We start from the raw sequence: 144179 nt of genomic DNA on the forward strand, positions 1-144179 counted from the left end.
GTAAAACTGTGCTTAGCTCTGTAGGAAACTGTCAAACTGTCTTCCCAAATAACTGTATCATTTTATACTCTCACTAGCAATGAATGTATGTTCTTGTTGCACTTCAACAGCATTTGGTATTGTCAGTTATCGGATTTTAGCTCTTCTAATAGGTGTGTAGTTATATCTCATTGTGGTTTTATTTGTATCTCCCTAATGACATATGATGTTGAGCATCTTTTCATATGCTTATTTGCCATCTGTATATCTTCTTTGGTAAAAATATGTGTATATGTATTTTTCTTTCTTTTGTTCTTATAGATTTTGTATGTGTGTGTGTGTGTGTGTGTGTGTATACACACGTATATAAAGTTAGGTTGCTTGTTTTCTCATTGTTGAGTTTTAAGAGTTCTTTATGTATCCTAGATATGAGTCCTTTATACAATATATTGTTTTGGAAAGTAAAAAAAATGAAATGGATACAAGGTACAAATAAAAGTTTTAATCAACAGTCATATGAAAAATTTTGAAGCTGCCCAGTTGAACTTTAGGATATTTTAGATAAGTGAATACTCATTAACTTGCTAGTTACAGTATTATTAAAGGGAATGGTTGAAACATTGGCTCTTATATAAGTTCCTCAGAATTTTTCTAAGTAAGGAAGCTAAAATTATACCCTTATGAAAATTCTCTTACTATATAAATAAACATGAAATCTACTAAATGTCTTGAGACTTTAAAGCATATTCCTATAAATAAATGAAAATATTTGTGAGATATAAGAAGATCTCTATGACTTTTGCTTCCCCTTTATGCGTTGAATATAGTTTACTTCTGTTTTCTAATTATAATTATACTGTATGAAATAGCAATATTATACTGGATGCTTATTCTGAGACAGATAACATGCAAAACCATGTTACATAAATTATACTGATTTACAAATAACCCATTTGTTTGATTTCATACGAAATTTAGAAAGAATATATATTGTGTCCAGTTTACAGAGGAAGAGCCAGAGGCAAAAGAGGCATTTATCGTTCCTCATTCACAAGGAGAAACTAAGGCATACTTGTTAGTTAGGTAGAAAACATCATTCAGCTACATCTAACAAAGGAAATGATAAATATTCCCTTGACAAGTTAATAAACATGTTTAGAACAATTAATTCTGTCATGAAAAATACTGTGATAAAAGAATAATCCAAGATGAATTCAAATCTTTAGAAAACAGCTTTTTCATGGGCATTGTAAGCACCATAAAAGAGATAAAAATCTAACTTATTATTCATGGAAAAATCAAGGATTGCAATTGGATCTATAGAGTAACAAATATAAATCTGTGATGTTAATCACCTACTGCTTAAGAGGTAAATGTCTCAGTTTCCAAAGACTTATGTATTTATGTATTTATTTATTAAATTTCTTTATTTTTTAAAATTTATTTATTTATTAATTTATTTTTGGCTATGTCGGGTCTTTGTTGCTGCACGTGGGTTTTCTCTAGTTGCAGCCATAATGTATTTATTTTTATTTCTTTGGAGATTTATTTTCTTCTTACAGATCATATGGTATCACCACTGTTTAAAATTCTCATATTATTCTTTCATTTAAAAATTATTTTGTAAAGTACTTAAGATTTTTATACAATATTAAAGGTTACTTTCCATTTACGGTTATTACAAAATATTGGCTATATTCCCCGTGTTGTACAATATATCCTTGAGCCTGTCTTACACCCAAGAGTTTGTACTTCCCACTCCCCCACCCCTATATTCCCCTTTCCCCTCATGTCTGGTAACCACTAGTTTGTTTTCTATATATGTAGGTCTGCTCGTTTTGTGTTATGTTAATTAGTTTGCTGAATTTTTAGATGATACATATAAGCGATATCATACAGTATTTATCTTTCTGATTTATTTCACTTAGCATAATGCCCTCCAAGTCCATCCGTGTTGCTGGAAATGGCAAAATGTCATTCTTTTTTATGGCTGAGTAGTATTCCATTATATATATATTTGTATATATATATATATTGTGTGTGTATATATATATATATATATATATATATATATATATATATCTTGCATCTTCTTCATCCATTTATCTGTTGATGGACACTTAGGTTGCTTCCATACCTTGGCATTGTAAATAACACTGCTTTGAATATTGGGATGCATGTATCTTTTTGAATTAGTGTTTGTTTGTTTGTTTGTTTGTTTGGTATATACCCAGGAGTGGAATTGCTGGGTCACATGGTATCTCTGCCATTCGTTTTTTGAGAAACCTCCACTGTGTTTTCCACACCGATTTACTTTCTCAACAACAGTGTACAAGGGTTCTCTTTTCTGCACATCCTCACCAACATTTGTGATTTGTTGACTTTTTGATGATAGCCATTCTGACAGGTGTGAAGTGATATCTCACTGTGGTTTTTATTGGATGGGCCAAAAGGTTCGTTCAGTTTTTTCTGTAAGATGGCTCTAGTAGCACTTAGTTGTCTTTAACTTTCTTCAAAACAATTTTGTTAGATTGTATGTGACAGCTGTCATATCAGCATGCATATAAAGAAAGACTTATCAAAATTGGTAAATTTTTGTGTAGCCATTTTAATATTGAAGATGGAAGAAAAAAGCAACATTTTTGGCATATTATGCTTTATTATTTCAAGAAAGGTAAAAACGCAACTGAAATGCACAAAAAGATTTGTGCAGTGTATGGAGAAGGTTCAGTGACTGATTGAACATGACAGAAGTGGTTTGCGAAGTTTTGTGCTGGAGATTTCTCGCTGGATGATGCTCCATGGTCAGGCAGATCAGTTGAAGTTGATAGCAGTCAAATCGAAACAGTAATTGAGAACAATCAACATTATACCACGTGGGAGATAGCCAACATACTCAAAATATCCAAATCAAGCACTGAAAATCATTTGCACCAACTTGGTTATGTGACTCGTTTTGATGTTTGGGTTCCATATAAGTTAAGTGCAAAAAATCTTCTTGACCATATTTCCACCTGGGATTCTCTACTGAAACATAATGAAAACGTTGCATTTTCAAAACACATTGTGATGGGTGATGAAAAGTGGATACTGTACAACAATGTGGAATGGAAGAGATCGTGGGACAAGCGAAATGAACCACCACCAGCCACACCAAAGGCTGGTCTTCATTCAAAGAAGGTGATGTTGTGTATATGGTGGGATTGGAAGGGAGTCCTCTATTATGAGCTCCTTCCAGAAAACCAAAGGATTAATTCCAACAAGTAGTGCTCCCAATTAGACCAACTGAAAGTGGCAGTCAACAAAAGCATCCAGAATTAGTCAACAGAAAATGCATTAATCTTCCACCAGGATAACACAAGACCACATGTTTCTTTGATGACCAGGCAAAAACTGTTACAGCTTGGCTGGGAAGTTGTGATTCATCTGCCCTATTCACCAGACATTGCACCTTTGGATTTCCGTTTATTTTGGTCTTTACAAAATTCTCTTAATGGAAAATATTTCAATTCCCCGGAAGACTGTAAAAGGCACCTGGAACAGTTCTTTGCTCAAAAAGATAAAATGTTATGGGAAGATGGAATCATGAATTTGCCTGAAAAATGGCAGAAGGTAGTGGAACAAATGGGTGAATATGTTGTTCAATAAAGTTCTTGGTGAAAATGAAAGATGTGTCTTTTATTTTTACTTAATAACTGAAGGCACTTTTTGGCCCACCCAATATTTGCATTTCCCTGATGATTACTGATGTTAGGCATCTTTTTATATGCCTATTGGCTATCTGCATTTCTTCTTTGGAAAAATGTCGATTCAGTTCTGTCCATTTTTTAATTGGGTTGTTTGTTTTTGATGTTGAGTTTTATAAGCTGTTTATACATGTTGGATATGAATCCTATATTGGTCATATCATTTGCAAATATTTTCTCCCATTCAATAGGTTGTCTTTTCATTTTGTTGATGGTTTCCTCTGCTGTGCAAAAGCTTTTAAGTTTAATTAGGTCCCATTTGTTTATTTTTGCTTATATTTTCTTTACTTTAGGAGAGGAATCCAAAAAATAGAGCAGAAATAAATACAGTCAAAAAAAATCAATGAAACTAAAAGCTGGTTCTTTGAAAAGATAAACAAAATTGATAAATCTTTAGCCAGACTCATCAAGAAAAAAAGAGAGAGGGCCCAAATCAATAAAATCAAAAATGAAAAAGAACTTACAACGGACACCACAGAAATACAAAGGATCCTAAGAGACTACTATGAGCAACTCTATGCCAACAAAATGGACAACCTAGAAAAAAATGTACAAATTCTTAGAAAGGTACAATCTCTGAAGACTGAACCTGGAAGAAATAGAAAATATGAACAGACTGATTACCAGTACTGAAATTGAATCAGTTATTTAAAAACTTCCAACAAACAAAAGTCTAGGACCAGATGGCTTCACAGGTGAATTCTACCAAACATTTAGAGAAGAGTTAACACGGATCCTTCTGAAACTAATGCAAAAAATTGCAGAGGAAGTACCACTTCCGAACTCATTCTTTGAGGCCACCGTCACCCTGATACCAAAACCAGACAAAGATACTACAAAAAATGAAAGTTACCAGCCAATATCACTGATGAACATAGATGCAAAAAGTCTCAACAAAATACTAGCAAACTGAATCCAACAATACATTAAAAGGATGATACACCATGATCAAGTGGGATTTATCTCAGGGATGCCAGGATTTTTCAGTATCCCAAATCAGTCTGACACACCACATTAACAAATTGAACAATAAAAGCCATATGATCATCTCAATTGATGCAGAAAAAGCTTTTGATAAAATTCAACATCATTTGTGATAAAAACTCTCCAGAAAGTGGGTATAGAGGGAACCTACCTCAACATAATAAGGGCCATATATGATAAGCCCACAGATAACATCATACTCAACAGTGAAAAGCTGAAAGCATTCCCTCTAAGATGGGAAACAAGACAAGGATGCCCATGCTTGCCACTTTCATTCAACATAGTTTTGGAAGTCCTAGCCACGGTAATCAGAGAAGAAAAAAAATAAAAAGGAATCCAAATTGGAAAGGAAGAAGTAAAAACTGTCACTGTTTGCAGATGACATGATACTATACATAGGAAATCCTAAAGGTGTCACCAGAAAACCACTAGAGCTCATCAGTGAACTTGGTAAAGTTGCAGGGTACAAAATTAATATACAGAAATCTGTTGCATTTCTATATGCTAACAATGAAATATCAGAAAGGGAAATTACGGAAACAATCCCATTTACCATTGCATCAAGGAGAATAAAATACCTAGGAATAAGCCTACCTGAAGAGGCAAAGACCTGTACTCCAAAAACTACAAGACATTGATGAAAGGAATTGAAGATGACAGAAACAGATGGAAAGATATATCGTGTTCTTGGACTGGAAGAATCAATATTGTTAAAATGACCATACTACCCAAGGCCATCTGCAGATTCAGTGCAACCCCTATGAAATTACAAATGGCATTTTTCACAGAACTAGAACAAATAATTTTAAAATTTGTATGGAAACACAAAAGATCCTGAATAGCCAAAACAATTTTGAGAAAGAAGAACAGAGCTGGAAGAGCCATGCTTCCTGTTTTCACACTATACTACAAAGCTACAGTAATCAAAACAGTATGGTACTGGCACAGAAACAGACACATAGATCAATGGAACAGGATAGAGAACCCAGAAATAAACCCACATACTCATGGTCAATAAATCTGTGACAAAGGAGGCAAGAATATATAGTGGAGAAAAGACAGTCTCTTCAATAAGAGGTGCTGAAAAACTGGATAGCTACATGTACAAGAATGAAATTAGGATGTTCTCTAACACCATGTACAAAACTTAGCTCAAAATGGATTAAAGACCTTAGTTTAAGAGTGGACACTATACAACTTCCAAGATGAAAACATAGGCAGAACACTCTGACATAAACTGAAGCAATAGTTTTTTGTAAAAATACTTTTAATAGAATTTTAAAAATATGAACATGTGGTGGGAAAATTTTCTTCGCATTTGCATTTTTTTCTTCTTTCACAGAATTGGTCATCTGACTGGGTATAAACTACTGGTATAAAATAGTTTTTATCAGGCATTATTCTGTTGACGTCTAGTATCCAGCAGTTCTGGTAAAGGGTTAGATGTACATCTGATTCCTTAGTAGGTCCCTTGTTTTTCTGCTCTGACATCTTTTTAGAAAGCCTTATACTTAAGTTTCTGAAATTTCATCAGCGTATGTTTCGCTATGAATCTTTTTTTAACACTTTGAACCCTGTAAGTTACTCTGTGGACCTATTTCAGTCTAAAAACTCAGATATTTGTTCAGCTAAGGGATATTATTTTATTAATGTCTCTGATGATTTCTTCTGTGTTTCTTATGTTAACTGATTTTAGAACTTCTGCTAGTTTTGTGTTGGACTTAATCACCATATTTCTTGATTATCCCTCATATATTTAATCACTGTAACTTTTATTTAACATTCTGTAGTATTTCCTCAATTTTATTTCCCTTTTGCCTCATTCATTGCATTATTCAGTTCATATACTGAAGATTTAAATTCCAGAAATAGTATTTTAATTATTTATTTATAATATATAAATGTAATATTGTGTTAATTTTTATAACTTGCTTAATCTGAATTGTAAACACAGATAATATTCTCTTATCTGGTGTTTTTCCAAAGGATGTTCCACTTGATATATGAGAGTTTAATAGGTATTACTTGAAAAAAAGATCTTTTCTAAAGTCAAATGAGTTTAGGAAACACTGCGCTTAACAAATATTAAATTTATTTCTTGAATCCGTTATTGTAAATGTCATTTAATGAACTCATGGGCATTGGGAAACTCTAAGAAGCGATTTTATAGGGCGAATTTTTCAGATTTATTTTACTAAAATATTTATAAATTAAAGAACATATTAAGGCACAGGGCAGTTTAAGAAATGGAACCATGTCACTTTAGAATATACAGCATTGGAAATACATTTTTTACAATCAAATTTTGTTAAATTTAATCTGGTATATTATTAGAAATTTCTAATATCTTTGTATTAAATAAATAAATTAAGATGTACTTTATGAAGATAGGAGCAAGGGAATATCATTTTTTCCTCCATGCCCATTTCATTTCCTCCTCCAGGATTTTGAAACTAATTTATCACATCTTTATTTTGGTGACAGGTTAAAGTTTGGTTGTCTTTTTCTAGATGATAGTAATTATATTAAATGAAGGGAATTAAAGTACTACAGAAAGGCTTGACTAAGTTTACTTTACCTTTCCTCCTTATCACTATTAGGAAAACAGTATTCAATCAAGATCTGTCGGTTTGGAGACTAACTGTTGACAGGGTCTAAAAAAACACTGTGTTAAGATTATTTCTGGTATAAAATTTATTATAATCAGATCAACAGTGGGCCACAGAAATAGCTTTTTAAAAGTAAAACCAATCAGTCAACATACGTATTGACTGCCTATATATTTGTAATAAGAAGAGCTGTATTGTATATTGACTGTTTTGTTGCCAAATTACAGGAAAAACCACAGTTGTTTACAGCAGTGACTTTTTTACCCAGCAGGATAGAGAAAACATTCTCAGAAATGTTATACATATTTTCAATGTAGTCAATGTTGTGGTTGCAACTGTATTTATTTTGATTGATTTAACTCATGGTTAAGTGTTTGCAAGGCCCTTTGTATGTAAGTCTGTGGTGCATTATTGTGCATTATTGAACTAGAGTTCATTAGGTAATGGAGTTTTATGAACTTTATTAACTTTTTCATTTTCTTACCCAGGAGTAAATAAATAAGGTTCTTGCTCTAAATAGTAATTTCATAAACTATTGGTCAGATGACTTTAATTTTAAAAAGGCTAGCAAAAATAAATGAATAAAAAGCTTGTTGCTGTGTTCTGTCATCATCATCTTGCAGAACACAAATTTCATATTCACATTAAAAAGACATATTGCTCAAGTTGATCATTAACTAGGAAAATGAGCCATAGGGTGTACATTATGCTAAAGAACAGTGAAGTGAGAAAAATTCCCAAGACATTTGCCTCTTGAAAACAGCCTATAAGTAAAATCTTTTAAGCACCATGCTGTCATTTGATAAACTGTTATACTGAAAAGGTAAAAGTCAATACCCAAATTTGAGATGTCACCACACACATATACTGTGTGACTTCACTTGTCTGTAAATTGAAGTCCTCTTTTTAATTTTAGTTATAATAGTCAATATTCTGGTAGTTAGCAGAAAGTTAACAATAATAGCTTAATGATATAATAGCAGCCCTGGGAATTGAGATAATTCATGATCTATATATATTCTCAGTGTACTGCTACTTCATTTAAGATATATAGGTACAAAATGAATGCAATAAGTATTCTTTATTTCTTTCGCAGGTATGAAAGACTTGGGCTTCTGTGTCAAAAAGTCCTCAGTTGAAAGCTTGTTCCAAGCTATGTGAACTTGCATATAGTGATTTACTCATCAGAAGAATGGGGCTAACATTACCATATATTATAAGTATTAAGTTAGATGATTCATTTAAAATGATGCTAATGTTACACTTAGCTCATTGGCTTCAATTAATATGTGGTAGCAATTATTTTTAAAAGACTGACCTTGATAAAATAGTCTATTCATTATGAAAAAACTCAAGTTCATTTTTAAACTTTAGGTTCTTCTGTTGTGAGTTTGGAAGGCTAACATAATACCTTTCCCCCCTTTTTTCTTTGTTTTTTTCTTTTCCAGCTAGTCACTGAAATCTCATTTATATTTTTTCTTGTAGAAGTGTTAGTAGGTAGCACATTTCCAGCATGTGAATAGCTTTTGGAATCAATAAATCCTGAAGATTAGTTTGAGACAGAGGAACTAAACTTCAAAAAGTAGCTTATCAAGGGCTACATTTATATGGCCTTTAGACATTTCTTATGTTATTGTCCTGAATTTTTATTTAATTTCAAGAGTAACTGTCTTGTCTCTCTAAAAAGAGCAGAAAAGGAACCTTAGATATTGTCTGTGTTTCCATTACAGATTTTTCTCTCCCAGAGGCTCAATAATAATGGTGTAATAAGTAGTAGATCTTATGGAGCTTTTTAGTCCACTGAATACAGATCCACTAAATATTGGTACTGATGCACTGTACTGTACTGTGAAAATTTTGAAGGTTCATCATGCTAAATTTGCTTTTTAAAAAAATTGGAGGAAAGATTGCAAACATACAATATATAGTAGATTTCAGTGGTTTTTTTTATTTATTTTTTAAAATAAATGTATTTATTTATTTTATTTGTGGCCACATTGGGTCTTTGTTGCTGCGCGTGGGCTTTCTCTAATTGTGGCAAGCAGGGGCTACTCTTTGTTGTGTTGTGTGGGCTTCTTATTGTGGTGGTTTCTCTTGTTGCAGAGCATGGACTCTAGGCTTGCAGGTTTCAGTAGCTGTGGTGCATGGGCTCAGTAGTTGTGGCTCACGGGCTCTAGAGCGCAGGCTCAGTAGTTGTGGTGCACAGGCTTAGTTTCTCTGCGGTATGTGGGATGTTCCTGGACCAGGGCTCGAAACCGTGTCCCCTGTATTGGCAGGCAGTTTCTTTTTTTTTTTAATTTTTGAATTTTATTTTATTTTTTTATGCAGCAGGTTCTTATTAGTCATCAATTTTATACACATCAGTGTATATATGTCAATCCCAATCGCCCAATTTATCACACCCCCACCCCCACCCCCCTTCAGCTTTCCCCCCTTGGTGTCCATACGTTGTTCTCTACATCTGTGTGTCAACTTCTGCCCTGCAACCCGGTTCATCTGTACCATTTTTCTAGGTTCCACATACGCGTGTATGACAGTCTCTAGGTCCATCCATGTCTCAACAAATGACCCAATTTCGTTCCTTTTTATGGCTGAGTAATATTCCATTGTATATATTACTATGTCTTCTTTATTCATTTGTATGTCAATGGCCATTTAGGTTGCTTCCATGACCTGGCTGTTGTAAATAGTGTTGCAGTGAACATTGGGGTGCATGTGTCTTTTTGAATGTTGGTTTTCTCTGGGTATATACCCAGTAGTGGGATTGCTGGATCATATGGTAATTTTATTTTTAGTTTTGTAAGGAACCTCCATACTGTTCTCCATGGTGGTTGTATCCATTTACATTCCCACCAACAGTGCAAGAGGGTTTCCTTTTCTCCACACCCTCTCCAGCATTTGTTGTTTGTAGATTTTCTTATGATGTCCATTCTAACTGGTGTGAGGTGATACCTCATTGTAGTTTTGATTTGCATTTCTCTAATAATTAGTGATGTTGAGCAGCTTTTCATGTGCTTCTTGGCCATCTGTATGTCTTCTTTGGAGAAGTGTCTATTTAGGTCTTCTGCCCATTTTTGGATTGGGTTGTTTGTTTCCTTAATATTGAGCTGCATGAGCTGTTTGTATATTTTGGAGATTAATCCTTTGTCCGTTGATCTGTTTGCAAATATTTTCTCCCATTCTGAGGGTTGTCTTTCATCTCGTTTATGGTTTCCTTTGCTGTGCAAAAGCTTTGAGGTTTCATTAGGTCCCATTTGTTTATTTTTGGTTTTATTTCCATTACTCTAGGAGGTGGATCCAAAAAGATCTTGCTGTGGTATCTATCAAAGAGTGTTCTTCCTAGGTTTTCCTCTAAGAGTTTAATAGTGTCCAGTCTTACATTTAGGTCACTAATCCATTATGAGATTATTTTTGTGTACGGTGTTAGGGAGTGTTCGAATTTCATTCTTTTACATGTAGCTGTCCAATTTTCCCAGCACCACTTATTGAAGAGACTGTCTTTTCTCCATTGTATATCCTTGCCTCCTTTGTAATAGATTATTTGACTATAGGTTAGTGGGTTTGTCTCTGGGCTTTCTATCTTGTTCCGTTGATCTATGTTTCTGTTTTTGTGCCAGTACCATATTGTCTTGATCACTGTAGCTTTGTCGTATAGTCTGAAGTCAGGGAGTCTGATTCCTCCATCTCCGTTTTTTTTTTTTCCCCTCAAGACTGCTTTGGCTATTCGGGGTCTTTTGTGTCTCCATACAAGTATTAAGATATTTTGTTCTAGTTCCATAAAAAATGCCATTGGTAATTTGATAGGGATTGCATTGAATCTGTAGATTGCTTTGGGTAGTAGAGTCATTTTCACAATATTGATTCTTCCAATCCAGGAACGTGGTATATGTCTCCATCTGTTGGTATCATCTTTAATTTCTTTCATTAGCGTCTTACAGTTTTCTGCATACAGGTCTTTTGTCTCCCTAGGTAGGTTTATTTCTAGGTGTTTTATTCTTTTTGTTGTAGTGATAAATGGGAGTGTTTCCTTAATTTCTCTTTCAGATTTTTCATCATTAGTGTATAGGAATGCAAGAGATTTCTGTGCATTAATTTTGTATCCTGCTACTTACCAAATTCATTGACTAGCTCTAGTACTTTTCTGTTGGCATCTTTAGGATTCTCTATGTATATATCATGTCATCTGCAAACAGTAACAGTTTTACTTCTTCTTTTCCAATTTGTATTCCTTTTATTTCTTTTTCTTCTCTGATTGCCATGGCTAGGACTTCCAAAACTATGTTGAATAATAGTGGTGAGAGTGGACATCCTTTTCTTGTTGCTGATCTTAGAGGAAATGCTTTCAGTTTTTCACCATTGAGAATGATGTTTGCTGTGTGTTTGTCATATATGGCCTTTATTATGTTGAGGTAGGTTCCCTCTATGCCCCCTTTCTGGAGAGTTTTTTATCATAAATGGGTGTTGAATTTTGTCCAAAGCTTTTTCTGCATCTATTGAGATGATCATATGGTTTTTCTTCTTCAATTTGTTAATACGGTGTATCACATTGATTGATTTGCATATATTGAGGAAACCTTTCATCCCTGGAATAAATCCCACTTGATCGTGGTGTATGATCCTTTTAATGTGTTGTTGGATTATGTTTACTAGTATTTTTCTGAGTATTTTTGCACCTATGTTCATCAGTGATATTGGTCTGTAATTTTCCTTTTTTTGTAGTATGTCTGTCTGGGTTTGGTACCAGGGTGATGGTGGCCTCATAGAATGAGTTTGGGAATGTTCCTTCCTCTGCAATTTTTTGGAGGACTTTGAGAAGGATGGGTGTTAGCTCTTCTGTAAATGTTTGATAGAATTCACATGTGAAGCCATCTGGTCCTGGACTTTTGCTTGTTGGAAGATTTTTAATCACAGTTTCAATTTCATTCCTTGTGATTGGTCTGTTCATAGTTTCTATTTCTTCCTGGTTCAGTCTTGGAAAGTTATACCTTTCTAAGAATTTGTCCATTTCTTCTAGGTTGTCCATTTTATTGGCATAGAGTTGCTTGTAGTAGTCTCAGGATGCTTTGTATTTCTGCAGTGTCTGTTGTTACTTCTCCTTTTTCATTTCTAATTTTATTGATTTGAGTCCTCTCCCTCTTTTTCTTGATGAGTCTGGCTAATGGTTTATTAATTTTGTTTATCTTCTCAAAGAACTAGCTTTTAGTTTTATTGATCTTTGCTATTGTTTTCTTTGTTTCTATTTCATTTATTTCTGCTCTGATCTTTATGATTTCTTTCCTTCTGCTAACTTTGGGTTTTGTTTGTTCTTCTTTCTCTAGTTCCTTTAGGTGTAAGGTTAGATTGTTTATTTGAGATTTTTCTTGTTTCTTGAGGTAGGCTTGTATAGCTATAAAGTTCCCTCTTAGAACTGCTTTTGCTGCATCCCATTGGTTTTGGATTGTCTCTAGGTATTTTTTGATTTCCTCTTTGACTTCTTCAGTGGTCTCTTGGTTATTTAGGAACGTATTGTTTAGCCTCCATGTGTTTATATTTTTGACGTTTTTTCCCCTGTAATTCATTTCTAATCTCATAGCATTGTGGTCAGAAAAGATGCTTGATATGGTTTCAAGTTTCTTAAATTTACTGAGGCTTGATTTGTGACCCAGGATGTGATCTATCTTGAAGAATGTTCCATGTGCACTTGAGAAGAAAGTGTAATCTGCTGTTGGATGGAATGTCCTATAAATATCAATTAAATCTATCTGGTCTATTGTGTCATTTAAAGCTTCTGTTTCCTTATTTATTTTCATTTTGGATGATCTGTCCATTGGTGTAAGTGAGGTGTTAAAGTCCCCCACTATTATTGTGTTACTGTCGATTTCCTCTTTTGTAGCTGTTAGCAGTTGCCTTATGTATTGAGGTGCTTCTGTGTTGGGTGCATATACATTTATAATTGTTATGTCTCCTTCTTGGATTGATCCCTTGATCTTTATGTAGTGTCCTTCCTTGTCTCTTGTAACATTCTTTATTTTAAAGTCTATTTTATCTGATACGAGTATTGCTACTCCAGCTTTCTCTTGATTTCCTTTTGCATGGAATATCTTTTTCCATCCCCTCACTTTCAGTTTGTATGTGTCCCTCGGTCTAAAGTGGGTCTCTTGTAGACAGCATATATATGGGTCTTGTTTTTGTATCCATTCAGCAAGCCTGTGTCTTTGGGTTGGAGCATTTAATGCATTCACGTTTAAGGTAGTTATCGATATGTATGTTCCTATGACCATTTTCTTAACTGTTTTGGGTTTGTTTTTGTAGGTCCTTTTCTTCTCTTTCCCACTTAGAGAAGTTCCTTTAGCATTTGTTGTAGAGCTGGTTTGGTGGTGCTGAATTCTCCTAGCTTTTGCTTGTCTGTAAAGCTTTTGATTTCTCCATCGAAACTGAATGAGATCCTTGCCGGGTAGAGTAATCTTGGCTGTAGGTTCTTCCCTTTCATCACTTTAAGGGTATCATGCCACACCCTTCTGGCTTGTAGAGTTTCTGCTGAGAAATCGGCTGTTAACCTTATGGGAGTTCCCTTGTATGTTATTTGTCGTTTTTCCCTTGCTGCTTTCAGTAATTTTTCTTTGTCTTTAATTTTTGCCAATTTGATTAGTATGTGTCTTGGCGTTTTTCTCCTTGGGTTTATCCTGCATGGGACTCACTGCCCTTCCTGGACTTGGGTGGTTATTTCCTTTCCCATGTTAGGGAAGTTTTCGACTATAATCTCTTCAAATATTTTCTCGGGTCCTTTCTCTCTCTCTTCTCCTTCTGGGACCCCTATAATGCGAGTGTTGTTGCATTTAATGTTGTCCGAGAGGTCTCTTAGGCTGTCTTCATTTCTTTCCAGTCTTTTTTCTTTATTCTGTTCCGCAGCAGTGAACTCCACCATTCTGTCTTTCAGGTCACTTATCTGTTCTTCTGGCTCAGTTATTCTGCTATTGATTCCTCTAGTGTAGTTTTCATTTCAGTTATTGTATTGTTCATCTCTGTTTGTTTGTTCTTTAATTCTTCTAGGTCTTTGTTAAACATTTCTTGCATCTTCTCAGTCTTTGCCTCCATTTTTTTTTCTGAGGTCCCGCATCATAATCTTCACTATCATTATTCGGAATTCTTTTTCTGGAAGGTTGCCTATCTCCACTTCATTTAGTTGTTTTTCTGGGGTTTTCTCTTGTTCCTTCATCTGGTACATAGCCCTCTGCCTTTTCATCTTGTCTATCTTTCTGTGAATGTGTTTTTTTTTCCACAGGCTGCAGGATTGTAGTTCTTCTTGCTTCTGCTGTCTGCCCTCTGGTGGATGAGGCTATCTAAGAGGCTTGTGCAAGTTTGGCATGCAGATTCTTAACCACTGTGCCACCAGGAAAGCCCAATTTTTATTTTTTTAATTAAAAAACATTTCCAACTTTATTGAGATATAATTGAGAAATAACATTGTATAAGTTTCAGGTATATAATGTGATGATTTGATATATGTATGTATTATGAAATGATTACTACAGTAAGGTTAGTTTATCCATTGCCTCACATAATTAAATGTTTGTGTGTATGTGGTGAGAACATTTAAAATCTGTCTTAGCAACTTTCAACTATATAATATGGCACTGTTAACCATAGTCACCATGTTGTATATTAGGTCCCCAGAACTTACTCACCTTATAACTGGAAGTTTGTACGCTTTGACCAACATCTACCCATTTCCCTCACCCTCCAGTACCTAACAACCACCATTCTGCTGTTTCTGTGAGTTTTTTGTTTTAGATTCGAAATGTAAGTGTTTGTGTTTCTCTGTCGGACTTATTTCACTTGGCATAATGTCCTCAAGGTCCAGCCCTGTCACAGATGGTAGGAGATCCTTCTTTTTTATGGTTGAATAATATTCTTTTATATTTAGGTATATATGTATGTGTATATATATATATATATATATATGTATATATATATATATATATATATATATATGTATATATGTATGTATATGAGATAACATATTCTGCAAAGCAACTTGCCTAAAGCCACAGGATCATAACATGGCAATGCTGGACTATGAACTCATTTCTGCCTGGCTCAAAAGGCTGGGCTTTTAATGCTGTTTCATGCAGAGTGTCAGAAATGAAAAACAATTTCCTTTTTCTTTATTAAACTACATATTCTTAGAACGAAATTCTCCAAGGGTTTTGTTACCTCTTATGTGACACTGTAATACAATTGATTATTATAATTGTATAATATACCATCAGCTTTAGGCACGTGGCTGGCTTAAAGTGGAGGCTAACATGGACACACATATCACCAAAGGGAATTTTAACAGAGAGAAAGTTTGCTACAGCCTACTGCAACCTATTTTCCTAACCTCAGCAAATCTTTATTTTAAAGAATTTTAATATGAGCATAATTAACCTGGTTAGCAATGTTTAATAATTACACAGTGTTTGTTTTCACTAGGGTTGTAGCAAATAGGAAATATATGTTTCAAAAAATAGGATGAGGTACAATATTTTCCCTTTTTTAGTAGGATACAATTTGATGTAAAAAGTTAAGTGCTATGCACTTGGGCAAAAAAGAAGCAGTGAAAGGGCGATAATTAAGAAATCACAGGTTTCCATTTTGTAAGATATTAAATAACAGGAGTGGCTATTCATTACCTTTCAATTCTTCTATGTACTATCAGTTTCTTCCTCATGATGCAAATATCTGTTGAATATGCCATAAATATTTGCTTACTTAAAGACATTGTCTTTATTATGAACAATAAAAGTTCCTTATTTACTCTAATGATAGATTGAAAAGAGAACAATATCCTTAACTTTTTTTTTAAATGGTGAAAGATCAGGAGAGCATGATACGAGTATGAGTGGCCATGCAGTCCACTTCCCCCTTGTCTGTGGCTTTTACATCCAGAAAGGATTTTATCCCACCTCCTGCCACATAACTGACTAACAACAGGCAAGATGAAAAGCAGGGTACAACTCCTTCCAGAAAATGAAAGTATATCTTTATGTTTTCTTTATTAGAGGCTCCGGTACATATGTTATTGCCCTAGTTTCAATAGTTGGGGTCCAAGGTTTCAAGATGTATATTTCATTTTTCATAATATTGCTGAATGTCAGTGTGGAAATAATGCACACAATTAGAAGACACTGACTCAGATCTCACACTTTAGGTAACTCAAGTTATCTGGAGTTTTCTCAGTTATTAAAATGAAGACAATAATACTTTCTGGTTTCTCTATATCGTTAACCTGAAAAAAACCAAAGATTGTGAATGGGCTTTGAAAACTTTAGGAGGCTACACTAACAAAGATATATAAGGCTCTCCTGATTTCTCTCTCCTAAAAACTACAGAGTTGAGACTTCCTTAAAGTCTCATTGATGCTAAAAAAAAAAAAATCCAAAGAGATCAAACATTGCTCCTGTTTATTTCTATATGACAACTTATACCAATACAGGTAATTACAGCAATGAAAAAAACCACATAATTTCTCCAAGGAAAGTCTATTTCACTGGAAGTAGCCATCACCAATAAGCAATAGGAAGCTTTTCTAGTGACTCTCATTTTGCAAATACATTTTTTTCATCTTAATAGATAAGATTGACTGAGCTTTAATTGAAGGCTATCACACAAGATAAACACCATTAAAGCTTTTTTTTTCTTGGGTTCTTTGTACCTTTTTGGAACTCTCCTTCCTTCCTCTCTCCCTCCTACTCTTCTACAAATATTTGCTGAATATCATTCTGTGATGCTTGTAATATTAGGGACTTATGTAAAGTGATCATTTAATTCTCACCAAAGTTTGAGTTTGATGATATGGTTTCCACTTTAGAGTTGAGTAAATGTGTTCTGTGAAATGCAAGGTCACATAACCAAAATGTGGAAAAGCAGATTTTATTGGATAGAATAGTGTAAGGGGGAAAGCTGCTTCACAAAGTCAAAGGCTTGAATGGAGAGCCACAGAAACCAGATAATGCTGAGCCAGAGGGCATAATATTGATCTCTTTGATGTGTGAATAAATAAGTTTGGCAATTTCCTAGATTTTTTTTTGTGGTACGCAGGCCTCTCCCATTGTGGAGCACAGGCTCTGGACGCGCAGGCTCAGAGGCCATGGCTCACGGGCCCAGCCACTCTGCAGCATGTGGGATCTTCCCAGACCGGGGCACGAACGCGTGTCCCCTGCATCGGCAGGCGGACTCTCAACCACTGCGCCACCAGGGAAGCCCCAGTTTCCTAGATTTTGAAAGCATTCGTTACTCATCTGTCTGGAGTATTAGAATGAATTCTTTACTAGAAGGCAACTGGCAAATGAGGGTCCTTGTCTAAAAACAAGATCTTAATAAAACCAATCATAAAATTGGCCTTGAAGGAGAGAGCATTGAAACAAGATCACAGTGGCCTGAGTCCTAACAATAGGGAAGATCATGTACAAAGACACAGAGATATGAAAAGGACATGTTGACTGGAATCTGGAATGTAAGTGTTTGTGTGGCTGCGTGTGTGTGAGAGAGATGTGTTTATGCGTATAGGTAAGTTTAGATGAGCCTGGAGAATTAACAAGCATGTGAATTTGACCAGATTTGCATTTTATAAAAATATACTTAAGAAGAGAGACTAATTTGGAAATCATTGGGTAAATAAGATACAGCAGTGATATGGACTTAAGGTTGTGGTGAGAAATTTTAGATTAGAGAGCAATTCTAGGCTTTGGCTTCCAAAACTACATAGAAAAGACCTGGTTCTTCAGGCACACGATGCTCACAGGCAAACTTCATTTGAAATAGAATATTTGCACATAAACAGATATCCTCTCCTATAAGGATGAAATATATACATATACTTCCATTTATAGATGAATTCCTTCATTAATGGAAACAGAAGTACACTTTAGGTCTGCACTATGAATTTTTCTAGCTACAAATTTTCCTGTCCAAGCCAGTTTTAGCTGTTATTTTGGAAATGTAAAGGAGTTGCTTGATTTCTTAAACTAATGAGTGAATTTTAAATTGCTATTCATGAAATGCAAAGCATATGAATAGATTTGTGAGGATATTTGATGTTGCTGTGTAGTTTTGATCACAGATGTCTATTTTGCAAACTACATTTGCCAGGGACTTGAAGCACCCTTCTGTTCTGTATCTGTTATATAGGATATGGAAATATTCCTTTGTGGTGAATTTTTATGAATATTGTAAAATTTAAAAATTTTATTTAGTTGGGAGATATGATAAAATGACATAACTCAAGTTTTACCTACAATTTAAGTAAGTAGTATTCAATCTGGTTTTGGGGGCTTGATGGAATTGTAAAAGGGGAGTTAATAATTTCCTTATTAAGGAGAGTTAACATTGTTTTGACTATAGATTTCAATTTTTGGTTAACAAAATAATTGTCATAGTTATTTCATTACAATCTTAATATAAGTGGAGCTATACAATTCTCTTTTTACTCAGCACTACTATTTTGAGATTCCTCCCGTGCTGTAGTGACTTAACTAGATCTTTTTTTTTTTTTTTTTTTTTTTTTTGCTGTACACGGGCCTCTCACTGTCGTGGCCTCTCCCGTTGCAGAGCACAGGCTCCGGACGCACAGGCTCAGTGGCCATGGCTCACGGGCCCAGCCGCTCCGCGGCATGTGGGATCTTCCCGGACCGGGGAACGAACCCGCGTCCCCTGCATTGGCAGGCAGACTCTCAACCACTGCGCCACCAGGGAAGCCCAGCTAGATCATTTTTTTAAAGAGTAATTCTGCTTTTATTTATGGCTTCATTTTTGCCAGTAATTGATAGCAACAGTGTAATGTTCATAGCGCTACAAAAATATGAGAGGAGTATATATGAATGTTGGTCTCATAGTTGATAAAATATTGATGAACCTGAAGCAAAATTCAACTTCTTTAATAGATATAGGTATATTCACATTGTCTATTTATTCTTCAATGAACTTGATTAGTTTGTGTATTTCAAGGGATATATCTATGTCATATATCTTGTCAAAATTATAGTCAAAGTATTCATGTTACTTCTTGTTATCCTTTAGATAGCTGTGGAATCTGTAGAGTGATGTCACCTCTTTCATTGCTGATTTTAGCAATCTTTTTTTTTTTTTTACTAATTAGACAGGCTTGAGGTTAATATACTTTATTGGTCTTCTTAAAGAATCAGCTTTTACCTTCATTGATTTATCTCTATTTTTTCTCTCTTCTATTTGATTGAGTTCTCTTCCCAATTTTGTTCTACTGTTGACATCCATTTTGATCTTATATATCTTATAAATTCCATAATACTTAAAAAATTACCTTTCCTTAAATACTGAATCACCAATGATTTTAATATATAGGAAATCTTATTGATTTACCCATGTAGTTATCAATTTCACTACTCTTTATTCCTTTAGACACTTATTTCCATCTGGTATAATTTTCCTTCTGCCTAAATGAAATTATTCAGCTCTTTTGGGGGTACTTTATGTCTCCTGGTAATGAATTTGTTCATCTTTTGTATGACTGAAAAAATCCTTATTTTGCCTTGGTTTAAAGAGATGTTTTCACTGTACATAGAATTCTAAGTTTACCAATTTTTTTTCTTTCTTTAAGGAGGCTGTCTACTTTTTCTCAGTTGCATTATTCAGATAAGAGGTCTGATTTCATCCTGTTTTTTGTTTCTTTGTATGTAATGTGTCTTTTTTCCCTCTGGCTCCTTTAAAATTTTTCTGTTTATCACGGTTTTTGAACAATTTGTTTCCGATATGACTTGTCCTTTTTTTTATGTTTCTTGTGCTTGAAGTTTGTTGAAGTTCTTGGATTTGGGGACTTATAGTTTCCATTAAATTTGCGGAAAAGTTGCCATTATTTCTTCAAACATATTTTCTGTCTTGCCTTCTCTCTCCTCGTCTTTGGAGACTCCAATTTTATATATATATATGTACATTAGATTGTTTGAAGTTTTCTTCAAACAGTTTACTGATGCTCTGCTCATTTTGAAAAATTTTTTCTTTTTGTTTGTGTTTTATTTTGGATAATATTTCTCGCTTAGTCTTCAAGTTCACTAATCTGCAGTGTCTAATATGTCATGGATGCCATTCAATGTGTGTTTTTTTATTATCTTACACTTTGAATTTTTCGTTTCTAGAAGTTTGATTTAGGACATTAAAAAGTATATTCCTTGTTTCTAACTTAACTTTTTGAACCTTTTGAGTATAGTAATAAGAATTGTTCTATGGTCATTTCTGCTAATTCTAACATCTGTGTCGATTATGAGTTGGCTTTGGTTGCTTCATTTCTTCATTACAAGGGCGATTACTGCCTCTTTGCTTCCTTGATAATTGATTATTGGATGCCAGCCATTGTAAATTTTACCTTTTTGGGTGCTGGATAATTTTGTATTTTTACAAATATTTTTTACCTTTTTTCCTGGGATACTGTTAAGTTGCTTGGAAGCGGTTTGATCCTTTTAGGTCCTTTTAAAGATTTGGTAGAAAGAAATATATCAGTCTTGGGCTTCCCTGGTGGCACAGTGGTTGAGAGTCTGCCTGCCAATGCAGGGGACATGGGTTCGTGCCCCGGTCTGGGAGGATCCCACATGCCGCGGAGCGGCTAGGCCCGTGAGCCATGGCCACTGAGCCTGCGCGTCCGGAGCCTGTGCTCCACAACGGGAGAGGCCACAACAGTGAGAGGCCCACGTACCGCAAAAAAAAAAAAAAAAAAAAAAAAAAAAACCCAAGAAATATAGCAGTCTCCTGTTATATTATATGGCTAAATAATGTTGCTGTATTGTTCTTTTATAATATATGGTTAAATATTCCCCACCACTGAGGCAAGACCTTTCCATGTATATTGTCCATTGCCCTGTTAATCTTGAGGTTTTACAGTCTGGCTGACAGGAAAAGTCAGTATCTCAGGCCCTATATGAATATTAGGCACTGTTTTCTATAGTCCATTTAAGTGGTTCCTTTCCTGCTCTCTAGTAATGTAGTCACACACATAAGCTGATCAGTAATCAGCTGAACAGTTAGTGTGGAGGTGCAAGATTCTGGAGTTCCCTCTCTGTGAATCGTTCTTCTCTCTGGTACTGTCTTGAGAACTCTACCCACCTTGTTCTCTAGTCTCTCAGCCCTTTCTCCTTTATTTAGTGAGACTGCTGGTCTCTGCCTTGGATCCCCCTCCCTGAGCTGTGGCCTGGAAACTCAGGTAATGTGAAGCAATCATAAGGCTCACATCATTTATTTCCTGTCTCTCAGGAATGAGTCTCTGCTCCTTGATGTCCAGTGTCTTGCAAACTGTTGTCTTATTTCCCTACCCTTTTTTTTCGGTGTTCCAGAGGGTAACTCTGATCCCTGTTACTCTATTTTGGCCAGAACAGAAAATGTAATTGACTTTTTCTTGCTTTGTCTCCACCAATTTGTCAATCTACCTTCTCAAAAGTCACCAATGACTTCCAAATCATCAAATATCTTCAGTCCCTGACTTACCGTGGTTCGACTTTGTGATGGTGTGGAAGTAATACACATTCAGTAGAAACCATACTTCAGATTTTGAATTTTATCTTTTCCCAGGCTAGCAATATGTGGTATGATACTCTTTCGTGATGCTGGGCAGCAGGAGTGAGCTGCAGCTCCGAGTCAGCCACGCTATCATGAATGGGAACAACTGGTACACTTAAAGCCATTCTGTACCCATTAACCATTCTGTTTTTCACTTTCAGTGCAGTATTCAATAAATTACATGAGATATTTAACTCTTTATTAAAAATAGGCTTTTTGTTAGATTATTTTGCCCAAATGTAGGCTAGTGTAGGTGTTCCAAGCCTGTTTAAGGTAGGCTAACAAGCTATGCGGTTTGGTAGGTTAGGTCTATGAAATGCATTTTCAATATATGGTATTTTCAAGTTACAATGGATTTCTCAGGATATTACCCAATCATAAGTTGAGGAAGATCTGTACCTTATTACATTCTTACTGATCTCCATCCTTAGAAATTGTAGCTCACACTCACATCATTGAAACCAAGTTCTCGCTTAACATCCATCCCATTCTATTTTTCTTTTCCCCCAATACTCATGAAATTTATCTACTTTAAAATCCATGAAATAAATACCAAACTCCTTAGCATACAACATTAGGTGTTTTACAAGTTTGATGCAGCATAGCTCTTCTTTTGCCATAGCCAATAATACTCCAATACACAAATTACATATTAGATATAATTCTTCAACCATGGCTGCAACTCGTATCTTTTCTTAAAATCCATTTTTTATTCATTTGTTTGCTCAGCACATGTTTGTTAAGTTCCCATTTTGTGTCCCAGTGTGCTGTATCCTCAAACTATTGCAATTAAAGATACAAACATTATGTTTTCCTATAATAAAATTTCTACCAATTATTTGCCAGATGAAATAAATTTTGTCATATGAATTATTTCAAAGATTTTGTTCAAACTTCATCCTTGAAGTACATTCTTTCAGAGTAAGTTTTGAGTGGGGCAGGTTAAGATTGCAAATCAGTGGAACAGAATTAAATGTGTCAGTACAACCAGGATGACCTAAGATTGGTGTGTCAGAAGCTAAAGTATGAAGCAAAGGAATAAAAATTTAGGTGACCGTGATTCAATGGGAGCTTGGTTTAGTCTAGTGACCATTGTAACTGTTATTATTATTATTATTCCCTGCAGTATGAATCACAGGCAGAACATCTCCACTTAAGGTCAAGGACAGTGTGACATTTTCATTTAAAGAAGAAAAGATGATTAGCAAATTTCCTACAGTTAATGGCCAGTTAGGAAAACATCTGATATTCAGATATCTTTGAAAGTTCACTATCTCCCCACTTTGTGATATGGCATATACTTTTTCCATATGATGAGAGATGTACAATTAAAATTACACACACCCATTGCTACAATTATCAAGTGAAATGTAATGAATCAGCATCATGTGTTCCAAGTAATGCTTTCAGAGATCACTTCACTCCAATGAAAGAGATTACATTACTGTATGAAAATCAAAATCTTCCAATTATCCGTCCTACTCTGGCCATGGAAGTCAATATCAGGAGATAAGGCTGTTGAAAAGGAGCCTGCTGAGGTTGTTTAACATCTCTCAAAGCCATATTTCTGAAAAGTGATTATCGATGTAGGATCCCATCTGTTTGCTCAATTGCCCCATGTTTTGCTTCTTGAAATATTAGGGAGCATGTTAATGTTGTATCTTAAAGGTAATTGTTACCATAATTTTGGTTTTTTATACCAATGCCCAATAAAAACATTTTTGACACCTTGTTGTCTAGGAAACCTTTTCAATATCAGATTATTCTACCAGCTTCCTCTTTTAGTTTTCATTTTGATTTTCCTTTTTTAATCAACATTACATTGTTAATTCTCTATATGCTTGGCTTCTATGTGTCACTTCTCTCTCTTTTGATATGATCAAATATTTGTATATAATGTTTCCACTTAGTCATCTGCTTTTCCAAGTTTTCCAAAGTTAGTCTCCCTTGTTTAATATTTCTTTATAAATCATTCCAGGCATCATTATGTTCATCTTCGCTGAACTTCAATTTCATCTAATTTTGCCCTTAATTTTCACTTATGGAAGTATGCAAAGTTTGTTCTTCCTGAAATATCAAGAAACTTCATATTTTATTACTTGAATAATCAAATGAAAAGAACATGACTGTAAAATTGTAGGTTCATTTCTGACCTAACAAAAGGAAACACAACCAAGAAGCTGTGTTGTGTAAAGTTCAACTATATAGGAGAAAAGTATCAGCCATTATAGCATTGAAAGCATAATGTGAATAATCACAAACCAAAACTTTGTGAATTTTAGAAATTAAAGTGTTAAAAGATGAAGTTCAGCATTCAACTATCATGAGAGTCTCAGATTCTTTCCTGTAATAACGTACTTTATATAGGGAAAAATACCAAAGTACAGAGTCATTTCTGATTTCTTAAAGAGGAAACACCTTTTATCTTTTCAGAAATATAAGTCTGATACATGTTAGTTTTCCTTCATTTTCCTGGATCAGATTTTCAGTGTGTCTCACCACAAAAAAAAAAAAAAAAAAATCATTCTCATGGTCTCTTTACATCAGGCTTGTACCCTCCACTTTCTACACTGATGGTAGAATATTACTCTTCTTTTTTTTAAATAACAGCTTTATTTTGATTATGATTCACGTACCATACAATTAACCCATTTAAAGTGAACAATTCAATGGCTTTTAGTATGTTCACTCAGTTGTGCAGCTATCACAACAATCAATTTTAGAATATTGTCATCATCCCCAGAAGAAACACTATATCTATTAGTAGCCACTACCTTTTACCCCCATCTCCCTCAGCCCTTGGCAACCACAAATCTACTTTTTGTCCATAGATTTGCCATTCTGGACATCTCATATAAATGATTACATAGAATATGTGGTCTTTTGTGGCTGGTTTATTTTACTTAGCATGATGTTTTCAAGGCTCATCCATGTTGTAGCATATATCAATACTTCATTTCTTTTTGTTGCTAAATAGTATTCCATTGCATAGATATGCAATATTTTATTTTTTTCTACTGTGAATAAGGCTGCTATAAACATTTGCATATTTTTTTTATGTGACATACATTTTCAGTTCTCTTGGGTATATATCCAGGCATGGAATTTCTGGGTCATATGGTGGTAACTCTATGTTTAACTTTTAGAGGAACTGTGAGAGTATTTCAAAGCAGCTATACCATTTTACATTCCCAATAGCAATATATGAAGGTTCTAATTTCTTCACATCCTCACCAACACTTGTTATGTCTTTTTGATGATAGCCATGTCAGGGTGAGTGAAGTGGTATCTCGTTGTTGTTTCAATTTGCATTTCTCTGATGGTTAATGACATTAAGCATTTTTTCATGAATTTATAGACCATTGTATATCTTCTTCGGAGAAATGTTTATTCAGATATTTTGCCCATTTATAATTGGATTATTTGTCTATTATTGATCTGTAAGAGTTCTTTATATATTCTAGATTACAGGCCCTTTATTATATATATGCTTTGCAAATATCTTCTTCTATTCTGTGGATTGTCTTTTCATTTTCCTGATGGTGTCCTTTGAAGCACAAAAGTCTTTTTAAAATTTTTTTTATGAAGTCTGATTTATCTATTTTTTTTCTTTTGTTGCTTGTGCTATGACTTTGATATCATATTTAAGAAACTACTGCCTAATCCAAGGTCACAAAGGTTTACCCCTAAGAGTTTAATAGCTTTAGCTCTTACATTTCCATTTTGAGTTAATTTTTTTCTATGATATGATATGAGAGATGGGTCCAACTTCATTCTTTTGAATATGAATATTCAGTCATCTCAGCTGCATTTGTTGTAAAGACTATTCTTTCCCCCATTGAATTATCTTAGCAGTGCTGTTGAAAATCAATTAAATGTAAATGTGAAGATTTATTTCTGGGCTCTCCATTATATTCCACTGATCTATATGTCTAGCCTTATGCCAGTACCAAACTCTCTTGATGATTGTAGCTTTGTCTTAAGTTTTGACGTATGGAAGTGTGAGTCCCTAATCTTTTCAAGATTGTTTTTGCTAGTCTGGGTCCCTTGAATGTCCATATGAATTTAGGGTCAATGTGTCAAATTGTGCAAAAAGCTAACTGGAATTTTGATAAGGATTGTGTTTAAGGTGTAGATAAATTTGGGGAATATTGCTACCTTAACAATATGAAGTCTTCTGATCCAAGATGTCGTTCCATTTCTTGAGGTTTTTAATTTCTTTCAGCAAGGTAATGCTACTTTCAGAGTATATTCTTTTGTTATAGGCCTCTGCCCTATGAGTAGAGGCTTTAAGTGGTTTTAAAACAATCATTTTCACCAGCTATGATTGTTTTGCTGGGCAATGGGTCTGCTTTTCATATCATCATTCCATAAGTGCTAGCGTGAGAATAATCTTGAGGTTTATTCTGACTGCATCCATTTCTTCTTTGAATTATATTGCTTTCTTATTACCCTATAAACAATTAATGATCATTTTCTAAATATGGTGATGTGCCATCTGCCTTACAAGCATTGTTTTTCATTTTTTATCCATGATGATCTGGGCATAGAGAATGACTCACTTTGTCCAGAAAACCCCTTTACCTTTTAGTAATTATGCCTTTACAATGAACCTTTTTACATGGCTCTTTCCTCTACCTCTGTCAAAGAGTTTTCAGTCTTTGAAGGATCCCTCAAGTACCACCGTCTCCTTCATGAATCCTTTTGCATTCTCAGGAGGCAAAAGAAGTATTTCCATCATCTGGCTATATTAGCAATTTGAAATTCTTCCATAGCCCTTATCCCATTAAACTTTGCTCTAGAGTCATTTGATGTATACTTTTCTAATATACTATTCCATGAGCTCTTTGTAGGCACGATTTCTTACCTTTTTATTATTTCACTTCCACAATACTTAGCCCAATTCCTTTCATATAATACGATCTCAAATTTTTGCTGAATCCAAGTGAATGTGTTCTGTGTCAAAGTACTATGCAGCTTTTATTCCCTTAAAGAATTCTAAATATAAAACATTCAAGGGGCTTCCCTGGTGGCACAGTGGTTAAGAATCTGCCTGCAAATGCAGGGGATGCAGGTTCGAGCCCTGGTCTGGGAAGATCCCACATGCCGCGGAGCGGTTAGGCCCGTGAGCCATGGCCGCTGAGCCTGCGCATCCGGAGCCTGTGCTCAGCAACGGGAGAGGCTACAGCAGTGAGATGCCCGCGTACCTCAAAAAAAAAAAAATTCAAAATTGATCATGGAGCAATTTATATTTGATCTCTTTTAATTCTTTTACTGGACCATTAAAGCACTATATTTCATCTTCTAATTAAGGGATCTAGCAAAAGGAACAAAGCTGGCCTTTCAGTCTTTACTGTGACTGCAGCAACACCATGGATTACAGTGTAGATTACACTGATTTACTGCTAAGTAAATGGAGACTTGTGGACTAGTCAACACTGTGTATACTCTGCTCATTGGTCATATTAGGTCACAGTATTGCTTCTATTTGCAATGGCGTCACTGACTTATGGGGAAAATAAAATCTTTTCCTCCTATGAGCTTTAACAGATCATATTTACTTTATTTTGGTTAAAATAAATACTTATGAAAAAGTAAAATTTCCAAGGAGTGGGTAGCATTAATAAGCACTGATTTGCATTGATCTGATAATTTAGGAGTATGAAAAGTGGTTTGAGAAGTGTTATGAGCATTCATAGTCATTTAGATAGTTTTTTCTAGAGCTTTTTGGAACTGTGAAATTGAAAACAGATGAGGTTTGGACTTGATGGTAAACAGCCCTTAGATTTGCCATGAGACGGCATAGAATCCATTTTCTTCTTCAATACAAAATATAATGGACAATTTGAGTATCATACTTGTGCAATCTTATAGACTTGTTTTCCGATCTGTACATTTTGTTTCTGTGATAAGGCATGATTCATTTCAAATTTATGTTATATTTTGTGATGGCTTTTTAAAAATTCTTGTTTCATATTGTTTTTTTTTTCCATCTACTAGGATATATATAAGCCAGAAAATTATATATATATATAGAACAGAGAATTACAACAGGGCATATAAGTACATATATATATATATATATATATATATATATATATATATATACACACATACAGAGAAAAATACAAATAAGAGATAATAAAATAAGGAAATTCTTAGGATCTTTCTAATATTATTCTAATGTCATTTTTCTTATTTTAACCTAAATCTGTGCTTGAACAAATTCATCAAATAAGATAGAATACTTCTTTAAGATGGGATCATATATTTTTTTCTACTTTTTTTTTTTTTTTTTTGATGTTGGGGGTAGGAGTTTTTTTTTTTTTATTAATTAATTAATTTATTTTTGCTGTGTTGCGTCTTCGTTTCTGTGCGAGGGCTTTCTCTAGTTGTGGCAAGCGGGGGCCACTCTTCATCATGGTGCGCGGGCCTCTCACTATCGCGGCCTCTTGTTGCGGAGCACAGGCTCCAGACGCGCAGGCTCAGTAGTCGTGGCTCACGGGCCTAGTTGCTCCGCGGCATGTGGGATCCTCCCAGACCAGGGCTCGAACCCGTGTCCCCTGCATTAGCAGGCAGATTCTCAACCACTGCACCACCAGGGAAGCCCCATATTTTTTTCTACTTTAATGTCTTATGACAAGAATTTTGCACTTACATACCCAGATTGCCTTTCTAAAATTGGTAAATTTTATTAGTGGCATTTAATTAAGTTTTAAAAATGATTAAAACTATGACTTTATAAATAAATTATTTGAAATTTCTCACACCACCTGCTATGTGTGTAATCCATAGATACAAGGCAACAACAAGATGTGTGGGCTCAGGTAAAGCTCAGATTTCAATTTAAACAATTAATAGTTTATTTTCTAAAAGAATTTCTAAATACCTTTAGCATAAATGACACAATACTAATAAATTCTGTTGTTTGTATTTGTATGTATGTATGTATTTACTTATTTTTTACAAAGAACTGGAAGTGATACAACATTGGTGGAGTTGTTCCTCTTTGAACCCCTAGCATCTAATATGAGGGAAATTCTGCTCAGTGCCTCTGTTACCTCCTAATTTCTTAGATTTATTTGACCGAACTTCCTGTTCTTTTTCCTTTTCACTGCCCCATTTGTGTTCTTCTTGAAGGTGAGACCTTTAACAGGATAAACTTTGTACTTGTTCAAATAGTCTTTAATTCAATTAAAATAAAATTACCCAATTAAAAGTCCTCATCACAAGAAAAAAACTTTGTAACTATGTATGGTGGTGGATGTTAACTAGACTTTTGGGGATGATCATTTCACAATATATACAAATATCAGATCATTATGTTATGTACTTGAAATTAATATAATGTTATATCAATTATACCTCAATAAAAAATTTTTTAAGTATTGAAAGAAAGAAAGAAAAATCTGGACCTCAGTAGTCTCTATCACCAAGAAACTTTTCTTTTTGTGATACTTTTTGTGTCCCTGGAACTGCCTTTCAGAGTGGCTGATGTCCCTCACCTTGGACAGACCTGGGAAACTGCTGTGGATGCTTTGGTTGCTGGAAAGAGAGAGTATGATGAAGTCTAAAATTGGCTAGATTGTGTCACAGTGATCATGGAATATCCAACTAGCTAAAGAGGTGCCAGAAGAAAAGTTTCCAAATAACCAGCATCTTTCCTTATCTTCCACAGAAAGCTTCCCCCCTTCCTCAGTGCTGAATAGTGTATCTAGAGCAAAATGACCTGCACTCAAGTGCCTGCTTATTAAGAGAAGAGGTAAATATGCACGTTCAGGGGTGAGAATATAGGTATTAAGCATTTAAAAATGAGTTTCAACAATCCCTTTCTTGATCTTTTGCTTAGCAACAAATGGCTTTGACAAAAATCTCTGGGTACACACACATATGCGCACGCACACACACACACACACACACACACACACACAAAGGGTGGGGGGGTGAGAGCGAGAGAGAGAAGCATTTGTGTTATTGCTTATTTAGCCTTATGTAGAAGACTGTAAGAAGACCATGTTTTTCTCAACCCTCACTGTCCAAAGAACCAGGCTTCAGGTTATCTGCTGAAGAGTTCAGTATTTAATCACAATCAACCATTCAGTTAGTTAAATGTATATTTTGCTCACTAAATGCAAGGGGTTTTAGATACAACTTCTGGGTTGAATGTTAAATTTCCATATTTAAGCTTTCTTCTTCTTCTATCTTGCATTCATTATTCAAAACTTTATCCTCATTTTGTTGCTTATACTTAGAGTTATCCCTATTGCAAATTTCCTAGACTTTTCTTTCCCACCTCTAACCTACCTACTCCTAATTTTCTTCTTTCTCATTTTCTTTCTATAAATCTGTTTTGCAAAGTTTTTGTCAGAAAGCAAAGTAGATTTTGGAATCCTAGAGGTCTATTTCAAATTTATTATAATTATTATATTACTATTATTTTTACTATAGTTTTTCGAGCTCATGCTATCTGCCAGACACTTTAAAAATATTCTAAATATATTAGTTCATATAATCTCCATAAGAAAAAAATTATCATCAAAGCAGCGTTCTCATTTTATAATCAATCACTCTCATAAATATAGTTTCTCTGGATCTGTATTCATCAGTTTAGTAAATAAATAGTTCGTGTGTTCATTTTGTACCGTGTAATGTATAAGTTACTGTTGTTAAACAGTGATTAGCCTCATAATCTTTTTCTTAATGAGGATAGCAAATAAGCAAAGAAAAAAACTATAATAGCAGGTAACAAATGCAGTGGTGCAGATATCCTTGTCTTCTCATAAGATAAAGATAGGGATGTCGGGGGAATGTTTTAGAGAAGGTAATATACTTTTCTTCTTGAAAGAGGAATTAATCAGATACACAAGGTTGGTGTGGACATGACCATGGAGAGAGTATCCCAGGTGAATGGAAAAGAATGTGAAAGATCTCAGAGACATAAAACCTATGATATTTTCAGGTAATTTAAAGAAAGTCAATGAAAGGAAAATCAGAAAGTACCAGATCTTGAGAGCTGACTAAAGCAGAGTTTCTTTTTAAACCCCCGAGTTTTATTGAGGTATAATTGACCAAAAACATTGTGTAAATTTAAAGTGTACAATGTGATTATCTGATATACACATATATTGTGAAGTGGTTACCACAATAAAGTTAGGTAATGTGTTTCAGAAGTTGTGTAGCCTTAGTTCAAATCCAAGTTCTGCCCACTGTTACCTTTTTGTGCCTCAGGTTTATATCTGTATAATTGAGATAATAATAATATTTTCCTTATAAAGTTATTTAGGGGTTAAATCAGTTAATAGCTGCAAAGATTTTACAGTAGCCTCTATCATGTAACAAATGCTATATGAATGTTGGCTGCTATTATGCTCTGCTAAAGAGACTGAAGGGACAGGTATATATTTATATTTTTTTAACAGGATCCCTGAGATGAATGGATAGTGGGATGCATAACTGCCCTCACTGAGACCAGTATGTAGGTTAGAAATGTTACATGAACCAACTAAGATGGTACCTGTGCCTATGGAGCAGAGGGCTTGGCTGTAGTTTGGCCCTGACTCAGGACCTTTATTATATGGAGAAGGAAAATCTGTTCTAAAAAACTGGCTCTACTGTGGTTCTGCTTACAGAAATAGGAAAAAAAAGTAGGAAGAGGTTTTTCATTTGAACACTTTGTCTTTAGTTGCCTATCATGCATAGTAACGGAGGTATCTGGTAAGTGGTTGAAAATGTATGTCTGGAGCTTACATTTAGATTTGTAAAAGAGTCATCATGAGAAAAATTGGTAAATTTTTGAAGTATAGTTAGAAAAATTATGAATCATAAGTACACAGCTCAATGAATTTTCACAAACTAAAACACCCATATCATCACTATATTTTAATCTGAAGATAACTCACTTGAGCACATGAAACATATATTCTAGTCTGAGAGTGGCATTTTAGTATAAGAAACAGACCATAAACTAAATGAACTTCAAAATAATTGGAGTTATTGTGTTTATAAAACATTAGCAACGATATACGGAGTTTAGAGAAACCCTTATGAAAATGCCATTTTCTTTCTCTTATACTTCCTTTCACCCCAAAAATTTCTCAGCTATCTATTCCAAACTCTTCAGTAGAACCACAACCCTCTCTATAGTTCTTTTTTTTTTTTTTTTTTTTTTTTTTTTGCGGTACATGGGCCTCTCCCTCTAGTGGCCTCTCCCGTTGCGGAGCACAGGCTCTGGACGTGCAGGCTCAGCGGCCATGGCTCACGGGCCCAGCCGCTCCGCGGCATGTGGTATCTTCCCGGACGGGGGCACGAACCCGTGTCCCCTGCATCGGCAGGTGGACGCTGAACCACTGCGCCACCAAGGAAGCCCAACAATATTTCTTTTATATGTACATTTAAAAAGCTTTGAGAAGGAAGCTCTGGAAAACATCAGAAGTAGACATTGCAGCAGGAAAAACAAGCAAGGGACATCTGGAGAGGAGTCATAGAAACCAAAGGAGGAAGAAATTCCAGAGAAATGGAGGGTGGCAATCAGTATAGTAGGTTTCAAAAGTAATGTAGGATGGTTTCCAAAAATTTTCAATTGGCTTTGACAAATTGGAAGTTTTTAGTGATTTTAGTAATTGCTTCTAGTGGAGTGACTAGAGAAGCTAAATTCCAGTGGGTTGGGAAGTGCATGGGGATTAAAAAGTAGAGGTAGAGGGGCTTCCCTGGTGGCGCAGTGGTTGAGAATCTGCCTGCCAATGCAGGGGACACAGGTTCGAGCCCTGGTCTGGGAAGATCCCACGTGCTGCGGAGCAACTGGGCCCGTGAGCCACAACTACTGAGCCTGCACATCTGGAGCCTGTGCTCCACAGCAAGAGAGGCCGCGACAGTGAGAGCCCCGCGCACCGCAATGAAGAATGGCCCCTGCTTGCCACAACTAGAGAAAGCCCTCGCACAGAAACGAAGATCCAACACAGCTAAAAATCAATCAATCAATAAATTTATTTAAAAAAAAGAAAAAAACGTAGAGGTAGAGAATTTAGATGACGTTTCAAAAGAACTGAAGTATGAGGGACATGAAAGGAATAGTAAGATTTCTGGCAGGGTGAGGGAGATGCAGAATAGATGGAGAGTTGCTTTTGAAGATTTGAGTGGCTTAAATGAATATTTTCTTAAATTCTGAAGAGGAAAGAACCAGTAGAAAGGAAGAAGATATGATATATAAATCAGATGAATTACGATGATTGAAGAAATGAAAGCATATGGAGTCCAGAACACAGATGGAAGGATTGTCACAGTCGTGAGGAAGAATACTTCCTTTAGTGGGACAGGTAAGAGAAGTGGATATGACTGTAGATACATTACAGAGGGATCAGGGAGGTGAGCTATGCTTTGCTGAAAAGGCAGTGTTTCTTGCTGAAACACTTGAAATCAGGTATGTTGCTTCCATGAGAAGTGATTCAAGTCCGCTTTCTGACCCTTTCCTAATCCCTCACATAACACGTCTGGAGGGAGAAGGATAGTTTATGAATTGGTTAGAATGAACGTCTTGTTTACTTTTGGAATTGGATGTGTTAAATTTTAGTTTATCATAGTGGTTCTTTCTCTTTTACTCAAATGGCTGGAACATTAAGCAAACCAATGACCTACTCTGTTAGATAGTCCTTTTTTTTCTTCTTCTAACTCTTCTTGCCACTCAAATAGGAGACAGAAAGTAAGGAGGATTGAGTTTGGATGCATGCCATGTCATCTACATTCCTGCTTACCTGTTTTCCCCTGGTACCTTCCTCTGCCTAATTCCTGTTGGTAGGACCTGGTGAACTTCTCCCTTCTTCAAAGAGATTGCTAACCCCACATCTGAATCATGACCAGTGTTATATTTATGTGTCTCATAATAGCCCATTTTTTATGTCAAACAACTGTTGATATTTATAATTGCATGTTTTTGGTATTGTTTAAATGTTGCTTTCCCATAAGACTGTAAGCTTTGGAAAGGTAGGTACAAAGTATATTATAACTTTACGTTCCCATTGTTCCTTTTACAATGATCTGTTTAGAGCACCTCCCGGCCAAGGAACCATATGTCTGTGGTCCACAGCAGGATTAAGGTAATCTTGATTCTATGAACAAGCACTGAAGTGTCACTATAGCTTGTATACTAGTTGGAGGTAAAGGCAATTGATTATTAATGATCTGGCTGACATAATGGAAAACATACTCATTAAATTTTAAGAGGACACTGGCAATGTATTATTGGGAATTTTAAATGGTCCAGTGTCATTTGTTTCTTTTTTGTATTCTCACTTGATTTACTGTTTCTTAGTTAAAAAGAATGCAAACATCTGATTACAGACAGCCTAACCAGCTAAACACCAGACCAAACAGGAGAAGAAATGGGAAAGAGATTAAAATTAATTTTTGATGTCCAACACATCATTAGTCAGTAGGCACATAAGCAAGTGATAATTTTCTTAGTTAATTCAGGAGTGCTAGACCAAAGAAGTTAAGAAAAAGCCCTTTAACTTTTGTGTGTTTCTGTTTTTAAAACTTTCAGAGCAGTGCAAGTAAACCTCAAAAGTGACAGGTAACTTGGTTCAGAGGCATAAGCCCTGCTGGAATTAAGCCTAAAGTTACTGTTAATCTTAAAATAAAATTGTATTATATGTGTGTTTAAAGTGCTTCCCCTTTATGAATACGGAATAACTCAGAAGGCAAGGCAAGGCAAGGCTTATTTAAATAAAGCATAAAAATAATTCCAAGCATACAATGATTGTTTCTGACCTCTGAGTTTCTATAGGATGATAGCAGCTTCTTAAATCCTAATCTTTCCACACATGCTCTAGAACCCATAGAGATCAACAAGGAAAGAAAATAAAACCATGAGAAACTTATGCCAAAAGCATAGAAGTCAGAGAATACTACAACTTGGATTTATGTCTAATAGGAAGACATCTGAAACCAGCAAAACTCGTTTTGCAGCCCAGGCTGAAGGGGAGATTCAGATGAGACTGCTGAAAATCACGAGCATGCAGCAGGATAAAACCGGTGCCAGAACGCAGGTAAATTTCTCCTAGAAAAATGAGGTCTTACCCTGAGTGGAAAAATACCAAAAACAAGTAAGAGACGAGAAGAATCAGAAAACACTGGGTACTAAGAATCCAAAGGAAGGAACATAAAAGTGTGGGACCAGAGGTAACAGTCATAGAAAGGCACTGCTTCTGGGAGAAAGGGAGCAACTTGGAAGGGATGAGCATTTGAAAATGAAGAGAAAGAAAAAAGTATATGGAGGAGATTAGAGGTCCTACAGAAACAAAATAATGCATAATCAGAATATATAACCCTCTTTTCATTGTGTCATTCATTAAAGAAACTGTACTTCACTATAGCAATTCTATTCTAACTCTAGAAAATAATTAGGAAGAAAAAGAGAGAGTTATACATGATTACAGGGTTTTGACATTTTGACCTGCCAGTAGCAAAGAGCATAAATCATACTGAGATCTTGGTTTCTAAAAATCATTCCCTGCTGAAAGGAACAAGGATTCCTTGGAGATATGGCCTGTTGCAGGAAAGGTCAGAGAAAGTACAAGGTAAACCAGAAAGCCAGGAAGTGCTCAAACACAGATGAGACCATATGCAAAAGTTTCAGTAGTTGACTTGAAGTTGGACCCAGTGAATACATTTGGTACTGTGTGAGCATTACAGACAATAATGATGGTAGTACATTAAACAATAATAAATATCTATGAATAAGAGTAAAGAAAATTTCATAATTATTTTGGAAAGAGAGGAGACGGATAGAAAAGATAGGAAATGATCTCTTAAATATAGGATTTAAGATCATACCAAATGATCTCAGCAAGTAAATGTAAAAAGAATTTCAGAATGAGAAACTCACTGTTTTGTAACTCCTGATGTCATAATATTTTCAGTTAAGGGTCAATGGCTGAAACCATATGGTAAAGAAATGTGGAGAACAGGGTCTTTACAACCCCTTAAATTACGAATTAATTACAAATGGAAAATATGTCTTTACAACAGAGAAATCAGTGGCCCTCTCATAAATCACTAATGTTATGACCTGGCATTAATGAAATGCAGAGAAAGTTACACAATATTACCTACGTGGTGTCCTTGCCAGAAATATTTTATCTGAATTTAAACATGGGAACACACTCTGATGAATCCTGAAAGTATAACATACTGAAGAACAACTGGCCTTGACTCTGCAAATGATTCAATGTAATTAGAAGTACAGGACAGTAGATCAACTCTTCCAGATCATGGAAGATTTCCAGGTCATAGCAAAATAAGATGGTTGATGGCTGAATTAGATTGAATCATGGGGAAAGCCAGCAGTAAAAAGTACATTTTGGGGAAAATAAGAAAAGTTTTAGTGTTGTATGGGAGGAAAACTAATTTTCCCTTTACCCTTCTAGATTCTTGGCTAAGATGCTATAAGGGTAGCAAAACTTTCCTTCTATCCTTCTAAGTTCTTTGGCTGGTCTAATAATCAAATAGACATAAAACAGATTAACAGGAGAAAGACAAATCTAATTTCGTATGTAAGAGAGTCCCATAAAATATGAGACCCACAAGGCAGCCAGGTAATTGAAGCTTATATAACATCCGGAGCTGAGGAAAGGGGTAGGGGTCTGGGGATACAAAAGGAAGGAAGGCATTCACAGGAATGCAGAGATGTTTAGAAAACAATGGTTATCCTATTATGCAGGTAAGTTTCTTAGGTAAAAAAGTTATCTCTGGTAATAGCTCTCTTCCTGTATAGGCTCCCTTTCCAATGTAAATTTAGGAACTTGAGGTAGAGGTAAAGAGCTTTTCCTGAATCTGTTGGGTTTTGATTGTTTATAGCTCAAAATAATCCTCCTGCCAAAGTAGCATATTTTGGGGTGGCAAATGTTGCTCCCCTTAAGTTCCACCTTTGAAACTTCAAATAAGTTTCACAACCCAGACGCTAAGTTGATAGATTGCTGCCTATCTCGTTGACCCAGTCTCAGTCTTGAGAATAGGTCAGTTGAGTTAACAGTTGTGTTTCATTTCAGGAGGTGGATGATGCAGGTGGGCTCCCATAGTTAGACTTGTATTGCATAAACAAGGAAACAGATATTTAATCAGAGGATTTCCATGGAATAGAGAGTTTCTATGGAAGAAAAAGAAAAACGAAGTTTAATGGTTGGAGCAAATTATGAACCCAGTGTCTGAGTCCTGAGAGCTGCCAGTCAAGAAGACCTCTGGATATCAGGCTTGATACATGTTCAGATGGAGAGAGGGCAGACAGTGGGAATCTGATGGATTTTCCTGGTTTGCAGTTTGAATGTCTCTGATGAGGGCACTGGGTGTACCAGTCTGAGTGGCCCATGCAGTAACAGGCACAAAGGAGATTGTCTAAACCAGCTATTGTGGTGATTTCTCTGAAGTTTATATCAAGTCATTCACATTCTGTTTGCAGGGGTGCAGGACAAAGCTTTCATTCTCCCATCTAAGGATGGGAGAAAATCAGAAATATTAGCTTGGAGAGTTGTAGCCAGGTATTTGAGGGAACTGAAGGTATTAAAGATGCAGTCCACTTTACAGGCAAATACTAAATCCTCAAAGACAAGAAACAGCCCTAGAATCTAATATCCACAAGGGTGTGTTGCTGAAACATACTTTTTCTCTCTAAAAAATTTCTACACCCTCATTTTTACAAAGAAACCAAAATAAGACTAATTTGTTTGCAAAGTAAGTCTAATTTCAATACAACTCGTCCTGATTTTGTACAGAAGTGCAGCAAGAATAGTGATTGACCACATAAGCTCTTTTAAACATGCTTTGCCGGAATTTTTCATAAGGAATCTCAGATTGAACTTTTGAACTTTCTTTTTCTGGCTGTGCCCTGCAGCTTGTGGGATCTTAGTATGCCAACTGGGGATCGAACCTGCACCCTCAGCAGTGAAAGCACGGAGTCTTAACTACTGGACCGCCAGGGAATTCCCCAGATTGAACTTGTAAAAGCCTCTCGAGGGTAGGAAGCCAAACCAAAGACTTGCTATCTGACTTCACTTGCAATACCTATAGATATAGGTGAATTCTTCTCTTCTCGAGGTTCCCCAATTATCCTGAGATTACTGCACCTGTCAAGAAGTTCATTACTCACCTGATTAGGCTGTTGGGAACCCTGTAAGCAAGGTTCCAGGCTGTCTTTTCAAGGGTTTTTATTGGCTCCATAAAGTCACCCTTAATTTCTTAAAGTTGTCTGGTCATATTTGATTCTATGTACATTATTCTTAAATATGACATTCCAGTCAAAACCTTGGTTAATATAATCAGTTTCCAATTGTGTCCTGTTACAAGAAAAGCAGATATCTATTGCACTTATGCAGATAACTAACTGTATTGCCATGAGATGAATACTCAAGAGTTTCCAAAATCTGGAGGGTCAGGTAGGGAGAAAAAGTAAATATTTCATCTTTGTTTACAAAGGTGTATCTTACCCAATTGCTGCTAGCTTAAGAGAAAAAGTTTTCTTTTTTTTTTTTAACATCTTTATTGGAGTATAATTGCTTTACAATGTTGTGTTAGTTTCTGCTTTATAACAAAGTGAATCAGTTATACATATACATATGTTCCCATATCTCTTCCCTCTTGCATCTCCCTCACTCCCACCCTCCCTAGCCCACCCCTCTAGGTGGTCACAAAGCACTGAGCTGATCTCCCTGTGCTATGCAGCTACTTCCCACTAGCTATCTATTTTACGTTTGGTAGTGTATATGTGTCCATGCCAATCTGTCATTTTGTCACAGCTTACCCTTCTCCCTCCCCGTGTCCTCAAGCCCATTCTCTAGTAGGTGTCTTTATTCCTGTCTTACCCTTAGGTTCTTCATGACTTTTTTTCCTTAGCTTCCATATATATGTGTTAGCATACAGTATCTGTTTTTCTTTTTCTGACTTACTTCACTCTGTATGACAGACTCTAAGTCCATCCACCTCACTACAAATAACTCAATGTCGTTTCTTTTTATGGCTGAGTAATATTCCATTGAATTGCACTTTATTTTTGACTTGGCGCCCAAATTAGTCACACAATTACACAGTGTTTAACAGTTAATCCTTCTTGGATTTATCTACATGTATATCACTTTCTTTGCTCAGTATTGTTCTTTAATCCCACTTCTTCACGGTGAGTTTAATTCCCTTCAGTAAGAAGCCTATTCCTTGGAAGTTTTACTATCGAGGGTCTATAGGTAGAAATTTCTGTCTTTGAAAATGTCATCTCTTTCATTTTTTAATATAGTTAGTTAAACGTTATATTCTAGGTTAAGAGTGATTTTTCCGTTAGTACTTTAAGGATAGTGCTTTCAGTTATCTTCTGGCATCTATTGTTACTGATGAGAAGATTGCTACTAGTCTAATTGCTCTTTTTATTTGATATTCTTTCTTTCTTCCAAATTGTTTTTTAGACTTTCCTCTTTGCCATTATGTGATGTGGTTTACCAGCTGTTTTTTAGCCTTGGTTCCCCAGAAAGCAGAGCCTCAGGCCAAGAGTTTATGTGCTATTATTTAATTAGAGAGTACAATGCAAGTGAACCGGATTGCAGGGCAAAAGCAGTGAAGCAGGGAAGGCTGGCGATTCAATATAAGAATGCATGATCAAGCTGGGATTTGACCTCTGGAAGTTCTGTAAACTGGATCTCAAAATTATGGGGAGGGAATGTGAAGAAAGGAGAAAGAATTCATCCATGGGTTTAGCCTGTGGGAGAACTGAAAGGGTTGCTTTAGGAATATTCTCACCTGCTGGAGTAAGGAGAGAGGTGGAGGATAGATTTGTTGGAATCATGAACACAGTGAGACACTGTCAGATTGTATATATAAGTAGTCTGCCAGTGTTGCACATTCTTCTATTGTAGAACAAAGGAAGGATCAGGCTGAGGTGAGGTATACGATACAGGATATAGTCATATATTTGTTTTCATTTCTTTTACTGGTGACTCCATGCACTTCTTTTATCTGAGGATTTATTTCTAACTTAATCTCTGAGAAGTACTATTTCTTCAAATACTTGTTAAATTCACTCTAATCTCACCTTCTAAAAATATTATTAGATGAATGTGGGTCTTCCATTTTATCCTTTATTCCTTTATCATTCACATTTTCATTTAATCTCATCATTTTTTCTGGCTTATTTTCAACTTATAAAATTCAAATTCAGTTTTATCAAATATGTTATTTAAACTTTCTATGGAGTTTTGAACTCCAATGAACACACTTTTTCTGCCTTTTTCTGCATCAATTGAGATGATCATCTGGTTTTTCTGTCCTCCATTCTGTTAATGTGGTGTATCACAATGCTTGATTTTCGTATGTTGAACCATCCTTGCATTTTACAAATAAATCCCACTTGGCCATGATGTATAATCCTTTTAATATGGTGTTCAGTTCATTTTTCTAGTTGGATTATAGCTTATCTTTGAAGGTTCCAGCTTATCCTTGATCTCCTAACTTCAAATCATCTCTCATTCCTGACTGCCAGCCCTACTGACTTCAGGACTTGCACCAAGAGGCAGGGCAGTGGATTTACATAGACTGCTTAACCAAGCCCCACTATCATGTAAGGTTTAATCTCTATAATAAAGTCCTTCTAGTGGTTCTACTTCTCCAATCAAACCTTAATATAGAGTTTATCGAATGTCATTTGATATTGTGATCAAGGAAAAATGGAGAAAGCCAAGGTATAAAGTACAGGAACAGAAAGAAAAAAAATACAAAGGGAAATATATTAAATTTAGGATGATGCACTGAACATAAATATGCTGTAAAAATCTAAAAACTGGGTGCAATTGATTATTTCCTAGTAAAATACATATCACCAGAATTGATTCAAGAAGTGTGTGAAAAACAAAAGAGAACCCTTAGAAGACCTTCATTGCTACTTTTGGTGAATTTGTCCACATTTCCATCTGGTTTGGTTTGGAGATCCCACCTCCATATTCTCGTGCTGGGCATGTGACCAAGACCTGGCCAGTTAGAATTCCCTTCAGGTTTTAACAGAAATCCCAAGCTGAGTCAGTCTTTTGTATAAAGGCTTTCTCGTTGCCTGGGTTCAGTAAATTGGTAATATATAAAAATAGAGTTGCTTTTGTTCATTTTTCTTGCCACCCCTTGGAGAAAGCTTTCCCCAAAATAATACAAAACAAAACAAAACAAAACAAACTGCAGAAGGAAGGATATCCAAGTCAGAGAAACATTTTCTATTTATATCCTTTGGGCCCCCACACTTACCTGAAAGTGTCTGAAAGTATCAGCACTTTCAAACTTTGGTGTATTGTGAGTCAGTAAATTCCTTTTTAGCCTTTAAACTAATTTGTAAGGGTTCTCTAAAATTACAATTTATAATTAATACAATGACCATGGCAGCAATTGCATAAGATTTCAAGAAGCTAATTTTCTTGCAAAAATGAGGTCATGGGTATATACTCTTTCAAGTTCAAATACTCTGAAACTCTTTCCCTGTTGCTGAATTTTAAAATTCCTTTATATTGGATTTCAAAATACAAAAGAAAAGAGGCTCTGGTTCAAGATGTTTGTGAATGTAAGCATACGTAGCCATTACCTTTGCCTCTCAAGAAACTATCATAATGTGAAATCTGAAAGAAAGGGAAGCCCTCTACTATAATATGCAAGGAGAGGGCTTCAGCTTCTGAGGTATGTATGTGCCCAGTAGAACTCCTGAGTAAATCAGGATGGCAAGAGGGAGAAGTAGACTGAAAGTCTATGTGGGGCAGAGTTACTTCACCTACACCTTTTTCTCCCAAGCAAAAAGCCTGACAGAAAAGCATTTAAACACCTTCTTACCAATTCTTTCTTTTAAAAAGGAGCCTTTAAAAAAGATATGTAAAGACTGTTTCCAAGTGATCTATAATGGCCAGTATGTTTGTTACAGTTCCTGCCAAAGACTTATTCTTTCAACATTTGTAGGTTTTTAGAATAGTGGCAGGTCTCCATCTGTTCATGGTAAAACTAAGCCTTTCAGGTTCTGTCCTACTCCATGAATTATTCCTATTTCTCCCAGGATTTATTTTTTCTATTTTTAATATTTATCTTATTCTCTCTTACGTCATGCCTATCTCAAATATCTCAACAAATATTTATGGAACATCGACTTTGGGCAAGGCAGTGTTTTGGGTGCTATGACTATTGTAGTGAAAATTACAAAACCCTTGCTTTCCTAGTAGTTTACATTCTTCTTAACATCTAGAGATATTTTGTTTTCTCTTCATATTTACGAATGAAGACCGTGAGCTCTGTGTTTATGATTATCTTTACACCTCTCATTTTTCTGTCTTGATTATCTTTGCTATCTTCTTTATGTCTGTCTACTTTATAATTGCTCCTGTTCCAAAGGATTCCATCCATCTCCCTCCACTACTACCATGGAACATACTTTCACAGGCAATACTCATACTTCTTTGACTTCAGTCTGGCATCTTTATCCTAATTTTAGAAGCATACTTGATATTCCGTGATAGCGAGATGAACATTGCCACTAAAATATCACTCTGACATCTCAAATCTCAGAGATTCCAGCTGAATTGTCATCTATTCCTCTACTATGACAAACAAGTTATATTGCATTTCTTATATCAGTGGAACTTCTCACCATCTACTCAGTCACCTAAACCAGAAACTTAAGGTCATCTTTAAATTATCCAAGCAGCCACCAAATTTTATTGTGCTTCTTTAATACTACTTGAATCTATATGCATCCATATCTCAACTGTCTCACCATTATATCAGGACTTTATACTTTTTTCTTCCAGTTAATGCCATAACTCCGTAAGTGGGACAATCTAAATTTTGACAATCTGTTCATATCCCTGCTAGTATGACCATTCTAAAAATTGAAAAATTTTATTCCTATTAGAAAAATCGTGTTGACTGTGCATTGCTTAGAAGATCTAGTTCAACTCTTCAGCCTGATACACAATACCACTTGTTGCCTCTTTGGCCTCATCTCTTCATTTCTTGCTAATGTACTTACATCTCTTCCTCTTCTACCCCAGAGCATGATGATTCATACTTACTGTTTACTGAGCCCTAAATTTTCAATGCATCTTTACTGTTGCATGCAGTGTTTATTTTGCTTAGAATAAAATTAATGACTTCATTTCATTGGCTAATTGCTACTAGTCCTGTAAGATACAGCTCAGATATAACCCAACTTTAAGGAGGTTTGAATTATTAGTGTAGATTTCTCCTCCTAGATCATTCCATTTTATCCTATATCTGAATCTGTGTCAGGGCATCCCTGACATAGAGTGTTACTGTATGTTTATTCATCTGCCTTCTTTAAAATGTAATACATTTCGTCATGATAAGTGCTGTACTTCGTAACTATAACCCTAGCACCCAGCATCGGGCATGGCACATTCTTGGTCAGCGTTGAATGCCTGAAATAGTGATTTAGAAAAGGGTTGGCAGATATTATACCTTAATAGGCAAGAGACCCTATACAAATATGTTAAGTAAGTGAGAGAGATCTAGGTTGAAATACATCAAATCCAGGATGGTAGGTAACAGTATTAAAATAGGTTTTCTTTGGAGAATAAAGGGTGAAAAATAAGTCTGGGATGCTCACAGTGGCCAAAAATTCTGAAGCAGTGTGTGTGTGTGTGTGTGTGTGTGTGTGTGTGTGTATGCCAGTAACTGTTCTAGTTTTTAGAAATGTAGTAGTAATTTAAAAAAAAAGAAAGATCTTTTGGAGCTTCTATTTTGGGATAGGAATGGGGAAGAAAACAAGCACAAGATAAATAAAAAATGTTTTAGATAGTCACAAGTGATACTAAAGAAAAAAAAATACACTTCCAGAATAGAAGATGACAAGGCCAGGGGTGGTAGATAACTGTGTTGTGACTAGTGATGTGAGAATGGAGAACCCAGAGCCCAGAGTTGGCTTATAATTAGTGTCTGTCCTCTACGAATGGTGGATGAGAGAAAAAGGATTTTCCCCAACATGCTTTTCCAAATCCCCACATTTTTGCAGTGATGTTAAAGATGCTGGCTTGATGATTAAAAATGGAGAGTTTTGAATATCACACAAAGGAGAGCCTCTTATTTCATAGTGAAAAAGCCTGAGTTAAGATGGTAAAGAATTTTCAAATCTTAAATGAAGTCACAGAAAAGAAATGCAGTTCAGATTTCCATTCGAAATTCTCATACCAGGAAACTTCTCATTGAAGGGAGTATACATTCACCTCTCAAATAATGAAAAGACATGAAATGTTTGGTTAATTGTAGTAAAGAAGATACTGAAGATCTCAAAGTATTGTATATGGATAACAAGTAATATTACTTAACAGAAACGTCACATTTCTTTGTGAACTTTCCAGTACATGCAGTGTTTTGATGTTCATGTTGTTCGATGCTCAGGCTTGTTTGCATTAACAAAAGAATCTTTATACTTAATTCTTCATGGAATATTGAGAGCACAACTTATTTTCATGGTTAGCCAAAAAAGATAGACTTTATATTGCTATCAAAAACTTATCCACAGGCTATAACTACTTTCAAAAAGAATTTGTTATTCAGACAAGGGTTTTCTTTGGAATTAGGCCAAAATAAACAAATGTTTTAAAAACTACCAAGAAAATACAGAGAAAATTCTTAAGATGGAAATATTTATGCTCACAACCACAGTGATGCTGTGTATTTAAACTGATATACTGTAATGTAAAAAACGTATCAGGTTGAGCTCAGAAGCTTCAGGTAAAAATCTTCTCCATTTCTGATTTGTCAGGGCAGACAGAGAGGAATATGATTTGGAAGAGCAATATAATACTCAGCAATCGCTTTGAGAGAAAAATAAGTGGCTCTATAGTTTCAAAGTCAGAGTGTTAAATTGGGTTTATGATATAAGCAGCATACACTGGTAGAATGAGATAGGGTGATGTGAAGTAAAGTTAGAGTGATACGATATTGGTGGTTGTTCAAACAGGAAGGATACTGTCTTCTAGCAGCTTCAGTAGCAGGAATTAGGGATTCCATTTTTGGGAAAAATGGTAGAATATAATGTTATAGTGGGCCTAGAACCAAGACATTAAGCCATTTACTTGTCTAGGACTCATTATAATCATTTTCTAGGTACAGGATGGATCCTAGATGAGAAGTTGTATTAGTTGTCTGTTGCTGCATAAGAAATTAGTACAAATGTAATGGCTTAAAACAGCATCCCTTTATTAGCTCACAGTGCTATAGGTTGGGATACTGGCATGGAGTGACTAGGTTCTGTGTTCAAGGTCTTAAAGGTCTGAAATCAGCATTTTTAAACCCTTGTCAGATAATTCTAACATCTAATTCATCTCTGTTGGCATCATCTGTCACATCTTATTCAAGCTGTCATGTATCTGGCTCTTGGTATAAGTAGTGATATTTTATTGTCTTTTGGACATTTTGGCTATTATGTTAGGATACTTTGGTCCCTATTTAAAGTGTTTTGTTTTTTTTTAATTTTTAGCAGGCATTCACTCTTTATAGGTTTGGCACACATTTCCTGTACTTTTATGGATGGTGGTTCCATGATAACCTAATTTTCTGACCCTTTGTGGTACTCTTATGGTCTGTTTCTCTTGTGCAGGTGGGGTTACCTCTGGTCCCTTCTCATGCTGCTTATGGGGTCTGAAGTAGCTTCCCCAGGATACGGCACTTGGTGCTTCTGGTGAGGGAAGGGAATCTCTGGAACACGTGATGAAGAGTCCTTCCTGGGCCAGGCACTTGTGACAGGGTCTCCCTGGACTGTAAGGAGTGGAGGGTGCTTACCAGGTTGAGAGCTTTCTGTGGAGGTATCTCCGTTGCCAGTACCAGCAAGTTGCCTGATGTTTCTGGGGAGGGGAGAGGAGTCTCAGGCCCATCTGAGGAGAGCATTGTCCAGGTGGGAGCTTTTTGTGGTAGGAGCACTTTTGCTGGGACCCTTAGCCACTGATGTGTCTGGGTGGTGAAGGGGGATCTCAGGCCCAGTGGGGAAGGAAAGCACTTTCCCTGGTCACTTATTGTCATCAGGGCTTCCAATTGTTCGTCCTTGCAGGTTCTGCAAGGCTCGCCTGGTGTTTGGGGGATTCCCATTTGATGTGATGGAGGAAGAGCCTCTTTGAGCCACTTCCTGTTACTAAGTTGGGAGTTAGGAAATGCTGGGCCTGGATCACATTTTTTTGTTTGGTAGAGGGTCATAAGGTGCCCTGCCATGAGGCTGTTCATCCATTCTGAGGGTCCCTAGGCAATTCACCTTCTCTAGACCTTTCAGAGATCTCCTTTGGTTGTCTCATATTATTTCCAGAATATATAGTTGTGCGTATAAAGGGGGAGCAGGGAGAGGGAAGTATAAACCATCTTATCTGGATTAGAAGTCCTCTCTGTGCCTTTTAAGTGCTCACCTGATGAGGTCAGGCTCACTCTGGATAATCTCCCAATCAACTGTGCTATATATCATAATCTAATAATGGGAATGATATTCCATCACATTCACAGGTCTCATACTCAAGGGGAGGGGCTCCTACAAAGATCATTGGGCATCATCTTAGAATTCTGTCGACCACAGAAGGTGCATGTGAATGTACTGAAGCATTAATTAAGCAATTATCATCCTTTGGAAGGTTTTAATCTGTTAGGATAGTATGAAAGCCAAGTACTTTTATAATTATTCTACTCACTTTAAATGAAGTATATCTGATATCAAAAATACTTCCTAAAAATCAGACTATTCAAACAACTTTCAGAAGTTAATGTAAATTTCAGAGGTTTGAGCCAAGCCTTCATTTCTGGCCATGCAGATATCTTCTGTGTGAAAAATATGCTACCTCAAAGATGTTTTCAAAAACTTCACCACCACTCCCCATTTATATTTTGTAGTTATGTGCAAATACTGTGGCTGCCAGCAATTCACAGAGAAAAGAAAGGTCAGTGATGTTGCTGACTTTAACTTTTTAGAGAAGGTGTATACTTAACACTGCCTACATTTGTATAGGTTGCACATTGCACAAAATTTCTGATTATTGCTTTAGGTTATAATACAATGTACTCTCACCTATACCAGGATTGAAAAATTTAAGCAAAATTTTCTGGACTGGCCAATACAACCCCCCAAAAATAGTCTTCAGGCTGAATTAGGAGAAAAATCCTTCACTATGTTTAGGTTGGAAGGAAGCATGACCTAAATTTTGATTTCAAATACTCGGGGTTTTGGGTGATGGTTTTACTGGGGACAATTAGAATTGAACTATGTAGACATGTTTCTTGAAGCCAAGTTTTACCTTTAAGGCTTTCATATTGCAGCTTGTGAGGCTCCAAGCAGCAATTGGCTACTTTGGGTCATTCACACAAGGATTCAGAGTCATATATAAACCATAAAACCCTTTATAAGAAATCAGAATCTGTTTTAAAAATTAATTATATGAACTAAACATATATAGAAAGAAATTGAAGCTTGAATATATTGAAGAAGCAAAAATTAAAGACATACCTATAACTGCCCTTTATCCTTAGTTGTTTACAATCACAGCAAATCAAAGTGTGACATGTTTAAGAGAAAGGTAATTAAGTTCTAAGGCTTTGTCATCTTATCACTTAAAAATACAAGATCTGAGTAAATGAAAGGAAAATAGAGAGGGTTGTTAAAGAGCTGAGTCATAGAGTGGAATAGAGAACAAGTGGAAGCGGAAGAGGCAAGAAAGCATACACAGGCTGGGTTTGAAGAGAGTTGGGAATGCTGGTTGTGGTAGATGGTCTCTGATTTGCTTACCGGATCTACTCGCCATCCTTCTTAACCCTGCTTCGTGATTCCAGGAGGCTGATCTTTATCAGCTTCATGGACCAGTCTCTCTGTGTCTTCAGGTTGGGTTTGGTTAATATGAACTACTGATAAGTGATTAGAAGTCAGGAGGAAAGAAGGCAAGGGTATTTATTTCCATGATCTGCCCCCTTCCAAACTTTAGGTTGGCAGTGGATGCCATTTTCTAAGGTTACATCTCTTGTTGGGTGGGCTTCTCCTATAACTCGAAGACATTCTGGGTTGCAGGAACTGCTATCTCTCTAGGCCCCTTCAAACCTAGTGGTTATAATACTGGCTTCTCACAGCTGCTAGCCTCAGGGTACTTCATCATCTCTTGGTTTCCCTTCATTCTTTACACACTTTAGTCTCTTCATTAAATGCTATTCCATCACTCTTTTAAAGTGTGCCATCAGTTTTTAGCTAGAACTGACTGATACATTGGTAGTGGGGAATAGGAGAAACGTTAAGGTAGTGTTAGGGAGGTGGGATAAACTGCTGTGGAGAGAGATAGGAAGAGAAGGGTTTCAATGCTTTTTATGGCATTCTAAGAATGTAACATGACTTCTTTATGAGAATGACTCTAATGTAGTCTTAAATGGCTTCTTAATTATTGATATTTGGTTGGGTTTCTGTTTCTTTGCATGCACAACCAGGATTGAACAGGGCTAAGAGATGTCTGGGATTTACATGACGAGATAATACTACTAGGATCTATCTAGATTCATTATATCATATTAAGACATTTCTCCCATGGAATCAGGAACATCCCAACCCAGTGCACATGCTAAGTTTTTATTGAAATTCAGTGAACTGCTATGGTGTGAAATTAATTTTTATTGTCAGTCCCCTGCGTCGGCAGGCCGACTCTCAAGCCCTGCGCCACCAGGGAAGCCCTATAACACTTTATATAGCTGAGAATTCATCGATCAGGATTTTCACTCTCATTGGAATCCACTACTTGCCTACGACAAATCGGACACGTAGAGTTCTCAGACAGCCAGCGATCAGTGCAGTGAATGTGATATTCATGGGAGCAAGGTAGTATGCGAAGCTTGCTGTTTTCTGTGTACTCTGTAAGGCAAATGCTACAGGCTTTTAGTGCATCATTTTCACCAAAAGATCTTACAGCCAAGCTGTCAATCTGTGCTTTGGTGAGTCCTGTAGTTTGCAGATTATGGGAGGACCCAGAGTCACTTTCATCAGATATTATTAGGCTAATTCGTATGCCCCCTTGGCTGGTCTCTGATGATAAGTTTGTTTCTTCAATGCCTTCAAACATCAGTGATCTAATTCCTGAATTTTCATCACTTGAGCTGGAACCAGAAATAGGACTAGAACTGGAACTAGACGTACAATTGGGGCTTGAATGACAACTCAGTGTGGAACTTGAATGGGTATCATAGCTAGCATTTGAATCAGAACCAAATGTACCACTACGACTACCATTAGGTGACTCTAGCCATTCCATGTCTTGACTTGGAGGTGAGACACTATGCTCTAAATTACTGTCACTGTCCATAAGGTTATTTGAGTTACTAAATTCTGTCATTGTCTGCCTTAACGTGCTCTGAATTGGAACAGATGTTGTATCATTTAAGCTAGTATTTAACATTCTGCAAACGGGATTTCTAATGGTATTGACATAAGCTCTCACACCTGCCTGCTCAGAATGTGAATACATATGCCTCAGTCCTCGTTCACTTTCAGAAGTGACAGTGTTGTTTGGTGTCTCAGATGTTAACTGAGTTCTACTAGCTCTGCTGTCTCTCTGAGAATATGCTCCAGAATGAACTTGTCCTACTTCAAGATTGAAGGGTATGGTTGGATATATTTCCCTCATTCCCCAAGATTCACCACTGCTGGTTGTATCTGGAGAATTTTCTCCATGAACGGCATTCCTCGTTCTAGAAGTTTCAATAAGACCGCTATTTTGCAACTCAAATCCAGTCATTTGCTGTGTCAATATTTCTTGGTGCTCAGTTCTAGAAAATCTCGCATTCTCACTTAGCAGAGGCTGCTCAAAATTCTGAGAGGGTATACTATGATTAAGTCTTTGTACAATTTCCCTAAGTGAACGTGGAGGCGACCAACTTTCAATTCTTGCTCTGGTTCTCCGATACTCTGGGCTCCTACTTCTTGCTCTTCTCTGACTTGTGGTAGGTGGGAATTCCATTAATGTTTCAGTTGTATCTTGTTCAGACATAGATGGTCTTGTAAATATTGATTCAGATTGTGGACTTTCCACTTGCCTTTGGCTGTCTTCCATATTTTCTCTTCTGGGAAGTCTTGCAGATGCTACATATTCATTCTCTGGATTTGGACTCCCATTATCAAGGTTAGCATTTATTTCTAAACTGAATATGAACTGATCACTTTTAGGATTAATTTAGCTCTCTTCTCTCCAAGATTGGTTTTCTCTTTGTCCACTTGTCATATTTTCAGTTTGTCCAGAACAGTTAAGCCAGTCTATTATAGAGTCACCACTAGACACGTCATCTGAAGAGTCTCCTCTGTCTGTTAACAACAAAAAATGGGGAGGGTGCGTAAAAGAACTACCAAAATTAGAACCATCATAAAATAGCACTCTGAAACTTTGTTTCAAAAACAAACAAAAAATGAGAACTTAAATACTCAGGTGTTTTAAACTGATTTCACATTTATAGAGTTAATATTTTATAAACTGCACTGTGTAGATTTATAAGTAAAGGTAGAAAAGTTTGGATTCCATCCAAAAAGAGTGAGCTAATCCTAGATAAACTTAGAGAATTTTTTAAAAAGGGAATCCGGAGGAAGTCTATGTTTCAGTATTTCATCATATACACAGCCCTGTGTACCACTGTCGGAGGAATGTCAAGAGACTTTTTTTCAGTCCACTGTCAAAACACTAATGCAATTAAACAAGGTAAACACCAGTTAAGGTACAATGCTAGTAGTTTAGTTCAATTTACATTATTGTCTAATTTTCATTAGTCTCCAACATGACTACTTGTAGGCTCTTCACTTATGTGCTTTTGATAATAGATAGGCTGTTTTAAAATATAAGGTTATTGCCCAAACATAAACAAGTTTTATAGGTTTAAAAGTGTTTACATTTTGAATACTTCTTAATGTTACCAAGATTTTTAATTGACATTAAATTGAAGGTCAGATCAAATGAATAGACTGAACCTAGCATGGTACATATAAGACCATATTCAAGAGCCAAAGTATTATAGTATCCTCTTCATTAGACAGCAAAATCCTCTACTTCACACTGGGAGGGAGGACACCAGACCTGAGTTTCGAGCAGGGTTTCTCAGCCTTAGCACTACTGACATTTTGGTGCTGGACAATTCTTTGTTTTGGGGAGCTATCCTGTGCATTGTGGGATCTTTGGCAGCATCCCTGGCCTCCGCCCACTAGATGCTAGTAACACCCATGCCTCCCCTGTGACAACCAAAAATATCTCTAGCCATTGTCAAATGTCCCCAGGTGTTGAAGAGAGCACAATTGTCCCCAGTGGAGAATATTTCTGTTTGCTTTTTTTACATGTCTATGTAGAAAAAATAATTCAGGAAGTAGGAGGGACTTTCAGTTGAGGTAGAAAACCAAGAAAAATACAAATAGGCTACTTTGCACTGTTTCCCAATTAAAACAACCCAAATGTGAATCAGGAAAACAAACATACCTTGACATGCTCACCAAAAATCAAGTAAATGCCAGTTCTTTTTATGAGAAGTTACTTACCAAATTAATGTAAGTCACTTCTGTATAATTTACTATTTACTATTATGAAGTTACTATTTCCTATTATGAAGTTCCTTATTCATCCCATCCTATTCCCTCCAAAAGCAAAATATACCTGTATTTTCATCTGAGTCTTGTGGTGCGTTTTCTTTAATTAGCTGAAGTCTTCTCAGCAACTCTTCTTCCGTACTTTCACCTGGAATGCCTAGAAGATTGTTGTCTCTCATAAGTTCGTAATCTTCTTCACTCGGATTATTTACGAACCTGGAGAAATCTTCTTCCCGAACCAATCGGTCCGTTTGACTTATGTGTTGGGGCGAAACTCCATCTCCTTCATCGTTGGAATCCGAGTTTTCCACCTTAATAAACAAGTGGAAAATTATCTGAAATTCACGACGTGGTGTTGAAATTCACCAATGGTCGTTTCGTTTTCTTCGCTTTCTACTTCCTGCCAGAGTGTCCGGTTCCGACTCAGTCGGATGACCCTCCGCACAGATTCCTCCCTTCTCCCTTCCCGACTCAGTTCTGTGGCCCCTGGTGACGCAACAGTTGGGAGCCGCCTCTAGCCCAGAACTTGCTAGACGTTGCCTAGGCACCCATTATCTTCCCCGCTGTTACCGAGTAGGGACTGGATTCAGGTTAGGTTTCATTTCATTCAAAACCAGCCAATGTTACTGAGGGTTTATAGTGTACCAAGCACCGTGCTTTACCTCGTTTCACCCACATGAGCCTATTCTCAGGTTTTCAGGCTCTGATATGCTCTATTTATTCGTTACATTCCATATGACTGCCTTCTTCAAAATGCCATGCCAAAGTCAGCCTAGTTCAGTGCAGCAATTCTCATTTTCAGGTGCCCAGGGACCTCCGCCTTTCCTCCTCATGAATTTCTCAAATCCTAGACTCTCACTAAGAAAGCCCACAATTTTTGATAATTTACCAGGGCCCTGGCTGAGTCTCTTTAGTGTGTCCTCTCCCTTTTAACTGTTAATGGCTTCATCTTGCATTATACGGTCCTTCAGTCTTGTTTCAAACAAACAAGAAACACCAAAACTTTGGCAGGCTTTTCTGCTCAGCCAGGGAATTCCTTCTCCACAAAAGCATCAGGTTCATTTTTGTCCTCCTTTCTCATAAATATTATAAATATTACTTAAGCAAAACTAGCCAGAACATCACAGGAACTTTTAGGAGAGATACATAATAGTTACTTTGTCTGCCACAGAGAGTACTGACTTTGCTGATTTTGTCGCATGTATCACCTGAAAGGCTTGGTGAAAATAAAATAATGCTCATTTGCAATGCTATCTGGAGGAGACCTCTAATTCACTCTCAGTACACAGCTTAGAAGTTTAAGGAGCTGTGTAAATTCACAGTTGTTGTTTTGTTCACGGTCCACAGCAGGCTTTCTTGTTTGTTCTCAAGGAGATGGAAGGATGGTAACTTTACTGGTGTGACAGTGAAGAATCTAAGTCTATGTCCTGCTTTTGACATTTGTTCCATGCCTCGTTTAACTTAAGCTAGAAAAATCAATCTTTCCCCTCTGAATCAAATCTCAGCAAGTCTTTGGATGAGAACAGAATCCCCTAGACTACCTTGCCTCCTTTATGGACTTCTGAGTGTATTTGTTATCTTTTACTGAAGTTATTCTTTTCACAGGGGAAATCTGTTGTAAACTTGTTTGCTGTGCCTCAATCAAAACTAGCAGTATTATGAAAATTCAGCGTGATTTGTACTCTTGATGCAGGAAACCCTAACAATCATTAATGTTCTTGAGAGTGATTGATTCAGTTTAATTCAATTCAATCAATTCAAGTGTCAAGTATATTTAGCATCTGTTAAATGTCAGTCATATTATCAGATATTAAGATACAAAGATGAGTATATTTAAGAATCTGTTGTCATTAGAGTATAACAAACAATTGAGCTACACAGAGGTAAAATTACAGTTTTGAGGAGAAAGTGATTTGAGTGAGAGAGAAAATCGGTTTCACTGCATTTGGGTTTTAAAGGATGAATAGGAGTTTCCTAAGTGAATGAAAGGGGGAAATATTTTAAAAAGTGAGAACAGCAACTACTGACACTCGTAAAACAACAAGGATAGTAGATTTTAATTACTAAAAAAAGACATTAGTTAAATTGGCAGAGCAAGGCCAAAAAATGGAGATCTTTATGACATGTTTAGAAGTTGGACTTTATCATTAGTGCAATGGAAAGATGTTGAAGTCTTTAGACAGTTGATGGTCAAATTTGCAATTTAGAAATAATATTGATAGTAGTGTTGAGGATGAATATGAAGGGCAACAGTTCAGATGGGAGGGGCAGAAATAGATAGAGGACAGCTTAGGCTAGTGATGACAAGGTTCTGAATCAGGGCAAAGGAATATGATTAAAATGAAGGACTTTAACAGATCTCTAGGCAGCAGAACTGATTAAACCTAGTAATATATGGGAAAGAGGGAAAAGTGGGGAGGGGGAATATATGAGGGAAAGGCAGGGGTCAGGATTACTTCTGTATTTCTGTCTTTGCTTAGTGGACAGTGGTACCAATAAGAAGTAACACCTGATTCTGAAGTTGTATGGTTTAGCTTAAGAGGGAGCATGATTGCTTATGATTAGAATAGTATGCAAGTTACCTGAAGATTCAGAAAGTCTTACAGTCTTTCCAAATTTAGGTACAGAAGCACATGAACTAATAGCCCCGGATGTTTGGTGTTCCCTGTAGTTGGCTCTCAGTGTCAGTGACTCTAGCTTCCTGAACTACTTGTTCCTGGTTCTGTCCCAATTCTGGTGCAAGTAACAGGGTATAGGGATCATCATCCCAGAGACCTACTTATTGACCTTGATTATTTAAATAGAAGCCACCAATATAGCTGTGCTTTACACTTAGTTCTCTCATGTCTTGACTTTCCTTCTGAGTATTGCAGTGTAGGTTCAGTAGTTTTTCCTCTGGATGGCAATATTGCTGCTTTGGCCTTTGTTCTATCCCTTGTCGTGATATCAGAACTCTTCTGAAGACGTTTTTTCTTCACGTCTCATTTCAGAGATAGGAGGTGCATCAGGAAGTCCAGAGGTTGACTAGAGCATCACTCTAAGTTGAGTTGGAGGGGAAGAGTTTGAAGATGGAAAGTTGCTTACTTTCAATCAGAGTCAAGCACTTAAAAATTTGGCCAATCCATTGTTTATGATGTGGTAGAAAAATGGGGTGTGTGTGAGCAGATTTGGCTGTTCTTTTATCCTGGTTGTAATAATGGAGTTTTGTAATCAAGAGTTTTCTTTTACTGACTCTGTCCAAGGAAGCTTCTGAACAGATTCTATGACTCAAAGGGAGACTGAAAATAAGCAAGAGATAGCATTCTCCCTGAATATGGGTAAAAGGAGTTCTGTGGCTTTAGAACTGTAAGAAATGATCAAGACATATATTCCAGATACCTATTGCAGTATAACAAACCCTTCCAAAACGCAGTGGTAGATACAATAGAAACCATGTTGTTATAGTCAGGACTTTGTGAGCTAAGAATAAAGATAAAGAATACTGGGGATGGCTCATCTCTGCTCCATCATGACTGGGCCTCAGCTGTGGTGGCTTGAATGATTGGAGATAGATTAGACAACTTGACTGGTGTCATATGTCTGGGGCCTTGGTTCTGGCTAAGTTTTCTTTGAATCACATCTTTTGGTGCTGAAATGTCCAACCAAGATGGCATCTTCATTCACAAATCTGGGGCTTGAGTTGGGTTGCACAGGCTGAAAAGTCTGGGGCTGGTTTTCTCTCTGTCTCTGTCTTTCTCCATGAAATTTCTCGGTGTAGTTTTGGAGTCTTAGCAACCTGGATATCTCAAAGTAGTTGAACTCTTACATAGTGAATGGCTTCACCCAAAGTAAACATCTCAAGAGACTTGGCTGGAATCTATAAGGCTTCCTATGACTTAACCTCACAAGTGCAAGAACACCTTTGCTCTTGCATTCTGTTGACTGAATAAGCCACTGTATCAGCCCATATTCAGGAAGTGGGACACCACATTCTACCTTTCAATAGAGAGGTAACAAAGATTTTATGGTTATATTTAATGTACTATACCACATGATGAAAAAATCTTATAATGATGACCTTTCAGTTGAAGGGGAAATTAATCTCTCCCTCTGTTTTCTGAATTGCATTATTCTCTGGGTAAAAATAAAAAAAAGGGAGGACATAAAATCTGAAGTTCTTTGCATTCAGCCTGATTTTAAAGATACCCGATTAAGGATCTTTTTATTATGTAATAGTTTTCCCACATCAGAGACCATTGGTAATATCAAGAGCTATTTAGTGAGCAACTGTAATTGCTAGACACTCTGCTTGTGTTTTAACTTATTTGATCTCAAGCCCCATGCAAGATAGGTATTACTATTCTCAGAGATAAAGGCATTGAGGCTGACGCAAATTAATTGATTTTCTCAAAGTTACAGTAATAGATAATATGTTTAGATTCAAACAAGGTCTATAGGATGACTCTCACTCTTTCGCTCTACTCTGCTGTGTTTAATGAAAACACAATTTAAACATCATTACACAAACGTAGTAAAATCTCAGTTAAATGAGATGCTTGAATCATGTTTGATCATTTTCGTGTGCCATTTCAATTCTGCTTTGGGGTTAGTCTAGAATATCTTCGTTTTAACTTAATAAAGAGTAATTTTAAATCAAGAAGTAAACATAATTAAAGCTTGATAAGATATTTCATATTTTTATGTCTTTTTCTTTCCCACCAGAAGGATGGGTTAAAAGCTTGAAAGCATTGATGCAGAAAAATGAATATAAATATGCATGTCTCATGGAATCTACTGGAATTGGTTCTTTGACACAAATACTTGTTTTGAATCTAAACACGAAATTCTTGTTAATTGAAATCACACCCTTTCCACTTACATAGGCTTGACACTAGGAATTAGTTTCATCTCTTCCTTATGCTTACCTCTAATTATGGAAATAAAAATGTATTTATTTAGCAAGGTCTCATCCCTCTTATGATTTCCTTTCTTCCTGGTTCTGCTCAGATTTAGACTTTTTTTTTTTTTTTTTTTTTTGCGGTACGTGGACCTCTCACTGTTGTGGCCTCTCCCACTGCGGAGCACAGGCTCCAGACGTGCAGGCTCAGCGGCCATGGCTCACAGGCCCAGCCACTCCGCGGCATGTGGGATCTTCCCAGACCGGGGTACGAACCCATGTCCCGTGCATCAGCAGGCGGACTCTCAACCACTGCGCCACCAGGGAAGCCCAGATTTAGACTTTTGATAGCTTTTCTATTAGTGCCGTGTCAGTGGTTAGTTTGCTTCTATGCTTTCTCTAGTTTTGAGCCATTTTACACACTTTCTCTGAGGCATGCTCCAGGTCTGTTATTCACAAGCAAGTTAGTTCATATTTCTGCACATTTGTTTATTTGTAAAGTCTTACCTCCTAGATTATTGTAATAAATAAATAAACTTACATATACATAAATAATATTCTGTTTGTTTGAAAAGCACTCTGACCCTTTGTGAAAGAGACTCACTTCCCAATTTTACAGCATTAATCTGAGGAACAGGGGCCTGCTGGAATACTCCCCAGGGACAGAGGCTGGCAGGTGCCATCTTCCTGCTCTCTCTCTGCCTTGATAAAACTGAAAGGTGCCATCTTTTTTCCCCTTTTTCCTTTCCTGCAGGTGACAACTTTGTGCTCCAGCCAGCTGGCTCCTTCTTCCCTGCTCTTCCTCTGTCTTGCTATATATATATTTTTTCTTCTTCTTTTTCTTTTTTTCTTTTCCCTCTTTCCCTTTATTCAAATGGTGTCATCTTTGCACTCTTCCCACCGCCTCACTCAGCCAGTAAGCATCATCTTCACACTTTCCTTTTGATGTGCTCCAGAGACCCAGAATCTCCAAGACAGGAGATCCCATTTTTGTGGCCTCCACTCAGGGGATGCTCCTTGATCACCTGGCTCTGGAGGCCAGGAGGGATTTCTTTTCTGGGTCCCATGGGACTGTAACAATTGGAGAGACAGTTCTTGGCAGGATACCACCCCCAGGATGTACCACTACACATCAGACTGAGACACAGCCCCAGTCTTTACATGAAAAAAGCCTATTTGCTAGTAGGGACAAGACTTAAGAGCAGACTTCAGGTTCAGCACACATCTAGAGGCTACGGATGTGCTCTCGGGGAAGGTAGGCTGGGGGTGCCATCTCTCCACCCTCACTCTGCCTTACTACAGTTCACTGGTATCTCCCAGAATGGAGCTTGTACACTTATCTGAAGCACTGTTTTCTTGTGACTGCTCCCTGGGGAACACCTTCAGATTGCTTGCTTCTGGGGCGCAGCAGGGCTTACACTTGCAATCTCACAAGGCTAAATATATTTGCATTCTTTAAAAGCTGTTACCAAATTTTCTGGCTTCCTATCAACCTGAATCTAGGTACTGCCTGAGATCCTCCACTTTGGGTTGCTCATTTGTCTTGGCACACCCTCAACTGCTGGGATGGTGTGCCAGGTCTATTAAAAATAAACTGCTTAGACAATCACAAAGATTTGAGAGGCAACCAAGAGTAGACAGGGTTAAATGACAAGGTTCATCTGTCACACAGCTCTTCAAGACTTGGAGATGTGGCTATTTCACTTAATGCATAGAAACCAACACAGAGAGTCAAGCAAAATGAAGAAAGAGAGGACTATACTCCAAAAAAAGAACAAAATAAAACCTCAGGGAAAAATCTTAATGAAATGAACATAAGTAATTTACTTGATAAAGAGTTCAAAGTTATGGTCATAAAAATGCTCACTGAACTCAGAAGGAAAATGGATGAAAACAGTGAGAACTTCAACGAAGAAACAGAAGATATAAGAAAGTTCCAAATAGAAGTCACAGAACTGGAGAATGCAATAATTGAACTTAGAAATACAGTAGATGAAGCACAAGAAAGAATAGGTGAACTCAAAGACAGGTCAGAGGAACTCATCCAATCAGAGAATAAGGAAGAAAAAAGAATGAAAATAATGAATATAGCTTAAGGGATTTATGGCACATCAAATGGAATAACATTCACCTTATAGGAACTCCAGAAGGAGAAGAGAAAAGGGGGCAGAAAACATTTGTAGAAATAATATCTGAAAACTTTTCCTAACCTGGGGAAAGAAACAGACATCCAGATACAGGAAGCCCAGAGAGCTCCAAAGCAGATCAACCTAAAGAGATCCATACCAAGAAATATTAAAATTAAAATGTCAACGTTAAAGATAACAAGGGAATCTTAAAATCACCAAGAGAAATACAACTTGTTATATAACTTGTTATATACAACTTGTTATATAACTACATCAACCTAAAAAGCTTCTACACAGAACAATAAACAATCAACAAAATGAAAGGGCGAGCTACAGAATGGGAGAAGATATTTGCACATCATGTATGTGATAAGGTGTTAATATCCAAAATATATGAGGAACTCGTACAATGGCTATATATATATATATAGAGAGAGATAGATAGATATAGATTCTCAAACAATTCAATTAAAACTTGGGCAGAAGAACTGAATAAAAATTTTTCCAATGAAGACATCCAAATCACCAACAGGTTCATGAAAAGATGCTCTACATCACTAATCACCAGGGAAATGCAAATCAAAACTACAACCGAGATATCACCTCAGAGAGACTAAGAGGTAACAAATGTTGACAAGGATGCAGAAAAGGAAACCCTTGTGCACTGTTGGTGGGAATGTAAATTGGTACAGCCGCTATGGTAAACAATATGGAGTCTCCTCAAAAAATTAAAAAGAAAACTACCATACATTAGCAATCCTGCTTTGGGTGTATATATATCCAAAGAAAATGAAATCACTATTTCAAAGAGATATCTGCACTCGCACGTTCATTGCAGCATTATTCACAATTGCCGAGAAATGGAAACAAGCAAAGTGTCCATACATGGGTAAATGGATATAGAAGATTTGGTACGTACATAGATGGAATATTATTCAGCCATGAAAAAGAAGAAAATCCTGCCACTTGCAACAACATTTATGGATCCTTGGGGCATTATGATGAGTGAAATAAGTCAGAGAGAGAAAAATAAATACTGTATGATATAACTAAATTGTAGACTCTAAAACAGCCAAACCCAGAGAAACAGAGAATAGAATGGTTGTTGCCAGGGGTTGGGGTTGGGGGAAATGGGGAGATGTTGACCAAAGGGTAAAATATCCAGTTAGCACATGAATTTCTGGGAATCTAATCTACAGCATGGTGACTGAGGTTAACAGAATTGTATTATATACTTTAAAGTTGCTAAGAGAGTAGATCTTACATGTTCTCACCGAAAAAAAAAATGTTATTTATGCGAGGTAACGGAGTTGTGTTAACTAGCTCCGCTGTGGTAATCATTTCACAACATGTAACATACCAACAGGTTGTACACCTTAAACTTACACAATGCTATATGTCAATTACATCTCAATAAAGTTAGAAAAATACAGAAAACAGACTGTTGCACAACATTCAAGCAAAAATACTAGTTTTGGGCTGCTTTTTCTTGAATTTAGTCATTGTTCCTTCTTGACTCTGTTTTGTATCACATGATAGCAGACTCATACAGGCAGCTTACTTCTGATCAGGCGCAGCCAAAAAGAAGCAACTGATGGTATATGGGAGTTTAGGGATAAGCTACGAGATTTCTCCCTTTCTTCCTCTACTTTATGAAGATTCTCCAGCAGCAACTTTGTAACTTCCATGGCTCCAACTCCAATGAGACAGAACTGGTATGGTCTGACATTGATGATCATTTAACCTGGCCCTGGACTCCTTTACAACCCTCTGCTTAACTCTGCCTTTCCAGCATAGGGATAAAAGTAAATTCCTGTTCCTACTAATCACTCCATTATCTAGGTGGCCCTTCTTTACTTCTCAGAAGTTTCATCACTGGTGTTCTTAATACCCTGTATTAAATTTATTTGCAAAGACTTGAAACAATTTCTATTTTATTTGTTATGGGCAAATACAGTATAATAAAATTTCCAAATATTAAAAAAAAATTAGAAGAGACATGAAATCTCAAAATGGGGAAATGTTAGCCACGTTTAGGAAGAAAATGTACTAATATTATTGGAGGAGAGAATTCAGGAATTGGAAGATAACACTAATGAGTTTGGAAGGTATAAGACTGTGGAGAAGTTTGAATGGTGGGCTTCATGCCACAGGAAATAGGGAGTGATTCAAAGTTCTATAAAGATTGTGCTCACTTCAGCAGCACATATACAAAGTTTTATAAGATTAATCTGAAAGTGGTGGGCAGTTTGGAGTATGTGATGGAGTGATGTCAAAGAAAAATTGCACCAGATGGTTAAACAGGCAAGGAGTACTTTACTCAAGATGATTCTGTAATAGGGGAGAGAGACTGAACTCCATTCTGCTGAAACAAAAGGCATGGAAGTTTTTAGATGCCAGGATGAGCTGTAGGAAAAATAGTAGAGGATGCTGGAGAAGAGGTTGGTCAATATAATTAGACCATCTCTGTTTGCTTTGGCTCTTATCAAAGTTAGGCTCCTATACTCCCCACAGAGACTGGGAACTAGGGGCAATACCTTTCTTGAAGGTTATATTTCAAAGAGCTGACTCCCAGGTCCTTGAGAAAGACATTTCTGGGTTGGAAAAGTATCAAGTGACTACGAGAAAATTTACATCTCAAAGGGGCAGAGAAAGAATTTACAATTTCAAGTTTCTTAAAGTAAATGTTTTCAGAAAAGGGAGGTTAAGGGCCTATGGTAAAGAAAAAACCTGTCTGCAGTTTAGCCAAACTGAGGGACACATTAAGGCCATCTTGATCAGTAGTTAAAATTAGCATTACCTTCAGGAAGGTTATTTTATAAAGAAAAGCAATGCTTTAGAAACTTTCTCAGAAGAATCAAAAGTAACTGTCTGCTAGTTAGATACAGGTCAGGAATAATGAGAAAGGGCAGTTACAAAGTTAACTCAACTAATGTTCTCTGTGTTGTAGCTTTAATAAAGATGAAATAAGTAGAAAAATAATAATCCATTGGTACACGGTGAGAGCCAATTGGATGGATTGCCCAATTAGAAATACTTCTTTATTTTCTAGTCATTATCAGTCAAGGATTAACAAACCTACTTTTATTAGATATACTTCTGTCTAGGGATTGAGAAATATCAATTATTTAAACTTAATCACTACTTTATTTCTGTGAGATTTTTAAAAATATACTTTGGGGAAAAGTAATGGAAGAGTGATATAGCACTAAAACATTGAAGTGAATGACATAATAAGATCCTATCTTTCTCAATTTAAGGAGAAAAAAAGGGAGGGCAAAAGAAATGGGCAGAAAGTAAGTTTACCTACCAGTCATTGTGTCAAGTGTTTTCATATATTTATCTAATTTAATACTCACAAAACAATGAGACATAAGGAAGATATTTATCCCATTCCGTAGATGAAACTCTGTTTACAAAGTAATATATCAACCAATTGTAGAGCTGACCCTTGAATTTAAGGCCTTACGTCTGTTGAAATGCAAGAGCCAAACCCTGCTAATACAAGGTGCTTAGAATAGGTAGACTTCAGTGAGCAGGAAAATTAGAGCATGCGTAAACTGATGACAAGTTTTGCTGATCTAGTAGCTTTGTGAGATTTGTCTAGATCCAAAGACCCTTGCTCTACTAAACCATCAAATTAGAGGTGGTCTCCTTCTTAAACAACCAATATTTGCAGAGCTATTCAGACTTTGGGTCATGGTATTTTTTCAAGGATTAACTATTATCACTGGCTTTTCAAATTTTAACTTTAGAAAGTCCTTGCTTTTGTTGGAAGCAATGTTAAATTTTGATGCAGTTGTTTGCAGGGATGAAACTTGGTCACCCTCTGGAGGCTATTCTCAGGTCCGACTAGCATACCTTAATTTTGAGAAAGAAGTCAGGGCTCAACAATTTAACAACTCATTTTAAATGTGTGGAAATTAGGTATATACATTATACTTTTTTAGAAGTTACAAAACATTGAGTTCAAAATGCTCAAAATATTTTAAAATGCTGAATTAAACGTTTTATGGCATAGCATGTTTTGAATTCCTGTTCTCCCTTTGGAAATGGAGATGGTCATCATTCTCCTTTTATCATGCAATATCTATACTGGGACTAAAACCGTTATTTTTCCTCCCCATGGGCAATTAGTTCTATAAATTGAATGATAAAACATATGACACAATACTATACACTCAATTACTACCAAGATCTTTCATTTTAAGTTTAAAAAAAAATCTCTAAATTTCCAATTAAAAAAATTTTTTTTTTCTTTCTCTCAGATATAAAACATCAGAGCTTACAAGAACCCTTAAAAACAGAATGGCTCAAAGGATAAAAATGTTTTGCTCCCTAGTTCATTCTTGTTCAGTTTTCTTGTAAAAGGTGTATTATACCAGTTAGTGTAAATTATACAAGCAAAGTTCTTGCCATATATTGGTGACAGCATTTCTACATAAAGTAAGCATTTAAGGGGCTTCCCTGGTGGCGCAGTGGTTAAGAATCCACCTGCCGATGCAGGGGACACGGGTTCCAGCCCTGGTTCCCGAAGATCCCACATGCCGCGGAGCAACTAAGCCCATGTTCTGCAACTACTGAGCCTGCGCTCTAGAGTCCGTGTGCCACAACTATTGATCCTGCGCTCTAGAGCCCATGCACCACAACTACTGAAGCCCGCGCACCTAGAGCCCATGCTCCACAACGAGAAGCCACCGTGATGAGAAGCCCACGCACTGCAACAAAGAGTAGCCCCCACTCTCCGCAACTAGAGAAAGCTCGCGTGCAGCAACGAAGACCCAACACAGAGCCAAAAATAATAAATAAATAAATAAATTTTAAAAAGTAAGCAGTTATGATCTGCTATAAACCTACTGTTTCTTTACTTGATTTAAATGAATTTAATTCTTTAAATAACTGAGCAGGTAGAGAATTTAGACTCAGCCATTATTAGAGGTACCTTATACAGCCAAAGTGGTATAAAAACCCTGTAACATGAAAGTGTTGTGGAGGTCCTTCTGGTCTTCTGAGACCGGGACACCTGTACCTTTATGTCCCATTTATAAATGTTCCTGTATAATGTTTGGGATGTTGAAATATTTGATGAGATAGATACCTCATGCCTATTACATGCCTTCCCTATATCTCTCTCAACTACATCCCTCTAATGAGTTGGTGCAGCTCCAAGGCTCTATCCAGTAAAAAGGTAGTGTCAGGCAGTGCTTGTTGTACTCAATGGCTTTTAATCCTCCAACTGCCTTGTAATCTCCTCCTTCACACCTTGATGCTTAGAAATGGCATATTTCCTGAGGAAGAGGTTTCTAGGGAGTCCTGGATACTTGCTTGAAATGGGGACAGGAGGATGGAGGAACAGAAGGGAAGATATAGGGAAGATGAACGGATTTTTTTAATATATATATTTTTTAATTTATTAATTTATTTATTTATGGCTGTGTTGGGTCTTCGTTTCCATGCGAGGGCTTTCTCTAGTTGCGGCAGGTGGGGCCCATTCTTCATCACGGTGCGCGGGCCTCTCACTGTTGCGGCCGCTGTTGTTGCGGAGCACAGGCTCCAGATGCGCAGGCTCAGTAATTGTGGCTCACGGACCTAGTTGCTCCGCGGCATGTGGGATCTTCCCAGACCAGGGCTCGAACCCGTGTCCCCTGCATTGGCAGGCAGATTCTCAACAACTGCGCCACCAGGGAACCCCGGATTTTTTTTTATATAAATTTTTCTGCCATAAAAACTATAGGTACCAAGCAAAGCAATCAGGGAAATTTATATTCATGCATTAATTTACCACTTACAACGATGAGTAGATAGAGGACATTAGATAGATTAAGGAAGTATCTAGGAGGTAAAATGGATAAGATTGATAATGGATAGGATATAGTGGCTGATGCGAGAGGTTGAACTCAAGGATTATTGTTAGGTGCCTGGTTTATACAACTGGGTGAATGGTGTCACTACACACTAAAACAAATGAAAATGAAGGAGGAGAGATTCGGCAGTTTAGGGAGACCATGACTATTTAGCTTTATGTATATTTTAAATGAACAGATTTAGATGTTAAATAAGCAACTGGATTTACAGAATTCAGATTAGAGGTCTCAGGTACACAAATGTCCAAACTTTATGGAGTTGGTAACTGAAGCTGTGTGTTTCTGTGAAATCATATTATGAGTTCTAGAGTGAGAGGACATAATGGCCTAGAACTGAATTTTGAAGAATTTCAACATTTAATGTCTGAGGAGAAGGATACGTACCTGCAAAGAAGATAGAGAATGAACTGCCGCAGAGATTAAAGGAAAACCAGAAGAGTTTTTGGGTCAAGGAAAATCAAGTCTCAAAGACAGAAGCAAATCCTACTTACAGGTCAAGTAAGTAGGAGATAAATTTTTCACATCGCATCCATGGATTTGGAAATAACTTATGAAGTACCTTTTTATTGGAGTAATAAAAGATGGATTCTATTGGGAGTGGGTTGAAGCATGAGAAGGAAGTAATAAAGTGAAGATATCAAATATAGATAAACATTTTTAAACAGCTTTATGGAGGTACAACTGATGCACAAAAAATGGCACATGTTTAATGTATACTATTTGATGAGTTTGGACATATGCATAAACCCATGAGACAATTAACACAATCAAGGTAATAGACATATCTGTCCCCTCCAAAAGCTTCCTTGTGTCCCATTTTTTCTGTGTGTGGTAAGAACACTTAACATGAAATTGACCCTCTTAACTAATTTTAAGTGCTTAACACTATTGTTAACTACAGACACTATTTGTACAGCAGGTTTCTTGAATTTACTCATCTTGTATAACTGAAAATTCATACCTGTTGAACAACAGCTCCCCATTTCTCCCTTTCCCCAGCCCCTGGCAACCAACATTCTATTCTCTGCTTCCATGAAGTCTGATTATTTTAGATACCTCATATAAATGGAATTATGCAGTATGTGCCCTTCTGTGACTGGCTTATTTACTTAGCATATTGTCCTCCAGGTTCATCCCTGTTGCCACAATGGTAGAACCACCTTCTTCTTTTAAAGTTGAAAATATTCCATTGTAAATATATACTACATGTTTTGAACCATTCATCTGTCGATGGACATTTTGGGAAAAACTTCTTGACATTGATCTTGGCAATGATTTATTGGCTATGACACCAAAAGCACAGACCACAGAAGCAAAAATAGACAAGTAGAACTACATCAAAATAAAAAGCTCCTGCACAACAAAGGAAACAACCAACAGAATGGAAAGGTAACCAATGGAATGGGAGAAAATATTTGAAAATCATATATCTGGTAAGGGGTAAATATCCAAAATTTATAAGGAATTCCCACAACTAAGTAGCAAATAAAACAAATAACTCGATTAAGAAATGGGCAAATAACTTGAATATACATTTTCCAAAGAACACATATGAATGGCCAAAATGTATATGAAAAGGTACTCAGCATCGCTAATCATCAGGGCAATGCAAATCAAAATCACAAAGAGATATCACCTCACACCTGTTAGGATGCTTAGTTTCAAAAATACAGAGGTAACAAGTACTGGGGAGAATATGGAGAAATTGGATCTCTTGTACACTGTTGGTGGGAATACAAAATGGTATATAGTCACTATGGAAAACAGTATGGAGGCTTCTCGAAAAATTAAAAATAGAACTATCATATGATTTAGCAATCCCACTTCTGAATGGATATATGTATATATATATATATATATATGTATATATATGTGTGTGTGTGTGTGTATATATATATATATGTATAAGAGAACTGAAATCAGGATCTCAAAAAGATTGCACTCTCATGTTCATTGAAGCATTATTCACAATTGCCAAGATATAGAAAAACATTTTCAAGAATTATTTTAAAAACTGTGCCTTTGAAGAAGAGATAGTGTGGTAATTAGTAATAGAAGTCAGGTGGAGAAAGGTGAGTTTGGTTTTGCTTTTCTTTTTTGCTTTACTCTTCTTTATTATTTTTCCCAATTTGGAAGATTTTAGAATGTTTAAAAAAGATAGTGGAAAAGATCCAGATTAGAGAAGGTATTGAACAAAATAAGGATCCTTAGAGAGTGCAAGGTGATGCAATCCAAATCAGGAGTAAGGGAATTGGGTTTAGTAGGAATAGAGCTTCTGTTCTGTTAAATTACCAAAGGAGATAAAGATGGCAGCAGATGTAGTAACTCTATTATGTTAATTAACAAGAAAGTTCTCCTAATGTTTTTTCTTTTCTTTTCTGTGAATTAAAAGAGATTATCTCCTGATATTATAGCAAATGGTGGGGACATGCCATTTAAGAACAGTGCAATAGCTGAATCACTTTGTTATACAGCAGAAACTAACACAACATTGTAAAGCAATTATACTCCAATAAAGATTTTTTTTAAAAAAACAAAGAATAGTGCAGAAAGAGAGAACAAACTGTAAAGAGTGGGAAATGATGGGTCCAGATTAATGTAGCAGAATTAAAGGGCAATATTAAAGGACCTTTTAGGTTAGTGATCATGAATTTATAAAGGAAACAATCTAAACTATTATACACTTTACTTGGGAAGACTTTGAAAGCTGGAGGTCAAGAAAAGAGAAAGCAATGGTTTGGGTTGATCCAGCATAATTAAAAGACACTGGAACAGAGCTAGGGACAAACACACTATTAGATAATGGACATTGGAATGTAAGAGAGTAAGGAGAGATACAAAGGCAGTATCAGGAGAAAGCAAGGGGGTAAACAGACTTGCGTCAAAGTACTATCATAGTGGTGGGGTATTTGAACAAGTGAACTGGAATGTGAGAAGTTATTGTAAAGGGATGGCATATTTGTGTGAATAATTTTGAAAGACTATTTCTCTTTTTCCAGCTCTGATTTTTATTTTAGGGGACTGACTCCTGAAAACTCGGTTTCCCAGGATTCACTGGCAACTAGCTTCCAATTAATTTTGAGTAAAGGAAGGACTGGTGAGAGTTTGGAAGAAGGGGATAGGGGAGAACCCAGAATGCCCTCTTTCTTTGAGTTGTACATACAACTGAGGCTTCGTCTCCCTCATGCGTCCAATTCCTGCTCAAGGGCTTCTCCCTCCATGTCCCCAGCACCCACCAGCAGTCTCTACATTCATTCCAGTTCTGCTTAGGGGATTCAGTCTTTCCAAACTCTAGGTTGCCTTCCTATTTCATTTGACTCCAGATTTTATAACTTTTGAAACAAGCTCCTTTTATTAAAATCTACTTTCTAAACTTCCTGAAGCAGATTTCCTGTCCTGCATGAGTAATCCCGGGAAAAAGATGCTCAAGATGGGACTCTGGAATAAGGTTTTGAGCTTGAATGTAGTAGTGACTCCATTGCCAATGCAAAGACAAGTGCTTCTTCCGAGTAGTGGAAGCAATAAATAAATTACCAGCAATATTTGCTTTGAACATATTGCCAGTTGAAGACAATACTTTTACATCTCAAGAGGCAGCTGACTTTGTCTATTACAGCAGTAATAACTACAAGCACCACGGGGACCATTAGCTGCTTCTTATAGCACCAGAGAGCTTACAAAATGAAAATGTTTACACTTAATGTTAAAAGATGTTAGGTGTTTAAACTCTCAGATCGAGGCATGGGAAGACACAGAGAGCCACACTGAGGGCCTTAAAATTTTCTCATGTCTTATAGCCACACAGCAGACATGGCTGAGGATCAAGTTTCAAATCTAAAAGTGTGAGTTGCAGAATTAAAATGCAAGTTCAAGGTACATCTGTGCTAAGTCTCACAGATTAATATCAGGACATTGATCAGGAAGAGCTGGGTATTAAGATAAGGATATATTGAGTATTTAGGATAAGTGCAGGTAGGCAGACTCAGATTAATATGAAAATTTTTAACCCAAATCTTCCTGTGGTTTCCTCGCCAAAGGAAGCCACCCTTCTTCCTCCCCATTTGAGGAAACTAACCTTCCCTTACTTAACATATCTCTAAAGACCTCATCTAAATAGGTTAGTTTTCAAGGAAATTTCTACTTTTCTCAAGACCCACCCACATCAGCACTTACTGCATCCTAAAAACTACAGTCAGATTCCACCAGGCCCCAGGAGGCAAGTATAATGTCCACCCTGGCAGGAGTTAGCATATACATCAAAAGAAATGCTATATCCTGCTAACGTGTATCAGCAGAAACTTGTAGAATGTGAGTGTGGCATATGGTTTGTTGGGTTTTTTTGTTTGTTGTTTTGCAGTACGCGGGGCTCTCACTGTTGTGGCCTCTCCCGTTGCAGAGCACAGGCTCCGGACGTGCAGGCTCAGTGGCCATGGCTCACGGGCCCAGCCACTCCGTGGCATGTGGGATCCTCCTGGACTGGGGCACGAACCCGTGTCCCCTGCATCGGCAGGTGGACTCTCACCACTGTGCCACCAGGGAAGCCCTGGCATATGTTTTACAAGTGCTAGACTGAGAAAGATGGAATATAAAGTTGGAAGGGGTTGAATTTATTATAAAGGACATACCTGAGATTCAAAGTATTAGCTCTAGCTGATGGAATTGGCTCTAATCGTTGGCTTGTTTGGCTGACTGAAACATAGATTCAATAGTCAGCAACATTCAAAGAGGGCAAGATGCCATAATTTATCTGACAGAATGTAGACAAAGGAATCCATGTACTTAAAATGAGAATGTTGGAGTGGATTAATTATGTAAAACCCACTCAACTATCCCACAGTTATGCCCCCACAGAGGTCATCGATAACATTCTTCTTCAAGACATTAAGACATTCTTTGATGAGAGAAATACAAGCATCCTTGAAAACCTCTGTGGAATCTGTCTTCTGGGGGCTAAAGATGACAATGCGGGATAGCACCAATGAAATGGCCCCCGTGCTTTTAACAGGAATATGGGGTTACAGAGTAGCAGAGGTTAAGTGGTAGCATTTAATATGAGAAACAAGGTGAGTGCAATTATCATAAAGGTCAGCAGGGCAGAGTGGCACTATTTTCACCCAAAATGACTTCCAGCAGTAACAGATTAATCACATTTACACTGGGAATTACATTGATGAGCAGGCTTGACTGTATAAATGAAAATAAAATTCAAGCACAATGAACAGAAACCTGCACTGATTTTCCAGGAATGAAAATTACAGCCTCGCCCAGACCTAAACCAGAGATCAGGTGGCTACAATAGCTTCAGAAACTTTGCTGCAACACTGTCAAAAGTATAGAGTGTGATTTTTTTTTCTCCAGGTCTACCTCAAAGGTGTTTACAGTTTTCCAGGGGGAATGTTTAGAAAGAAAAGTGGAAAACTCAGAATTTTTCAGAGATTATTAAGATAAATTTACACACCTGAGGTTCCAAAACATCACTGTGGTCTTCAGGTCATAATAGGGCTTATGGAAGCCATGTGATAATTGGAATTTTGACACAAGTTCACCTCACTAGAAATCCTGTGCAGTGACCTACACTATATTTCCCCATATCTGAATGTATTTTTGGAGTACACATACTTGGAAAATGACAGAACTCTCAAACAAGGTAAGTGCTATTGAGAACGGCTACTGCCTGACACCCATTAGGATAGCTATTATTAAAAACAATAATAAATAACAAGTATTCGCATGGATGTGTAGAAATCTGAACCCTTCTCCGTTGCAGTTCCTCAAAAAATTAAACAGAATTAGCATACGATCTAGCTATTCTACTTCAGAGTATATATCCAAAGGAATTAAAAGCAGGGACTTGAACAGATGTTTGTAATTTCATGTTCTTAGCAGCACTATTCACAATAGCCAAAAGATGGAAACAACCTAAATGTCCATCAACAGAGGAATGGATAAACAAAATGTAGTATATACATACAATGGAATATTAATGACCCTTAAAAGGTAAAAAATTCTGACACACACTACGATACGGATGAACTTTGAAGACATTATGCTAAATGAAATAAGCCAGAACCGAAAACACAAATACTGTGATTCCAGTCATATGAGGTACTAGAGTAGTCAAATTTATATAGACAGATAATAGAATGGTGATTGCCAGGGTCTGGGTGCAGTGATGAATGGAGAGGTGTTGTTTAATGGGTACAGAGTTTCAATTTGGGAAGATGAAAAAAGTCCGGGAGATGAATGGTAATGATGGTTGCACAACAACGTGAATGTACTTGATGCCACTAAATGGTACACCTACACATGGTTAAGACGGTAACTTTTATGTCATGCATATTTTGCCACAACTGGAAAAAAATACATAGGAAGGGCCAAGTGGAAGCTCCTGGAACTGTCCTTACATGAAAACAATACCAAAAAATAGCAATAGCACATATCTGGGGAATTGGCAGAGACTAAAATAACCATGCAGATGGTAATCTCCATCACCTGCCCCATTTAAATAATCTGTTTGGCCTGTAAAAAAGGCAAATAAGTCATGGACAATGATTGTTGATTATCATAAGATAATGAGGTACTAATTCTAATCAAAGCTGCTGGATTTTATGGGCCTTTTTTTCCTGGAACAAATCAAAACATCTCTAACTCCTGATATACAGCTATTGATCTGGCGAATAGTTGTCTCCACATCAAACAGCAAAGGTAATGGAGCAGTTTACTTCTATCTGACAGAGACAGAAGTACACTCAAACTCTGTCTTACTTGAGTGCTATGCCAAGTCTCCCGATGTCTATAATATTATAGTCCATAGGGAGATTAGTCATCTGGATATCACAAAAGCATTATGATAGTCCCTTGTATTGATGAGTTTATGGTGATTGGACATGAGAAAAAGTAGGAAGTACTCAAGTTGTGTCAGTAAGATACATAGATGTCAGAGTGGGAAATAAACTCCATGAAAATTTAGGATGTCAAATATATCACAGCCTAGGTATGATAATGCACACAAACAGAAACCAACCTCCAGAAAGCACTGAAGATCATGTTGATTTGTTTTAAAGATGGAGGCAGCACACAGCTAGGATTCCGAACCATTTTTTACACACTCCCTTTCCTAAATCCCATTCCTGATAGTGACTGCTCTTTCCTTTTACCTCTTCTCTCCTGTCCTCACCCTTCCTTTATTGTTCCCTATCCTTCTTACCCCTCTGCCCTCTTTCATTCTTCCTCATAGAGAATAGCCTGGGCTATTATTTGTATTCTTTACATTCTTTGTATCTCTCTCCCGTCCACCCCCCACCTCAACAAAGGCCTTGTACCAATTAAGAAAGTAAACATTTCAAGTCTTCAGAGTATTGAGAGGAGAAAGGTTATGGGGAAATAGCAAATCCTGACAATTTAAATATTCTCTGTGTATCACATAAGTATATTTATCGTAAATAAATTCATACATGCAATAATAGTACAAACAGAAAATATTCACAAGCTACCAGACTGCCAAATTCTGCATGAGATACAAAATCACATACCTATACTATCTGCTTTTCAATTTATAATTAAAACCACGTTACCTCAGAATTTTAAAAATAGCATTTTGATAATTATAAAAAAATTATAACTACATTAAAATTTTAAATTTCTGCACTTTTAAAGACACCATTAGAAAATGAAAGGGCAAGCCACAGATTAAATATTCATGAGATATAGATATAGATATAGATATAGATATATACATAACATAGACTGGCATCCAGGATATGTAAGATGATCCTACAACTCAATAGTGAAGTAGTATTCGGGGGAAATACTACTTCAGAATTATAAGAAACAAATATTTGTGTTTAAGCCACCCAGCCTATAGTATTTTTTATTGAGATATAGTTGAAATATAACATTATGTAAGTGCAAGGTGTACACTTGTTGGTTTGATACATTTGTATATTGCAGTATGATTACCACCAGTAGCATTAGCTAACACCTCTATCATGTCACACAATTATCATTTCATCTTTTGTGGTGAGAATAATTATGATCTAGTCTCTTAGCAACTTTGAAGTTTATAGTACAGTATTGTTGACTGTAATCACCATGTTGTGCATTAAATCTCCAGGGCTTATTTATCTATCAATACCAGTTTCAAGTTTCTATCATTTGACCAACATTTTTCCAATTTCCCCACTCCCAGCCCCTGGACCACCATTCTACTCTGCTTTTATGACTTTGGCTTTTTTAGATTCCATATATAAGTGATATAAGACAGAAAAAGACAGTCTATGGTATTTTTGTCATAGCAGACCAAACAAAGGAGTATTTGGGAGATGCCATATCATGTAAGCTTTTTAGTCAATGGTGAGAAATATTGATTTTATTCAATTACAATAGGATAGTGCAATGCAGAGTTGGGTTTGGAGGCTTAAACATGGGAGAAAAATGATCTAATTTATTTTTTTAAGATTATCTATTGGGGGGTGCTTCCCTGGTGACGCAGTGGTTCAGAGTCCGCCTGCCGATGCAGGGGACATGGGTTCGTCCCCCGGTCCGGGAAGATCTCACATGCTGCGGAGCGGCTGGGCCCGCGAGCCATGGCCACTGAGCCTGCGCATCCGGAGCCTGTGCTCCGCAACAGGAGAGGCCACAGCAGTGAGAGGCCTGCGTACCACACACACACACACACACACACACACACACACACACACACACAGATTATCTATGGGGAGTTTCCTATAGACAAGTAAACAAGGATTCAAGAAGAAACTTTAGAAGGCCCTTTATAAGAGTCCAGGTAAAGGATAGCAGATTAAGGTGGTAAAAATAGAAAAACATTAACTGGCAATTAACTGAGAAATAGATTTTCAGGAACTAACCCCCACACATTTAGATAATTCATCTGAAATACGCTATTTGAAAATATAGTTTCTTAGGATGCATCATATCTCTGAAGGAAATGCTAAAATACCAATGGATTGATAGTCCAACAATGAAGATTTACTGAGTGGTGTGTGTGTGTGTGTGTGTGTGTGTGTGTGTGTGTGTCGTCCTCAACTGTCCTAGGTTCAAGGAAAGGCAAATAGAAATAAAACCTTCATGTTGGAATACTGTCCCACAGTGAGTAAAGGTATCATGTACTTTTAAAATTATATTTATTTAAACAAAGCCTAATATAATGGGAAAAATAAACTAGACCTGGAATCAAAAGACCTGAGTTTGAATTGCAGCTTGATTAATTACCAGAATATTAAGTTCGGGCAAGTTGTCCACATTTGATCAATTTCAGGTTCCTTATTTACAAAATGGTAGGCTGGATGGAGTGATCTCTAGGCTCCCTTCTTGCATGAGATTTTGTTATTCTACAACACCATATTGGTATTCTCATTAAAGTGAATTTCAAGTGATTGGTCAAGAAGAGGCTCATTTATTTACTTCTTTTATTTCAAATTTAATAATAATGTAAGCCCTCATCCCATCAGGCAAAGAAGAAACTCTACCAGTTTGTCATCATTCAAGAATCCATTTCTTTCATTAGGTCACATGAACATTCTAGAGGCTTAAAATAACCCTAGAAAGTGTGGTAGAGGCTCTGTATTTGGGCCTTAAACAAAAGATACATCTTGTTGAACTTTCATGGTGGCTTTAAATCTGCTGACTCTACTGCTTCACTGATAAACTGGAATAACAGGAAAGTTGGTGCCTGAACCCATATTACTTGCATGAAGTGCATAACCACTGTTTCTGAAATCTTTCTCTATCTCTGGAGACATGCCCTATTTTCACATTGCCATAGTGAATGTTTAAGTTTTCTGCTACATGAAGATATGTCCCTCTCTCCAGCCTCAGGGACATCTATCCCTCTTCCTTTGGAGTCTCAATGGCTCTCCTCTGTTTCCTCTCTCTCTCTCTCTCACCTAACATTATTCTTTCAAAGTATTTGTGCTTTTCAAAGAACAAAGGAAAATCTGTCAATTCCAGGAAACACCAGCTTTTCACCCTAACACAAATCTCCCCTGAAGTAATTAACAGCAAATGTTAACTACCATCTTGAAGTGGTGCTAATAGAGTTATTGGGGAAAATAAACACAAATTAAAGCTTCAGTAAATTATACTGCCATAACTACAAATAATTAGCTCTTCAAGAAAACAGATTTATATATCTGTTTTGGAGCCTTCTCACCAAATAGCCTTAGTCTTTAAGGGAACAATCAATGATCTGAAATCTATCCCTCACCAAGCATACTTTGAAAAGTTCATTCTACTATACAGCTCATTAGATCGAACTTGCAATAAATCTTAACAGACTCAGAGAAGAAAATGTTTATTTAAAGTGGTAAATTTTTCAAAACTTCACGTGGAGCCTGACCGTATTTCCAAAGATCTGATTCCTGCATTTCGCTTCAGATCATCCCCAATCATTAGAGAGATCTCTAACCAAAAGGTATGTAAATCTTCTATGTTCATGTTGCCATATCTGACTACATATATATTCTTATTTAACACACACAAAAACTCATGCACACACTGTGTCTCGCTCTCTCACATACATACACAAACACACACACACCCATCCCTTCAGTTCATATATTTGTAAACCTACATACTCTTTTTGTAACTGCAATTTATTTTTTAAATCCACATTATGTTATTATGATCCACCCATGTTAATACACACAAAAACATTTCATTCAATTTACCTATTGTATAATATTACTTTTGAAAACAAACCATAATTTATTTATCAATTACCTTTAAGAAGGGAATTTAGGTAACATCCACCTTATTATAAACAGTACTACATTAAAATTCCAATGCACCTAGCTTCTAATGTAGATAAATAAGAACTTCCTTAATGATAGAGAGGCTGACCTTTCTATTATAATTTTCGTGGCCACCCAGATTTATTCTTTTGTGTTTTTATTTGTCCATTTGTCTATACTGCTGTGGAAATGTTTCAATATTAATGTCATATAATCTGTTCAGCTTTTCTTCATACTTTGTGATTGTTTAAATGTCTTTAAGACACCTTTCCCTAACCTGATTTCATAAAGCTATATCCATATTTTGCTTTTAAAGTATTAATGTTTTTTCTTTCATATTTAATTTTTGATTTGAACTGGAATTTATTTTCTCATTTCTTTAAGATAGGGGTCTAACCCTTTGTCCATATGAATTTCCAATAATCTCAACACCATTTATTAAAAGGTTCATCCTTTCTCCACAAATCTGTAATGTTACCACATTAGTCTTTCTTTTAATCTATCTATGTTCCTGGGCCCTATATTCTGTTCAATTTTGTTTGTCTATACCTTTGCTGTGCCAGTACCACACTGTTTTAATTAATATGACTTTAAGTGTTTATACCAGGTAGCATAGGTTGCCCTTTCTTCATGTTTCTTAATGTTTTCATATCTTCAAAAATTTTTGGCTACTTTCAACTCCCTACTTATACCTAATGGTCACCTTGGCTAAGACACGGTAACCAGACATTTGGTCAAACATTATTCATGATATTTGTGTGAAGAATTTTTTTAGATGAGATTAACATTTAACCCAATCAGTTGAAAGTCTTAATAGAAAAAAGACTGACGGCCCCTCAAAAAGAGGGAATTCTGCCAGCAGACTGCCTTTGGACTCACACTGCAATATCAGCTCTTCCCTGGGTCTCCAGCCTGTTGCCCTGCCCTGCAGATTTTTTGCACATACACATGTCCTATTGGCTCTGCTTCTGTTTCTCTGGAGAACTCTGCCTAATACACTTCTCTCCCATATAAACTTTAGATTTAGCTTGTCATGGCTTATGAAAATATCTATTGCAATTTTCATTGTAATAGCAATGCATACACAAGTTATTGCCATGGTCAATTATAAGATATTGTTTCATGTTTTCACAGAATATTACAAAGTGTTCCATTTAATTTTTTACATCCTTTAAGAAAGCTTCATTTTCTCTATGAATATTTGACTCACATTATATTTATTCTCAAATACCTGATATTTATTGTTTTATTGTGAATGATATTTTTACTTAATAGTAAAAGTATTAATGGAATAGTATTTACTAAGAGTAGTACATTTTCTTACTGGTTGTTGCTAATATTTTAAATTCTTATTGGTTTTTGTACGTTAATCATCCAGCAAGTTCAGAGATTACAGATTTTCTTATATTTTGTATGCAGACATTTTCCACCTCTTTTTTTGTTTTCACATATATTTTCCACTGGCTTTTGCTTCGGTATATATAAATTAATCTTGTGTTAATATTTTATTTGGAATAGTTTTATTGATTTCTATAAATGGATGTGTTGTATATTTTATTTATTTATTTGTTTTGGTTTGGCTATTGTACATTGAAAAAGTGAGTATACCCTCTTGTTTCACTCTCTGAAAAATTTTATATAAGATAAAGGTTAAATTGAGCCCTGAAGGATTTGCAAAGTCACTTTTAAAATGTCTGGTCCTGGTGTTTTGTTTGCTGATTTGTAGACATTTGACCAGACTATCCTATTCATGTAAAAGTTGTTAGTATACTATGTTTCTCTATTTCCTCTTAAGACAATTGTGCTAATTTTATTTTTTAATTCAATTTTTTATAAATTTTCATATTAATGGCATAATACTCTTTACTTTATTCCTATAATTAGTAAAACTCCAAATATATGTAAATAAAACCCCTTTTCTTTCATAGTTTTGTTTGTGCCTTCCTCTTCTATGAACATAAAAAAATACCATTTTTTATATTTTCAAAGAAACAAAATTGAAGTTTACTGATCCTCTCTATTGTCTATTTAGATCCCATTTTTTACTGACATATAATTCACATACCATCGAATTCACCTATTTATATATTTCAGTGATTTTGAGTATATTCTCATATAAGTGCAACCATCATTACAGTCAAATTTGAACATTTTTATCACTTCAAAAAACAAATCTAATATTCTTTAGGCATCACCTCCCTATATTCCCACCCTACTTGCCACAAGCTCTAAGCAACCACTAATCTATCTTCTGTCTCTGTAGATTTCACTATTCTGGACATTTCATAGAAAGAGAATCATACAATATAAGGTCTTTTGTGACTGACTTTTTTACTTAGCATAATATTTTGAAGGTTCATCTAGGTGATAGCATACATCAGTATTTCATTCCTTTTTATAACCAAGTAATATTTCATTGTATGGACATACCAATTCTGTTCATCCATTTATCAGCTTATGGACATTTTGGCTGTTTCCACTTGTTTGCTACTATGAAAAATGTTGCTATAAACATTCTTCTTCAATTGGTGTGAACATAGGTTTTCATTTCTCTTGGGTATACATCTAGGAGTAGAATTGCTGGGTCATATGGTAATTTCATGTTTAATTGTTGGAGGAACTGCTTAGATGGTTTTCAATTGAGTGACGCCATTTTACTGTCCTACCACTATTTTTTTAAATAGTGTGAAGTGTGAGTCCTCCTACAAGTTGGAGATTATTGATACCCTCTAAAGTTTGTTTTCTGTTTGTCCTACTTGTTTTATTAATTATCTCTTCTTCTATGGCACAATCTATCTAATTCTTATGTTGCAAACTTAGCTAATTAATTTCTAATAAGTTTCCTTTCAAATATGTGTGTGTGTGTGTGTGTGACACAGATTACAAGTATTGATTTACAGGTTCCCAGCAAGGGTTTTTTTTTTCAGCTCTAAATATTTAGTAAATTCTGACAGAAATTGTCATTAAATAATAAAATAGAGCTTACAGTTTCAAACTTAATATAGTAAAAGCAGACTGTTATAAATATTTCATGATTCCAGAAGAAAAAGAAAAATATGAAAGGATTTAGACAAGTAGGAAAAAAAGGAAGATTTAAACCAAATTAGTAACTACATTTAATGCAAATGGATTGGCTGCTCCAAATGAAAAGAAAATAAGTGTCAGATTGTATAAAATTACATGTAACTATGTGCTATCTTCAAGAGACATACCCAAAGAAAGTGGAAGAAGTAAATAATAAATGCAAGAGCAGAAATTAATGACATAGAAAATAAACAACACAAATGCAAAAGCTAACACTTGGCTCTTTGAAAATACTAATAAAAATGGCTATCTACTTGAGAGTCTTCTCAAGACCAAAAAAGAATTAAAAAAGATAGAAAGCACAAGAAACCAATATCAGAAAGGTAAAAGGGTCATATATCACATACATGTTACAGACTTTACAAAGGAAAAAATGAACAAAGTGTTTTCAAATAAATTTTAAATTTTATAAAAGTCACAGTCCCCTAGAAAAATATAACATCAAAATAGATTCAAACAGAAATAGAAATTTATACATACATTTATACATTACAGACATTGAATCAGCACTCACTACTCTCACCATGAAGAAAGCTGAAATCCAAGATTTTTCACTAGTGTGTTCTAAAGAAAGGAAGAATTCCAGTAGTACACAAACTCTTTGAGAATAGAAAGAGGGAACACTATTCAACTACTTTTTAATATTCATTTCAAGACAGGAAAGGGTAGTATAAGAAAGGATAATTAGAGGTGACCTTACCCAGGAAAACAGATGATAAATATAATATAAGCAAACTGAGTCCAATATAAAAAGCTAATTTCATGACAGACAACCAAAATTATTTTACACAACAAAATTAATAAAATTAAACATACAAAAAAATTAAATCAAAAGTTTCTTATAATTTCAGCAGTCATGTATGATTTTACAAAAACCTGCAGCTAATCTTATCAAAGTAGAAACAAACTTTCTTAAATGAAAATTAGCAATCTACCATAGAGTAACATTATAGATACAGGTGAGATGATGAAAGATTTAAAGATCAGGAAGAAGACAAGGATGCCCCCTGTCACCACTCTATTCAGTATTGTACTTGAGAGTTTAGCCAGTGGAGAAAGTCAAGAAAAAGAACTAAAATGTCTAAGGATTAGAAAAGAAAACACACAACTTGTTCTATTTATATATGATATGGTTGTGTACAGAGAAAATACAAAATAATGTACAGGAAATTGCTAGGATTTGTAAGAGAGCTTCTTAAGATTTCTAGATAAAAATCAATAAAAATAAATTGTGTTTTTATATAATAGCATCAAACAGAAAGTGATAGTAAAAAGAAAGAAATCCTTTTAGATAACACCAAAAAGCTGAAGTAGCAATAAATCCAATAAGATATACAAAGCCTTTACAGACAACATTATAATAGTTTTTCAAAGACCTTGAATATTTCAGAAATGAATAGAGATATATTTTGTGTTTATAAGTTGGATATCTTAATAGTGAAAAGATGTTAAGTCTCTAAAGATTAAGTTATAGAGTAAGCAAAATCTAAGTGAAAATGCCCAAGATTTCGTTTTGGACCTGAAAAACTTCTTTAAAAATTTATACAGATTACAAAAGCCCACCACACACTTGAAGAATAATATAAATGTGGGAAAAGTTGTTCTACTGAATATTTAGTGTTCTTATAAAGCTATAGTAACAAAGAGGGTGCAGTTTTGATATAGAGACAAACAAATGAACCAAAAGAAGACTTAATAGAGACACAGAAAAACAAACCAAAACATATATTATTAAAACAAAGTCATATGTATATATATGTACACACACACACACACATACGTATGGCACCTCTGTATAACAGAGGTATCACAGCACCTCAACAAAGACATAACAAACTTTTCAATTAAAAAATGCTGAGCACTAAGGTATCCATAAAGAAAAAATAATTAAAATTGTATCATATTGTAAACAAAATTATTTCCAGATGGATTAATGACCTATATGTGAAATGGTACCAAATATATTTTAAAAGACAATATAGGAGGCTATCTTTAAGCCACAAAGTAGAAAGATGGAAAAAAGTATAAGCTTTAAAGGAAAAGATTGATGTATTTACCCACATTAAATTAAGAAGTATTTTCCAACAAAAGAAAACACAAAGATAGTTAAAAGAGAGGTCATGCCACAGAGTTTGAAAAGATCATTGCAACATATAAAACCAATAGAGAGACTACTATTCAAAATATGAAAAGAACTTAAAAAGATTAAAGCTGGAGGTATCTCACGCCCTGACTTTAGACTATAGTACAGACCTACAGTAAACAAAACAGTATGGTACTGACACCAAAACAGACATATGGAACAGAATAGAGAGACCAGAAATAAACCTATATACACTTATGGTCAATTAATCTAAGACAAAGGAGGCAAGAATGTTCAATAGGAAAAAGGTCTCTTCAATAAGTGGTGCTGGGAAAACTGGACAGCTACTTGTGAAACATTTAAATTAGAACACTTTCTCACATCATATACAAAAATAAATTCAAAATGGATTAAAGACCTAAATACAAGATCAGAAACCATAAAACTCCTTGAAGAAAACATAGGCAAAACACTCTGACATAAATAATAGCAATATTATTTTGGATCTGTCTCCTAAGACAAAGGAAACCAAAGCAAAAATAGACAAATGGGACCTAAATAAACTTAAAAGCTTTTGCACTGAAAAGGAAACCACTGACGAAATGAAAAGACAACCTACTAAATGGCAGAAAATATTTGCAAATGATATGACCTATAAGGGGTTAATATCTAAAATATATGAACATCTCATAAAACTCAATATTAAAAAAACAATTAAAAATGGGCAGAAGACCTGAATAGACATGTTTCCAAAGAATACATACAGGTGGCCAATAGGCACATGAAAAGATGCACATCACTAATCAACAAAGAAATACAAATCAAAACCACCATGAGATATCACTTCATACCTGTCAGAATGGCTATCATCAAAAAGACTACAAATAACAAATGTTGACAAGGATGTGGAGAAAAGGGAACCCTAGTAAACTGTTGGTAGGAATATGAATTGGTGCAGCCACTATGGAAAACAGTATGAAGGTTTCTCAAAAACTAAAATTAGAACTACCAGAAGATCCAGCAATTCCACTCCTGGGTATATATACAAAGAAAACGAAAATACTAATCCAAAAAGATGAATGCACCCAATGTTCACAGCAGCATTATGTACATTATTTACAATAGCCAAGATATGGAAGAAACCTAAGTGCCTGCTAACAGCCAAATGAATAAATAACATGTGGTATGATACACACACACACACACACACACACACACACACACACACAGAAATATTACTCAGCCATGAAAAAGAAAGAAATCCTGCCATTTGCAACAACATGGATGGACATGGAGGGTATTATGCTTAGTGAAATAAGTCAGACAGAGAAAGACAAATACTGTATGTTATCATTTATATGTGGAATCTAAAAAATAAAATGAATGAATATAACAAAACTGAAATACACTCACAGTTATAGAGAACAGACTCGTGGTTACCAGTGGGGAAAGAGAAGGAGGAAGGAGCAAGATAGGGGTAGGGGATAAAGAGGTATAAAATGTGTAAAATAAATCAGCTACAAAGATATATTTACAGTTCAGGAAATATGGCCAATATTTTATAATAACTTTAAATGGAGTATAATCTATAAAAATATTGAATCACTATGTTCTACATCTGAAAGTAATATAATATTGTAAATCAACTATACTTCAATTAAAAAATGAAGTAAACTCTTAAAAGCAAGAATAAAAAGGCAAATAACCCAATAGAAAAGTAGGCCAAAAATTCAATAGACCCTTCAAAAAACAGCAAATCCCAAAAGCCAATAACTATATTTAAAATTGTAAAATATTTATATTTTCACTAGTAATCATGAAAACTAAAATTCACACCATAATGAGGTACCACTACACACAGATTAGATAGGAAATATTAAAATAAATGATAACAACTAATGTCAAGGAATTTAAATATCAGTCACCACCACTGTTGGAAGTGTAAGTTGATCTGACCACTTGTCATTATCTTGTGGTTTAAGGACATATATTCTCTGTGACTCAGCATCTCAGTCCTGAAACTTCCCTATAACCCAGTAGTTCACTCCCTAGAGAAATGTGTTCTCCTGTGTACTAGGATACATATATAAACATGTATCTTGTTCAGCATTGTTCATGACAACCATAAATAGAAAACAACACAAATATCTATCAACAGTATTACAGGAATGTGCACATAAGTAATAAATCTACAAAGAAAAACAATGAATGGGTTAACATAAAAGTTAGGTTAAGTGGTTATTGTTTGTGCTATGGGAGGGTTTTGTGATGATGCAAGGCATGGAGGGGATTCTTGGTTGTTGCCAATGTTCCATTTCTTGACCCGTGTGATTGTAACAATTGTTACTGCTTCATAATTTTCATTAAATGTACATAGAGTCTATAGATTTTCCATCTAAACTCACAAAGAAAAACAGCTATTGTGCTTACCACCTACGGAGTTAAGTACACAGGAAGGATGCTACAGATGAATACTTATGTCTCCACAGCGATGCTTGCTGGCCACAAAAGCTAAAGCACCAGGATAACTGCCTTTCCTTATTTTCAAATTCCAAGTCTCACATAAATGCACTGAGTTTGTGGAATTTCTTTTATATAAAGATCCCAAGCTGAAAGAGGGTTTGGGATTTTTTTTTCTTAACCTCTATCCTCTGCCTTAGGAAGGTATACTAGAAAATGCAGTAGCCCCCTTATCCTCAGGGTATACATTCCAAGACCCCAGTGGTTGCATGAAACAGCAGATAGCACCGAATCCTATATATACTGTGTTTTTTTCCTATACTTACATACCTATGATAAAATTTATAGGATAGGCACAGTAAGAGGTTAACAATAACTAATAATAAAATGTAAAAATTATAGCAATATGCTATAATAAAAGTTATGTGAATGTGGTCCCTTCCTCTCTCAAAATATCTTATTGTACAAATTTAATGCCTTTTCCATCTTAACTAAGCACTTATCATGCACTGTGGCCATAACTTTTGCAAATTGAGGTGTGACCACAAAACTAGCATGAATTTATTTTTCCTTCTTCACAATTTCACATACAGAAGATTCATTCTTACCATAGATCTTAGCAACCTCAGCAAATGATTTTTTCTTTCCTTTTTAAACCAAGAACTTTCACCTTTTCACCTAAAGAAAGTACTTTACAGCTTCTCTTTGGCATATCCAAATTGCCAGCATCACTCCTCTTTTGCTTTGGGGCCATTATTAAGTAAGATAAGGGTGACCTGGACACAAGCACTGTGATACTGAGACAGTCAGTTCTATAAGGAAGAGGGCTACTAAGTGACTAAAGGGTGAGATACGCCAGACAAAGGGATGGTCCATACCCCGGTGGGTGGATGGATGATACAAGATTTCATCACACTACTCAGAAATTTATGAATTGTTTATTTCTGGGAGTTTCTATTTAATACTTTTGGACTTCGATTGACCGTGGGTAACTGAAACAGCAGAAAATGAAACCTCGAATAAAGGGAAATGACTATAGATCAAATAGATGCTGAATGCCAATCCACTTATTTCACTCTAGGAGTAATCTTGGATGAATCAATTATAATACCATCTGAACTCTCCAAATATCTTTAGTTCTTTCAGATTGGTAAGAAATGGTCTTGTTAATGAGATAAGTAATTCTTTTTCCCCTTGTCAATAAACAACATGGTGCACATATTCACTGAAGTGTGTCAAAACTCACACCTGTTAAATGACATTTTCAAATTAACTTCCTTAAGGTGATCTTGCCCTTAGAGAAGTAACTTTTCTTGCTTTTTCAGAGTCCTTAACTCCAAAAATCAAGTTTATTATTTAACTATACCTACACTTCCAAATACTCTCACCAATAGCCACTGTCCCCAAAGAGTTTAGACTCTAGTGTTACCCTGAAGCATTTTTTCAAAGGAAAAAAATCTCCCTAGAAAAAAGTATTTATAGTCTCTTTAGGTTTAGTCTTCCTATGGGTATCAAATAATATTCACTCCTTCCTTAAATCTAACACAGACAAAAAAATTCCTGAATCTATACCATGCCACCTTCTGAATGCTGAATTTGGGATATAGTACATTAATGATTAATAGTTTCTTCTTCAACTTCCTTTAGTACAAACACACACACATCCTAATTTTCTTAGTCTTTTAAAATACCATCACAATTGAATAAGATTACTAACTTCGGTACTACGATATCATAATATAGGATTTCCTACTATGGTACCATAAAACATTGATCTCTGATGGCTCAATCACACTGAAAAGCTCTACAAACTCTAGGGTTCTACAGCTGTAGTCCTCCTTTTGCACTGCTTATTGAGAGGAAAAATTTGTATTCATACCTTATAACTTCTCTTTAAACTTGCCTTCCATTCTTAGGTTACTTAAGATTTTGTATATTCAAATCTGTCCATAAATTGGAGTCAAATATTACTCTGATATTTGATTAGGTGCTAAAATCAGTGGAAAATATTGTTTAAGGGACTAAAGTCAAAATTACCCTTGAAAATCTCTTAAATCAATAATAATATACACTGTCCACTAAATAATTTATATCAATTCCTCTAAAGCTTATTTAATCAATTTCCCTTACCCATCCTCTCAATTAATTATTCAATGAATTATTTGAGAATGGCAGAGAATCATGAATTCCTAAAGAATGCATTCTTCTTCTCACGTACCTACTGGCTGTCTTTTCACTAGTTTCAAGCCCTGTTTCAAATGTAGCTGGAGCCAAATACTGTATCAACTGCATTGCCCCCATCAATATTGCCATATCATTCAGGGACTTTTCCTCCGTCTTCATAAACGATCTAATTTCCCTTCTATCATCCATTTTGGATGATGCAGATACACAAATGACCTTCCCCAGACTTCTTCCCTCTCTTCATAGCCTGATAACAGCTTGTGAAATTTTCCTATGGGAAACTAATAAACTCACTAGAAAGTATTAACCTAGGCATTCATGTTAAACCATGCATTCTCAAACTTGACACTCGGCCAGTGCTTCAAGGCCAAGATTACTACTTTTCTCAAGTTACTCCCCTGCTGAAAGAGTATTCATTACATCAGTTTACAAAAGCTGTGAGCACTCCCCTTCCTCAGCAACAATCTGGTAGTTTAGATAAACGGTGGAGTATTTCTTGGCTAATTTCTATGGTAGTCTTAGATGGAGGCACAGCCATATGTTATGTCACAGTACAGTAATCTCAGACAAGACCACAAGTATATAAATCCTCATTTATGTCGACTTGAATATCTGGAAGAGCATGAAAGTGGGTCTGTTACTAGAAGAAAAGCCTACTTTACAATACAAAACACAAAGAGAACAGTGGAGAGCATGGATAGTGTTTTCCTCTTTTCCATTTAAAGTCTATACAGGTTTCAGCTTAAAGCTGCATCTCTGTAGGTTCTCCCTAACTTTTCTCCTCTTCACCATGACCCTGGTTTTTTTTAGCTTTCTTCTTAGTCTGCAAGGCTTGATTAGCAGTCAATAGGCTCCTTTCATCTTCTCAGCAAGATAGGCTGTGGGAGAGGTCAGGTACCTTGAAGGTCCTACGGAAATATGTTTTAATCTTTCAGTTAAACATCTACAATCAAAATTTCTCTTTCAAATGTTGATAGCCTTTATTTGGTGTTATGATAATAGAAACTTTCTTTTCTCATCTAAGCTAAGGTTCTCTTCTAGGAGGGGGAAATGACCAAAAAAAGGGAGGGGGGACTTGGAGAAAACAAATCTTGTCTTACTGCGTAACACTGAAGACAGAGAACAGAATTATATGGCACTTTTTCTTGAGGAGATGATGACGTTGCACTGTGGTATTCTTTTTTCTTCTTTAATTAATTAATTTTTATTTATTTTTGGCTGAGTTGGGTCTTCATTGCTGCACGTGGGCTTTCTCTAGTTGCGGCGAGTGGGGGTTACTCTTCATTGCGGTGTGTGGGTTTCTCACTGCGGTGTCTTCGCTTGCTGAGGAGCACGGGCTCTAGGCACGTGGGCTTCAGTAGTTGTGCCATGCAGGCTCAGTAGTTATGGCACACGGGCTTAGTTGCTCTGGGTATGTGGGATCTTCCTGGACCAGGGCTCGAACCCATGTCCCCTGCCTTGGCATGCGGATTCTTAACCACTGCGCCACCACGGAAGTTCTGCACTGTGGTATTCTAATGAGAGAAGTGGAATTTTTTTAAATTGTTTTGCATAGAGGGAATTTACCACCATAGTGGTGATATCTGACTTCTCTTATGTCTTAACTTCTGAGACCTAAAGCCATTCAGCAGTGTTTTCTTGGTAGCTCTTGAAATATCAGACTGTAGTAGAAGAAATTACAGACCTTTCTCCAATGTCTAAAGCCAGTTTATTAACCAGAAGCACAATTTAAGGACTCTGTATTTCAAATAAATCAAATCCTTATAGTCTCTAATTTATACATAATCTTTCAGTTCCATTATTTTTCATTTCCAAAGATAATTCTTTTTAAATCCACTAGGCTATATTTTCTACCTAAACTATATGTTCCATTAAAATAAAAGTATGGGGGTTGCTAAATGGGCCAAGATCTTCTCATGTTCTATCATGTATGTCATTAAAAATAATTTAGAAAACAATGCCATGTTTATTATCAGATTATGTGTCTGTTGTAAAAGATACATTGGAAAACCACGTTAATCATATGTGGTTTGATTGAGAAATTCAATCTTGATGAAGTAAAAAAATTTAAATGTTTAATTTTTTTCAGTAACTGCTACAAGGGAAATTTAATGCTTTTGCAGTCTAGACCAAAAATTACATCTAATTTTAAAGAATTCGTTTAAGTAAATATATGGACATTTCATATACCACTATTATTATGTTATTATTTTTATTGGGGGGATATTTGTTCAAAGCAACAACTCCAAATAGCCAAAAAGCTTCCCACATGCTCTTCTCTAAATTCCTGTTTTGTTTAATTATAACCCTGAGTTTAGAATTAAAAAGAAAAAGGGGGAAAGAGGGAGACCCTCCTCTGACTACAAGCACAATTAGCTGCCCAGTAGCAGTTATGATCCTGGTCTTCTGCCTCTGATATCAGTGGCCTCTAATAACATGGGATGGGTTCACTCTGTGGCTTCAGCATGGGAAGAGTTTAGGGTTCATCCTCATTCTTGCCTCTTTTACACGGAAGAACCCCACCAAAGTGGAAGCCATGTCATACTTTTGTCACTTCCAGCAATAACCCCCTCCAACTTATTCTCTGGGCTACTGTTTGACCACACTGAGTTCTCTTTTAAGCTCTCTGAGAGTGACAGTGAACTAACCGGAGGACTGGTATTTTCATCATCTCTTACCCAGAAACACTGTTTCTTCTACCAGGTCTGACTGGTAGAACAAATGAAACAAATTTTCAAACAACAAAGTTTCAAACACACAAAACCTATCAAATGATTTGTTTGTTGCTTTGTTTTAATCTCAATAACTGTAGCTTTCATCTCTAGAAGTTAAATTTGATTCTTTTATGTATCTTCTATATTTCTACATAATATTTTTTAACATGTATGGTACAATTATAAGAGCTATTTTGACTTCCTTATCTTCTAATTCTAACATCTGTGCCAGTTTTGGGTCACTTTCAAGTGATTATTCTTATTATAGTTCATCTTTTCCTGTCCCTTTGTATGCCTGGTAATCTTCGGTTGGATGACATAACATCAATTTTGCCTTGTAGTAGTGATGAATATTTTTGTATTTCTATAAATATTATTGAGTTTTGCTCTGGAACATAGTCAAGTTACTTGGAAAAGTTTTCACCTTTTTGTGTCTTGCCTTTAAGATTTGTTCTGCTCTCAAAAACTTCATTAGTTCAATGTTTTATATCTATTGTTTAGATGATGAAAATGAAATTCCTAGAGAAAATGTAAAAGCCATGTACCTGGCTGTGGTAGGATCTCAAAAATTATCATTGAATAATTTGAATTCATATCCCTCTGATTCTAAAAACACCATGGTGCCACTCTTCACAACGTTTCTCTGTTTTAAATTAACTCACTTATTAGCTAGATGAAAAGTCCCTCAAAAGTTTCTTAAATATAAAATTTAAATACTGTGCTAAAAAAACAATATAATAATTTTCTTACCACTGGTTGTAACAATTTACTCATCTAATTCAGGCTTTTCATTTAACAGTAATTATATATGGTTATAATATGTGAGAATATGCAACGAGAACTTATGTTGGAAAAACATCTGTTCTTATATTTCATATTATAAAAATGTTTTCACTGTACAGGAAAAGCCAGACATATTCTAAAATATTTATTTGCAGGAATGTCTTGGATATATATTTTCCTTTAATAATTAATAAAACTAAGAACTGACAATAGCATTGATTGAGAAGGTGTATAATTTTCAGGTTCCTGACTCAGAGATGATGTTAATCTTCATGTTCACATTTCATGTAGTTTAGTTCAGAAAAAAAGTTTACATTTTCCTCTTTGTAACTAAAAGGATCCCCATTCTGCATTCAGAACAGTAACAGTAAAAAACCAAGGCCTACTTTATGTAAAGTCAGAATTTATAAACACACACACACCCATATATACATATATACATATATATATATATAACTTCCTTATTCTTGTTTCCAAAATATTATTGTAAAGAAAATTATGACTTATGTGGTATTTATTCATGAATAAACTCTAATGGAGAGTTCTGCTCCTCGTTTTTGTCCAGTGTATGAACACATATATAAGTTATGGAAATCCCCATCTTATGAGGAAGAATCTGTCTCTCATAGAGATTGAAAATGCCAGCTACTTAATCTCTGAGTGTCCTTTAAAGCCATAGGCTAGCATATGACCTTAGCTCTGACAATCAGTTATATCCATTCTGGAGACTGGACTAGAAGCTACTGACAAGAAGAAACGACTGCTTAGAATATATTCTGGCAGTGGAAAGCACAAACTGTTTTCAGTATCCAGAACAAATGTATCAGTGATTCATATTACTGTATTGAGCATCCCCTATCATTGATATTTGTATTTCTAGCTGAAGTGTCTCTGCCCAGTGACTCTTGCACTAGGTTGCTCCCTGGACCAATTCTACAGCATGATTCCTAGTCATAAGTTTAAACTTCCAAACACCAATCCTGTTTGTTGAATCTTTTATTTAGAGATTCCATAAACTGTCCAATATCTTTTTAATAGTTTATTTTCTACTTAATTCACCCAGAGTAAGTCACCGATTGCTCTAACATAAAAAATGATACCAGGAGAGATCAGAGACAACAGATCATTGAGGATATAGGGGAAATTGCCATCACTTATCTAGCCTGGTTGGCACTGAAGACAGTAAATCTCTAGTTGGCAATAAGAAACAAATTGAGAAAAAAGTATCCTTAGAGTGTCCTGGAACTTAAAGCCTACTAGTGACCTGACTAGGGAAAATCAAGTAGTAACTCACATGTAAAAGTATGAAGGTCCTGGGACTTCCCTGGTGGCGCAGTGGTTAGGAATCCACCTGACAGTGCAAGGGACACGGGTTCGAGCCCTGGTCCAGGAAGCAACTAAGCCCACGAGCCACAACCACTGAGCCTGTGTGCCACAACTACTGAAGCCTATGAGCCTAGAGCCTGTGCTCCACAACAAGAGAAGCCACGGCAATGAGAAGCCCACACACTGCAATGAAGAGTAGCCCTCACTTGCCACAACTAGAGAAAGCCTGTGCACAGCAATGAAGACCCAATGGAGCCAAAAATAAATAGATAAATTTATCTTTTCAAAAAGTATGAAGGCCCTGAGTATTCCAAATCTGTAGGGTGTCATGGTTACTTCTAAGGGCACTGGGAGAGCATCCTTTCCCAATTGTGTATTCTTAGCTCCCTTGTCAATGATCAGTTGGCTGTATATGCATATGTTTATTTCTAGTCTCTTTATTCTTTTCCATTAGTCTGTCTTTTTGCCAGTACCATGCAGTTTTGAGTACTGTAGGTTTGTAATATATTTTTTGAAATCAGAAACTCTTATGCCTCCAACTTTGCTCTTTCTCAGAACTGACAAATGGTGTTGGTGAAATTGGATATCCACATGCAAAAGAATGAAACTGGACTCTTGTATCATACACAAAAATCAACTCTAAATGGATTAAAGACTTAAACATAAGATGTGAAACTGTAAAACTCCTAGAAGAAAACATAGGGGAAAAGATCCTTGACACTAATTTTGGCAATGATGTCCTATCTATATGACACCAAAAGCACAGGCAACAAAGCAAAAATGGGCAAGTAGGACTACATCAAACTAAAAACCCTCTGAACAGCAAAGGAAACAATCAACAAAATGAAAAGGCAGCCTATGGAAGAGAAGAAAATACTTGCAAACCCTGTATCAGATAAGGGGTTAATATTCAAAATTTATAAGAAACTCCTGTGACTTAATAGCAAAAAAACCCCCAAACAAGCCAATTTAAAAATGGGCAATGGACTTGCACATTTTTCCAAAGAAGATACATGAATGGTCAACAGATATATGAAAAGGTGTTCGACATCACTAATCATCAGGAAAATGTAAATCAAAACCACAATGAGGGAATTCCCTGGTGGTCCAGTGGTTAAGACTCTGTGCTTTCACTGCTGAGGGTGCAGGTTCAATCCCTGGTCAGGGAACTAAGATCCCACATGCCACACAGTGCAGACCAAAAAATCCCCCCCCCAAAAAAAACCCATACAATGAGATATCATCCCGAACCTGTTAGGATGGCTATTATAAAAATAAAAAAATAAAGTATTGGTAAGGATGTGGAGAAATTGGAACTACCGGGTACTGTTGGTAAGAACGTAAAATGGTAGAGTTGCTATGAAAAATAGTATGGAGGGTCTTGAAAACCTTAAAAATAGAATTATCACGTGACCCAGCAATGCCACTTCTGTGTATATAGTCTAAAGATTTGAAATCAAGATCTAAAAGATATTTCTGCACTACCATGCTCATTGCAGCATTATTCATGATAGCCAAGATATGGACAAAACGTAAATATCCATTGATGGATGAATACATTTTTAAAATGTGATATATACATACAATAGAATATTGTCCAGCCTTAAAAAAGAAGGAAAATCTGCCATGTGCAGTAGTGTAGATATACCTGAAGACGTTACGCTAAGTGAAATATGCCAGTCACAGAAGAACGAATACTGCATGATTCCACTTACATGAGATATCTAAAATAGTCAAACTCGTAGAAACAAAGAATAGAATGATAGTTGCCAGGGGCTGTATTATACACTTAAAAATGTGAGAGTAGATCGCATATTGTTTTCTTACCACAATAAAATTTCTTTTCATAAATTAATAAAATAAATTAAAAATAAAGACAACAGGATACACCAATGTAATAAGAATGTAATATTCCAGTCTTAAATTCCCAGCACAAGGTAATGCCAAAATATCATTAACTTTCTGTGAATGTGATAAAAGTCTTACTTCTTGCATCCACAGGTTGAGATAGAATAACACTAAACATTTAATTCTGATGACTGCTTTATTATGAGAGTTTAATTGGCATCTTGGAATGGGGCATTGACTGAAAAGGAACTGGACTTCTTTGTAGTGGGATGAGGATATAATGGTAGATTCCAATAAAGAAAGGACTCTCCAACCCTCACTTGCCATCTTTCTAAGGAGAAGTCAATTTTACAATATATAGTAACATTTTTTTCGCCATGATTGGAGACATGTAATGACTTAGCCAAGAAAAGTTACCTAGAAAATGGAAGTCAATTTTTCCCATCCCAACCTCTTTAGCCTTCCCTGTATTGATTCTTGGTACCTTCAATACCACTATTCTCCACTAGTCAGGGTGGAGACATGAAGATGAAATGATAAATGGCAGTTTGACTTAAGTCTGCCTCCCAATAGGACTAGTAGGATGCCCCAAATGTCCATAAATATTTCATTAGTTTCTTAGTATATCATTAAAGTAGTACACTCAGCCACAAGCAGAATCACCATCTTGGCTGCATGTCTCAGGGAATAATATTTTTATTAGGAAGAGCCCAATAAAAGCCCCAAGAGCTTCCTCTATTTATTATAATAATATGTCAAAAGCATGATTAAATCCCTAAGAGAATCACAGTGATTAGTTTCACTACTGAAGATTTTACAAATTCAGGGTTGGTGATTTCTATCATATTCCCTTTTAAAATTTCAATATGTCTAGTGTAGAAGTCAGAGTATTCAGGAGTAAAACAGAAGACTGTTAGAAATTTGATCAGCTAGAGACAGCAAATTGAGACCGTTGTTCTATATGTGGTCTCTTCACTAGAACAAATCAATAAGGTTCTAAGGAACCTGCTTTGCTTTCTAAGTAATCGACAGCTATTGATTAGGCACATGATTTTATTCCTTTACTCTAAAAAACTGAGAACATCAGAACAATTTGCTTGCAAATCACAAGGCAGCAGTATTAATTTCACTGTATTGTCTCAACTTTTTCATTCTATATCACAGCTTAGCTCATAGGGACCTTGACCTTCTGACATCACACTTATACTCTATTTTAATGACCTCGTGCTCAGAGAACCTACAGATCAGTAAATAGACTATCCAAAGTGTCTTGGCAAGACCCATGTCTGCCTGAAAGTCATAGATAAATTGCATGAACCTTGTCCATTCCCTATGTTTTAGGAATCTCCCTCTTTATGAGGCAAATCCACCTTTCACCATAGAAGCTAAACATCTCAAGTACTTGTTTTCTCAGTCTCCTTTGAAACTAGGGCATTAGCACAAAAACGGAATTCTATCAGTTGGATGCATATGCCCCAGATTTGCAATTAAATGCTGCCAGTGAGTGAGTGGAAAACAGCAATTGTAGAGTCTATACTGGTCACATAAAAGAACCCTAGTGGAAGCAATATCCTCTTTCCAGCAGCATCTAACGTTCTGTGTTTGTGAGCTCAGCATTACAATCTGCAGAGTAATCAAGTAATCCAGCAGTAGTGGCAATCTCATCTTCACCACATCAGACCATGAAATAAGTTTAGACATTTCTCCTGGCTGATAGTTTGGACCCACGGTTCTCTGACTCTCCAAACCATTCTGTGAGCTACTCTATATCATTGTAATAAATTCATTTTCTTAAAGTTATCTAAGTCATATCATGTTGCTTAAAACCAAGAGTTCTGCCAATACACCCAATTAGCATTTAGTAAGCATCTTCACCTGGCCTTATCAGGACCTAAAGGAAACTAGATAAATAGGATACAAACTCTGTTAGTGCATATGCTTGTGGGGGAAACTGTGATGGTGGTAGAGTACACACATATGTAATAAACCATGGGAGTATAGCTAAAATTTTGCTTTTCTTATGCTAATTGTGATTTCTTCTTTGTGGATTATTAAAGTAAAATGCTTAATTCCTGAACATTTGGATCTATTTTAAAATAATTTTTGTTACTGATTTCTAACTCAACATCTCAATGGTCAGAAAGCATATTTTATTGTATTTCAGTCTTTGAAATATGTTGAGACTTGCTTTATGTACAACCATATAATTAATTTTGTAATATAGTCTATATATACTTGTTAAAAGTGTGATTTCCATCATTGTTGCATAGAGCGTTTTATATATTTCAAATTGATCAAGTTTGATATTTGTGTTAAAAATCTTCCATGGACTTCTGGCTGGTTGTTCTACCTACTACTGAGAGAGTTGTGTTAAAATCTCCCACGATGATTGTGGATTTACATATTTATTCTTCTTTTCCTGTCAATTTTTGCTGTATGAATTTTTAAAAACATTATTGTTTGTATGAAATCTTAGATTTATTACATTGTTTTAGAGAATTGATCTTTTAATCATTATGGTATTTGAAACAAATTCTACAGGTAAGCCATTTGAATAAGATAATTTAACAAGGTTGCTGAATCCAAGGTCAGTATTTTTAAAAATCAATTGTATTTGTACAGACCAACAACAAATAGGATACTCAGAAAACGATGCTCTTGATGGTAATATCTAAAAAGTGAAACACATAAAAATAAATCTAATGAGAGATACGAAGACTTCTATATGCAAAATTATGAAGCAGTACTGAGAAAAATTAAAGAATATCTAAATAAAGGGATATACCATGATCATGGACTGAGGGACTCAACTTATTAGAGAAATCAATACTCCACATATTAATCTCAGTTTCAACATAGTCAAGTCCCATTAATTTGGGTTTTTTTATTTTTGTTTTTGTGTTTGGCTGTTATATTTGTTGCATATGTGTTTGTTTGTTTGGTTTTTATTTCTTTGGAGAGATTAACAATGGTTTTAAAATCACTGGGAAGTGTGTCCTCCTACAATTTAAAACTGCTACTGTCTTCCTCGTTGATGCTTAAAATTTCATATTTAGATATACATTCTATAACTTTACCTTTCTTTGCCCCTCTTAAATCTCACTCCTCACACTTCCCTGGGAGAGGCAGCACCTTAAGGCTTGTAAGCCATTTACATTTCAGTACAAGTTTGATGTAAGTTTCCTAGAAGAAGTTTTGGTAGGAGAAGGAGAGAACAGAGATAAGAGGTACCTAAAAGGGCAAGGAAAAAAGAAAATGAGTTCAATAAAGACAACCACAGATTGGAGAAAGACCAGCCTTTTGCTATTTCTCAATCCTTCTTAGAACAGCTCTGTTTATTGACATTCAGAAAAACAGATGACTGCAGTATTTCTGCTTATTGATTTACTTTATATTCCACTATAAGCCACTACCAATCAAGCAGTCATCATCTGCTTAATCCAAAGTTTCACTTTACAGTTGTTTTTTATGTTGCTTTTTAAGTTGATATGATATCTGGATTCTAAAACATGACATTCTGTTCTCTTTTGGATACAGGAAAAAATATTTTGATGTTTGAGACTGTATGATTAATTTCCAAATGGTGGAAAAAGTACTGGATTGAGAACAGAGATTTTAATATTTCTTAATATTTAATATGCAATCATTTATCTTTGGTAAATTGCTTAGCTAAGCAGGCTCATATTTTTCTCATTTGTAAAATGAAGGGACTAAAATATCTCATGAACCTGTTCTCAACCCCTTTAAGAGTACATGACTCTTAGTCAGATGTTCATTGGATCACTCAGGAAATTCTTTCTAAGAATGAGACAGTATAATTTTAGATGACACCTTTCTTTTAATAACATCAATTAATTTTTTCTCAAAAATTTCCAGTTAAGCAGTAGAGATAAATATCTTTTAGATATGGGGATATCAATAAAGTCTGAAGTTTTACTAAGCTTACAGAGTTGAAAGTAAAAGGATAAGTATTGTTAATATCAATATTATCATTTAGAAAATGCTTTTTACATCTTTTAGGTTTAGTTCAGAAACAAATAATGTTTTAAGTCATCTCCAAATGCTCAAAGGGCAAATAAGTTTTTCTATATATGACAATTATAATAACACAACACTTTGACTCCTTAAGTATGATTTGTAATTCAAACTTACCCCTCATTTATTACAAAAAAAGTTTATTCCTTTGATCTAAATTTACTAAAATAGATATAAATTGTCTGTGTTAGATAATATTTTCAAATGTAACTTCCTTGTCTTACAATACCCTCACTTGAGACAGGCAATATAATAGATGTATTATTAAAATTCCTGCTCTTTCTATAATCTAATGGTTTTCAACATGACTTAGTCAATCAGTAAATACTTACATCAAAAGTTACTGAGACCAGGGACTTCTCTGGTGGTCCAGTGGGTAAGACCCTGTTCTCCCAATGCAGGGGGCCCGGGTTTGATCCCTGGTCAGGGAACTAGATCCCGCATGCATGCTGCAACTAAGAGTCCACATGCTGCAACTAAGATTCCGCATGCCACAACTAAGAAGTCTGCATGCCGCAACTAAGACCCAGTGCAGCCAAATAAATAAATATTTTAAAAAAAGAAAAAAAGTTACTGAGACCAGTGGTTTTTAAATTGTATTCTTGGAGTTTGGGGATTTTGTCAAGGACATTTATGAGTTTATGAAAGAGTGGAGGGTACAAATAATCAAAGCCACACTTATTTTGTATTTCATAAAGTTATTGGGATTACATGTAAAATTTTGTTTGAAAGATGGGATATGTTCTATTAAACATCTGGATGTCACTGGCTGTACAGACGCTTTTCAAATGTAGAGGTTAATAATAATAATAACAATAATAATGCATATTGAGCATTCATTAAATACCAGGCACTGTTTGAGTGCTTAAGAGGCACTAACTTATTTCATCCTAACATCAATCCAGTGATCATTATCTCAATTTTACAGACGTAGAAATCAAGGCACAGAAAAATTAAATATCTGTCCCAGTTAGTAAATGAAAGAACAATAATCAAACTCAGGCTGTTTAACTCCAGTACGTTCACTCTTACCCACAACACTAATTCACTTTCTTAGGACCTCCTTAGAATAGAAAAATGGACAATCTTAAAAGTCAGAAAAAAAGAGACAAAATAGACTAAATGAAGTTTCTGATCAGAAAAGCAGCAATACAAAAGTGGTATTAAAAAATATTCATCTGGTAATTAATGTAAAATAAATAATAGGAGAACCTAACTTTGGGTATTTGGGCTCATTCATTTATTAATGAATATTAATTGATCTAGTTATTATCCTTTGTGATTAGGCTACATTAATGAACAAAGCATAAAGAAAATTCTGCCCCCTTGGACTTTCTAATGGATCCAGAGACTAGTTACCTTGGCCCAAAGACCTGGCCTAGGAGGATAGCAAGGAGCCTACAGAGTGTTAGTTGAAAAAACATTCAAATTTTTTTGTATCTAAAGGCTATGGCAGAGATAGAAGAATGAGAAAATCAGAAAGGGGGACTAGGTTTGGAGAGAAAAAGGATTTTGAATAGCTATCTTTCAAGGAATAGCAAGACATCCATTTATGAATATTTAGAAGGCAATTAGCAATATAAAGTTGGGGCTTTAGTAAGAGTACATTACATGGATACCGTAGCCATTTCCCACTGAGGTAATAGCCAATCCAATGGCAGGTTTTAGCTGGAAACATAAAATTGAATCAATAGTCTGATAGAGGAGAACCAGCACACAAAATACAGAAGTATGGTGAATTCCCAAAATAATGGAATGGGAAAAATCAAAAAGAAGCACCCAAAGTAACAAACTGATTTGCTAAATATGTAAAAAGAGTAACAGGTAGTACATAGTCAACACAATTACAGCAAAAGAGATAAGAGTCATCTGTGAGGAGCAAAAGATCAAAAGCAATTGAGATTTTAAAGTAAATGAGACAGAAGAAAAACCTTTGAATTTGGAAATTATAAAGCCATTACTGATGTGGAAAATAAAATCTTGGTGCAATGTGGAATGAAAGCAGGTTGAAAAGAGAACATAAAGAGTTCGTATATGTCATTTGTTTTGCACATATAGTACAAGGAAGGGGAGGGATAGACCAATAGGAAGAAGGGCATGCTTCATGTTGGTGGTAACTGCATCAAGAACACTACAGGATTTTGAAACCACAAATTAGCTGAGGATTAGAGAAAACTTTACTTAGCTTTGGAAAAGCTGTGCTTCAAATAGCTTACGGATAGCCTAACTAATTCCTTAGTCTTTCCACTACTATATGCTACTTCCAATAGAGTAATACAAACCTGTCACTTGTTTTTATTTTTCTTATTTTATTTTTTTTATTTTTTTTTTAAAAAAATATTTATTTATTTATTTATTTATGGCTGTGTTGGGTCTTCGTTTCTGTGCGAGGGCTTTCTGTGGTTGCGGCGAGTGGGGGCCACTCTTCATTGTGGTGCGCGGGCCCCTCACTATGGCGGCCTCTCCTGCTGCGGAGCACAGGCTCCAGACGCGCAGGCTCAGCAATTGTGGCCCGCGGGCCCAGTTGCTCCGCGGCATGTGGGATCCTCCCAGACCAGGGCTCGATCCCGTGTCCCCTGCACCGGCAGGCAGACTCAACCACTGTGCCACCAGGGAAGCCCTCACTTGTTTTTAATAATGCTTGCTCATTTCCCCAGCAGTTTTCTCTTAATCTACTATCTTTGACTTCCTTGCCTTAGCTTACAGTAACACTTTAATACAGGGACGATAACAATAATGCTGGACTCATTTATAATTCCATCTCTTCAAACACATTTTCCCACATGAAATGTTGTTAGGATTAAGTAAAAAGAAAGTAAAGTGACAAATAAGAAAACCCTCTTTTAAAAAGATTTTTTAAGAAACCTTTGCTCTGAAAGGCAGATATGAATCACTGACAGCACACATTTGGATATTAGCTAGGTGTAATAAAGTTCTCACACTCTTTCACTCAAGCTTTGTTTCAGTCCAACTGTGCCCTCTACAGTCTTATCAAGTGAATGAAGGTGACTTTAGCTTGAAAGGAATCTGATAAGTCTCTGATACTCAGTCCACACTTTTCAGACACGAAAGCAATATTTGATTCTTTATAAAAATTTCCGACCTATTTAATTTGGGGGAACTCTCTAAGATAAAAGGTAATTAAATTTAACAAGTGGATACATTTGCTTGGCTGTGTGATGACCACTGGAAAAGAAAATAAAGTTTTATATAGTCTAATTGTGTCCTTCAATACTGAAAACTATTATTAGTGACAATGTTGAATTTTACCTGAGCCCTCGAATCCTGGAAAACAGCAAAAGTTAAGATATCTCTCTGCCCTTTGTGTTGTGGAAAACAGCTTAATCCTAAGAACCACCACAGATGCCTCCTCTTGTTTACCAATGGCAATGCCAGACAAAGATATTCCAAATTGCCATTTTTTTTGGTCTCATAAATTATCATCTGAAGTGTTTATTCCTACTAATCAATTGGAACAAACTGCTTATTAATCAAACTGTAAAGTTTCACTCCTTCCTCCAGGCTCCAGAACTCTGACTCACTGTCAGACTGAGTCAACATATAATCTCTCCTAAGAACAGGCTGACCTCAGGGTAAAATATTCTCTGATCTACCATCCACTCAAGCTACTCTTTTATCCCATTTTCCCACAGCCTACACTTAATACCCTTGTTACTTACTCTCAAGAGAAGAAAAACCCCTTTTGATTAGCCACTGAGAGGCTTGCAGATCTTAGGGTCACAGCATTCTCCCTAATGCAATAGTTCTCCTCCCCCAATTGCAATTGACCCCTCCTCACACTTAACCTTTTCAGTAAAGTTTCTCCTTACTATGCTGGTATTGTTTGGGTTTTTTTTTAGTTGACATTGGCAACTGATAGAAGAATTAAATATTGCTGCATCTAGATATATGTGATAATGGGGGATTGAAAACTCTAAAATTTTTAATTAATTTTTATTGGAGTATAGTTCTTTTACAATGTTGTGTTAGTTTCTTGCTGTACAGCAAAGTGAATCAGTCATACATATACATATATCTGCTCTTTTTTAGATTTCCTTCCCATTTAGGTCACCACAGAGCACTGAGTAGAGTTCCCTGTGATATACAGTAGGTTCTCATTAGTTACCTATTTTATACATAGTAGTTATATATGTCAGTCCCAATCTCCCAATTCATCCCACCCACCCCTTCCCCCCTTGGTAACCATAAGGTTGTTCTCTACATCTGTGACTCTATTTCTGCTTTGCAAATAAGTTCATCTCTACCATTTTTCTAGATTCCACACATGAATGGTACTATACAATATTTGTTTTTCTCTGTCTGACTTACTTCACTCTGTATGACAATCTCTAGCTCCAACCATATCTCTGCAAATGGCACTATTTCATTCCTTTTTATGGCTGAGTAATATTCCATTGTATTTATGTACCACGTCTTCTTCATCCATTCTTCTGTTGATGGACATTTAGGTTCCTTCCACGTGCTGGCTATTATAAATAGTGCTGCAGTGAACACTGGGGTGCATTCATCCTCTCGAATTATGGTTTTCTCTGGATATATGTTCAGGAGTGGGATTGCTAGGTCATATGGTAGCTCAATCTTTAGTTTTTTAAGAAACCTCCATACTGTCCTCCATAGTGGCTGTACCAATTTACAGTTCCACCAACAGTGTTGGAGGGTACCCTTTTCTCCACACCCTCTCCAGCATTTATTGTCTGTAGATTTTTTGATGATGGCCATTCTGACTGGTATGAGGTGATACCTCACTGTCATTTTGATTTGCATTTCTCTAATGCTTAGTGATGTTGAGCATCTTTTCATGTGTTTGTTGGCCACCTGTTTGTCTTCTTTGGAGAAATGTCTATTTAGGTCTTCCACCCATTTTTGGATTGGGTTGTTTGACTTTTTGATATTGAGCTGAATGAGCTATTTGTATCTTTTGGAGATTAATCCCTTGTCAGTTGCTTTGTTTGCAACTATTTTCTCCCATTCTGAGGGTGTCTTTTCATTTTGTTTATGGTTTCCTTTGCTGTGCAAAAGCTTTTAAGTTTCATTAGGTCCCATTTATTTATTTTTGTTTTTATTTTCATTACTCTAGGTGGTGGGTCGAAAAAGATCTTGCTGTGGAAAACTGTAAATATTAAATGATTTGGTTCATTTAGTGAATTATGAGTGTTAATGAATACATTAAACAGTCCACAAAGAGAGAGTCCTTTAAGCATCTGCTGTGTGCTAGGGTTTCCTCTACTAGGCCACAGTTAGAAAAATCTGTTTGCTCAAAAAGCACATAGGTCAGTACAGAAGACTAACATAAAACCATCATGAGATGCATTGATAGAAATGTACACAGAGTGCTATGTTTACATTTGATAAAGTCATTTACTATGAGTGCCTAAGGTCTATGGCAGGAAAATGATGTGACAAGAAAAGTTTTATAGTAAAGGTAATATCTGAGAAGACCATCAAAGAATAAGCACGACTTTGTCAGATGAACAAACTGTGAAGAATCTGTATTTGGCATTGGGAACAAAGTGATCACAAAAAGCCCAAGTAATACCATGGTTCCCCTGGAAAGCAAAAGTAGTTGGAACTGACTCAACTGTAGCTCACATATGTAAGACAACTGAAGGAGAGCTGGAAAGATGAGCAGATACAAAGCAGCACAGCCTTTTACAACTATGAAAGTTGGGGACTGCACAACTCCAGGGGGTACCATTCATAACAATGTCAATGTGAATGACACATGCTGGAGTTGTGTACAGCCCTGAGCAAGACCTCTGAGCAGGTACCAAATTAGTAGAGTATTTTTATGCCAAGTGTGTAAGTTAGGATGCTTTTGGTAGCAAAAAATGGAAACCAAATCTGTCTGTCCTCAACTTTAAGAGGATTTTGGAAAGAACATCAGGGCTCATGTAACAGAGGAGGACCCTATGGGGCCTTCCTAGGATAGACCCCTCCCCCATATCCTCTACTTTAGCTCCTCTCTGAAGTACATAGATCACAGTATTTGATGCACATTTCCTGCTTTACAGATGCTAAAACCCCCACCAAATGGAAGGCTAACTACTTAATGACCATGAGCACATAGCCCCCAGGCCTACTGGAGCCAAAGAATTGATGACCTTAACCGCTGGGACACTGTCCTGTAACCTCACCATCAACCAAACAGAGAACTGTGCACAAGATGATCACATACCCTGGGACTCCCCTCCCTCACCTTGCCTTTAAAAACACTTTGCTGAAACCCATCAGGAAAATGAGGCTTTTTGAGTACTAGCTGTCCCGGACTCTTTGTATGGCGCCTTACAATAAAAACGGCACTTTCTTTCACCACAACCCAGTGTCAGTAGATTGGGTTTACTGCATGTGGATAAGTGGACTCAAGTTTGCTTCAGTGACACTCACAGTACTGCTATGGGGCTTTTGCACAGCAATGGGAACCACGAAAAGACAACCCTCAGAATGGGAGAAAATATGTGCAAATGAAGCAACTGACAAAGGATTCATCTCCAAAATTTGCAAGTAGCTCACGTAGCTCAATATCAAAAAAACAAACAACCCAATCCAAAAATGGGCAGAAGACCTAAATAGACATTTCTCCAAAGAAGTTACACAGATTGCCAACAAACACATGAAAGGATGCTCAGCATCACTAATCATTAGAGAAATGCAAATCAAAACCACAGTAAGGTATCACCTCACACCGGTCAGAATGGCCATCATCAAAAAATCTACAGACAGTAAATGCTGGAGAGGGTGTGGAGAAAAGGGAACCCTCCTACACTGTTGGTGGGACTGTAAATTGGTATAGCCACTATGGAGAACAGTATGGAGGTTCCTTAAAAAACTAAAAAAAGAACTACCATATGACCCAGCAATCTCACTACTGGGCATATACCCTGAGAAAGCCATAATTCAAAAAGAGTCATGGACCACAATGTTCATTGCAGCTGTATTTACAATAGCCAGGACATGCAAGCAACCTAAATGTCCATCAACAGATGAATGGATAAAGAAGGTGTGGCACATATATACAATGAAATATTACTCAGCCATAAAAAGAAACGAAATTGAGTTATTTGTAGTGAGGTGGATGGACCTAGAGTCTGTCATACAGAGTGAAGTAAGTCAGAAAGAGAAAAACAACTACTGTATGCTAACACATATACATGGAATCTAAAAAAACCCAAAAGGTTCTGATGAACCTAGGAGCAGGACAGGAATAAACACAAAGACATAGAGAATGGACTTGAGGACACAAGGAAGGGGGAAGGTTAGGCTGGGACGATGTGAGAGAGTAGCATGGACATGTATACACTACCAAATATAAAATAATAGAGAGCTAGTGGGAAGCAGCTGCATAGCACAGGGAGATCAGCTGGGTGCTTTGTGACCACCTAGAGAGGTGGAATAGGGAGGGTGGGAGGGAGATGCAAGAGGGAGGGGATATGGGGATATATGTATACATATAGCTGATTCACTTTGTTATACAGCAGAAACTAACACACCATTGTAAAGCAATTATACTCCAATAAAGATGTTTAAAAAAAAGAAAAAGAAAAGAATGGAGGTTTTGTAAAGAAAAAGGAAGAGCCAAAAAGTGCTGGATATAATTGAGGATTTCTGTATTAGAGAGTCTGCAGCACTGAAGTACAAGAAAATTGAGTCGGGGGATGAAGATTTAAGAATGTTCAACTTTTTATGAATTTAATTCCTTTCACCTTTTTTTTAATGAGTAATGGTTACAATTTGAATTCCTTTATAAATTACTTTTGGGTGATTAACTGTGTTTTTTAAAATGCATCTCTGTACAAAGACTCTCTCTGAAATTTATTACGGTGGCCTAAATAAATTAATACATCTTGAAGGTCTTAGTGGTAAATCACCACGTTTAATTCCAAGAGAATTTAAAAGGTAAAGAAAAATTAGTTTCAAAAATATTCTCAACAAGTTGACATTTATGAAAAAATTTGAAAGATGAGCAGCTATGGGCATACCACCTTATTTTAGCTGATGAACTAATGAATATAGACTTCACACATTTTCAAAGTACTGAACTGCCTTTTCTTCTATAGCAATCCTCAACATATACCAGGTTAAAAAAACTAATAATCTTAAATCATGATTTCTTCCCTAAAATCCCCTTTCTACTCATTTATAAATCCTCCTTAACATTAATTTTTTCCTATCATATTTCTTAGCCTTGATTATTTCATGTATTTGATGTACAAATGTATTGAACACTTACAATATGTACAAGATACTTTTTTTTAAAGCTACATGTTAGTTGACTCTTTTGTGCTTGGCACTGGAAGATACACTGTTGGAAGATTCAGCCCCTGCACTCAATTTTCTCACAGGTTAAAGAAGATTCAGACAAGTAAATCCACAATTCAACACTCTGCTAGGGTAGCCCAGGGGGGTTGGATTGTAAAGAGCAGGAGAAACTATCTTTTCCTGGGTATGGGAGGATTCCTAGAGGAGATGTTACCTGAGAAAAGGAAGATGAAAAGAAATTGCCAGGTGAGTAAGGGATATTTTTTAGCTTTTATTTCTATTCAATTCTCACACGAAAAGAAAAACTCAAAAAATAAATGAAGGTATATGACTCTCAGAGCTCCTTAGGCTCTTTGGTATCTATATTTGTAGCTGGAGATACATGTGCCACAATTACGTTCTAAGTTAAGGGAGTCTGCGTGTGTCATGCATCAAGCATGTAGCGCAAGCTCATGTTAATAAAAATAGCCATTCAGGCATAATCAAGGTAGAAAAGCAACAACTCACTACATATTCACTGATACCTTTCCTCTAGTCTCCTCTCCTGTGTTCCTTTCACCCACCGAAATGTTTTGGTGTGTAAGCTTTCCTCTCAAGACAATGGAGTCCACAGCATGGCCATCACAAGTTTGAGTGTTGAACAATAGGTGAGATCCCTAGTGAATAATTATACCCAGTTGGAGAAGATTGAACAGTGCTTGGAGCCAGGTGAGAGAAATAGCGTTTGGCTTATCTGCTCTGAAATAATATCTGAAAGACTCAATCCATAAAGTTTCCATATGGTTGAAAGCAAGTTGAAGAGTGAACCCTGGGTCTTAACGTTATGTGTGTGTGTGTTTGTGTGTGTATGTTCTGATTCATCAAATGTTAGGGAGAAACATTTTATGATAGAAAGAGCATTGCCCCCAGAGGCATGGGTTTAAAGTTCTATATCTGTCACTCTCTTGCCAGGAGGCTTTTTTAAAAGCTCATTTAATGACTCAGTTAATGCTTTTTTACATTTGAAAAAGAATGAGGCTTTTTCCAACTTTAAAGTTTGATGATTTTATGGTCACTTTTAGTTGCAGCTTTTTAAGACTCCCCATCTAAATAAACTCTTAGGCTCCATGACGTGTGCCCAACCTAGACATGCCGAAGGGGCTTTGAAATCCTGGCCTGCTTTCAGCCAACTTTATGCATTTATATCAGCTGATTTGTTACTTGATAAAAATGTTCAGGATAATGCAGTCACTTTTTTAAATGCTGTAGAAAAGACCACTTCAGAAACAGATTAGAACAGCCATGATAATGGACCGGAGTCCTGAGGCATTGAGCTGAGAATTCCATCTCCCCCTGCATGAGAGAGGCAGATCGTTACCCTCTACAGCATCTGAAGTTGGGGATTTGCTCCCTACCCCCCTAACTCTGGCTAACAGCTTCCCATCAGCCTACCATCTGTGAATGAATCTGGACCTGCAGATTTATAGTCTCAGTTGGTACCGTGTCTTAGGATGTGGAGGACAGCTTGCTTTATTTTTCCCTAATGCTGCTTCTTCTCAGTCTTAAGAGCTAACTCAAGATTTAGTGAATAATATATACACACGTTACATGAGCTACTCAGATTCCCTCCCACATCGTGTCTTCCAGACTGAGGAGTTCTTCTAACCGCCTATTCTCAAACGGAAGTTCCTCCTCTCCCTCGATGGTTTTTGCTTCCCTCTGTATTTTAAGGTGTACTTATCAAAACTTCCTAAGAACTTCTAGGTTCAAACAAATTTCTATTTTGTCCAAGGGTAAGACAATACCTTTCATTTTGTTTCCAATAACCTTTGTGATAATGTCCAACAAATTTGGTCAGTGTTGGTTTCCTGGTCGTAATCTTAGACTGAACCTTCAGGCAACGGAGTCCTTAGGCTTTCTTCCGCAGTGATAATCATTTCTCAGAGGCTTCCATCTCATAGAAGAGTTTCAATGATTTTACCTGAACTGTTTCTCCCTGCTCTTATTAGAGCTCCTCTGCTCATTTCAACTCCTGTTCATCCTACTTTGATGATTTTTTTATTACCTGGAAGAACTTAGTTCTGTGCACAAATTTGGAAATTCTCCCATGGTACTTCTTATCTTGATCCCTTGAAAAAAATGTTAAATAAGGCCAGTTCAATATGCCTTCTTAGGGGTTCCTATTATAAACCCTTTTCCTTCCAGAGAAAATGATCATTTATCCCAACTCTTCATTTACTCTCTAAGATAATTCTCTCTCCATCTCAAAACATTGTCTCTAATCCCAAGAAAACTCAATTATTTAGCTTTAGTGAGGTGTAATTGATATATAATAAACTGTACACATTTAAAGTAAAATAAATAAATAAACTCTCAACTATTTCTAAACTTCCAAGTATATATAGATAGCTGATTACTTGTGACCTCTCACCGATGGGCCTGTTCCACTCAACTAAAGACAACTATGCCGCAGAAATGCACTCAGTCTGTGTAGAATACAGATCTAAATGTCTACCCACTCACGGTGTCATAATATATACTTAATAAAATGCTCTGTAATATTGATGACTGTGGTCTTTAGTGTCCCATGAACCTAAACATGTTGATTAACGGAGTAAAATGTAGATTTCACGTGTGTTATTTACAGGAGCTTTATTTTTATTAAGGTCATTGCTAGAAAAATATGTTTCTGCTAATAGTATTTATACTATACATCAAAAGTTAAAGTTATTATTTTGGCAAGATCAGACTCCTGATACTCACTTATTTAGTACTGCCCAGTAAATTTTCAATATTGGAATTCTTTATCGATGAAGAATAAAGAATTCATGATACTTTTATTATTCACTTTTACATTTGTATCCACTAAGAAGCATTTTCACAATACATGCATATGAATATTTGTGGATTATTTTAACGTATCTTTCACAATGTTAAAATCTCTTTCAAGACCCATTTGCTGTTAAGAGGTCTTACCTCTTTAATAATAGATGATAGATGATTTATTGTCATATTTGCCAATGAAAAGGAAAACCATGGCCAGAATTTGTGATGTCACTCTATGTAGACACATATGCATGGAAATAACCTGTAGGTGTTACACACACACATATATAGTCCTATATATATAAGTATATATTTTTATATGTATATATTGTGCATACATATGTATGTATATGTATATGTGTGTGTATGTACTCACTTATCTTTCCACCCACCCATACATGCATCCATTGATCTATCTAGCTATCTTCCAACACACAGTACCCCTACAATGATAAAATAGGATCAGAGTTTCATAGAAATATAGAGCCCAAAAGATCCTTAGACATAGTTTAAAAACAAAGAATGTTATTCTTAGAGGTGTAACTCTCCGAGATAGCACCAGTAGAAAGAACTCAGCTGGAACCTAATCCCCATATTCCAATTACAAGTTCAGTTTTCATTCCACCATACCACACTGTCTTTCGCACAGATATCTGTTATACAGATGGATAGATACTGATCCTTAGAAGACAGTGTCAGTGCTGAAACTATTTTCTGTACTGAACACCCTGCTGTCAACTAAATTCTCGTTTGAGTTTTGAAGTTTACTGATGGTTTCTGTCAGTCCCAAGCCCTCCTAGGCATTTTTACACATAATCAATATGAGGGGAACTTCCTGTCTGGCATCAATCAGTTCTTTAAACAACAATTATCTATTAAACTATTGTTCTTAAGTCAGGAAAAATGGATGTTAGTGTCAAACACAGCTTTGCTCACTCTCACACACACACACACTCACGCAAATTACAAATAGTATTCGACTGCTCTATATTTCAGGCTATTCAATAACTAGATAAATGACATATACTTTCTGTCTACATAATTTTTTTTTACTATGCCAAGTCATACACACTAGTTGTTCCCTGCAGTACCTGCCGAATGCAACTAAATTTGCAACAGAGTTAATCACTGGCACAACTGAATATTTTAAGAGATTTCGCCTCTAGTAGGAAATTCATCTTTTTTCCAAGAAAAGGGCATTTACCCACTCTTTCATCTCCAACTGAAGTAGTTCCGTGATTTCCTTCCTTTCTCTGATTTCCACGCTCCAATTCCCAAAGACAAGCTCATCTCTGATGACCTTTCAGTCTATGAGTATTTGGGGTAGGAGTGGGGGTAGTCCACAGTTAAAATAAAGTTTGTATACAATCACTTTCTATGTTGTTATGAAATTATTCTAAGCTTCCCTAATAATAAACTTAAAAGAAACCATGCAAATGGTTCAGATGTGCATATGGAGATAGCTATTATCTAGAAAGCACCCAGATTTCTTAAAAAGCCAAAAAAAAAAAAGAGACTGACTCACTCAGGATATATGGAAATATAAGTGAGGTAGGTGGGCTAGAGTGTATATCATTATCAATAAAGCCCTAGGAGAAAATCATAATTTGAAAAGATACATGCACCCCAAAGTTCACTGTAGCACTATTTACAATAGCCAAGACATGGAAGCAACCTAAATGCCCACCAACAGATGAATGGATAAAGAAGATGTGTTTTATATATATATATATATATATATATATATATATATATATATATATATATATATATATATATATATATAAACACACACACATACACACAATGGAATATTACTCAGCCATAAAAAAGAATGAAATAATGCCATTTGCAGCAACATGTATGGACCTATCATACTAAGTGAACTAAGCCAGACACAGAAAGACAAATATAATATGATATCACTTATATGTGAAATCTAAAAAAAATTATACAAATGAACATATATGAAACAGAAAAAGACCCACAGACATAGAAAACAAACTTATGGTTAGCAAAGAGGAAGGGGGTGAGGGATAAATTAGGAGTTTGGGATTAACATATAAACACGACTACATATAAAATCGATAACCAACAAGGACTTCCTGTATAGCATAGGGAACTATATTCAATATTTTGTAATAACCTATAAGGGTAAAGAATCTGAAAAAGAATATATATGTTTATATATGTATATATATATATATATATATATATATATATATATATATATATATATATATACATACATAACTGAATCACTTTGCTGTACACCAGAAACTTATACAATATTGTAAATCAACTATACTTCAAGAAAAAAATTAAATTAAATTAAAACTAAAAAATAAAATAAACCCCTAGATATATTTTTGCATAACTGAATTAAATTCTTAAAACCCCAAAAATGAATGTTTTAACTGAATTTGAGAAATGAAGACTAAATTAAATCTTGGGTTTAGAATTAATTTGATTCATAATGGAAGGAAGTTAGAAAATAACATTTATTAAGAACAACACTGTTTAGCAATCCTATATGAAGATATAACAAACAAAATATCTCCTATTACTTCCCTGTTAGAAGAGCTCTTTGCTTTAATACTTACACTACAGAGAATTTAATTAGTTCTCAATCAAATATTCTTCAGCCAGTGATTATACAGCAATAAAACATATTTGCATCTGCAAACTCAAGGTAACTTTTATAAGAACACAGTGGTTGGAGAAAATCTTGAGTTACATTCCAAATACATTGGGTAAAACGTCAGACTCCTGTGTAGACATTTTGAAAAGCCTGCAAAGTGTCACAGAAGAGGATGTGCAACTCTGATGTTACTGGGGTTAAGAGAGGCCATGTTATTGCAAAGCAATGTTTGTTAAAACCATATTAATTATTAGGTGATTAGGATATCATGATTTTAAATATCTATATTATAACAATTTTTTGTTTCTTTTGTTTCATTGTGTTTCAGGAAATTTGATGGAGTTGTTGGGCTAACATATAAAACATATTAAAGGTTTCCATTAAAATAATAGGAAATCGTTTCCTGGTTACATTTGAACAAAAACGGCTTGATTTTTACAAATGGATTCCTGACCTTAAGCAGGAGACACCTTTACATATAGTATCACATTTACTTTATTTTACATAGAATGTCACTAAAGTTTACCACAACCCATTTAGGTATCATTGCCTTTTACAAATAATGAAACTAAAACTGAGAGATTAAATAACTTACCCAATGTCACACAGCTCATGAGCGGGGGAGATCAGAATCCAATTCAATAGCCTTTGAATTTTTCACTATATAGTAGGACCATAGTTCAACTAATCAGGTATTTATTGAGTTTCTAACTGTGCATAACATTTGGTGTTAGGCATTAGAGGGGCACATAATGATGCCTACTTCTTGCATCACTACAGTTTACAATCTAGTAGAAGGCAAGTGCACACATTGTTCTATTTAAGAGTCTAAGAGGAAACAGGAAGGTGAAAAATGGCAAATATTTATGCAAACAGGAGTTTTACAGTCCATCTTGAAGGGCAATGTATTTAATACAGGACTAGAAGGGTACAGATATTGCAGAGGTTTGATATGAACTAGGGCATAAAGGGTAGGGCATCGCAAGCACAGATTACAATGTGAACAAAAGCATGGAAAAAGTGACAGCACATGCAGAGAGATGTAGGTAAGGAAAGCCTTGAAGGTATTGAAGAAAACAAGTCTACATGATACTTGTTAAAGATAGCAAGGATAAGTCAGGGAGAGTACTACAGAGGGGCTGTGTAGTAGGAGAGGGAGACGGGGCTCAAGTCCTAATATAATAAGAACAAGTAGAGATATAAAGGCAAGGAGCAGGGTGGGGGTCAGTAGAAAATTACTAAGAGGAAACATCAGGGCTAAGGAGAATTCTGGCTAAATCAATTTGACAGAACTTTTTTCTGTAGTCAGGCTAGGGTGATAAGACATGAAGGGTGAGGGATAAAGAGTTTGATCATATATCAAGGGTAGAGGATTTTTGCTAAACTGACCCACCAGAATTCATGCTAATACTAGTCTAAATGGGCCAAGGACAGAGCCTAAGGTCAGGGACTAGTTAGAAAGAGGACTCAGAGAAGCCTGACTCAAGTTTGGTCAAAGAAGAGTGCTATGGTCTGAATATTTATGTTCCCTCAAAATGTATATGTTGAAATCCTAACCCCCCAAATTGGTGGTATTAGGAGGTGGAGCCCTTGGAAGGTGATTAGGTCATGAGGGTGGCACCCTCATGAATGGGATTAATGCCTTTTATTTCAGATTTTTGTGAGTATTATTATTATTTTCATTGAAATATAGTTGGTATACAATATAAGCTACAGCTGTACAATATAGTCATTTGCGATTTTTAAAGGTTATACTCCATTTATAGTTATCATAAAATATTAGCTATAGTCCCTGTGCTGTACAGTATATCCTTGTAGCTTATTTTATACATAATAGTTTGTACCTCTTAATCCCCTACCCTCTCCCCTTCCCTCTCCCCACAGGTAACCACCAGTTTGTTCACCACATCTGTAAGTCTGTTTCTTTCTCGTTATATTCACTTGTTGGTTGTATTTTTTAGATTCCACAAATTCCTTCATGAATGGGATCAATGTCTTTTAAAAGAGGCTCCAGAGAGCTCACTAGCCCCCTTCCACCATGTGAGGACACAGCAAGAAGGTTCTGGCTATGAATCAGGAGGAGGGCTTTCACCAGAATGAGACAATGCTGCTATCTTGATCTTGGACTTCAGGCCTCCATAACATTACAAAATAAAGTTCTGTTGTTTATAAGCTGCCCAGTCTGTGGCATTTTGTTACAGCAGCCAGAATGAAAAAAGACGGAGAGAGAATCTTTGCCAGAGGCCCTTCCTTCCTCCCTTCCTCCCTCTGGCCTTTCTTCCTAACTTTACTTATTTCACTCTCCAATGCATATTCATTTAGTATCTACTTTAAGGAACTGAATAGATGGAAAACACAGGTTGAGCTATAAAGATCACTATTCTTATAGTATACAGTTTATTGGAGGAAGAGATAAGCATCTGTGACAGAGCATGACATGCACAATTTTATTTTAGATAAACTGGTCAGGAAGACCTTTCCATGGAAGTGACATTTAAACTGAAGTTTGAAAGATGAAAATGTAGTAATGTTGGCAAATCTAGAGTGATTTTTGTAAGGACTTACTACACATTTTACTTTATTCTATATGCAATAAGTTGTCAAATGTGTTTGAAGATAGAGGATGCATTCTAATAGTGTGGATAAGAGCTTGCATTTAGCCTGAATATTAAAGAGGCCCCAGGAAATCCGACCATAAGGAAACCCAAACTCTGCTCCCAATACAAATGCTACTTTTTAAAAAACTTTCACCCTTTGGTCAACCTACTGTCCATTGAATTTGTTGAGGTTTGTGGATATTGAGACTTAAGCAAGAGATGCAACTTGATTATAGTACAGTAGTTTGAATTTAAGCAAAATGGTATGCCTGAAATGTAGGGGCCTTTTTGTAATGTAATTTGAAAATGTGGTGAGTTTCTTTGAATAGGCAACCCAGACTGACCATTCAATAACTCTCCATAAGAGCGACTACAACACCCAATTAGCACCATAAAAGGGAGAGTCGACATGACAGAGATGTGAGGTGACCATTTTTACCCACACCACACGCTGCCATTTTGGTTACACCTACTGGTGTAAATACTTGGTGAAAGAGGCAGTGCACCTCCCTGTGACTGCAGGCTACTGAACAAAATCACCAACCTCCCTTCAATAGGAGCATATAAAATTCTAGGCCTGGAGAAGAACAAGTAATAAAGTAACTATTTACTCTCCCTGAGTTCATTATCCTCTTCTCTTCTCCCTGCTGGGTCGAAGGAAGGCAGAAGAGAGCATTAAAGCTCATTTTCAGGGTCTGCATGTTCAGTTGTACAGGTGGTGCACTGCATATTTATACGAGTGTCATTCACTTTCTTCTTTACATGAATGGTGCCCCCTGGGAATTTTAGAGTGCACAACCTGTGAATCTGTATATGGCAGGCCTGCTTAATTTGGTTTTGCTCATATATTGTGAGCTTTTGTGTTGCTTATTCATTTTGTGTTCTCAGTGTTCATTTGTTTTGAGAAACAAACCTGATATCCGTTTCATCCTTGGAACCGTAAAATTCATCTTTAAATATATCTATATAGGTAACAAACAGAATATTATTTATGTATATGTAAGTTTATTTATTTATTACAATAATCTAGGAGGTAAGACTTTACAAATAAACAAATGTGCAGATATATGAACTAACTTGCTTGTGAATAACAGACCTGGAGCATGCCTCAGAGAAAGTGTGTAAAATGGCTCAAAACTAGAGAAAGCATAGAAGCAAACTATCCACTGACACGGCACTAATAGAAAAGCTATCAAAAGTCTAAATCTGAAATAAATGAACCCAGAAATAACAAAACAACAACAACAACAACAAAAAAGTCTAAATCTGAGCAGAACAGGGAAGAAAGGAAATCATAAGAGGGATGAGACCTTGCTAAATAAATACATTTTTATTTCCATAATTAGAGGTAAGCATAAGGAAGAGATGAAACTAATTCCTAGTGTCAAGCCTATGTAAGTGGAAAGGTTGTGATTTCAGTTAACAAGAATTTCGTGTTTAGATTCAAAACAAGTATTTGTGTCAAAGAACCAATTCCAGTAGATTCCATGAGACATGTATATTTATATTCATTTTTCTGCATCAATGCTTTCAAGCTTTTAACCCATCCTTCTGGTAGGAAAGAAAAAGACATAAAAATATGAAATATCTTATCAAGCTTTAATTATGTTTACTTCTTGATTTAAAATTACTCTTTATTAAGTTAAAACGAAGATATTCTAGACTAACTCCAAAGCAGAATTGAAATGGCACACGAAAATGTCAAACATGATTCAAGCATCTCATTTAACTGAGATTTTACTACGTTTGTGTAATGATGTCTAAAATTGTGTTTTCATTAAACATAGCAGAGTAAAGCGAAACAGGGAGAGTCATCCTATAGACCTTGTTTGAATCTAAACATATTATCTATTACTGTAACTTTGAGAAAATCACTTAATTTGCATCAGCCTCAATGCCTTTATCTGTGAGAATAGTAATACCTATCTTGCATGGGGCTTGAGATCAAATAAGTTAAAACACAAGCAGAGTGTTTAGCAATTACAGTTGCTATGTAAATAGCTCTTAATATTACCAATGGTCTCTGATGTGGGAAAACTATTACATAATAAAAAGATCCTTAATCGGGTATCTTTAAAATCAGGCTGAATGCAAAGAACTTCAGATTTTATGTCCTCCCTTTTTTATTTTTACCCAGAGAATAATGCAATTCAGAAAATAGAGGGAGAGATTAATTTCCACATAAACTGAAAAGTCATCATTATAAGATTTTTTTCATCATGTGCTATAGTACATTAAATATAACCATAAAATCTTTGTTACCTCTCTATTGAAAGGTAGAATGTGGTGTCCCTCTTCTTGAATATGGGCTGATACAGTGGCTTATTCAATCAACAGAATGCAAGAGAAAAGGTGTTCTTGCACTTGTGAGGTTAAGTCATAGGAAGCCTTACAGATTCCAGCCAAGTCTCTTGAAATGTTTACTTTGGGTGAAGCCACTCACTATGTAAGAATTCAACTACTTTGAGATATCCAGGTTGCTAAGACTCCAAAACTACACCGAGAAATTTCATGGAGAAAGACAGAGACAGAGGGAAAACCAGCCCCAGATTTTTCAGCGTGTGCAGCCCAACTCAAGCCCCAGATTTGTGAATGAAGATGCCATATTGGTTGGACATTTCAGCACCAAAAGATGTGACTCAAAGAAAACTTAGCCAGAACGAAGGCCCCAGACATATGACACCAGTCAAGTTGTCTAATCTATCTCCAATCATTCAAGCCACCACAGCTGAGGCCCAGTCATGATGGAGCAGAGATGAGCCATCCCCAGTATTCTTTATCTTTACTCTTAGCTCACAAAGTCCTGACAATAACAACATGGTTTCTATTGTATCTACCAATGCGTTTTGGAATGGTTTGTTATACTGCAATAGGTATCTGGAATATGTCTTGATCATTTCTTACAGTTCTAAAGCCACGGAACTCCTTCTACCCATATTCAGGGAGAATGCAATCTCTTGCTTATTTCCAGTCTCCCTTTGAGTCATAGAATCTGTTCAGAAGCTTCCTTGGACAGTCAGTAAAAGAAAACTCTTGATTACAAAACTCCATTATTACAACCAGGATAAAAGAACAGCCAAATCCGCTCACACACACCCCATTTCTTCACCACATCATAAACAATGGATTGGCCAAATTTTTAAGTGCTTGACTCTGATTGAAAGTAAGCAGCTTTCCATCTTCAACCTCTTCCCCTCCAACTCAACTTAGAGTGATGCTCTAGTCAACCTCCGGACTTCCTGATGCACCTCCCATCTCTGAAATGAGAATTGAAGAAAAAACATCTTCAGAAGACTTCTGATATCAAGACAAGGGATGGAACAAAGGCCAAAGCAGCAATATTGCCATCCAGAGGAAAAACTACTGAACCTACACTGCAATATTCAGAAGGAAAGTCAAGACATGAGAGAACTAAGTGTAAAGCACAGCTATATTGGTGGCTTCTATTTAAATAATCAAGGTCAATAAGTAGGTCTCTGGGATGATGATCCCTATACCCTGTTACTTGCACCAGAATTGGGACATAACCAGGAACAAATAGTTCAGGAAGCTAGAGTCATTGACACTGAGAGCCAACTACAGGGAACACCAAACATCCGGGGCTATTAGTTCATGTGCTTCCGTACCTAAATTTGGAAAGACTGTAAGACTTTCTGAATCTTCAGGTAACTTGCATACTATTCTAATCATAAGCAATCATGCTCCCTCTTAAGCTAAACCATACAACTTCAGAATCAGGTGTTACTTCTTATTGGTACCACTGTCTACTAAGCAAAGACAGAAATACAGAAGTAATCCTGACCCCCGCCTTTCCCTCATATACTCCCCCTCCCCACTTTTCCCTCTTTCCCATATATTACTAGGTTTAATCAGTTCTGCTGCCTAGAGATCTCTTAAAGTCCTTCATTTTAATCATATTCCTCTGCCCTGATTCAGATCCTTGTCATCACTAGCCTGGGCTGCCCTCTATCTATTTCTGACCCTCTCATCTGAACTGTTGCCCTTCATATTCATCCTCAACACTACTACTAATATTATTTCTAAATTGCAAATTTGACCATCAACTGTCTAAAGACTTCAACATCTTTCCATTGCACTAATGATAAAGTCCAACTTCTAAACATGTCATAAAGGTCTCCATTTTTTGGCCTTGCTCTGCCAATTTAACTAATGTCTTTTTTTAGTAATTAAAATCTACTATCCTTGTTGTTTTACAAGTGTTAGCAGTTGCTGTTCTCACTTTTGAAAATATTTCACCCTTTCATTCACTTAGAAAACTCCTATTCATCCCTTAAAACCCAAATGCAGTGAAACCGATTTTCTCTCTCACTCAAATCACTTTCTCCTCAAAACTGTAATTTTACCTCTGTGTAGCTCAATTGTTTGTTATACTCTAATGACAACAGATTCTTAAATATACTCATCTTTGTATCTTAATATCCGATAATATGACTGACATTTAACAAACGCTAAATATACTTGACACTTGAATTGATTGAATTGAATTAAACTGAATCAATCACTCTCAAGAACACTAATGATTGTTAGGGTTTCCTGCATCAAGAGTACAAATCACGCTGAATTTTCATAATACTGCTAGTTTTGATTGAGGCACGGCAAACAAGTTTACAACAGATTTCCCCTGTGAAAAGAATAACTTCAGTAAAAGATAACAAATACACTCAGAAGTCCATAAAGGAGGCAGGGTAGTCTAGGGGATTCTGTTCTCATCCAAAGACTTGCTGAGATTTGATTCAGAGGAGAAAGATTGATTTTTCTAGCTTAAGTTAAACGAGGCATTGAACAAATGTCAAAAGCAGGACATAGATTCTTCACTGTCACACCAGTAAAGTTACCATTCTTCCATCTCCTTTAGAACAAACAAGAAAGCCTGCTGTGGACCGTGAACAAAACAACAACTGTGAATTTACACAGCTCCTTAAACTTCTAAGCTGTGTACTGAGAGTGAATTAGAGGTCTCCTTCAGATAGCATTGCAAATGAGCATTATTTTATTTTCACCAAGGCTTTCAGGTGATACATGCAACAAAATCAGCAAAGTCAGTACTCACTGTGGCAGACAAAGTAACTATTATGTATCTGTCCTAAAAGTTCCTGTGATGTTCTGGCTAGTTTTGCTTAAGTAATATTTATAATATTTATGAGAAAGGACAAAAATGAACCTGATGCTTTTGTGAAGAAGGAATTCCCTGGCTGAGCAGAAAAGCCTGCCAAAGTTTTGGTGTTTCTTGTTTGTTTGTTTGAAACAAGATTGAAGGACCGTATAATGCAAGATGAACCCATTAACAGTTAAAAGGAAAGGACACACTAAAGAGACTCAGCCAGGGCCCTGGTAAATTATCAAAAATTGTGGGCTTTCTTAGTGAGAGTCTATGATTTGAGAAATTCATGAGGAGAAAAGGCGGAGGTCCCTAGGCATCTGAAAATGAGCATTGCTGCACTGAACTAGGCTGCCTTTGGCATGGCATTTTGAAGAAGGCAGTCATATGGACTGTAACGAATAAATAGAGCATATCAGAGCCTGAAAACACCTCCTGAAAACCTGAGAATAGGCTCATGTGGGTGAAACGAGGTGAAGCACGGTGCTTGGTACACTATAAACACTATAAACCTCAGTAACATTGGCTGGTTTTGAATGAAATGAAACCTAACCTGAATCCAGTCCCTACTCGGTAACAGCGGGGAAGATAATCGGTGCCTAGGCAACGTCTACCAAGTTCTGGGCTAGAGGCGGCTGCCAACCGTTGCGTCACCAGGGGCCACAGAACGGAGTCGGGAAGGGAGAAGGGAGGAATTTATGCAGAGGACCGGACACTGGCAGGAAGTAGAAAGCGAAGAAAACTAAACGACCATTGGTGAATTTCAACACCACGTCGTGAATTTTCCACTTTTATTAAGATGGAAAACTCGCATTCCAACGATGAAGGAGATGGTGTTTCGGCCCAACACATAAGTCAAACGGACCGATTGATTCGGGAAGAAGATTTCTCCAGGTTCGTAAATAATCTGAGTGAAGAAGATTACGAATTTATGAGAGACAACAATCTTCTAGGCATTCCAGGTGAAAGTACGGAAGAAGAGTTGCTGAGAAGACTTCAGCTAATTAAAGAAAACGCACCACAAGACTCAGATGAAAATACAGGTATATTTTGCTTTTGGAGGGAATAGGATGGGATGAATAAGGAACTTCATAATAGGAAATAGTAACTTCATAATAGTAAATAGTAAATTATACAGAAGTGACTTACATTAATTTGGTAAGTAACTTCTCATAAAAAGAACTGGCATTTACTTGATTTTTGGTGAGCATGTCAAGGTATGTTTGTTTGTTTTCCTGATTCACATTTGGGTTGTTTTAATTGGGAAACAGTGCAAAGTAGCCTATTTGTATTTTTCTTGGTTTTCTACCTCAATTGAAAGTCCCTCCTACTTCCTGAATTATTTTTTCTACATAGACATGTAAAAAAAGCAAACAGAAATATTCTCAACTGGGGACAATTGTGCTCTCTCCAACACCTGGGGACATTTGACAATGGTTAGAGATATTTTTGGTTGTCACAGGGGAGGCATGGTTGTTACTAGCATCTAGTGGGCAGAGGCCAGGAATGTTGCCAAAGATCCCACAATGCACAGGATAGCTCCCCAAAACAAAGAATTGTCCAGCACCAAAATGTCAATAGTGCTAAGGCTGAGAAACCCTGCTCGAACCTCAGGTCTGGTGCCTTCCCTTCCAGTTGAAGTAGAGGATTTTGCTGTCTAATGAAGAGGACACTAGAATACTTTGGCTCTTGAATATGGTTCAGTCTATTCATTTGATCTGACCTTCAATTTAATGTCAATTAAAAATCTTGGTAACATTAAGAAGTATTCAAAATGCAAACACTTTTAAACCTATAAAACTTGTTTATGTTTGGGCAATAACCTTATATTTTAAAACAGCTTATCTATTATTAAAAACACGTAAGTGAAGAGCCTACAAGTAGTCATGTTGGAGACTAATGAAAATTAGACAATAATGTAAATTGAACTAAAATACTAGCATTGTACCTTAACTGGTGTTTACCTTGTTTAATTGCATTAGTGTTTTGACAGTGGACTGAAAAAAAAAAGTCTCTTGACATTCCTCCTACAGTGGTACACAGGGCTGTGTATATGATGAAATACTGAAAATAGACTTCCTCTGGATTCTCTTTTTTAAAAATTCTCTAAGTTTATCTAGGATTAGCTCACTCTTTTTGGATGCAATCGAAACTTTTCTACCTTTACTTATAAATCTACACAGTACAGTTTATAAAATATTAACTCTATAAATGTGAAATCAGTTGAAAACATCTGAGTATTTAAGTTCTCATTTTTTGTTTGTTTTTGAAACAAAGTTTCAGAGTGCTATTTTATGATGGTTCTAATTTTGGTAGTTCTTTTATGCACCCTCCCCATTTTTTTTTGTTAACAGACAGAGGAGACTCTTCAGATGATGTGTCTAGTGGTGACTCTATAATAGACTGGCTTAACTGTTCTGGACAAACTGAAAATATGACAAGTGGACAAAGAGAAAACCAATCTTGGAGAGAAGAGAGCCAAATTAATCCTAAAAGTAATCAGCTCATATTCAGTTTAGAAAGCAATGTTAAACTTGATAATGGGAGTCCAAATCCAGAGAATGAATATGTAGCATCTGCAAGACTTCCCAGAAGAGAAAATATGGAAGACAGCCAAAGGCAAGTGGAAAGTCCACAATCTGAATCAATATTTACAAGACCATCTATGTCTGAACAAGATACAACTGAAACATTAATGGAATTCCCACCTACCACAAGTCAGCAAAGAGCAAGAAGTAGGAGCCCAGAGTATCGGAGAACCAGAGCAAGAATTGAAAGTTGGTCGCCTCCACGTTCACTTAGGGAAATTGTACAAAGACTTAATCATAGTATAACCTCTCAGAATTTTGAGCAGCCTCTGCTAAGTGAGAATGCGAGATTTTCTAAAACTGAGCACCAGGAAATACTGAGACAGCAAATGACTGGATTTGAGTTGCAAAATAGCGGTCTTATTGAAACTTCTAGAACAAGGAATGCCGTTCATGGAGAAAATTCTCCAGAGACAACCAGCAGTGGTGAATCTTGGGGAATGAGGGAAATATATCCAACTATACCCTTCAATCTTGAAGTAGGACAAGTTCATTCTGGAGCATATTCTCAGAGAGACAGCAGAGCTAGTAGAACTCAGTTAACATCTGAGACACCAAACAACACTATCACTTCTGAAAGTGAACGAGGACTGAGGCATATGTATTCACATTCTGAGCAGGCAGGTGTGAGAGCTTATGTCAATTAGAAATCCCGTTTGCAGAATTTTAAATACTAGCTTAAATGATACAACATCTGTTCCAATTCAGAGCATGTTAAGGCAGACAATGACAGAATTTAGTAACTCAAGTAACCTTATGGACAGTGACAGTAATTTAGAGCATAGTGTCTCACCTCCAAGTCAAAACATGGAATGGCTAGAGTCACCTAATGGTAGTAGTAGTGGTATATTTGGTTCTGATTCAAACCCTAGCTATGATACCCATTCAAGTTCCACACTGAGTTGTCATTCAAGCCCCAAGTGTACGTCTATTTCCAATTCTAGTCCTATTTCTGGTTCCAGCTCAAGTGATGAAAATTCAGGAATTAGCTCACTGATGTTTGAAGGCAGTGAAGAGACACACTTACCATCAGACTTATCATCAGAGAGCAGCCAAGCGGGTAGACAAATTATCCTTGACAGTAATTTAGAGCATAGTGTCTCACCTCCAAGTCAAAACATGGAATGGCTAGAGTCACCTAATGGTAGCAGTAGTGGTATATTTGGTTCTGATTCAAATCCTAGCTATGATACCCATTCAAGTTCCACACTGATTTGTCATTCAAGCCCCAGTTGTATGTCTATTTCCAGTTCTAGTCCTATTTCCAGGTCCAGCTCAAGTGATGAAAATTCAGAAATTAGCTCACGGGTCCCGGAAGATCCCACATGCCGCGGAGCGGCTGGGCCCGTGTGCCATATGTAACAATCTGAACTGAATCTCTAGTTCCTGAAGGAATTATTGGGCTTTCCCCAATTTCTGTTCCATAATAAAAGAAAATATTAAAAAGTCAAACAATATTTTTCAATCTGACAATAAAAATTAATTTCACACCATAGCAGTTCACTGAATTTCAATAAAAACTTAGCATGTGCACTGGGTTGGGATGTTCCTGATTCCATGGGAGAAATGTCTTAATATGATATAATGAATCTAGGTAGGTCCTAGTAGTATTATCTAGTCATGTAAATCCCAGACATCTCTTAGCCCTGTTCAATCCTGGCTGTGCATGCAAAGAAACAGAAACCCAACCAAATATCAATAATTAAGAAGCAATTTAAGACTACATTAGAGTCATTCACATAAAGAAGTCATGTTACATTCATAGAATGCCATAAAAAGCTTGAAACCCTTCTCTTCCTATCTCTCTCCACAGCAGTTTATCCCACCTCCCTAACACTACCTTAAAGTTTCTCCTATTCCCCACTACCAATGTATCAGTCAGTTCTAGCTAAAAACTGATGGCACACTTTAAAAGAGTGATGGAATAGCATTTAATGAAGAGACTGAAGTGTGTAAAGAATGAAGGGAAACCAAGAGATGATGAAGTACCTTGAGGCTAGCAGCTGTGAGAAGCCAGTATTATAACCACTAGGTTTGAAGGGGCATAGAGAGACAGCAGTTCCTGCAACCCAGAATGTCTTATTAGAGTTGTAGTAGAAGCCCACCCAACAAGAGATGTAACCTTAGAAAATGGCATCCACTGTCAACCTGAAGTTTGGAAGGGGGCAGATCATGGAAATAAATACCCTTGCCTTCTTTCCTCCTGACTTCTAATCACTTATCAGTAGTTCATATTAACCAAACCCAACCTGAAGACACAGAGAGACTGGTCCATGAAGCTGATAAAGGTCAGCCTCCTGGAATCACGGAGCAGGGTTAAGAAGGATGGCGAGTAGATCTGGTAAGCAAATCAGAGACCATCTACCACAACCAGTATTCCCAACTCTCTTCAAACCCAGCCTGTGTATGCTTTCTTGCCTCTTCCGCTTCCGCTTGTTCTCTATTCCACTCTATGACTCAGCTCTTTAACAACCCTCTCTATTTTCCTTTCATTTACTCAGATCTTATATTTTTAAAAGTGATAAGATGACAAAGCCTTAGAACTTAATTGCCTTTCTCTTAAACATGTCACACTTTGAGTTGCTGTGATTGTAAACAACTAAGGATAAAGGGCAGTTATAAGTATGTCTTTAATTTTTGCTTCTTCAATATATTCAAGCTTCAATTTCTTTCTATATATGTTTAGTTCATATAATTAATTTTTAAAACAGATTCTGATTTCTTACAAAGGGTTTTATGGTTTATATATGACTCTTAATCCTTGTGTGAACGACCCAAAGTACCCAATTGCTGCTTGGACCCTCACAAGCTGCAATATGAAAGCCTTAAAGGTAAAACTTGGCTTCATAAAACATGTCTACATAGTTCAATTCTAATTGTCCCCAGTAAAACCATCACCCAAAACCCCGAGTATTTGAAATCAAAATTTAGGTCATGCTTCCTTCCAACCTAAACATAGTGAAGGATTTTTCTCCTAATTCAGCCTGAAGACTATTTTTGGGGGGTTGTATTGGCCAGTCCAGAAAATTTTGCTTAAATTTTTCAATCCTGGTATAGGTGAGAGTACATTGTAGTATAACCTAAAGCAATAATCAGAAATTTTGTGCAATGTGCAACCTATGCAAATGTAGGCAGTGTTAAGTATACACCTTCTCTAAAAGGTTAAAGTCAGAAACATCACTGACCTTTCTTTTCTCTGTGAATTGCTGGCAGCCACAGTATTTACACATAACTACAAAATATAAATGAGGAGTGGTGGTGAAGTTTTTGAAAACATCTTTGAGGTAGCATATTTTTCACCCAGAAGATATCTGCATGGCCAGAAATGAAGGCTTGGATCAAACCTCTGAAATTTACATTAACTTCTGAAAGTTGTTTGAATAGTCTGATTTTTAGGAAGTATTTTTGATATCAGATATACTTCATTTAAAGTGAGTAGAATAATTCTAACAGTACTTGGCTTTCATACTATCCTAACAGATTAAAACCTTCCAAAGGATGATAATTGCTTAATTAATGCTTCAGTACATTCACATGCACCTTCTGTGGTCGACAGAATTCTAAGATGATGCCCAATGATCCTTGTAGTAGCCCCTCTCCTTGAGTATGAGACCTGTGAATGTGATGGAATATCATTCCCATTATTAGATTATGATATATAGCACAGTTGATTGGGAGATTATCCAGAGTGAGCCTGACCTCATCAGGTGAGCACTTAAAAGGCACAGAGAGGACTTCTAATCCAGATAAGATGGTTTATACTTCCCTCTCCCTGCTCCCCCTTTATACGCACAACTATATATTCTGGAAATAATATGAGACAACCAAAGGAGATCTCTGAAAGGTCTAGAGAAGGTGAATTGCCTAGGGACCCTCAGAATGGATGAACAACCTCATGGCAGGGCACCTTATGACCCTCTACCAACAAAAAAAAATGTGATCCAGGCCCAGCATTTCCTAACTCCCAACTTAGTAACAGGAAGTGGCTCAAAGAGGCTCTTCCTCCATCACATCAAATGGGAATCCCCCAAACACCAGGCGAGCCTTGCAGAACCTGCAAGGACGAACAATTGGAAGCCCTGATGACAATAAGTGACCAGGGAAAGTGCTTTCCTTCCCCATTGAGATCCCCCTTCACCACCCAGACACATCAGTGGTTAAGGGTCCCAGCAAAAGTGCTCCTACCACAAAAAGCTTCCACCTGGAAAATGCTTTCCTCAGATGGGCCTGAGATTCCTCTCCCCTCCCCTCCCCAGAAACATCTGGCAACTTGCTGGTACCAGCAACGGAGATCCCTCCACAGAAAGCTCTCAACCTGGTAAGCACCATCCACTCATAGTCCAGGGAGACCCTGTCACAAGTGCCTGGCCCAGGAAGGACTCTTCATCAAGTGTTCCAGAGATTCCCTTCCCTCAGCAGAAGTACCAAGTGCCATATCCTGGGGAAGCTACTTCAGACCCCATAAGCAGCATGAGAAGGGACCAGAGGTAACCCCACCTGCACAAGAGAAACAGACCAAAAGAGTACCACAAATGTTCTGAAAATCAGGTTATCATGGAACCACAGTCCATAGAAGTACAGAAAATGTGTGCCAAACCTATAAAGAGTGAATGCCTGTTAAAAATTAAAAAGAAAAACACTTTAAGTAGGGACCGAAGTATCGTAACATAATACCCATAATGTCAAAAAGACAATAAAATATCACTACTTATACCAAGAACCAGATACATGACAGCTTGAATAAGACGTGAAAGATGATGCCAACCCAAAATGAATTGGATGTTAGAATTATCTGACAAGGGTTTAAAAATGCTGATTTCAGACCTTTAAGACCTTGAACACAGAACCTAGTCACTCCATGCCAGTATGCCAACCTGTAGAACTGTGAGCTAATAAAGGGATGCTGTTTTAAGCCATTACATTTGTACTAATTTCTTATGCAGCAACAGAAAACTAATACAACTTCTCATCTGGGATCCATCCTGTACCTAGAAAATGATTATAATGAGTCCTAGACAAGTAAATGGCTTAATGTCTTGGTTCTAGGCCCACTATGACATTATATTCTACCATTCTCCCCAAGAATGGAATCCCTAATTCCTGCTACTGAAGCTGCTAGAAGACAGTATCCTTCCTGTTTGAACAACCACCAATATCGTATCACTCTAACTTTACTTCACATCACCCTATCTCATTGTACCAGTGTATGCTGCTTATATCATAAACCCAGTTTAACACTCTGACTTTGAAATTATATAGCCACTTATTTTTGTCTCAAAGCGATTGCTGAGTATTATATTGCTCTTCCAAATCATATTCCTCTCTGTCTGCCCTGACAAATCAGAAATGGAGAAGATTTTTACCTGAATCTTCTGAGCTCAACCTGATACGTTTTTTACATTACAGTATATCAGTTTAAATACACAGCATCACTGTGGTTGTGAGCATAAATATTTCCATCTTAAGAATTTTCTCTGTATTTTCTTTGTAGTTTTAAAAATATTTGTTCATTTTGGCCTAATTCCAAAAAAAAAACCCTTATCTGAACAACAAATTCTTTTTGAAAGTAGTTATAGCCTGTGGATAAGTTTTTGATAGCAATATAAAATCTATCTTTTTTTGGCTAACCATGAAAATAAGTTGTGCTCTCAATATTCCATGAAGAATTAAGTATAAAGATTCTTTTGTAAATGCAAACAAGCCTGAGCATTGAACAACATGAACATCAAAACACTGCATGTACTGGAAAGTTCACAAAGAAATGTGACATTTCTGTTAATTAATATTACTTGTTATCCATATACAATACTTTGAGATCTTCAGTATCTTCTTTAGTACAACTAACCAAACATTTCATGTCTTTTCATTATTTGAGAGGTGAATGTATACTCCCTTCAATGAGAAGTTTCCTGGTATAAGAATTTCGAATGGAAATCTGAACCGCATTCCTTTTCTGTGACTTCATTTAAGATTTGAATTTTTTTTTACCATCCTAACTCAGGCTTTTTCACTATGAAATAAGAGGCTCTCCTTTGTGTGATATTCAAAACTCTCCATTTTTAATCATCAAGACAGCATCTTTAACATCACTGCAAAAATGTGGGAATTTGGAAAAGCATTTTGTGGAAATTCCTTTTTCTCTCATCCACCATTCGTAGAGGACAGACACTAAGTATAAGCCAACTCTGGGCTCTGGGTTCTCCATTCTGACATCACTAGTCACAACACAGTTATCTACCACCCCTGGCCTTGTCATCTTCTATTCTGGCAGTTTTTTTTTTCTTTAGTAGCACTTGTGACTATCTAAAACATTTTTTATTTATCTTGTGCTTGTTTTCCTCCCCATTCTTATCCCAAAATAGAAGCTCCAAAAGATCTTTCTTTTTTTAAATTACTACTACATTTCTAAAAACTAGAACAGTTACTGGCACACACACACACACACACACACACACATTGCTTCAGAATTTTTGGCCACTGTGAACATCTCAGACTTATTTTTCACCCTTTATTCTCCAAAGAAAACCTATTTTAATACTGTTACTTACCATCCTGGATTTGATCTATTTCAACCTAGATCTCTCTCACTTACTTAACATATTTGTATAGAGTTTCTTGCCTATTAAGTTATAATATCTGCCAACCCTTTTCTAAATCACTATTTCAGGCATTCAACACTGACCAAGAATGTGCCATGCCCAATGCTGGGTGCTAGGGTTATAGTTAAGAAGTATAGCGCTTAGCATTAAGCAATATATTACATTTTAAAGAAGGCAGATGAATAAACATACAGTAACACTCTATGTCAGGGATGCCCTGACACAGATTCAGATACAGGATATAATGGAATGATCTAGGAGGAGAAATCTACACCAATAATTCAAAACTCCTTAAAGTTGGGTTATATCTGAGTTTTATCTTACAGGACTAGTAGCAATTAGCCAATGAAATGAAGTCATTAATTTTATTCTAAGCAAAATAAACACTGCATGCAACAGTAAAGATGCATGGAAAATTTAGGGCTCAGTAAACAGTAAGTATGAATCATCATACTCTGGGGTAGAAGAGGAAGAGATGTAAGTACATTAGCAAAAAATGGAGAGATGAGGCCAAAGAGGTAACAAGTGGTGTTGTGTATCAGGCTGGAGAGCTGAACTAGATCTCTAAGCAATGCACAATCAACACGATTTTTCTAATAGGAATAAAATTTTTCAATTTTTAGAATGGTCATGCTAGCAGGGATATGAACAGATTGTCAAAATTTAGATTGTCCCACTTACGGAGTTACGGCATTAACTGGAAGAAAAAACTATAAAGTCCTGAAATAATAGTGAAACAGTTGAGATATGGATGCATATAGATTCAAGTAGTATTAAAGAAGCACAATAAAATTTGGTGGCTGCTTGGATAATTTAAAGATGACCTTAAGTTTCTGGTTTAGGTGACTGAGTAGATGGTGAGAAGTTCCACTGATATAAGAAATGCAACATAACTTGTTTGTCATAGTAGAGGAATAGATGACAATTCAGCTGGAATCTCTGAGATTTGAGACGTCAGAGTGATATTTTAGTGGCAATGTTCATCTAGCTGTCACAGAATATCACGTATGCTTCTAAAATCAGGATAAAGATGCCAGACTGAAGTCAAAGAAGTATGAGTATTGCCTGTGAAAGTATATTCCATGGTAGTAGTGGAGGGAGATGGATGGAATCCTTTGGAACAGGAGCAATTATAAAGTAGACAGACATAAAGAAGCTAGCAAAGATAATCAAGACAGAAAAATGAGAGGTGTAAAGATAATCATAAACACAGAGCTCATGGTCTTCATTCATAAATATGAAGAGAAAACAAAATATCTCTAGATGTTAAGAAGAATGTAAACTACTAGGAAAGCAAGGGTTTTGTAATTTTCACTACAAGAGTCATAGCACCCAAAACACTGCCTTGCCCAAAGTAGATGTTCCATAAATATTTGTTGAGATATTTGAGATAGGCATGACATAAGAGAGAATAAGATAAATATTAAAAATAGAAAAATAAATCCTGGGAGAAATAGGAATAATTCATGGACTAGGACAGAACCTGAAATGCTTAGTTTTACTGTGAACAGATGCAGACCTGCCACTATTCTAAAAACCTACAAATGTTGAAAGAATAAGTCTTTGGCAGGAACTGTAACATACATACTGGCCATTATAGATCACCAGGAAACAGTCTTTACATATCTTTTTTAAAGGCTCCTTTTTAAAATAAAGAATTGGTTAAATGCCTTTCTATCAGGCTTTTTGTTTCGGAGAAAAAGGTGTAGGTGAAGTAACTCTGCCCCACATAGACTTTCAGTCTACTTCTCCCTCTTGCCATCCTGAGTTACTCAGGAGTTCTGCTGGGCACATATATATACCTCAGAAGCTGAAGCCCCCTCCTTGCATATTATAGTAGTGGGCTTCCCTTTCTTTCAGATTTCACCATTATTATGATAGGTTCTTGAGAGGCAAAGGTAATGGCTACGTATGCTTACATTCACAAACATCTTGAACCAGAGCCTATTTTCTTTTGTATTTTGAAATCCAATATAAAGGAATTTTAAAATTCAGCAACAGGGAAGGAGTTTCAGAGTATTTGAACTTGAAAGAGTATATACCCATAACTTCATTTTTTCAAGAAAATTAGCTTCTTGAAATCTTATGCAATTGCTGCCATGGTCATTGTATTAATTATAAATTGTAATTTTAGAGAACACTTACAAATTAGTTTAAAGGCTAGAAAGGAATTTTTTGACTCACAATACACCAAAGTTTGAAAGTGCTGATACTTTCAGACACAGGTAAGTGTGGGGCCCCAAAGGATATAAATAGAAAATGTTTCTCTGACTTGGATATTCTTCCCTCTGCAGTTTGTTTTGTTTTGTATTATTTTGGGGAAAGCTTTCTCCAAGGGGTGGCAAGAAAAATGACCAAAAGCAACTCTATTTTTATATAATACCAATTTACTGAACCCAGGCAAAGAGAAAGCCTTTACACAAAAGACTGACTCAGCTTGGGTTTTCTGTTAAAACCTCAAGTTCAGGGAATTCTAACTGTCCAGGTCTTGGTCACATGCCCAGCATGAGAATATGGAGGTGGGATCTCTAAGCCAAACCAGATGGAAATGTGGACAAATTCACCAAAAGTAGCAATGAAGGTCTTCTAAGGGTTCTCTTTGTTTTTCATACTCTTCTTGAATCAATTCTGGTGATATGTATTTTACTAGGAAATAATCAATTTCATCCAGTTTTTAGATTTTTACAGCATATTTATGTTCAGTGCATCATCCTAAATTTAATATATTTCCCTTTGTATTTTTTTTTCTGTTCCTATACTTTATACCTTGGCTTTCTCCCTTTTTCCTTGATCAGAATATCAGATGACATTAGATAAACTCTATATTAAGGTTTGATTAGAGAAGTAGAACCACTAGAAGGACTTTATTATAGAGATTAAACCTTACATGATTGTGGGACTTGGTTAAGCAGTCTATGTAAATCCACTGCCCTGCCTCTTGGTGCAAGTCCCGAAGTCAGTAGGGCTGGCAGTCAGGAATGAGAGATGATTTGAAGTTAGGAGATCAAGGATAAGCTGGAACCTTCAAAGATAAGCTATAATCCAACTAGAAAAATGAACTGAACACCATATTAAAAGGATTATACACCATGGCCAAGTGGGATTTATTTGTAAAATGCAAGGATGGTTCAACATACGAAAATCAGTCATTGTGATACACCACATTAACAGAATGGAGGACAGAAAAACCAAATGATCATCTCAATTGATGCAGAAAAAGGCATAAAAAGTATGTTCATTGGAGTTCAAAACTCCATAGAAAGTTTTAATAACATATTTGATAAAAGTGAATTTGAATTTTATGTTGAAAATAAGCCAGAAAAAAATATGAGATTAAATGAAAATGTGAATGATAAAGGAATAAAGGTTAAAATGGAAGACCCACATTCATCTAATAATATTTTTAGAAGGTGAGATTAGAGTGAATTTAACAAGTATTTGAAGAAATAATATTTCTCAGAGATTAAGTTAGAAATAAATCCTCAGATAAAAGAAGTGCATGGAGTCACCAGTAAAAGAAATGAAAACAAATATATGACTATATCCTGTATCATATACCTCACCTCAGCCTGATCCTTCCTTTGTTCTGCATTAAAAGAATGAGCAACACTGGCAGACTACTTATATATACAATCTGACAGTGTCTCACTGTGTTCATGATTCCAACAAATCTATCCCCCACCTCTCTCCTTACTCCAGCAGGTGAGAATATTCCTAAAGCAACCCTTTCAGTTCCCCCACAGGCTAAACCCATGGATGAATTCTTTCTCCTTTCTTCACATTCCCTCCCCATAATTTTGAGATCCAGTTTACAGAACTTCCAGAGGTCAAATCCCAGCTTGATCATGCATTCTCATATTGAATCGCCAGCCTTCCCTGCTTCACTGCTTTTGCCCTGCAATCCTGTTCACTTGCATTGTACTCTCTAATTAAATAATAGCACATAAACTCTTGGCCTGAGGCTCTGCTTTCTGGGGAACCAAGGCTAAAAAACAGCTGGTAAACCACATCACATAATGGCAAAGAGGAAAGTCTAAAAAACAATTTGGAAGAAAGAAAGAATATCAAATAAAAAGAGCAATCAGACTAGTAGCAATCTTCTCATCAGTAACAATAGATGCCAGAAGATAACTGAAAGCACTATCCTTAAAGTACTAATGGAAAAATCACTCTTAACCTAGAATATAACGTTTAACTAACTATATTAAAAAATGAAAGAGATGACATTTTCAAAGACAGAAATTTCTACCTATAGACCCTCGATAGTAAAACTTCCAAGGAATAGGCTTCTTACTGAAGGGAATTAAACTCACCGTGAAGAAGTGGGATTAAAGAACAATACTGAGCAAAGAAAGTGATATACATGTAGATAAATCCAAGAAGGATTAACTGTTAAACACTGTGTAATTGTGTGACTAATTTGGGGGCCAAGTCAAAAATAAAGTGCAATTCAATGGAATATTACTCAGCCATAAAAAGAAACGACATTGAGTTATTTGTAGTGAGGTGGATGGACCTAGAGTCTGTCATACAGAGTGAAGTAAGTCAGAAAGAGAAAAACAAATACCATATGCTAACACATATATATGGAATCTAAGAAAAAAAAACCATGAAGAACCTAAGGATAGGACGGGAATAAAGACACCTACTAGAGAATGGGCTTGAGGACACGGGGAGGGAGAAGGGTAAGCTGTGACAAAATGACAGATTGGCATGGGCATATATACACTACCAAATGTAAAATAGATAGCTAGTGGGAAGTAGCTGCATAGCACAGGGAGATCAGCTCGATGCTTTGTAACCACCTAGAGGGGTGGGATAGGGAGGGTGGGAGTGAGGGAGATGCAAGAGGGAAGAGTTATGGGAACATATGTATATGTATAACTGATTCACTTTGTTATAAAGCAGAAACTAATACACCATTGTAAAGCAATTATACTCCAATAAAGATGTTTTTAAAAAAAGAAAATTTTTCTCTTAAGCTATCAGCAATTGGGTAAGATACACCTTTGTAAACAAAGATGAAGCATTTACTTTTTCTCCCTACCTGACCCTCCAGATTTTGGAAACTCTTGAGTATTCATCTCACGGCAATACAGTTAGTTATCTACATAAGTGCAATAGATATCTGCTTTTCTTGTAACAGGACACAATAGGAAACTGATTATATTAACCAAGGCTTTGACTGGAATGTAATATTTGAGAATAATGTACATAGAATCAAATATGACCAGACAACTTTAAAAAAATTAAGGGTGACTTTATGGAGTGAATAAAAACCCTTGAAAAGACAGCCTGGAACCTTGCTTACAGGGTTCCCAACAGCCTAATCAGGTGAGTAATGAACTTCTTGACAGGTGCAGTAATCTCAGGATAATTGGGGAACCTCGAGAAGAGAAGAATTCACCTATATCTATAGGTATTGCAAGTGAAGTCAGATAGGAAGTCTTTGGCTTGGCTTCCTACCCTCGAGAGGCTTTTACAAGTTCAATCTGGGGAATTCCCTGGCGGTCCAGTAGTTAAGACTCCGTGCTTTCACTGCTGAGGATGCAGGTTCAATCCCCAGTTGGCGTACTAAGATCCCACAAGCTGCGGGGCATAGCCAAAAAAAAAAAGTTCAAAAGTTCAATCTGAGACTCCCTATGAAAAATTCCGGCAAAGTATGTTTAAAAGAGCTTATGTGGTCAATCACTATTCTTGTTGCACTTCTGTACAAAGTCAGGACAAGTTTTATTGAAATTAGACTTACTTTGCAAACAAATTAGTCTTATTTTGGTTTCTTTGTAAAAATGAGGGTGTAGAAATTTTTTAGAGAGAAAAAGTATGTTTCAGCAACACATTTTTGTGGATATTAGTTTCTAGAGCTGCTTCTTGTCTTTGAGGATTTATTATTTGCCTGTAAAGTGGACTGGATCTTTAATTCCTTCAGTTCTCTCAAATACCTGGCTACAACTCTCCAAACTAATATTTCTGATTTTTTCCCATCCTTAGGTGGGAGAACAAAAGGTTTTTCCTTCACCCCTGCAAACAGAATGTGAATGACTTGATATAAACTTCAGAGAAATCACCACAATAGCTTGTTTAGACAATCGCCTTTGTGCCTGTTACTGCATGGGCCACTCAGACTGGTACACCCACTACCCTCGTCAGAGACATTCAAACTGCAAACCAGGAAAATCCATCAGATTCCCACTGTCTGTCTGCCCTCTCTCCATCTGAACATGTTTCAAGCCTGATATCTAGATCTAGAGGTCTTCTTGACTGGCAGCTCTCAGGACTCAGACACTGGGTTCATAATTTGCTCCAACCATTAACCTTCGTTTTTCCTTTTCTCCCATAGAAACTCTCTATTCCATGGAAATCCTCTTATTAAATATCTGTATTGCATAAAGCCTGACTTTGGGAGCCCACCTGCATCATCCACCTCCTGAAATGAAACACAACTGTTAACTCAACTGACCTATTCTCAAGACTGAGACTGGGTCAACGAGATAGGCAGCAATCTATCAACTTAGCGTCTGGGTTGTGAAACTTATTTGAAGTTTCAAAGGTGGAACTTAAGGGAAGCAGCATTTGCCACCCCAAAATATGCTACTTTGGCAGGAGGATTATTTTGAGCTATAAACAATCAAAACCCAACAGATTCAGGAAAAGCTCTTTACCTCTACCTCAAGTTCCTAAATTTACATTGGAAAGGGAGCCTATACAGGAAGAGAGCTATTACCAGAGATAACTTTTTTACCTAAGAAACTTACCTGCATAATAGGATAACCATTGTTTTCTAAACATCTCCTCTGCATTCCTGTGAATGCCTTCCTTCCTTTTGTATCCCCAGACCCCTACCCCTTTCCTTAGCTCAGGATGTTATATAAGCTTCAATTACCTGGCTGCCTTTTGGGTCTCATATTTTATGGGACTCTCTTACATACGAAATTAAATTTGTCTTTCTCCTGTTAATCTGTTTTAGGTCTATTTGTTTATTAGACCAGCCAAAGAACTTAGAAGGATAGAAGGAAAGTTTTACTACCCTTATAGCATCTTAGCCAAGAATCTAGAAGGGTAAAGGGAAAATTATTTTTCCTCCCATACAACACTAAAACTTTTCTTATTTTCCCCAAAATGTACTTTTTACTGCTCGTGAATTTCCCCATGATTCAATCTAATTCAACCATCAACCATCGTATTTTGCTATGATCATGGAAGTCTTCCATGATCTGGAAGAGTTGATCTATTGTCCTGTACTTCTAATTACATTGAATACTTTGCAGAGTCAAGGCCAGTTGTTCTTCAGTATGTTATACTTTCAGGATTCATCAGAGTGTGTTCCCATGTTTAAATTCAGATAAAATATTTCTGGCAAGGACACCACGTAGGTAATATTGTGTAACTTTCTCTGCATTTCATTAATGCCAGGTCATAACATTAGTGATTTATGAGAGGGCCACTGATTTCTCTGTTGTAAAGACATATTTTCCATTTGTAATTAATTTGTAATTTAAGGGATTGTAAAGACTCTGTTCTCCACATTTCTTTACCATATGGTTTCAGCCATTGACCCTTAACTGAAAATATTATGACATCAGGAGTTACAAAACAGTGAGTTTCTAATTCTGAAATTCTTTTTACATTTACTTGCTGAGATCATTTGGTATGATCTTAAATCCTATATTTAAGAGATCATTTCCTATCTTTTCTATCCGTCTCCTCTCTTTCCAAAATAATTATGAAATTTTCTGTACTCTTATTCATAGATATTTATTATTGTTTAATGTACTACCATCATTATTGTCTGTAATGCTCACACAGTACCAAATGTGTTCATTGGGCCCAACTTCAAGTCAACTACTGAATTTTTTGGGTATGGTCTCATCTGTGTTTGAGCACTTCCTTGCTTTCTGGTTTACCCTGTACTTTCTCTGACCTTTCCTACAACAGGCCATATCTCCAAGGAATCCTTGTTCCTTTCAGCAAGGAATGATTTTTAAAAACCAAGATCTCAGTATGATTTATGCTCTTTGCTACTGGCAGGTCAAAATGTCAAAACCCTACAGTCATGTATAACTCTCTCTTTTTCTTCCTAATTATTTTCTAGAGTTAGAATAGAATTGCTATAGTGAAGTACAGTTTCTTTAATGAATGACACAATGAAAAGAGGGTTATATATTCTGATTATGCATTATTTTGTTTCTGTAGGACCTCTAATCTCCTCCATATAGTTTTTTCTTTCTCTTCATCTTCAAAGGTCCAGGGGATGCTCATCCCTTCCAAGTTGCTCCCTTTCTCCCAGAAGCAGTGCCTTTCTATGACTATTACCTCTGGTCCCACGCTTTTAGGTCCCTTCCTTTGGATTCTTAGTACCCAGTGTTTTCTAATTCTTCTCGTCTCTTACTTGTTTTTGGTATTTTTCCACTCAGGGTAAGACCTCATTTTTCTAGGAGAAATTTATCTGCGTTCTGGCACCAGTTTTATCCTGCTGCATGCTCGTGATTTTCAGCAGTCTCATCTGAATCTCCCCTTCACCCTGGGCTTCAAAATGAGTTTTGTTGGTTTCAGATGTCTTCCTATTAGACATAAACCCAAGTTGTAGTATTCTCTGACTTCTATGCTTTTGGCATAAGTTTCTAATGGTTTTATTTTCTTTCCTTGTTGATCTCTATGGGTTCTAGAGCATGTGTGGGAAGATTAGGATTTAAGAAACTGCTATCATCCTATAGAAACTCAGAGGTCAGAAACAATCATTGTACGCTTGGAATTATTTTTATGCTTTATTTAAATAAGCTTTGCCTTGCCTTCTGAGTTATTCCGTATCCATAAAGGGGAAGCACTTTAAACACACATATAATACAATTTTATTTTAAGATTAACAGTAACTTTAGGCTTAATTCCAGCAGGGCTTATGCCTCTGAACCAAGTTACCTGTCACTTTTGAGGTTTACTTGCACTGCTCTGAAAGTTTTAAAAACAGAAACACACAAAAGTTAAAGGGCTTTTTCTTAACTTCTTTGGTCTAGCACTCCTGAATTAACTAAGAAAATTATCACTTGCTTATGTGCCTACTGACTAATGATTTGCTGGACATAAAAAATTAATTTTAATCTGTTTCTCATTTCTTCTCCTGTTTGGTCTGGTGTTTAGCTGGTTAGGCTGTCTGTAATCAGATGTTTGCATTCTTTTTAACTAAGAAACAGTAAATCAAGTTAGAATACAAAAAGGAAACAAATGACACTTGACCATTTAAAATTCCCAATAATACATTGCCAGTGTCCTCTTAAAATTTAATGAGTATGTTTTCCATTATGTCAGCCAGATCATTAATAATCAATTGCCTTTACCTCCAACTAGTATACAAGCTATAGTGACACTTCAGTGCTTGTTCATAGAATCAAGATTACCTTAACCCTGCTGTGGACCACAGACATATGGTTCCTTGGCTGGGAGGTGCTCTAAACAGATCATTGTAAAAGGAACAATGGGAACGTAAAGTTATAATATACTTTGTACCTACCTTTCCAAAGCTTACAGTCTTATGGGAAAGCAACATTTAAACAACAATACCCAAAATATGCAATTATAAATATCAGCAGTTGTTTGACATCAAAAATGGGCTACTATGAGACACATAAATATAACACTGGTCATGATTCAGATGTGGGGTTAGCAATCTCTTTGAAGAAGGGAGAATTTCACCAGGTCCTACCAACAGGAATTAGGCAGAGGAAGGTACCAGGGGAAAACAGGTAAGGAGGAATGTAGATGGCATGGCATGCATCCAAACTCAATCCTCCTTACTTTCTATCTCCTATTTGAGTGGCAAGAAGAGGCAGAAGAAGAAAAAAAAAGACTATCTAACAGAGTAGGTCATTGGTTTGCTTAATGTTCCAGCCATTTGAGTAAAAGAGAAATAACTACTATGATAAACTAAAATTTAACACATCCAATTCCAAAAGTAAACAAGACATTCATTCTAACCAATTCATAAACTATCCTTCTCCCTTCAGACGTGTTATGTGAGGGATTAGGAAAGGGTCAGAAAATGGACTTGAATCACTTCTCATGGAAGCAACATACCTGATTTCAAGTGTTTCAGCAAGAAACACTGCCTTTTCAGCAAAGCATAGCTCACCTCCCTGATCCCTCTGTAATGTATCTACAGTCATATCCACTTCTCTTACCTGTCCCACTAAAGGAAGTATTCTTCCTCATGACTGTGACAATCCTTCCATCTGTGCTCTGGATTCCATATGCTTTCCTTTCTTCAATCAGCATAATTCATCTGATTTATATATCATTATCTTCTTCCTATCTACTGGTTCTTTCCTCTTCAGAATTTAAGAAAATATTCATTTAAGCCACTCAAATCTTCAAAAGCAACTCTCCATCTATTCTGCATCTCCCTCACCCTGCCAGAAATCTTACTATTCCTTTCATGTCCCTCATACTTTAGTTATTTTGAAATGTCATCTAAATTCTCTACCTCTATGTTTTTTGTTTTTAATAAATTTATTTATTTATTTATTTATAGCTGTGTTGGGTCTTCGTTTCTGTGTGAGGGCTTTCTCTAGTTGTGGCAAGCGGGGGCCATTCTTCATTGCAGCACGTTGGCCTCTCACTATCGCGGCCTCTCTTGTTGTGGAGCACAGGCTCCAGACGCGCAGGCTCAGTAGTTGTGCCTCACGGGCCCAGTTGCTCCGCGGCATGTGGGATCTTCCCAGACCAGGGCTCGAACCTGTGTCCCCTGCATTGGCAGGCAGATTCTCAACCACTGCACCACCAGGGAAGCCCCTCTACCTCTACTTTTTAATCCCCATGCACTTCCCAACCCACTGGAATTTAGCTTCTCTAGTCACTCCACTAGAAGGAATTACTAAAATCACCAAAACTTTCAATTTGTCAAAGCCAATTGAAAATTTTTGGAAACCATCTACATTACTTCTGAAACCTACTATACTGATTGCCACCCTCCATTTCTCTGAAATTTCTTCCTCCTTTGATATCTATGACTCCTCTCCAGATGTCCCTTGCTTATTTTTCCTGCTGCAATGTCTACTTTTGATGTTTTCCAGAGCTTCCTTCTCAAAGTTTTAAATGTCAATATAAAAGAAATATTGTTCTGTGAGCATTCCCAATAATTTCCTATAAAAGAGGTTCTGATTCTTCTTTATTAGTGTTTTTGCTGATATCCATTCTCTGAAAGGGTTTGAACATTCACAGCCTAGTTCTTTGAGTTGCATGGGACATAAAATTAGGGGAAGAGGAACAGTTAAACAATTAAAAGAAATATATTATTGCTTAAAGAAAAGATATTTTGTCAGTTTTTAAAAAGAACTGTAGAGAGGGTTGGGGTTCTACTGAAGAGTTTGGAATAGATAGCTGAGAAATTTTATGGGTGAAAGAAAGTATAAGAGAAAGAAAATGGCATTTTAATAAGGTTTTCTCTAAACTCCATATATCTTTGCTAATGTTTTATAAACAATTAAATAACTCCAATTATTTTGAAGTTTATTTAGTTTATGGTCTGTTTCTTATACTAAAATGCCACTCTCAGACTAGAATATATGTTTCATGTGCTCAAGTGAGTTATCTTCAGATTAAAATATAGTGATGATATGGGTGTTTTAGTTTGTGAAAATTCATTGAGCTATGCACTTATGATTCATAGTTTTTCTAACTATACTTCAAAAATTTACCAATTTTTCTCGTGATGACTCTCTTACAAATCTAAATGTAAGCTCCAGACATACATTTTCAACCACTTACCAGATACCTCCATTACAATGCATGATAGGCAACTAAAGACAAGGTGTTCAAATGAAAAACCTCTTCCTACTTTTTTTTTTCCTATTTCTGTAAGCAGAACCACAGTAGAGCCAGTTTTTCAAAACAGATTTTCCTTCTCCATATAATAAAGGTCCTGAGTCAGGGACAATCTACATCCATGCCCTCTTCTCCATAGGCACAGGTACCATCTTAGTTGGTTCATGCAATATTTCTAACCTATATACTGGTCTCAGTGAGGGCAGTTATGCATCCCACTATCCATTCATCTCAGTTATTCTGCAGGGATCCTGTTAAAAAAAAATCTAAATATATACCTGTGACTTCAGTCTCTTTAGCAGAGCATAATAACAGCCAACATTCATATAGCATTTGTTATATGATAGAGGCTACTGTAAAATCTTTGCAGCTATTAACTGATTTAACCCCTAAATAACTTTATAAGGAAAATATTATTATTATCTCAATTATACAGATATAAATCTGAGGCACAAAAAGGTAACAGTGGGCAGAACTTGGATTTGAACTAAGGCTACACAAATTCTGAAACACATTACCTAACTTTATTGTGGTAACCACTTCACAATATATATGTATGTCAGATAATCACATTGTACACTTTAAATTTACACAATGTTTTTGGTCAATTATACCTCAATAAAACTCGGGGGTTTAAAAAGAAACTCTGCTTTAGCCAGCTCTCAAGATCTGGTACTTTCTGCTTTTCTGATTTTCCTTTCATTGACTTTCTTTAAATTACCTGAAAATATCATAGGTTTTATGTCTCTGAGATCTTTCACATTCTTTTCTATTCACCTGGGATACTCTCTCCATGGTCATGTCCACACCAACCTTGTGTATCTGATTAATTCCTCTTTCAAGAAGAAAAGTATATTACCTTCTCTAAAACATTCCCCTGACATCCCTATCTTTATCTTATGAGATGACAAGGATATCTGCACCACTGCATTTGTTACCTGCTATTATAGTTTTTTCTTTGCTTATTTGTTATCCTCATTAAGAAAAAGATAATGAGGCTAATCACTGTTTAACAACAGTAACTTATACATTACACGGTACAAAATGAACACACGAACTATTTATTTACTAAACTGATGAATACAGATCCAGAGACACTATATTTATGAGAGTGATTGATTGTAAAATGAGAACTCTGCTTTGATGATAATTTTTTTCTTATGGAGATTATATGAACTAATATATTTAGAGCATTTTTAAAGTATCTGGCAGATAGCATGAGCTCAAAAAACTATAGTAAAAATAATAGTAATATTATAATTATAATAACTTTGAAATAGACTCTAGGATTCCAAAATCTACTTTGCTTTCTGACACAACCTTTGCAAAACAGATTTATAGAAAGAAAATGAGAAAGAAGAAAATTAGGAGTAGGTAGGTTAGAGGTGGGAAAGAAAAGTCTAGGAAATTTGCAATAGGGATAACTCTAAGTATAAGCAACACAACGAGGATAAAGTTTTGAATAATGAATGCAAGATATAAGAAGAAAGCTTAAATATGGAAATTTAATATTCAACCCAGAAGTTGTATCTAAAACCCCTTGCATTTAGTGAGCAAAATATACATATAACTAACTGAACTGATTGTAATTAAATACTGAACTCTTTAGCAGATAACCTGAATCCTGGTTCTTTCGACAGTGAGGTTTGAGAAAAACAGGGTCTTCTTACAGTCTTCTAAATAAGGCTAAATAAGCAATAACACAAACGCTTCTCTCTCTCTCCCCCCCACCCTTTGTGTGTGTGTGTGTGTGTGCACGCACATGCGTGTGCACGTGCATGTGAGTGTACCCAGTGATTTTTGTCAAAGCCATTTGTTGCTAAGCAAAAGATCAAGAAAGGGATTGTTGAAACTCATCTTTAAATGCTTAATACCTATATTCTCACCCCTGAACGTGCATATTTACCTCTTCTCTTAATAAGCAGGCACTTGAGTGCAGGTCATTTTGTTCTAGATACACTATTCAGCACTGAGGAAGGGGGAAGCTTTCTGTGGAAGACAAGGAAAGATGTTGGTTATTTGGAAACTTTTCTTCTGGCACCTCTTTACCTAGTTGGATATTCCATGATCACTCTGACACAATCTAGCCAACTTTAGACTTCATCATACTCTCTCTTTCCAGCAACCAAAGCATCCACAGCAGTTTCCCAGGTCTGTCCAAGGTGAGGGACATCAGCCACTCGGAAAAGGCAGTTCCTGGGACACAAAAAGTATCACAAAAAAAAAGTTTCTTGGTGATACAGACTACTGAGGTCCAGATTTTTCCTTCTTTCTTTCAATACTTAAAAAAAATTTATTGAGGTATAATTGATATAACATTATATTAATTTCAAGTGTATAACATAATGATTTGATATTTGTATATATTGTGAAATGATCATCCCAAAAAGTCTAGTTAACATCCACCACCATATTTAGTTACAAAAGCTTTTTTTCTTGTGATGAGGACTTTTAATTGGTAATTTTATTTTACTTGAATTAAAGACTATTTGAACAAGTACAAAGTTTATCCTGTTAAAGATCTCACCTTCAAGAAGAACACAAATGGAGCAGTGAAAAGGAAAAAGAATAGGAAGTTCGGTCAGATAAATGTAAGAAATTAGGGGTAACAGAGGCACGGAGCAGAATTTCCCTCATATTAGATGCTAGGGGCTCAAAGAGGAACAACTCCACCAATGCTGTATCACTTCCAGTTCTTTGTAAAAAATAAGTAAATACATACATACATACAAATACAAACAGCAGAATTTATTAGTATTGTGTCATTTATCCTAAAGATATTTAGAAATTCTTTTAGAAAATAAACTATTAATTGTTTAAATTGAAATCTGAGCTTTACCTGAGCCCACACATCTTGTTGTTGCCTTCTATCTATGGATTACATACATAGCATGTGTTGTGAGAAATTTCAAATAATTTATTTATAAATTCATAGTTTTAATCATTTTTAAAAACTCAATTAAATGCCACTAATAAAAATTACCAATTTTAGAAAGGCAATCTGGGAATGTAAGTGCAAAATTCTTGTCATAAGACATTAAAGTAGAAAAAAATATATGATCCCATCTTAAAGAAGTATTCTATCTTATTTGATGAATTTTTTCAAGCACAGATTTATGTTAAAATAAGAAAAATGACATTAGAATAATATTAGGAAGATCCTAAGAATTTCCTTATTTTATTTTCTCTTATTTGTATTTTTCTCTGTATGTGTGTATATACTCAATATATACGTACTCATATGCCCTGTTGTAATTCTCTGTCATATATATATATATATATATATATATATATATATAAAATTCTCTGTCCTATATATATCCTAGTAGATGGAAAAAACCAAAACAACCAATATGAAACAAGAATTTTTAAAAAGCCATCACAAAATATAACATAAATTTGAAATGAATCATGCCTTATCACAGAAACAAAATGTACAGATCGGAAAACAAGTCTATAAGATTGCACAAGTATGATACTCAAATTGTCCATTATATTTTGTATTGAAGAAGAAAATGGATTCTATGCCGTCTCATGGCAAATCTAAGGGCTGTTTACCATCAAGTCCAAACCTCATCTGTTTTCAATTTCACAGTTCCAAAAAGCTCTAGAAAAAACTATCTAAATGACTATGAATGCTCATAACACTTCCCAAACCACTTTTCATACTCCTAAATTATCAGATCAATGCAAATCAGTGCTTATTAATGCTACCCACTCCTTGGAAATTTTACTTTTTCATAAGTATTTATTTTAACCAAAATAAAGTAAATATGATCTGTTAAAGCTCCTAGGAGGAAAAGATTTTATTTTCCCCATAAGTCAGTGACGCCATTGCAAATAGAAGCAATACTGTGACCTAATATGACCAATGAGCAGAGTATACACAGTGTTGACTAGTCCACAAGTCTCCATTTACTTAGCAGTAAATCAGTGTAATCTACACTGTAATCCATGGTGTTGCTGCAGTCACAGTAAAGACTGAAAGGCCAGCTTTGTTCCTTTTGCTAGATCCCTTAATTAGAAGATGAAATATAACGCTTTAATGCTCCAGTAAAAGAATTAAGAGATCAAATTTAAATTGCTCCATGATCAATTTTGAATTTTTTTTTTTGCTGTTATTTATTTATTTATTTTTGGTACGTGGGCCTCTCACTGTTGTGGCCTCTCCCATTGCAGAGCACAGGCTCTGGACACGCAGGCTCAGAGGTCATGGCTCATGGGCACAGCCGCTCTGCGGCATGTGGGATCTTCCCAGACCAGGGCTCGAACCTGCATCCCCTGCATTTGCAGGCAGATTATTAACCACTGCGCCACCAGGGAAGCCCCTTGAATGTTTTATATATAGAATTCTTTAAGGGAATGAAAGCTGCATAGTACTTTGACACAGAAAACATTCACTTGGATTCAGCAAAAATTTGAGATCGTATTATATGAAAGGAATTGGGCTAAGTATTGTGGAAGTGAACTAATAAAAAGGTAAGAAATCTTGCCTACAAAGAGCTCGTGGAATAGTATATTAGAAAAGTATACATAAAATGACTCTAGAGCAAAGTTTAATGGGATAAGAACTATGGAAGAATTTCAAATTGCTAATATAGGCAGATGACGGAAATGCTTCTTTTGCCTCCTGAGAATGCAAAACGATTCATGAAGGAGAAGGTGGTACTTGAAGGATCCTTCAAAGACTGAAAACTCTTTGACAGAGGTGGAGGAAAGAGCCATGTAAACAGGTTCATTGTAAAGGTAAAATTACTAAAAGGTACAGGGGTTTTCAGGACATAGTGACTCATTCTCTATGTCCAGATTATAATGGAGAAAAAATGAGAAACAATGTTTGTAAGGCAGATGGCACATCACCATATCTAGAAAATGATCATTAATTGTTTATAGGGTAATAAGAAAGCAATATAATTCAAGGAAGAAATGGATGCAGTCAGAATCAACCTCAAGATTATTTTCACGTTAGCACTTATGGAATGATGATATGAAAAGCAGACCCATTCCCCAGCAAAACAATCATAACTGGTGAAAATGATTTTTTTAAAACCACTTAAAGCCTCTACTCATAGGGCAGAGGCTTATAACAAAAGAATATACTCTGAAAGTAGCATTACCTTGCTGAAAGAAATTAAAAACCTAAAGAAATGGAAAGACATCTTGGATAAGAAGACTTCATATTGTTGAGGCAGAAATATTCCTCAAATTTATCTACACCTTAAACACAATCCTCATCAAAATTCCAGTTAGCTTTTTTACACAATTTGACACATTGACCCTAAATTCATTTGGACATTCAAGGGACCCAGACTAGCAAATGCAATCTTGAAAAGAATGGAGGACTCACACTTCCGTACATCAAAACTTAAAACAAAGCTACAATCATCGAGAGAGTTTGGTACTGGCATAAGGCTAGACATATAGATCAGTGGAATATAATGGAGAGCCCAGAAATAAATCTTCACATTTACATTTAATTGATTTTCAACAGCACTGCTAAGATAATTCAATGGGGGAAAGAAGAGTCTTTACAACAAATGCAGCTGAGATGACTGAATATTCATATTCAAAAGAATGAAGTTGGACCCATCTCTCATATCATATCATAGAAAAAAATTAATTCAAAATGGAAATGTAAGAGCTAAAGCTATTAAACTCCTAGGGGGTAAATCTCTGTGACCTTGGATTAGGCACAGGATTTTTAAATATGATACCAAAATCATAGCACAAGCACCAAAAGAAAAAAATAGATAAATCAAACTTGATACAAATTTTTTTAAAAGACTTTTGTGCTTCAAAGGACACCATCAGGAAAATGAAAAGACAATCCACAGAATAGAAGAAGATATTTGCAAAGTATATATATAATAAAGAGCCTGTAATCTAGAATATATAAAGAACTCTTACAGATCAATAATAGACAAATAATCCAATTATAAATGAGCAAAATATCTGAATAAACATTTCTCTGAAGAAGATATACAATGGTCTGTAAATTCATGAAAAAATGCTTAATGTCATTAACCATCAGAGAAATGCAAATTGAAACAACAACGAAATACCACTTCACACACCCTGACATGGCTATCATCAAAAAGACATAACAACAAGTGTTGGTGAGGATGTGAAATTAGAACCTTCATATACTGCTATTGGGAATGTAAAATGGTATAG

This window comes from Mesoplodon mirus (assembly GCF_964341445.2).
Source record: "Mesoplodon mirus genome assembly, chromosome: 1".
Lineage (NCBI taxonomy): Eukaryota > Metazoa > Chordata > Mammalia > Artiodactyla > Ziphiidae > Mesoplodon > Mesoplodon mirus.